This window comes from Trachypithecus francoisi, unplaced genomic scaffold (genome assembly GCF_009764315.1).
Source record: "Trachypithecus francoisi isolate TF-2019V2 unplaced genomic scaffold, Tfra_2.0 Lachesis_group8, whole genome shotgun sequence".
NCBI lineage: Eukaryota > Metazoa > Chordata > Mammalia > Primates > Cercopithecidae > Trachypithecus > Trachypithecus francoisi.
Window position 1 is genome coordinate 106,302,184 of NW_022681473.1, and position 123,291 is coordinate 106,425,474.

General features: G+C 47.7%; 3 protein-coding genes and 1 non-coding gene across 4 annotated transcripts; 2 read left to right on the top strand and 2 right to left on the bottom strand.

Moving 5' to 3' along the window:
* The first annotated feature begins 446 nt into the window (after positions 1-446).
* IL10RA (interleukin 10 receptor subunit alpha) lies at positions 447-15,795 on the top strand. Its single transcript, XM_033207217.1, has 7 exons — positions 447-628; positions 2,581-2,701; positions 3,649-3,827; positions 7,556-7,725; positions 8,309-8,459; positions 9,900-10,021; positions 13,027-15,795. Exons 1-7 carry the CDS (start codon positions 562-564, stop codon positions 13,951-13,953), a joined length of 1,737 nt encoding a protein of 578 aa, XP_033063108.1. The 5' UTR covers positions 447-561; the 3' UTR covers positions 13,954-15,795.
* Positions 15,796-26,982: 11,187 nt separating this feature from the next.
* SMIM35 (small integral membrane protein 35) lies at positions 26,983-72,517 on the bottom strand. The gene is made up of 4 exons (XM_033207187.1): positions 72,391-72,517; positions 30,923-31,039; positions 29,944-29,977; positions 26,983-29,212 (listed from the first exon to the last, which is right to left on the bottom strand). The coding sequence occupies exons 1-4, from the start codon at positions 72,515-72,517 to the stop codon at positions 29,113-29,115; spliced, it is 378 nt and encodes a 125-aa protein (XP_033063078.1). The 3' UTR covers positions 26,983-29,112.
* Positions 72,518-76,011: 3,494 nt separating this feature from the next.
* On the top strand, positions 76,012-120,540 carry TMPRSS4 (transmembrane serine protease 4). Its single transcript, XM_033205660.1, has 13 exons — positions 76,012-76,331; positions 95,045-95,078; positions 99,084-99,197; positions 103,641-103,793; positions 105,234-105,363; positions 108,477-108,578; positions 110,536-110,576; positions 113,496-113,655; positions 115,043-115,209; positions 116,587-116,685; positions 116,896-117,038; positions 119,027-119,176; positions 119,937-120,540. The coding sequence occupies exons 1-13, from the start codon at positions 76,329-76,331 to the stop codon at positions 119,946-119,948; spliced, it is 1,308 nt and encodes a 435-aa protein (XP_033061551.1). The 5' UTR covers positions 76,012-76,328; the 3' UTR covers positions 119,949-120,540.
* Positions 91,690-91,880, bottom strand: LOC117081915. Its single transcript, XR_004436379.1, has one exon. It is a non-coding gene; the product is annotated as a U2 spliceosomal RNA (small nuclear RNA).
* Positions 120,541-123,291: the final 2,751 nt, after the last annotated feature.

Below are 123,291 nucleotides of genomic sequence, written 5' to 3' on the forward strand. Positions count from 1 at the left end.
CCCCCACACGGAGACCCTGGGGCAACGCCAAGACCCAAACCCCAGTCCTGGCGCCCTTGCCCTCAAGCGCCTGCAACTACCTCCTCCCCATTTGGAGCGGCCGCGGCCACATCTTCAACGCCAAGCCGTGGCACGCCCAGCAAAAGCGGGTCGGACGCCCTCACCCGACCTTCCGCACTCAGGGGCGAGGCTGTGCCTGGCCACCTGCTCCCCAACACTTGCACACGCACGCACGCACACACACACACGCACGGCCAGCCGGGCTACCCGGACCACTTTGACCCGAAGGCACTGGAGGCCCAGGGGCAAGGGAAAGGAGGGGTGGCCGGAGCCCGCTTCCGCCCCGGGACAGTCTCGGGTTTGCCCCAGGCGGGCTCCCTACGGGACTTGGTTCCCCTTCCGCGGCCTCGGGGGCGGGGCGTCTGTAGACAACGCCCCGCGGACGTCAGCCCGGCTGGGCGCGGGCGGAGCGGACGGCGCAGCTGTCAGTCCCAGCCCAAGGGTTGCTGGAGGCGCGCAGGCCGGCTGGGCTCCGGCCCCGGACGATGCGGCGTGCCCAGGATGCTCCCGCGCCTCGTAGTGCTGCTGGCGGCGTTCCTCAGTCGCCGCCTTGGCTCAGACGCTCATGGTAAGGCTCTGGGACGCGGCCCTTCCCTGCCCTGCTCTCTCGGCGCCCGTTCCGTTACAGTTCTCCATCCAGTGGAGAGCCCTGGCTGGCTGGCCCTCTGGGGAGAGGGGTGCCGGGCCGAGCTCCCTTACTCTGGCAAACCTGGATCTCAGGCTTACCTGTTGTGTAAGTGGAGGAGGCTGAGGCTGACAGGAACTGACGGATTGGGAAGGATAGAGAAGTATGTACAAGGCCAAACCCCCACCCCGCAAACCTCATCATCCACCCACTTCTCCATGAGCCTTAACTTTAGATCTAGGTTTTTTGCTGTTTAGGTTCAAATGACGGGACTTCTTGTCCCCTTGGGGAATAATTTTGATCTTCTGACTCTCCCTTCTCTTAGTCCTTCAACTAACCGCTTTCTGTTCTCCTCCCATCTCACCTTCATCCCTCCCTGATTTCCCCGATCTGATCCTCCGTGCTTCACCTGTAGCCCCCAACTCACTCCCACTGCCACCTGCCTCCCTCTTCCCTTAGTTCAGGCTCCTAACCCAGGCAGTTCTCTGGCAAAGTTTCTGCAACTAAGAAAAGTAAACCCCAGAGAGAGAATGAAAGAGCCCGGAGTTGGAGGGACCAAGAGCAGAGACAGAGAGCAATGACCGAAACTGCTTCTTCATGACACCAAAATACAAAGTAAAACATGCAGTCAGCCATTCACGTGATCGAGAGCTGAGTCGGGGACGTGCAGCCCAAACACCACAAAGACTCCCTGCGTTTTTCACTTTCCCTCTAATGTTTCGAAATCAAGGCACTGACGCGAAGATCAAAGACGGTATAAGAAAGCAAGCAAGAGACAGATGACAGCATCCCCCAAAAAATAAATAAAGAAAAAACAGGTGCATGATTAGAGAGATGTCGAGAAGTTAGAAAACTAGGGAGTGGAGCCGAGTCGCTGTCAAATGGAGAGAACTTAGAGGTCAAGGAGAAGGGGAATCAACCAGCCATTGGCCTTGCACATACTTCAGTCTGCTTAATCAGCAAGACTCTTAAAGTAGAAATGTTTGTTGCATTCTTACAAAGAAGACAATGGGTTCAGCAGTGTTTCCCATGGTGAATGGTGTGTACTAGGGGTAAAGGGAGAGTGGAGTTGGAATTGGTATTGAGTATCTTGCCTGGGAGCTACGGGTGCCAGCGCTTGTGGGGATGTCCTCAGTCATGTGTAGAGCCAGAGCTGACTTATTCCATCTGTCCTTGCCCAGCCAGGGGTTGGGCATCTGGCTACAGGCAAAGCCTCCTAGAAACTAAGGAATGAGGCAAGCACTTAGCTTGGGGAGCCCGGGAGAACTGTGAAGAGAAGCAGGCAGATGTCAGCAAGCGGGCTGTCTGTGTACTTAATGAGATGGCTTTGAGCTGGAGCCTGGGCCAAGCCAGGGTGGGGACCAGGTGTGGGGATGGGGCCAAGCCTAGGAATAGTGCTAGAGCAGAGACAGGGTTTGGGCAGAGCCAGGGACTAACACATCTGAGAGCTTATTCCCAACTTGCTTAGCCCTTGGCCCCTGCCTTCTTCCCTGGGAGGCATCAGACTCAGCTTGGCTCTTCTCAGCCACCACTGCAGCTTCTGATCACAGACAGCACAGGACAGTGATTTAGGGAGACACACTAGCTCTAGAATCAGACATATCTGGATTCATGTGCCCACTCTGCCCCTTAGTGGCTCCACTGGCCTCAGGTGAGCCATAGCCTCTCTGAACCTGCCTTTCTTCTTTGATAAAATTGGGGTCATCAATGCCTGCTGTGTAGGGCTACTGTGCTAATTAAATGGAACATATGTAAAGTATTTAGCCCAGCACTCAGCTCATAGTAAAGCACTCAAGAAATGGTGGCTGTTATATTCCTTGCCACCATCCTCAGCCTCCTCCTCATCCTTTGGGGGTGGGCCCTCCCAGCTGTGGTACTGACATTCTTCTCCCCAGGGACAGAGCTGCCCAGCCCGCCATCTGTGTGGTTTGAAGCAGAATTTTTCCACCACATCCTCCACTGGACACCCATCCCAAATCAGTCTGAAAGTACCTGCTATGAAGTGGCGCTCCTGAGGTGAGGAAAGGGGAAGAGCGAAGGGGAGGGAGGAGTGAATCCCCGCCTAGTCCCCTACTCCCCTAGTTTGGGAAGATACCTGCCTTGTTAATGAAGTGAGTGCCTGAGGGCCGCTGACACAAAGCCAGCAGTTGACAAGTACTGATGGAGACTCCTGTGCTAAGCAATGTGCCCGGAGCTCTGGGTGAAAAGGCCAGCGCCTTTGCTCACTCCAGAGTAAGAAAAGCCTTTGCACCAAGGCTTTTCTTTTTTTTCTTTTGTTTTGTTTTGTTTTGTCTTGTTTGGAGACAGCTTCACGCTCTGTCCCCCAGGCTGGGATGCAGTGGTGCAATCTCAGCTCACTGCAGCCTCTGCCTCCTGAGTTCAAGCAATTCTCCCACTTCAGCCTCCCTAGTAGCTGGGATTACAGGAGCCTACCACCATGCCTGGCTAATGTTTGCATTTTTAGTAGAGACGGGGTTTCACCATGTTGGCCAGCCTAGTCTTGAACTCCTGACCTCAGGGGATCCACCCACCTCAGCCTCCCAAAGTGCTGGGATTACAGACGTGAGCCACCACCTCCGGCCTCCATGGCTTTTCTGTCTTACTGGAAAAGCAGGAGAAGCATCCACAGTATAGCCAGACAACAGGGGAACCCTAATGACTGCAAACACAATGAGAAGGGAGAGACTGGGCTGTGCTGTAGGAGCTAGCAAGGCTTTCTGGAAGAGCTGGGACTACTCGTATTCCTATCTAAAAATCTTCTAGACCACATGGAAATTGGTACAGGGTCCCAGGACCAAGGGAGACCCCTCACAATGAGCTGCCGTGGACTAGAGGATATAGCCTGAGGTCTGTCCCAGTTTCTCCCACTGTGGGAGCTCTCTTCCTGGCCTCTTGCCTCTCCCTTAAAGGAGGTAGGATTGAGCACAGGCTCCTTTCCAGTGCCTAACCTGGTATCTCTTCAGGTATGGAGTAGAGCCCTGGAACTCCATCTCCAACTGTAGCCAGGCCCTGTCCTATGACCTTACCGCAGTGACCTTGGACCTGTACCGCAGCAATGGCTACCGGGCCAGAGTGCGTGCTGTGGACGGCAGCCGGCACTCCAACTGGACCGTCACCAACACCCGCTTCTCTGTGGATGAAGGTGCTTTTCCTCCCTTGACTTAGAGCATGTCTCTGAAGTCGCTTCCAGCCAGGAACTCTAGTCTAGAGCTTTTCTGTCTGTTACCATCGCTTACCACGTCAGCCAGGCTCCCTGGCTGGAGAACTAGTTGCCCAAACAGGGCAGGACTTTGGAGAACGTTAGATAAAATATAGCTCAAGTTGTTTAAAATTTAAAAGAGAACTGGAGTTGTTTATCTTACAGAAGAGAGGTCTTGGGGTGGATTGGGGCAGCTGAGTCATCAGGTCCAGGCCTGTGAACTTCTTTTTTGAGGGAGGGTTCAGGGAGAGGAAGCGAATCCATGAACACTCAGCATAGGGCAGCAAGCAGTAGGCAGAATTCGGGTGAGTCCCCCGCTTCTTTAGGGGTGAACACCCAGGGGTCATCCCTTTGAAATGGGAAGTGCTACTAAGGAGAAGTTACGGATCCCTTTCTGGAGAGGTAAGAGGAAAGGATAAGCCCCTAACTCAATGGGATTTTGCGTCCCACCAGTTGGGATTAAGAAAGTTTGTGTGCACGGAGACCTTGCTGTAGGATTCAGAGTTAGAGCCGATGGTCTGGGAGGTCGTTGGCTGCTCACAGGGCACTGCTCAGCTGGTGCAGAAGCATTTCCCAGCAAGGGTGTTTCAAACACCTATTTCCAGGGCCCAGGCTCGGAAATTCAAGCTAACTGTGTCTTGAATGGGCCCAGGGCATCTGTATTTTTTTTTTTTTAATATTTGGTTCTTTGTATTCTGATTTGAGCAAGGCAATTAAAAAGACGTTTTTGAGGAACTCGCCATATTTGTATATGAAATGGTTTTTAGGGCATATTGCTAGCTGTTTGTTTGTTACAGGTGATAACAGCATGGTAGTTATATTTACAAAGGTGTGATACGTGAGAGATACATACTTAAGTAATTAAGAATTAACTAATACAGTGCTTGGGATTTTCTTTAAAATGCTAAAGTAAATTTCATGGGGGGATATTGATGACCCTCCCCCACCACCAATTGCTTTAAAATTGGCCTAGTGTTTGCAATTACTAAAGCTGGGACTTTGGAAATCATTATATTCTCTTCTACTTTTGTGTCTATCCAAAATTTCTACATAAAAATATAATCAATGCAATTTATCACATTAACTATTCAGAAAAGAAAATGACATTTAAAGAGAAACTAAGCAAAGTTAAAGTAGAAAGAAAATGTCCTAACCTGTAGAAAGGTATCTATCTACACACAGCTACCATAAATATTATGCTTAACAGTAAAGTGTTGGGCTGGGCACGGTGGCTCATGCCTGTAATCCCAGCACTTTGGGAGGCCAAGGTGGGCAGATCACCTGCGGTCAGGAGTTCAAGACCAGTCTGACTGACAAGGTGAAACCCATCTCTACTAAAAATACAAAAATGAACGGGGCCTGGTGGCATGCACCTGTAGTCTCAGCTACTCAGGGAGGCTGAGGCAGGAGAATCACTTGAACCTGGGAGACAGAGGCTGCAGTGAGCCAAGATCAAGCCATTGCTCTCCACTCTGGGCAACAGAGGGAGACTCTGTCTCAAAAAAACAAACAAATAAACAAAAACAAAACAGTAAAGTGTTGAAAACATTTTATAAAAAAAGTTTTTGTTTTATTTTTAATTGACAAGTAATAATTCTGCATGTTTATGAGGTACAGTGTTATGTATACATAATACATGTATACCTTGTGGAATGATCAAATCAAGGTAATTAGAATATCTATCACCTCAAATAGTTAGCATTTCTTTGTGCCAGAAACATTTAAAATATTATCTTTTAGCTATTTTGAACTATACAGTCCATTATTACCACTGCTTTCACCTTGCCATGCAATAGGCACCAGAACTTATTCCTCCTGTCTCACTGTAACTTGGTACCCATCTCCTTGTTCCCTATTCACTTCCCCCACCTGCCTCCTTCCAGCCTCTGGTAACCCCTTCTACTCTCTACTTCTATGAATCGAATTCTAAAATAATTCTACTTAGATTCTATACCTAAGTGAGATCTTATGGTATTTATGTCTTTGCACCTGGCTTATTTCGCTAATGATGTCCTCTAGGTCCATCTGTGTTGTCCCAAATGACAGTTTCCTTTTTTTTTCAATTTGAGACAAAGTCTTGCTCTGTCACCCAGGCTGGAGTGAAATGGCTTGATCTCATCTCACTTCAACCTCCACCTTCCGAGTTCAAGAGATTCTCCTGCCTCAGCCTCCTGACTGGCTGGGATTACAGGCACGTGCCACCACGCCTGGTTAACTTTTATATATTTAGTAGAGATGAGGTTTCACCATGTTGGCCAGGCTGGTCTCGGACTCCTGACCTCAAATGATCCACCCGCCTCAGCCTCCCAAAGTGCTAGGATTACAGGCGTGAGCCACTGGGCCAGGCCTCAGTTTCCTGTTTTTCAAGGCTGAACAGGATTCTGTTGTATACACATACCACATTTTAAAAACCCATTCATCTGTTGGTGGGCATTTCCATATCTTGGCTGTCGTGAATAATGCTGCAGTGAACGGGGGATACAGGTATCTCTTCAATACACTCATTTCAATATCTTTAGTAACTGCAAACACTAGGCCAATTTTAAAGTAATTGGTGGTGGGGAGGGTCATCAATGTCCCCCCATGAAATTTACTTTAGCATTTTAAAGAAAATCCCAAGCACTCTATTACTTAATTCTTAATTAAGTAATATACACCCAGTAGTGAGAATTGCTGGATCACATGGTAGTTCTATTTTTAGATTTTTGAGGAATATCCATACTGTTTTCCACAATGGCTGAGAAATTCACCACCAGCGACGTGCAAGGGTTTCCCTTTTCACCACATCTTTGCCAACACTTGTTACTTCCATCTTTTGGATAATAGCCAATCTAACAGATGTGAAGTGGTATCTCATTGTGGTTTTAATTTGCATTTCTCTGATGATTAGAGATGTTGGCCATTTTTTCATGTATCTGTTGGTCATTTGTATGTCTTCTTTTAAATGTCTATTCAAGTCCTTTGCCCATTTTAAAAACAGGTTTATTTGTTTTCTTGTTATTGAGTATTCTGAGTTCCTTGTATATTTAGGTTATTAACCCCTTATTCAATGTACATTTGTAAATATTTTCCACCCATTCATAGATTGTGTCTTCACTCTAGTAATTGTTTCTTTTGCTGTGCAGAAGCTCTTTAGTGTAATGCAATCCCATTTGTCTATTTTTGCTTTTGTTGCCTGTGCTTTAGGGATCGTATCCAAGAAACCTTTGCCCAGACCAACATCTTAGAACTTTGCCCCAGGTTTTCTTCTAGTGGTTTTTATAGTTTTAGGTGTTACATTTGTCTTTAATCCATTTTGAGTTGATTCTTATGTAAGGGGTGAGACAAAGATTTATTTTCGTTGTTCTGTTTGTGAATATACAGTTTTCCCAACACCATTTATTGAAGAGACTGTTCTTTTCCCATTGTGTGTTCTTGGCCCCTTTGTTGAAAATCAATTGTGGGTTTATCTCTGGGCTCTCCATCATATTCCATTGGTTGATGCATCTGATTTTAGGGTATATGTATTTTTAATGTGCTCCCCAAGATGCCCTTATATTCTGCTGCATTGACAAACCTGTGGCCTAGGTTTTAATTAAGCTTAATTCTGGAGGCAAAGTCTGGGGGGAACACCCAAGCCCTCCTCAGCCCTCAGGTCTCATGGTTTTGCCCCCCCACTCTACCCCATTTAGTGACTCTGACAGTTGGCAGTGTGAAGCTAGAGATCCACAATGGCTTCATCCTCGGGAAGATTCAGCCCCCCAGGCCCAAGATGGCCCCTGAAAATGACACATATGAAAGCATCTTCAGTCACTTCCGAGAGTATGAGATTGCCATTCGCAAGGTGCCGGGAAACTTTACGGTATGGAGTTCCCCAAGGCCCCAGAACCAGAGCTCCCTTGGCTTCCCTGTCCCCTGGGCTGGAAGCACCCTTGTGTGCCATTAGGAACTTTGCTTGTGGACTAAAGGGAGGGTCTGGGATGGTAGGTGAGCAGAGGAGGGAGCAGAACCCACCTCAGCCCTCAGAGCTATGCTCTTGTGAGATGCTCCTCAAAGGCATTGCCTACTAGGGCAATTGGGCACCCCAGAGCCTTTCTAGATGAAGCAATATGGCTCTGAGAGGCTCTGTAAGCTAACAGAGGGCACCCCTGGTATGGGAGAGCTGGCATCTGCAAAATCCACCCTCTTTCCTCTCCACCACAGTTGATTTCAGCGCCTTCTGGGAAGATCTTCAGCATCTATCAAACACTGCTTTTTCTTTTAAAATACAAAATAAAATTGTGGTCATTACAGAGATCATGTGCTGCCTTGGTAATTGTGGGGGCTGTTACACAAAGGATACTGAAGGGGGTTGGCTGAAATCACCTCTAAAGGCCCGCCAGCTCTCAGTGTCTGTGTGCCGTGAAATAAAATGATTTTGTTAATTGCTATGATTTTTGTTCCAGTTCACACACAAGAAAGTAAAACATGAAAACTTCAGCCTCCTAACCTCTGGAGAAGTGGGAGAGTTCTGTGTCCAGGTGAAACCATCTGTCACCTCCCGAACTAACAAGGGGATGTGGTCTAAAGAGGAGTGCGTCTCCCTCACCAGGCAGTGTGAGTCAGCCGGGCTGCTCTCAGCATGGGGAGGGAGACTGGGAGGGCCTGGTGCAATCCAAAATGCGTGCACCCGGGAAGCTGGTGCCAGCCACTGTGTTAGGTGCTGCTTCATATAACTCTGCATCCTTAACAGGAGAGAGGTCCTACTGTCCTCGTTTTAGAGATGAGGGAACTGAGGCTCAGTATTAGCAACTTCCTAGGGTTGCACAGCTAGGACTTGGTGGCAGAACCAGGTCTCTTGTGATTTAGGGTCCTCCCACTGGAGCACAGCGATGTTTCCCAACAACATCCCCCTCCCCCAGGCCATCTTCAGTCAGCTGTGCTAGTTCCTGTTGTTAAGGTCTTCTGCTGTTCTTCCTCAGAGCCAGGGATACAAAGGGCTTCTCCTTACTTCCCCTACTCTGCTCCGCTCCTTACCAGAGCTGCTAATGTCAGCAAATACTGCTCCAGGCTGTCAGTCAGGTGCCGGGGCTGTAGGGGGAGGGAGAGAATAGAGGACGAGGAGGCCACGGTCCTGCCTAGGAGGATCTCGCGTCCCGGCTGGGGAGATACAGTGTGCACAGAGGAGACTGTAACAAGCAACTCTTTCTGGACAGCTGATGAGATGTCCAGCACCCAGTGAATCAGGCCTACAGTAAGTGCTCTGGGAGGGCCCAGTCCAGTGTGGGCAGGGTCTGGCAAAGACGAAAGTGACTCCTGCTAGATCTGCAACAAATTTCAATTTATGAAGGACACTCAACAGCTCAGTGTCATTTAAGTCTCATTGCAGAGTAAGGCACTAAGTGGGTATCAGGCAGCCTTAAGAGTTTTTCATACATTCTTTCACTGATACATGAAATAGTTCTGTTCAAATCTCAGCTTTACTACTTTTGAGGTATATGACTTCGGGAAAATTACTTAACTTCTATGTGCTTCAGGATCCTAATCTGTAAAAATGGTGCTGATGATAGTATTTACCTCCTATAAGTATAAAAGTTAAAAGAATCTCATGGTATTGGTACATGGTCAGTGCTGTGTACTTCACAACCACCTTATGAGGTTGGTGGCTCTGAGAGAGTAAGTAAATTGTCCACAATTGCACAGCTAGTAAGTGGTGAAGCTGGGGACTTGAACCCGGATCTAGCAGCCCCCAGAGCCTGGACTCTTACCTGCTGTACTATCCTGCCTCGCTGTTCTGTTTGCTGTGATGAGAGTCGTGTGCAGAGAGCTGGAAGCAGTCAGCACATCTCCTAAGGGAATCCTTCAGGGCATGGTTTGGAAGGCCAGGTGGGGATTCGCAGAAACCTAGACTCACCTAGAGCTGTGGCCTGTAGGTTGCCTTGGGCCACTGAATGGTTCCTGACAGTGGCCAATGGATTTCATGGGACCAGAGTCCTGTGACCAGAATCACCATGCTCCATGGGGCCAGGCCACAAACACATCTCTCTTGGCCTGCAGATTTCACCGTGACCAACGTCATCATCTTCTTTGCCTTTGTCCTGCTGCTCTCCGGAGCCCTGGCCTACTGCCTGGCCCTCCAGCTGTATGTGCGGCGCCGAAAGAAGCTACCCAGGGTCCTGGTGAGTCTTGCAAGGAGGTCACTGCCCCATCCTTCCCAGCCACACCAGAGCTTCCAGGAGGGCAGGGAGCTCTTTTCCTCCCAGACAGTCCATTGCCTCAGCTCGCCTCTGCTCTCAGCCCTGATGTAATTGGGAGATACCTTCATCAGGCACTATGGGGACAGAGGGAGGAAGTGAGCATGAAGCCCAGTACCAAGAATGCTGCCGTCCAGTAGCTCAGATAAGACACATGGAATCACAAACCTCAATGACCACGAGCCATTTTGGTATGATCTACTAGTAGCTGGCTATGGACTAGCCCCTGTGCATTACATCTCTGATAATGAGGCACAGTTTTAACCCCTTTTCACAAGTGAGGAAACTGAGGCACAGAGAGATTGTTACACACACAGGGCCACACAACCAGGAAGCGTCGGGGATGGAGCCCACTTTCCCACAGCTAGTGGCCATGGGTATTCCACAACAGAGAAAGAAGGAAAGGCCAGAAGTGCTGGTCCTTGGGTTGCTGTCAGAGTGGGCCAGAGGAGAGAGGACGCTGGGGGGCGGTGGGGATGCTGGGCCACTGTAGAGGGGATGCGGGCTGGGGCAGGGAGGGGCTCATGGAGGAGGCCAAGCCCTCCTCCCCTCCCAGAGTGTGTCCTCTTGCTACATTGTACTGACAAATGATACATTTGCGGCAAGCCAGCCTCCAAAACTCAGCTTGCAAAGATTGGGCAGCATTTTCCAAACCTCGGCCTGTCTCTGGCCTGGAGTTCAGGCCACATTGAAGGTTGCCCACCATAGCCCCCATAGCTGACACTACTGCATGATGGCCAAGGGATCAGCTGGGAAGGACCCAGCTCCGTCTGCAAGGCAGGGGCCCCACAACTGGAAGGGGAATCTCCAGGGGGATCCTGGGATCTCTAGGGAAAACAAGAAGAGAGACAAGTGCAGTGGCGCAATCTCAGCTCACTTGCAGCCTCCACCTCCCAGGTTCCAGTGATTCTCCTGCCTTAGTCTCCCGAGTAGCTGGGATTACAGGTGTCCACCAGCATGCCTAGCTAATTTTTATGTTTTTAGTAGACATGGGGTTTTCCCATGTTGACCACGCTGGTCTCGAATCCCTGATCTCCGGTGATACGCCCACCTCAGCCTCCCAAAGTGCTAGGATTACAGGCATGAGCCACCGCACCCTGCCCCTTCTGTACTTTTGGATCACAGAACTCACTTGTCCTTGAGGGTTTTTTCTCTTCAGGATAAATATAACACAGTTCCCTTCATCTGATGATCGTAGTCATCACCACATGAATAAATTCTAATGCACAGAGCATTGGCACATTCATTAGTTTGTTCTCGTTCATTAGCTTGTTTGATCTGATCTTTCAACAGTTCATCAAGGTAAGTATTATTGGACAAGAAAGGAATTTCAAATCAGGACAGTTGAGGATGAATTCCAGATGTGTTCTTTACGGTTTGTGCAAGTCATTTAACTTCTCTGAGCTTCAGTTTTCTCCTCTAGGAAATAGAGGTAATAATATTTCTCTTACAGAATTATTGGAGGGTAAAGTTCAATTCAACATATATTTATTGAGCACCTTCTATGTACCACACTTTGTTCTAAGCACTGTAGACACATTAACTACAACATAAGGAGGCAGGTTCTGTCATTATTTCCATGTTACAGATGAGCAGCTAAAGCACAGAGAGGGGAAGTAATTTGATCAAGGTAACAAAGCTGATAAGAGTCAGAGCTGGGATTTGAACCCATGAAGTCTGGCTCTAGAGGACACATCCTAAATCACCAAACAATGTGATAGGAATAGGGACTCAACCAATCAGAGCTGCATTTGAATCATCATGTACCAAGGAAATGAGGGCAGATGTGCAACCGTGAGTCAGTGAATCCATCAGCAGACCTTAGGAGGGCCTACTGTGTGCCAGCTCAGTCTAGACTCTGGAGACAGGGTAGTAAACAACACTAGATAGTTCCTGCCCTCAAGGAGTTTGTGTTCTTTTGGGAATGTGGAGTAAGTGAGTGTGTGTATGGTGAGAGACAGAAAACAAACAAGTAAAATAATTCTAGGAACAAAGTGCTAGGAAGAAGTAACAGGGTTAATGTGGAGAGAGTGGCAGGAGTACTGGTTTAGTCAAGGTATTCAAGAAGGCTTTGCTGAAGAAGTGACATCTGAACTGAGACCTAAACCATGAACAGGACACGGCCATATAAAGTGCTGAGATCATTTCAAGCACGAGGGAGAGCATGTGCAAAGGCCCTGAGGCAGTCTGGTGCTTGATGTGTTCTGGGACAGAAAGAACACCAGTGTGGCTAGGGCAGAGGGGTTATGTGACTTCCTTAAAACCCTTGGCAATTAACAGAGAGCAGCCCCTTCTCTGCGAGTTCCACACCTGTGCCACTGCCCCACACTGCAGCCACCATGTTCGTGTGAGTCATGACTCAGGGAATAGAGAAATTAATTTGGTGTCTCACATCCAGAATTTTAGAAAATGAAATGGGCAGGAGGGTGTAGACTAGGATACAATAGAATAAGAACTGCAGAAATATTGTGGCACAGCTCATAATGATGAGTATTATTTTGTGAAACTGGTTTCAGTTATTTACATACGGGTATATATACAAGTCATTATGCAACTTATTTCTGATTTTGAGTCATCGTCAAAAAAGTTTGAAACACGCTTCTAGATGGGTCTAGCCTGCTTTCAGGTTTGAAAAGCACTGTGGATGGAGCCACCGGATAGTTTTCACCATGCTCAGCAGACCCTGGTTCTGCCTGTTACTCCATCTGGGCCCAAGAATACAAACTTCTTATGTATCTGGACTGAGCCAAACTGGGAATAGCATTAGGAGGAAAGCTGGATTTGAAAACAAAACAGAACACATTGCAGTGTAATTAAGACTGCAGTCCCCTCCGTTGAGCTCTCCTCCTGGGCCTGGCCTTCCCCGGCAGCACTGGGATGGGTGCTGGAAGGTGACTCCCACCTCTCTCACTCTGTTCTCTCTTCCCCAGCTCTTCAAGAAGCCCAACGCCTTCATCTTCATCAGCCAGCGTCCCTCCCCAGAAATCCAAGACACCATCCACCCGCTTGATGAGGAGGCCTTCCTGAAGGTGTCACCAGAGCTGAGGAACTCGGACCTGCATGGCAGCACGGACAGTGGCTTTGGCAGTACCAAGCCATCCCTGCAGACTGAAGAGCCCCAGTTCCTCCTTCCTGACCCTCACCCCCAGGCTGACAGAACGCTGGGAAACGGAGAGCCCCCTGAGCTGGGCGACAGCTGCAGTAGTGGTAGCAGCAATAGCACGGACAGCGGGATCTGCCTGCAGGAGCCCAGCCTGAGCCCCAGCACTGGGCCCACCTGGGAGCAGCAGGTGGGGAGCGACAGCAAGGGCCAGGATGACAGTGGCATTGGCCTAGTTCAAAACTCTGAGGGCCAGGCTGGGGACACACAGGGTGGCTCAGCCTTGGGCCACGACAGTCCCCCAGAGCCTGAGGTGCCTGCGGAACAAGACCCAACTGCTGTGGTATTCCGGGGCTACCTGAGGCAGACCAGATGCGCTGAGGAGAAGGCAACCAAGACAGGCTGCCTGGAGGAAGAATTGCCCCTGACAGGTAGCCTTGGGCCCAAATTCAGGGGATGCCTGGATGACAAGGCAGGCTTGCATCCACCAGCCCTGGCCAAGGGCTATTTGAAACAGGATCCCCTAGAAATGACTCTGGCTTCCTCGGGGGCCCCAACTGAACAGTGGAACGAGCCCACTGAGGAATGGTCACTCCTGGCCTTGAGCAGCTGCAGTGACCTGGGAACATCTGACTGGAGCTTTGCCCATGACCTTGCCCCTCTAGGCTGTGTGGTAGCCCCAGGTGGTCTCCTGGGCAGCTTTAACTCAGACCTGGTCACCCTGCCCCTCATCTCTAGCCTGCACTCAAGTGAGTGACTCGAGCTGAGAGGCTGCTTTTGATTTTAACCATGCCTGCTCCTCTGCCTGGACCAGGAGGAGGGGCAACCAAGGCCGAAGTAAGGCACAAGGCAGTCTGGGCACTTTTCTGCAAGTTCACTGGGGACGGCCCCAGTCAGGCCCTGCAGGGCTGGTCAGGATGCCTGGGGCAGGAGGAGGTCAACTCACTGAGCTAGTGCAGAGTGTGGGGGGCACCGACCTGTTCCATTGACTGAGGCCCTGCAGACTCTGGCAGAGCTGAGAAAGGCAGGGACCGTCTCCCTCCTTGGAACGCTTTCTTGTATCATAAAGGATTACTTGCTCAGGGGAACCATGGGGCTTTCTGGAGTTGTGGTGAGGCCGCCAGGTTGAAGCCAGCTCAGAGCCAGACCTCCCAGCTTAGGCCACCCAAGCATCAGGGCCTCCAGCAGGAAGAAGGGCTATGGGAATAGAAGCTTCAGGGCCTTGCTTCTGGCGTGGTTTTTAGGGGAAAAAGGAGGATATGGAGGCCGAGTTTGATCTCTGGGATGGTCACATGGGTTCCCCCCATCAGGCCTCTGAGGCAGGAAGCCTGTCACTGGAAGATCTTAAGGTATATATTTTCTGGATACTCAAACGCATCATAATGATTCACTGGGGAGAGACAAAGGGAGCTGAGATCCCGGATGGGGCTTCCAGCTCAGAACCCATCCCTCTGGTGGGTACCTGTGGAGCCCATCTGCAAATATCTCCCTCTCTCCAGCAAATGGAGTGGCACCCCCCTGGAGCACTGGCTGTGGCCAAGCCACTCACATCCCCACCCTGCTGCCCCACCGTCTTGCTGACAAGTTCCAGAGAAGCCGTGGTTTTTTTGTATTGGTCATAACTCAGCCCTTTGAGCAGCCTCTGGGCTTGGGCACCAGCTCATGCCAGCCCCAGAGAGTCAGGATTGGAGGCCTGTGCTTGTGTTTGCTGCTAAAGTCCAGCTACAGACCCAGAGAGCTGGGCTGGGGTCCCTGCCTTCTTGGTGTTCAGCTGTGTGACTTTGGACTAGCCACTTGTCAGAGGGCCTCAGTTTCCCCTTCTGTGAAATAAGTACTCCACCTTTAGGGGGTCCTCCATGTTTGCTGGGTATTAGCCAAGCTGGCCCTGGGAGAAAGTAGATACTGTCCACGGACTACCAAGCTGGCTTGTTTCTCATGCCAGGGGCTAACAGATCCAGTGGGAGTCCATGGTGTCATGCCAAGACAGTATCAGACACGGCCCCAGAAAGGGGCATGATGGGCCCTACCTCCCCATAGGCCATTTGGAATCTGTCTTCAAACAAAGGCAGTTCAGTCCACAGGCATGGAAGCTGTGAGGGGACAGGCCTGTGCGTGCCATCCAGAGTCATCTCTGAGCCCTGCCTTTCTCTGGAGCATTCTGAAAACACATTCTGGCCCAAGGAATCCAGCCATGACCCCTACCCCTCTGCCAGAGTGCTCTTAGGTGCCAGTCTGGCAACTGAACTCCCTCTGGAGACAGGCTTGAGGGAGGATTCCTCAGGGTTCCCTTGAAAGCTTTATTTATTTATTTTGTTCCTTTATTTATTGGAGAGACAGCATCGCACAGTGAAAGAATTCTAGATATCTCAGGAGCCCTGAAGTTCTAGCTCTGACTCTGCTGTTCCCAGGGGTGTGACCTTGGGGAAGTCACTTATCCTCTTGCAGCCTCAGTTTCCTCATCTGCGAAATAATGACTGACTTGTCTAATCCATAGGGATGTGAGGTTCTGCTAAGGAAATGGATATGAATGTGCCTTGAACACAAAACTCTGTCAATGAACGATACATGGTTTTTATTCCAATAAATTGTCAAGACCACAGAAATTGTGTGAAACCAGTCAGATTGCTGATGGCACAGTGGCTCATGGAGGACTCGGTTGTTGATAATGAGGAGGGTAATAATGGGTGGGATGTGTGATGTCACTTTAAGGAAACAGGGCTGAGGACTCAGGCTCAAATCCGACAGACCCAGGGAGTCCTCGTGCTACCTGTATTGTGACCTTGGGCCCATTACTTATCCTCTCCAGGTTTTCATTTCCCCACTCGTCATGTGGCGTTGACATCTCCCCATGGGGATGTTGTGAGGTTTACATGAAATTGCACATACAAAGTTTAACATGGTGCCAGGCATGTGGTGGTCCCCATGTGCACATAGCTGTCATTGGCTGTTAAGGCTGTAAAGAGAAATGGACAGCTTTTCTTGGAAGCAGGTGAAAATGAAAGCGATAAGGAGTATGCAGCGGGGCTCTTTCAGAAGACAGAAAAGGAAACGGTGGAAGGCACAATGCAACGTTTTGGATGTGAGTTCTGACAGTGTGGAGAGAAGAACCTGGAAATCCCTCCTTTCCAGGAAGACAGCAAACCGGACCTCCCCGGAGCTCTGTCTCCGGAGCCCTGTCCCTGGCTCCCGTCACCCAGGAGGTGTGTCCCAGCGGTGGTTCTCCTAAGTGTGGAAGTCATCTGCACTCTATTCTAGAAGCAGCCTGCTCCGTCCATGAAAAACCCCATGTGGGTTTGAATTTCTCCCCATGCTCAGCCCAGTGGGTAGAACAAACCCAGGCCCGTGGCCTGAGCTTCCTGGTGTGCTCTTTTCTTTTCTCCTTTTCTTTTCTTTTTCTTTTCTTTTCTTTTCTTTTTTCTTTTCTTTTTTCTCTTCTCTTCTCTTCTCTTCTCTTCTCTTCTCTTCTCTTCTCTTCCCTTCTCTTCTTTCTTTTCTTTTTAATGGAGTCTCCCTCTGTCGTCGAGGCTGGAGTGCAGTGGCGGCTCTCGGCTCACTGCAAGCTCTGCCTCCTGGGTTCACCCCATTCTCCTGCCTCAGCTTCCCGAGTAGCTGGGACTACAGGCACTCACCACCATGCCTGGCTAATTTGTTTTTGTATTTTTAGTAGAGACGGGGTTTCACCATGTTAGCCCAGATGGTCTTAATCTCCTGACCTCGTGATCCGCCCACCTCGGCCTCCCAAAGTGCTGGGATTACAGGCTTGAGCCACCGCGCCCAGCCCCTGGGTATGCTTTTCTCTTTGTCCTACCTGGATCCCCTAAAAGGTAACTGGGGACACCTCACCTCTTTTGCCCTGTGTCATCTCCAATCTTGCCTTAACCCATTCATTCTGAGAAAATAACTAGTTCTGAGGAAGTGCTGATCCTATCATCTTCAGAGAACTTGACTAATACCACACGATTTCAGACCTGCTCAGGCTTTTGCCCTAGAGCCCTCCTTGTCAAGACTGGAAAGGAAAGTAGTGTTGGTCACTTTCTCCTGGAAATGAGGTGTTAGCGATGGCTTCTTCCCCATGGAAAAGGCCCCTGAGGTGTGAATATAAAGACGCGGAGAATAAAAGGAATTACATTCAAGGAACTGCGGCCAGTTTGGTTGGATACGACAGATCAAGGAGCAGCTTGCAGGACAGAAGGAAGTCAGAAGATGCAGCCCGTGGTATGGACCCTGCCTGCTCCGTTTCTGTGGAATGAGTAGGAGTTTGTGCTGGTTCACCTCTGCTTTGAGGCTGCTCTGTAACCACTCACACTAGGCCCTTGGGAGAAACTGAGTGAGTCCTTCCAAGCAGCTGGGGCTGATGAGACACTTGCAGGTTTCCTGGGACTTCGGATTACAGTCGCCAACAGAAGGCCCCGGCTGTTCTTCAACTGAGCAAACTCCTTCAAGGGCTTTTCCAAGCTGAGGAATGCGTGATGCTGTCTTTCTGTGAGCTAATGGAACTTCCTCTTAGTAAGGAGAGGGGGTAAATGGGCCACCACTGACTGAAGAGGAAATTCAACAGAACTGTGTTTTCCCAACTTTGTAAATAGCCATAGTCAGGGTGTGCCTTGTCTACCCAACATATATCCAACCCCCCGCCTCAGTGTCCACACTTTCACAGAAGACACACAGTCCCTAGGAGGCTGGGCCTCACCCCCTGAGCCCACACTGCTCTCTGGGTGGAATGTCTCTGAGCCCCACATGTGAACAGCACAGCAAGGGAAGCTGTAGGCTGTGACCACCTGGGACCACTGGCAGTCTGCTGCGTAAGTGGCAGGTCCGGGCAGTCAGGGCTGATTTGATCAAGCCTCAACCTAGAGGACCCTAGATACTAGGAAGCTTGACTCATTCATTTCCTGTTGTGCTCATGGGTTAAAAAAGCAAACCCACAGTTTTGGGTTTGAAGTAAACCCCAATTTACAATTAAATGCGTTGTTATTAATGACCCACACCACATTTTCCCACTATCATCTTGATCCTAACTTCACTTAATTTCCCATAAACCTCCAAAAAGGGTGATGGGACCCAATAAACACTCTGCCAAGGAAGGGTTGGGCAGGATAAAACCCGTGTTTTAAGAACATGGCTCTGGCCGAAGCATCAGACATTAATCAGAAAGAATAGAGCAGGAGGCAGAGAGACCTGACTGGAGGCTTTTATTGTAGTCAGCATTTCATTTTGTCAAGAAACATTATGAAGCACGTATTATGTGTTGGACATGGTGTTCAGCCCTGGGTACAGAGTGGTGAACTAAAGAAGCATGACTTCATGGAGCCTGTCATCTGGTTATGAAGATAAACACCAAACAAATAAACACAACAAATGTATTACTACAATCAGTGTAAGTGGTGTGAAAGAAACTAATATTCCACATGAAGGATGAGGCAGGAAGCAGAGAAACAGGGTAGGAGGCTGTCTTAGACTGGGCTACGACAACAAAACACCATGGACTGGGTGGCTTAAAAAACAGACATTTATCTCTCACAGTTCTGGAAGTGGGGAAGTGCAGGATCAAGGTGCCAGCTGAGTGAGTTCCCTGGGAGGGCTCTCTTCCTGGCTTGGAGACAGCCTCCTTCTTGCTGTGGCCTTACATGGTGGAGATAAAGAGCTCTGGCCTCTCTTCCACTTTCTTACAAGGGCATTAATCCCATCACGGAGGCCCCATCCTCATGACCTCATCTCAACCAATTACCTCCCAGAGGCCCCACCTCCAACTACCATCACACTGGGAGTGAGAGCTTCAAAATGAATTTGGGGAAGACAAAAATATTTGGTTCATAAGAGAGGCTTATACAATAGCCTAATCAAATGAGAGTATTGAGCAGGGGCAGTGGGAACAGAGAGAAAGGGACAGACTCAAAGACATTGCAAAGGAAGAGTTATCAAGATGGAGCGACAGGCCAGAGTGAAAGAAGAAGGTCTCAGAAGTGCTGGTCACACTTGAACCCGATGATGAGAAAAACAAAATACGGACATGGAAGGGAGACACACGTGTGGAGGGAGAGGGGAGATGATGAGTTCTGGCTTAATAATGACAAGTCATCCCAGAAAAGGCCTTTCAGCAATTGGCAAGGCTGGCCTGGATCTGTGAGGCTCAGGGCTGGGGATTCCCATGTGAAAGTGAATGAGCCCATAGCCCTTAGTGTGAAGGTAAGGACACCGGCTTGGAGAAGATCCCCAAACCCCTGCAGCCAATAAGCAGTTAGAATATTCACGTGATAACTTCCTTCCTTGAGGAAAAGCAGGCTACCATCCCTTCGACTCACCGAGTCACAGGAGCCGTGGCTATAATTGGCATCTGTCTTGCAGAGCCCAGCCAGGAGCCTCACTGGGGGTCCTTGGTCAATCACAGCCCATCATCAAGGATGCAGCTGAGGGCTCCCTTTAGTAAGTTGTTCAATCTGTAGAGCTGAGAGGCTCAGGGAGGGGTACAGACTAGTACATGATCAGCAAAGGCCTGGGTGTAGGGTGCCACACCTGTCTACCTCTACCCACATGGGGCAGAAGGGCATGGTGGAGATTAAGACCTCGCATGACCCTGGAGAGAACAGGAACATTCCTCAGGATCCTACTATCTGGTCACCCCAGCCCTGGAAGTGTCCCTTGCCCTCCACCTCCCCACACCCCCTCTACCTGTCCCCTAAGGCAGAGTTTCTCAGACGATTGCCTCTGTCAGCATTACTTGGGAGTATTTGTCTCCGTAAGCTGCTCCCCAAGGCCCAGAATTTCTGAATGCCGGTTCTCAAGGACCTGCTAGGGAAACAACTTACAGCGACCACCTTGCAGGTAATTCCAGCACACACCGAGTCACCTCTTTAAGGAACAACCTGATGATTTGCCGCTTGTTCTGTTAAAATCAGTCCTTTTTCTCCCCACTGCCCTCTACTTGGTATCACCCAGTCCACAACTTTAAGTGTCATCTGGATGCTGGTGGCTTCCAAATGCCCAAACAGGGTTTCTCTCCAGAACTCTATCCAACTGCCTCATCAGCAGCTCCATGTGGATGTCTAGCATGCATCTCAAAATTACAGTGTCTACAACAGAGCTCAAGATTTCCCTGACGCTCCTTCCTCCCCTAGTCTTCCCCGCCTGATAAATGGCACCACCCTTCCCCTAGCTCAGGCCAAAAATCCAGGAGTCAGCCCTTTCTGCCCCATCAAACTCCTCAGTAGGTCCTATCTGCTCTACTTTCCAGATAGATGGTGGATCCAATCACTTGTTGCCACCTCCCACTGTCATCTGGTCAAATTCATTGTCACCTCTCCCCTGGACCACCATGAGGAACTGTCCTGCTCCTCTGCATCCACTCCTGCTCCCTCAGTCTAATCTCCATCCCTCAGTCCTCCCGGTGCAGTGTACAGGGGCTGCAAGGCCTCCCCCAGAACTGGAGAAGTCAGGCAGTAAGCAGATGGCAGGCCATGGGCACTGGAGACAAGACTTTGTCAGGCCAGGAGGACAGGAGGCACCGACTGTATGGGCTGTCATGGGTGTGTGGACAGCGGGCATTTGGCCCAGCTGGTGCTTTCTGGGAGGCCTCCTTGGGGAAGACAAGCCAAGGGTTCTGAAAACTTCCTGGCCAGCACCACCTTTTCTCCCATCCTTCACAATCAACTTTTTGAAATAATTGAAAGATTCACTGACTCCACTTCCAACTGCTTCTGCAGCACTGACAGCTCCAGGGACACCCCGCACATGGTGTGCTATAATATGCGAATAGCCGGATGGACTGCCACAGCAAGCTTGTTGGTCTGAAAATGCTCCAAGGGCAAACAGGAAGAGGCAACAGCCCCAGGGAGTAGAAAGAATGCTCAGCCACTATCTGTTCTCTCCACATGAAACCATCATGTCAGTTCTGGACCTCAGTCTTCTTATCTGTGAAGTGGACAGAGTAGTCTTCAAGCTGACTTCTTTAATTAGTGCCCTGGGCACATTGCTATCCCTGAGTGTGCTACATGCAGTACTGACTGTGGGCTCCCGGACAGCAGAAACCCCTCTGATTTCTCTCTGTGTCCTTTGCACCCAATCAATGCCTAACACATTGCAATGGGTGCTCAATAAATAAATGAATGCATGAATGAATGAATTTCTTCCATTCGTGGGAAGGAACCTGAAGAAGCATAGTATCCAAACATGAGAAGGTAACAGTGGTGATGGTAGCTTGTGGCTGAACAGACACTTGGGAGGCATTTAGACTGAGCCTAAAGAAAAGCAGGCTGTACTTAACTGTGGTTTAAGATTTTATCTTCAGGCTTGCCATCTTCTTAGCCAAGGCATATTATACCATGCTGATTCCCTTCCTTGCTATTTTCACCCTACAACTCTTGGGTGTTGTAGGAACTCAGGGCTACAGACCAAACAGGAAGACTAAGGCAAGGGGATGTGGTCAAGAGGCAAGGCAAAGGACCATGAAAACATTCAACATGCATTCACTCTTTGGGCAAACATTGAGCCTCTGTCATGGGCGGGCTCTCTGGAAACACAAAAGGCAATCTGACATGATCCTTCTCCTTCTTGGCTCAGTTGTGTAGTACACACACACAGGCATACACAGGGGTGTCTCCACCCACCTCCTTCTCCACTCCCCACCCCCACCCAGCACTGTGGAACTGATTAGAGACCATCTGGAGGGAGAAGTAGGTTCTTGGGGGCCAAAGATGTCAGGGTAGATGCCAGTTTGGACTGAGGGTAGAAGTGGGTGAAAAAGGATTATTCAGAGTTACCTGAGCTCTGAAATAGCCTCCCAGCTAGAAGGGACCTCAGAGTCCTCGGGTCCAGTGGCAGCCTTATACAAACACAGCACCAGGGGCTCAAAACTTGCGCTCACCAGCTACAAGGGGAGGAAATGGGACTAGAATAGATGTGACTTCTTTTTTTTTTTGAGACTGAGTCTCACTCTGTTGCCAGGCTGGAGTGCAGTAGTGCGATCTCGGCTCACTGCAACCTCTGCCTCCTGGGGCTGCAGGAACGTGCCACCACGCCCAGCTAATTTTTGTATTTTTAGTAGAGACAGGGTTTCACCATGTTGGCCAGGATGGTCTCAATATCTTGACCTTGTGATCTGCCGGCCTTGGCCTACCAAAGTGCTGAGATTATAGGCGTGAGCCACCACGCCCGGCTGAAGATGCAACTTCTTATACTGCCCACCATCATTCCCCCAGTGGCTCCCTGCGTATCATGAGAAACTCCATCCTCCTGATTGGAGAGGAGGAGACCAGCCCAATAGCTCTGCAGATAAAAACTCACCTCCAGCACTGCCCAACCTGGTTTTTTTGTTTTTTGTTTTTTTTTTTAGTGAGAGTCTTGCTATGTTTTCAGGCTGGAGTGCAGTGGCACAATCTCAGCTCACTGCAACATCTGCCTCCTGGGTTCAAACAATTCCCTTGCCTCAGCCTCCTTAGTAGCTGGGATTACAGGCACAAGCCACCACGCTTGGCTAATTTTTGTAGTTTTAGCAGAGACGGGTTTTCACCATGTTGGCCAGGCTGATCTTGAACTCCTGACCTCAAGTGATCCTCCCACCTTGGCTTCCCAAAGTGCTAGGATTACAGGCATGAGCCACTGTGCCCAGCCCCACCTGTTGTTTTGCTGGCCTGCTGCTGCTCCGGGCAGGCAGAACATTTTCACTTCTGGTCTCCAAGTGTGAGAATTCACCAGGCCACCAGCTTCCTGTTTTGTATCAGATCTGTTTAAATATCACAGCTTCTAGATGGTTTTAGATCAATAAGCAGTTTTTAGAAATATAATAATGATCCTCCCATCTGCTCCCACTTTGAGTTTGTCAGACTCCTGGAGCAGAGAGTGGGGCACTATAGACTCTGGGCTCCTGGTGCCTGGCACTAGGCACCCTCCAATGCCACTGGCATGGGACAAGACCATTAAAACTTAAAGAAGAACCTAGAGGAGAGAAAAGCTCCCTCTTCACCTGCCAGCGTCGTCATGGTTTTGATCATTCCTTAGGTTATACTTCAAGATAGAAAAATCATCATCTATGTGCTCTCTCCCAGAAATGTAACTGATCATGAACACAAGGTTGAATGTAGTCAAGGATGGGGAGAGAGAGAAAGTTTTGGTTTTCAGAGCACCTGGGGTTGCACCAGGGATGAAGCAATGCTCAAGATGTTCTGAAGAGAGATTTCAACACAATTTCCTGAGAAGTTCCTGGCCTATAGCCAGAGCCATGCAAAGTACCGTGGAGAACTCAGAAGAGGTTTAAAACCTGATTCTGCCTGCAAGAAATGCCCGTCAAATAGGAGAAAGCAAGGTTAATTTCAGGGAGACTGGATGCCCCCATGGTGCCTAGCATAGTTCCTGGCATGTTATGGAAGCAGTGTGAATAAATGAATGCAAGGAAATAATCAATAATAAAGTTATGGGAGCCTGAGACTATGTGTATTTAAAATCAGCAGAGCACAAGATCCATGGGTCTTACAGAAGGCTCCCTGGAGAAGGGAAATTTGAGCTGGCATGAAGAATGGGCAGAATTTGGTGATTTGGAGGTCAAGGAAGGTCTAAAAATACAAAAGGAAGAAAGAGGAGTAGGCCAGTGGGAAGCTCAGAGCTGAGGATGGGGCCTAGGGAGAACTGGGCTCCTGAGCTCCCTTCTCACCACACAAGGAGACCCCAGAAAGAGATTAGAGACCATCTAGAGGGAGGAGTATGTTCTTGGGGGCCAAGGATGTCAGGATAGCTGCCAGTTTGGACTGAGGCTAGAAGTGGGTGACAAAGGATTATAAAGAAAATAGATTCTTCCCTGGCCTTGAACAAATCACTTCACAGCGCTCTGAGCCTCTGTTCCCTCACCTGTGAGGCTGTGAGGATAAAGACAGGCTGTGCATCATAAGCCTCTGCCCTGCACTGATATGTGCTCAGCAAACATTAGCGTTTCACCCTACAGGTAAAGAACAATTTGGATGGGAATGGGCCAGACTTGGAACCTGGTCAGACATATTCAGAGTCAAGGAAAGGCTAAGTAATGCTTAGAATCCTAGACTATTAGGGAACTGCAGCCGTCACCTTTCAACTACCATCTCCTAGATTAGAAAGATATATTGACACTTTGTACTTGCATCTTTTAATTGTTTACTGAGCAGCTACTACAGACCAGGTTATATGCTAAGAACTGAGAATGCAGAGGCTTTAAAAAAAAAAAAAAATAGATAAGGTCTTTGCTCTTCTACAAGAACCAGGAGAAACCTTGGAAAAATAGTCCAATCTTTTGATTTCCAGATGCTGAAATAGATGTCCAGAGAGGTGGACTAAGTAGCCCATGACCACACAGCACATCAGGGCAGGGTCAGAACCAGACCTTATATTACATTCAGTCCTCATCCTTACACCCTGATGTCAACTGCATCCGTGAGGGCGCAGACTCTGCTTAGCTCTGGTGCAGCCAGTAGCCAGCTGTGGAACTTGGGTAGAGCATACTGCTTTTCTGACTCAAGTGTCCCTATATGTAAAACAGGACCAAGAATAATCCCTGTGTCTCAAGCTTGACATAAGGCTCAAAACGCAGTACCATGCGAGAAAAGGCTTTATGCTCTGTGAACTGTGGACTGTGCAAACGGTCTCTGCTCCTCCTTTTAATCACTAAGCAGTTTCTAAAAATATAATAATGATCCTCCCATCTGCTCTTACTTTGAGTTTCTCAGACTCCTGAAGCAGAGAGAGGAGCACCATAGACTCTGGCCTCCTGACTCCTGTCACCTGGCCCCCTCCAATGCCACTGGCATGGGAGAAGATCATTAAGACTTCAAGGAGAACATAGAGGAGACAAAAGCTCCCTCTTCACCTCCCAGCCTCATCATGATTTTAAATGATTTTCTAGGACAAAGAAGCCTTCTGTGGCTACACTGGGTGTCTCATCTCTACTCGGCAAGTAGTTACTGGCCTCCTCTGGCACGCTCCAGTTTTAGGAGCTACTAAAGACCTATAGAACATAATCTTGCTTGCAGAGGGCTCAGCTTGGTTGAAGAACAGCACAAATGGAGGAAATGGGGTCACCTGCAATTCAGATCAAAATGGGTGGTATCAAGTCTCGAACCCTGAGCAAAGTCACAGCAAAGATGGACTTGAGCCATCCCACAGAGACTAGCTATGGCTAGGAAGGGAGGGGCTGTGGGGACAAAAGGGCATCCAAGCTGGAGAATAGCCCCAGAGAAGGCACCAAAGGGTGGCAGGGGAACTGGGAGCAGCTAGCCCCTGGGCCCCCGGCCCCTATGACTGCCTCTGGGCTCTTAGGGCCAGTGGAAAGAAGAACCGTAAAAAGGTAGTAGGAAGGTGCTGGGAGAGGCCCTGGCACAGCCATGGTCTGGGTGCCACAGTGCCTTCACTCAAACCTGTGGCTGGGTTTCCAGGCATCTGCTCCAGAATCGTTTCTAAACAAGCTGGAATCTGCCCTTTGGAGCTCTCAACAGAAACACGCAGAGTCCAGGGGTGGGGCCCAGGCCTCAAGGGTGAAGAAAGCTGTGTTCACCAGTGGCCTGCGGAAGCAAGGAAAAGAGGGGGAGGCTGAGGGGACAGAGGGTGCGTCAGAGGGCCCTAAAAGAGGAAGTCGCCCAGTATCAGTTCTGCTCCTGAGGATGGGAAATACCCTCCATGCTCCCAGCCCTGGGCAGCTGTCCCCATCTCCTCACCTGAAGCCACAGACCTGAGGCCAGGGCCACCTGGCTCCTGGGTCCCATCCTCCCTTTCAAGTTTCCCCAAGGCTACTGAGTTCTGAGCACTTCCAGGGGCATAGGCCAGGCATGGACTGCAGACCCAGGATCCCTGCTAGGCAGGGTGCGGGTAAAGAGTTGGGGCTGGGCCAGGTGCAGCGGCTCACACCTGTAATCCCAGCACTTTGGGAGGCCGAGGCAGGTGGATCACGTGAGGTTAGGAGTTCGGGACCAGCCTGGCCACATGGTGAAACCCCATCTCTATTAAAAATATAAAAGTTAGTTGGGCATGATGGCATGCACCTGTAATCTCAGCTACTTGGGAGGCTAAGGCAGGAGGATCCCTTGAACCTGGGAGACGGAGGTTGCAGTGAGCCAAGATCCCGCCACTGCACTCCAGCCTGGGCAACAGGGCGAGACTCCATCAGAAAGAAAGAAAAAGAAAGAAAGAAAGAAAGGGGGGGCCAGGTGCGGTGGCTCAAGCCTGTAATCCCAGCACTTTGGGAGGCCGAGGCGGGTGGATCACGAGGTCAGGAGATCGAGACCATCCTGGCTAACACGGTGAAACCCCGTCTCTACTAAAAAATACAAAAAACTAGCCGGCGAGGTGGCGGGCGCCTGTAGTCCCAGCTACTCGGGAGGCTGAGGCAGGAGAATGGCGTGAACCTGGGAGGCGGAGCTTGCCGTGAGCTGAGATCCGGCCACTGCACTCCAGCCCGGGCCACAGAGCGAGACTCCGTCTCAAAAAAAAAAAAAAAAAAAAAAAAAAAAGAAAGGGGGGCCGGGCGCGGTGGCTCAAGCCTGTAATCCCAGCACTTTGGGAGGCCGAGACGGGCGGATCACGAGGTCAGGAGATCGAGACCATCCTGGCTAACACGGTGAAACCCCGTCTCTACTAAAAATAAAAAAAAACTAGCCGGGCGAGGTGGCGGGCGCCTGTAGTCCCAGCTACTCCGGAGGCTGAGGCAGGAGAATGGCGTAAAACCGGGAGGCGGAGCTTGCAGTGAGCTGAGATCCGGCCACTGCACTCCAGCCCGGGCGAAAGAGCAAGACTCCGTCTCAAAAAAAAAATAAAAAAGAAAGGGGCGGGGGGGAGAGAGGGAGAGAGGGAGGGAGGGAGGGAGGAAGGGAGGAAGGGAGGAAGGGAGGAAAGGAGGAAAGATTGATTACTGGGGCCCGAACCTCAGGGGTTAGGAAACAGGCCCCAGTCCTCAGAAGTGAAATCCAAGGAAGGAAGCTGAAGACAACCCATCTCCCCTCCTTGCTATTCCAAGAGGCCTTCAAGGAAGGGAGGGGTCCCAGAACCATTAAGGGATCTTCCTCACTCCCACTTACTCAGGGGCAGAAGACTCAGTTGAAGACCTCCAAATCCAGAGACTTGGTAGTTAAGTCAAAGCCTGGCTATGCTGGGAGGATGGCCCCCAGACCCTGGCAGAAAATGGGGTAAGGGCTGGTAAGGCTCCTTGCCTTCCTTCCTCTACAATCTGCTACAACCCAAAAAGAGAAATGAGGCTTCAGGAAAGGGAGCATAGGAAGAGAAATCACACAGCTTCCCTCCTCCTCCCCCTTGCTGTACTGGGCTCCTGCGTCTGTTGCTGGGCTGCTAGCAGAGGGGCTAGTGGATGGCTGTTCTAACTGCAGGTTTCAGCAGTGACAGGCCCCCTTCTCTTGTCCTACTCCAATCACAGGAGCCCTGAGGACACTGCCTCTCTGGTTTGAACAAGTCTGCACTAAGCACCTTCTGAGCTGACGTCCCGTGCACACTCCACCTCCAGTCCAGCAGGGCACAGACCGGAAAAAGGAGTGATGACTCACAAGGGGAACTGCCCCGCTGTCCACCAAACTACAGTGGATTCCTGGTTTCCCTGCTGCATTATCTGGTTTGTTCAGCCTCGCCTGGGTTCCTCTTCACACTCCCACCATTTCCGGCTCCCTTTTGCCACAGGGCAGGCTTTGCACAAGAAAGGCAGAACACTGTAATGTGGCACTCACCCACTCCCCCGTACCCACCCCATCGCAGGAGCCTAGGCAACAAGAACATGTTTCTAGACTGTGCTCAGCACTGCACATCAAAATTGGGAGTTGGCCATGTTTAGGACACACTAAGGCCTTCAGCAGTAAGAGGACAGGCCCAGATTGGGGACGGGGCAAGGGGAGGGTTGAAAGTGCTAGAACCAAGTACAGAGTGGGGCAGGGCAGAGTCGAGGCCCAGCTCAGGCTTCAGGGAAATTGGCCTCAGGTGGGAATGTTAAAGCCATGTCTGGAATCACTTCTGTATAACTTTGCCTATTTGAAGCTATGACTGACTTTCCAGCCCCTGGTCAACCGTACAAGGGGAGGTGACTGGAGATACCCCATAAAGAAGCTCCCCACTGGTGTCTGGAGGCCTCGCCCACACTGGACTGCACTGGGCAGGGCTCGTTCTCCAGGACATCTCTGACCCCTCCTACAGGCTCAGGGGCTTCCCGGGATCCAGCTCCCTCCTGAAGAATGGCAGCCTCTTTTAGTTCTGTGAGAAAGCTGCTGCTGCCCAGCCAGACTCCATCACCGGAGGCCTGACTCCCCAGGACTCCCATGCCATAGGCTGATGGCATATTCAGAGGAGACCCCCTCATTCTCCACAATGAGGGGCTAGGCCAGGCCTTGAAGATCCAAGGGGATGAGGGCAGTCCAGGGGAGCCTGGGAGGGGCAAGAACTGCCGGAGGGAGAAATGGTTTGGATGGGACAAAGTAACTGAGATGCAGGGAAGGGATTGACTTGAAGGCAGTTGAGGGAAGGTATGGCCAAAGTGTTTGTGGGCCATGAAGCAGGGGAGGCTCCTGGGCGTGGAAAGCTCAGAACCGAAGTGATGCTTCTTGAAGATATTGGCCATCTGGAAATTTCATCTCAGAGCAAGAGCTGAGATAAAAAGCTCTGCTCTAGAAGCTTCTACCTTGAATACAAACAGAACCTTCCCAGGAAGGAAAGGCTGGGCATGGATTGGGTGGACAGGAGGAAACAGGGCAGGCCTAGTGCCAGAAGCGGGGGGAAAACATGCCCCCAAGCCTGAGATCAGCACCAGAAGACAGGGGATGAACCAGATAATCTCTTTGGGTTCCAAATGGTCCTTGGTGCGAGGCTTGGGTGCCTGGACGGTCTTAAGACCTTACTTGGACATCAGGCTCACTTGGCAGCTCTCCCAACTCCAACTCCTCTCCCCAGGGCTCCACAAGCTGCTGCCTCTGCATCAGACTAGCCTGTTGGAGAACTTCATGTAGCCAGCATCTGAGCTGCTGATGTGACCACTGATGGTGAAGGGCGGACCCATCTCTAGATCCTTCAGGTTCCTGAAAAAGATGATCCAATCAGGCTACTGGAGCTGATAACCTAGCCTCTCCCTGGGACCCCATCTCCCTTGACTCCAGGGCACCAACTCACTGACCCGTCTTCCAGAAAAGCAAGTGGGCCAATTACCGTAATCATCTCTCAGGGCCAAAGGAGGTACAGCCCTGTTTGTGGCAGGTAGATGAGATGACCAATGCCAAGAGGACTTCTGGCTCGCACTCCCTGAATCCCTGATTTTCTCATATGCTCCTCTTTTTGATATCATCTTGTGCCTGAGATTACATTATCTGTAATCAGACCTGTCTCCAGCAGAGACATGAAATGCCTGAAGACAGAGACTATGCCCAGTCATCTTTGTACTCCTTGAAACTAATACCGCAGTAGTGGTGGTTATGATAGAATCTTTCTGAATAAATGAAAAGGAAGGAAGGAAGGCTCTGCCTGCTTGGGGGAGAGATGGATGGATGGATGGATGGAAGGATGGATATTCCCTGCCTAAGGGTGAGTGTTAAGGAGATCATTGTCATCAGGGTTTCACATAGTCCTGTCTGTGTTCAAGTTTTAATTCATGGGACTTTTCTAAATGGATTCCCATGCCCTTCTTTTGTTTTCTTAGGGGCATGAACAGAAGACAGGAAAGGGAACCAGTCAGTTCTTACTCTATCTTTGATTCTTTTTCCATTATATCTACCCCCAACCCCCACATCACCCAGATTTCCCTGAATTTACTCACCGGATTTGGTATAAGTTGAAGACAAAATTAGGCCCTAGGAGGACAATCCAGAAAGAGAGGGTTAGCACCTCCAGGGGAAGCAGTCCATCACCCTTCTAAGAACGTCTGGTGCTCCTCCCCCTTGTCTGGAGGAGGAAGGTGGCTGGACTGGGCCTCAGGATGGGGTGGGAGCATCCCAGCCTCCTTCAGGGCCCCCCATTAAGGGTCCTGATTATCCTGGGATGAAGGCAGTCCTAGCCTGGACCCCAAAAGAACCAGACCTGGGCTTGAATTCAGACTCCACCTCATTCTAACTCCATGACCTTAGCCTCATGTCCCCGTCTATAAAAATGAAGCCTATAATAATGTCTTTCTCATGTGGAATTTTAAAGAAAATCAATTAGACGAAAGTGCATTAGCACATAGTAGGTGCCTGACAAATATCCACGGACTCTGTTCAAGTTAACTGCAGATCTCGGAAATAATCTCTACCTCTTGGCATTCCAGCATACCCTTCCAGCTTTCCCAGAATCCAGTGAAAAGTGCAGCTATGTCTAGAGTTGGGAACACACCACAGCAATTTCCAGGAGACTCCCAGAGAAGCTGATACCTCCACAAGCTTAGGAGAGGGCCCCAAGACCCATAGGCAGGGGCAGAGACACAAAAGGAGCCAGAGTCAGACCACCCGGAGCTTGGCCTGTCTAGCCTGTTGCTCTTGGCCTTGGGGGCCCACACAGACCCCTGGCATGGACGCTGAGGTAGGAAGAAGCTGGCTGCTTGCCAGGGTGGGAGGAGCCCCCATTCCCTCGATAAAGGCGCCATTGCCCCACCTCACCACCTCAACTGCTCAGCCACCCACTCAAGTCTTCAACCACTGCAACCACCACAGGAAATATTTTTGCATCCCACCATGCTGAAGAGTTTGCTGCCCTGCCAGGCATTGCTATGGGAGAGGAGGAGCTGGGCAGAACTGGGGCGACAGGGCCCAGTGCACACTCACCCTCCCAGCAGTACCCACGCTGGCACCACTTGGCCAGGCTGTAGCCGAGGATGGACACGAGCAGCAGCAACAGCCCCACGCCAAGGATCAGGCCCAAGGTGCTGATGGAGTCTTCACCTGCAGAGACACACAGTTGTGCACCCTCCCACAGCCCCCTGCACCGACCCACCTGCACCACGTTCCAAAGCTCTTCTCCTCCCTTCCCACTGCCCACCAACATAACTCCCCTGGGAGCCTTGCTCTGAGCCTGAGGATTCAGCCCAGCTATACTAAGATGAAAATGTCTGACACCTGAATTTTTAGAGTGAGCCTAGCCAGTATTTGGAGCTTGTTAATCCAAAGGAATAGTCATCTGATAGTAGAGATTGTTTGAGGTCTTTTTGAAGCCACAGGCATTCTACCTGGAAAAGGCTCTGCCTGTCTAGGGGAGAGCCTGGGAGGTCCAGCCTCAGCATGAGCCAGGTGATCAGAGGGGCCACCTGGAGCGTCCAAGAACACCGACCTAGGAGCCTCAGTCCCCACTCCCCTTTGCAAAGCCCATGCACCCAGTGGCAGCAGGGTGTTAACCCTTGAGCTCTGTTTGCTGCCTGTACTTACCACTTCTTCCCTTTTTGTGGTATGAGCTCTTAGCTAAATTTATATTTTATTTGTAAAGCCAAACCAAGAAAGAGAGAGAGAGAGAGAGGTTGGAAATCTGCAGGGAGATGAGACAGGCCATGGTCGAAGCAGAAAGGGCAACTGGTTCTGAGGAAGAGGCTGACAGTGGGGGTACCCTAGGGACAACCCACCTCTGCTGGGGCAGGGAATCAGGAAGGCCAGCCCCACTCCTGACTGACGCCATGAGTGTGGAAGAATGAAATGATTCCCCATTTGGTGTCCTGAGGTTCCAGGGATATTGCCAAGAGGTCAGGTGTTGCAGTGGTTGAGCTCAGACTTTAGGTGAAGGCTAGCATCTGAAGCCTAGATTCACTGGCTTATTTGCAAACTGTGAGACCCTGACACATGCAAGTCCCCTTACCTTTCTGAACTTCAACTGCTTTGATGGAAAATAAGACTAATATTAAATACACATAGATTTGTTGTGACAATTAAAAGACATACCATATGTAGAGAACACTTAGGAGAGGATCTGGCATACAGTAAATGCTCAGTAGATGTAAATTACATCATTATTGTTGTTGTCATTAGTATTATCAAATGGTGCAATTGTATTTTTTAAGTATTTCACAATTCTACCATTAAAAATGGTATGCCCATGCTATGCCCCTTGGTCCTTCCTCTCACTAGCAACCAGGTTATTCTCTACTCAGTGAAGAGAATGTGACAGCCAAATGCAGAGGGAAGCGGTCTCTCCTTTCAGTTTTAAGTTCCAAAAACCCATGCCCTTAGAGAGAGGGGAAGAATTCACAGCATAGACAAGAAGTGAGCCAGAACAAGAATTACCCTCCTCATCATACTAGGAAAAAATACCCAGCCCAGAGAGATGAAAGAGATAAAGAAAAAGACCAGGTTACAAAGATGCCGATGGGTCCCCGAGAGAGCAACCTTGTTCCCTGCTCCAAAGTCAAGTCCCAGGAAGGCAATAGAATTCCCAGATGGAGTTGTGGGGGATCCAAGAGCTGGGCTGAGCTCCAAGACAGCAAGAGCCCAGATAAGAATAGTTGCATGGGGTGCCTTGCCAAATGGAGCCTCACACAGCCTTGAAGAGTTGTTGTCATGACATGAGAGTAACCAAATGATTCCTGTATCCACAAGAAAGGCAGGGAAGTCATAGAGAGCCCCTCCAGACCTGGAGGAGCCATAGAGTTGGGATCTAGGGACACTTCTGCAGCATCCTTCAGGACTGACGCTCAAAGCCGATTCCAGATGATGGCCATCCCTATGGGTACTGGTGTGAGCAGATGACATCAGGAACTATGCACTTCTCCATACCCCCACCCTTCAAACCCCTCCCCAAGAAAAGAGGGGAACAGGGATCTCCCAGTGACTAAAATTAAAATTATGCTATCTTAACAGGCTGAGACTGAAAATAGAAGTTAGATTTTAGAAAAAACAAAGTTACATTTCTTGCATACATGAGTTTATCCACTGAAATGTATGCCTCCTACTAAGACCACGATGATGAAGATGACAAATATTATTACTGTGTGGAGGCAACTACTTGTCCACCAAAATCCACTCTCCTCAGGCTTCTTTGCAGTTATGTGCCAACTGGAATGATAATAGCCTGGACAAATGTGGAAGTCACATGCTGAAGATGCCAAAGCTGCTATCAGATTGAATCTCTGAGTCACCATGTGGAGGAGAGCCATTACAGACATGAACACCTACTTAGACTAGAGGTCTAAGTAAGCTTCTGTTGTGTTTCAGCCATAATTAGTTTGGATCTGCTTGTTACAGCAGTTTAGCCTGCTTGACCAATGTAATTACTAATCTTATTTGACTCTACGGAATCATTTTCAGCTAGACAGCCAGGTAAAAGGAAGAAGCAGGACATGACACACTCCTGTGCTATGGAAAGAAAGGCTTATTGTTGACCCCAATCCTGGAGTCCAGCACGGAAGTGAGCTATTGTCCCAGGACCCCAGAACACAAGAACAGCTTAAATGCTGGCAGAGAAGCGTGTGTGGGCAGTGGCCGTGGGAACTGGAAGGTGCTTCAAGGGAGGCAGCTACAGATGGTTGGGAAGGGAAGGAGAACAATGGAATAGCCTCTTGCAAGCCCAAGTAGCTTCCAGTCTTTCTGCAAGTATTTAACTGCATCTTCTCTGTGCAAGGCACTGTTCCAGGCACTTGAAGCAATAAAACATATGAAATCCCCTGTCCTCATGGAGATTACATTCCAGTGAAGGGAGACAGGCAATAAACAAAATAAAGAAATTGATTATATAGCATATTAGAGGGTGGTAAATGCTAGGGGAAAAAATAAGCAGAAAAAAAGCATTGTACAGGGAGAGAGCAGTTTTAAACAAAGTGGTCAAGGAAGGTCTTATGACAAATGTAACAATTGAAGAGCAAAGACCTAAAGGAGGTGTATTAGTTTATTCTCACACTACTAATAAAAACATACCTGAGACTGGGTAATTTATAAAGGAAAGAAGTTTAATTGACTCACAGTTCAGCATGGCTGGGGAGGCCTCAGGAAACTTACAATCAGGGTGGAAGGGGAAGCAAACACATCTTCTTCACATGATGACAGGAAGGAGAAGAGTGCCAAGCAAAAGCAGGGAAAGTCCCTTATAAAACCATCAAATCTCATGAGAACTCACTCACTATTAGAAGAGTAACCTGAGGGTAACAACCTTCATGATTAAGTTACCTCCCACCTGGTCCCTCTCACAACACATGGGGATTATGGGAACTACAATTCAAGATGAGATTTGGGTGAGGACACAGCCAAACCATATCAGGAGGTGAGAGAAGAAACAAGCCTTAGAGGTATCTAGAGTGAAAATGTCTAAGCAGAGGGAGCAGTGGGTACAAATGAGGCAGGAGCATGCCTAGCAAGTTCCAGAAGCATCCAGGAGCCCAGGGTGATGAGCAGGAAGGCAGCAGGAGAGGAGGTCCAGGAGTCAAATAATGTAGTGTTCTGAAGACAATGAGGGGAGCTTGGCTTTTCCTCTGAGTGAGATGGGGAGTCACTTGAGGACTTGGAGCAGAGAAAGACATGACCCAATGCCTTAAAAGGATGTCTCTGACTGGCTACTGTGTTAAGAATTAAAGAGGTAGGGAATGATGCTGGGGAAAGGGGACCAATCAGGAGGCTACTGCAATATCCAAGCAAGAGACGGTAATTGGAGGAAAGCAGTGCAAGGAACTAAGAAGCCAAGGTCAAAGAAGATCATCTCTGTGGATGACAGAGAGGAACAGTGAGCCAAGGGCTCAAATCTTCAAGAACTAAGGGTTAGTGACTCACAGGTGGACAAACAGATGACAACACAGCATCATAGTGATACTGGTGGTGTTTGTGGAAGTTGGGGTTTGAAGGGTTTCATCAAAGAAAAGTCTGTCCAAAAGTAGGAAATACCAGTAGGAAAGCACCAGCAGGGAAATCACAGGCCCTCCAGAGACCCCAAGGTGAGGGAAGGAGATGCTATGTCTCCGTTGTTACTTTTTTGTCCCCTCTACACAGTTGCCTTCTGACTTAGGCAGCTTGCAGAAACAATTACTCTATTTTACCTTTTGATCTTTCTGGGATGCTCCTTTACCTAATATTCTTTAGTTGTCTTTTTAATACTTTTACATTTTTATTATAAAATATTTCATGCATACAAGAAGTACATAAAATAGCATGAAGAACAGCCAGCCATGTGCCTACTACTAATTTTTCAAAGAATTCTAAAATGCTACCATTCTTACTTATAAAGTAGCTCCATTTCAGTGTAGTCCTCTCCTATCTCTCCCTCCAAGTAAATAACCATTCCAAATTTGGTGTTTATCTCTCCTATACACCTTTTTTATATAATTACTTCATATTTTTAATAAATTCTATATATCTATGTAGATATAGAGATATATAGCATTGTTTTACATGTTTTCAAACTTCATGAAAATCATATTAGGACCACTTCCACTTCCGGCCATGGTGGAATAATAGGGACCAGGTTTACTCTCCTACTTTAATAACTAGAAAACCGACAAACCATCTAAAACAATGGGCAAAGGTAGTACAGAATAGTGATCTCTGAAGGAAGGAAATAAAATGAAGAGCTCTCTAGGATTGCCTAGCTTATTGCCTGTGTGAGTTCCCTAAGTTCCAGCACAGGAGAGAAAACCCAGAAAGAGCCCAGCAGTCAAATGAAGGAGTCAATTTAGAGTTCAGGGAAGCCAAGGAAGCAAGGATTTACAGGACAAAACACCAGAGAGAAGGGAGCTGGATAGAGACAAGGACCCCCAGAGATCTGCAAAAGGGTCCCCCAAAGTCTTTGGCTGTGGCTTGCCTTTTAAGTTTCCTTATAGTGTCTTTCTTGAGCAGAATTTTAACTAATATTTTAATCAAATTTATCCATGTGTGTGCTTTTTAAAAATCTTATTTAAGACATCCATCTCTACTCCAAGACATACTTCTTATTTTTTTCTAAAAGTTTTAACATTTTGTTTTTTACAGTTTAGGACTTGAATCAACCTGGTATTCATTTTGTTTACATTTTCTCCATAATTTTTATATGGAAATTAATTTTCTATCCTTTTCCCCTTCATTGCTGCTGCTTTCATATATCAAGTTATACAGATGTGCCTGCTGCTTTTTCTGGACTTTCAGCTGTCTTCTATTTGTCTACATGTCTGTCACTGGACACTAGACATGTAATGACAAACACTGCTACATTATCTTAATTACTACGGCCTCATAATAAATCTTGGCTGGGCGTGGTGACTTACGCCTATAATCCCCACACTTTGGGAGACCGAGATGGTGGGATCAACTGAGGTCAGGAGTTCAAGGCGACCAACCTGGTCAACATGGTGAAACCCTGTCTCTACTAAAAATACAAAAATTAGCCAGGTGTGGTGGCAAGCACCTGTAATCCCAGCTACTCATGAAGCTGAGGCAGGAGAATCACTTAAACCTGGGTGGCAGAGGTTGCAGTGAGCCGAGATAGCAGCAGTGCACTCCAGCCTGGGCAAGAAAATGAGACTCCATCATAAATAAATAAATAAATAAATAAATAAATAAATCTTGATAACTGGTAAAATAAATGCTCCACTCTATCCTCCCTCATAAGCATGTTAGTTATTCTGAGTACTTTGCTCTTTCTTGTGAATTTGGGAATTTGTTTTTCAAGGTCAGTGAAAATCTGTATTAGAATTTGATTGAGGTAGCAGTAAATGTATAGGTTTATTTGCATAAAACATATATTTGAGATACTGAGTCCTCAAACTTACAAGTATGGCAAATGTTTTCATTTATTTTGGGTCATCTTTTATAGACTATCATGTTTTATAATTTGTCCCTTAAACGCTTGGTACTCTTCTTGCTAGATTTATTCCTCAGTACTTTATAATGTTGTAAGTGTGAATGGGAGCTTGTTTTGTGTACATTGGTCTTCCATGTAATAGTGTTGCTGAATTCTCTCATTCTAATCATTTTCTTCTGGTCTCCCTTGAATATGTAGACTATTATATTGTCCACAAATAAAGGCCATTTGGTTTCTTACTTTCTGTTCTTATGTGTCTCTATTTATTTTTCTTGTCTAATTGTATTGGTTAGAACTTCCAGTATAATGTACTTTGATATATGTATTTGATGCTCTAAATTTACTCCTAAACATCGCTTTAGCTTCATTTTATAAGACTTGATATGTAATATTTTTACCTTTGTCTGATCTAAATGTTTTGTAATTTCCACTGGGATATCCTCTTTAACCCTTGAGGTATTTGGCAGTGCCTTTTTAGTTTCCGGATTCACAGGGTACTTTTTTTTTTTTTTTTACTATTTATTAAGATGGACATGAGTTGTAGAGTTATAGCTGGTATAAGAAAAGAGTAACAGTTAATTTAATTTTAACAGTAGCTCAATGTTTTCATCTAACTCATGAAGTCAAAGTAAAGCTTTTAGAAGCTTACTCTGTAGGTGGTAAAACATTGGAAATTATTGTGACTGTTACTGAAAATTCAGTTTAAAAGTTTGACATTAACAATAAAATTTTTTTACTTACTTTTGTCACTCTGAACTTCAGTCTTAGATATTTTTTCTGACCTATCTTCTACCTGACTAATTCTCTCTTCAGCTATGTCTAATCTGCTATTAATCATCCTTAGTGTTTCAATTTGTTATTGTTTTTCATTTCCATAATTTTAACTTTTTTTATAATTTCCAATATTTGTTAAAATTTTCCATTCTATCTAATTTTGTATCATTTGCTATACATCTTTCCCATATTTTTTATTGGTTGTTCTAGGGTTTATAAAATGTATCTTTAACTTATCACAGTCACATATAAGAGGGAAAATAAAGATATACCATATAAAAACTAATCAAAGGAAAGCTGAAGTGGCTATATTGATATCAGACAAAAAAGATTTTAAAACAAGAAATATTACCAAGGATAAAGAAGGACATTTCATAATGATAACAGGGACAATTCATCAAGAGGACATTTCATTATATAGCTTTAAAATATAAAAAGAAAAAATGAATAGAACTGAAAGACAAACTTTAAAAATTCATAATTATTATTAGAGATTTCAACTCTTCTCTTTCAGCAATTGATAGAACAGGAAATCAGGTAAGGATGTAGAATACACAAACAACACTGCCAGCCAACGTGACCTTGTAGACATTTACAGAACACTACATCCAACATCTGTGGAATACACATTGTTCTCAAGTATATATGGAGCATTCATCAAGACAGATCATATGCTAAACCATAAAACTATAAGTCTTTTTTTTTTTTTTGTGACTGAGTCTTGCTCTGTCGCCAGGTTGGAGTGCAGTTGCGCAATCTCGGCTCACTGCAATCTCCACCTCCCTGGTTCAAGTGAGGTTCAAGTGATTCTCCTGCCTCAGCCACCCGAGTAGGTGGGACTACAGGTGCCTGCCACCATGCCTGGCTAATTTTTGTATTTTTAGTAGAGAAGGGGTTTCACCATGTTGGCAAGGATGGTCTTGATCTCTTGACCTCATGATCTGCCTGCCTTGGCCTCTCAAAGTGCTGGGATTACAGACGTGAGCCACCGCGCCTGGCCCCAATAATAAGTCTAAGTAAGTAAATCTCAATAAATTTTTAGAAGTTAAAATAATATACAATATGTTCCCTGACCACAGAATTATATTGGAAAATAAAAACAAAAAGGTATCTGGAAAACATCTCAATATTCAGAAATTAAACAACACACTTCTAAAAGCATCCTGGGTAAAAGAAGATATCACAAGGGAAATTAGAAAATACTTAGATCTGAATGATATTGAAAACACAACATATCAAAAATGTAAGTTGAGGAGACAGTCCAAGGCAGCTAAAGTTCACAAGACAGAGGAAAAAGCTGCATCAGGTAAAAAATCTAGCGATGTGCAGAGGGACCCCCTCAAGTATTCAATAAGTGATGAGTGCATGTGTGTTAAAGGAGCTACCTGAGGCCAGAGAATCATCCAAAAGCATTTGTGGGAAACAGTGTCTAGCATTCAAATAGGGCTAGAAGCAGTGCCTATTCCCATAAGCCAGACTAGAAAAACTCATAATTCACAGGGTATTGGATAGGGAACTCAGGAAGCTCTTGCCTTAGTGGCGAGAATAATCAGCCTTAGACTGTTCAGCCTAAGGCTAATTACTTCCACCACTTTGGGTCTTGGTTTTATGATTTGTCTACTGCTCTGAACCCATCTAACAAATCATAAAACCAAGACCCAAAAAGGTCAAACTGCTTCCAAGTAACTTAACTGCTTCCCAATATTTTTATAGGCAAACGAAAATATCTAGCACTCAGCAAAGTAAAAGTTCACAATATCCTCATTCGATCAAATATTACCAGGCACTCAGAGAGCAGAGCAAAATGACTCATAATGAACAGAACAATCAACAGAGCACAGGCGTTGGAATCCTGCAGCCTGGGTCTGAATACTGTTCACTCATCAGTCTGTAGCCTTCAGCAAGTTATTTAACCACCAAGAGCCTCAGTTTCATGTGTGTGTGAAAAAGAGGGAGAGGGAGAAAGAGAGATTCAATAAGTCTCAAATTATAAAAGACCCAAATTTTTTAAGACCCAAATTATTTCCAGGGATGAAAACTACAACATCTGAGATGAAAATTAAATTGAATGGAATTAACAGCAGACTAGGCATTACAGAAGATAAAAATAGTGCACTTGAAGGCATAGCAATAGAAACTATCCAAGATGAGACATAGAGGGAAAAAAAAGTAATAAAACAAATAAAAAAGCTGGGCGTGGTGGCTCAAGCTTGTAATCCCAGCACTTTGGGAGGCCAAGGTGGATGGATCACTTGAGGTCAGGAGTTCCAGAACAGCCTGGCCAAAATGGTGAAACACCATCTCTACCAAAAATATTTAAAAAATTAGCCAGGTGTGGTGGCATGCACCTATAATAGCAGCAACTCAGGAGGCTGAGGAAGGAGAATTGCTTGAACATGGGTGGTAGAGGTTGCATTGCACTCCAGCCTGGGTGATAGAGTGAGACACGAGAGAGAGAGAGAGAGAGAGGAGGGAGGGACGGAGGGAGGGAGGGAGGGAGGAAGGAAGGAAGGAAGGAAGGAAGGAAGGAAGGAAGGAAGGAAGGGGTATCAGTGAGGTTTGGGACAACTCCAAACCACCTAATATATGTGTAATTAGATTCCCTGAAGGAGAATATGAGGGAAAACAGAAAAAAAAAAAAAAATTGATGAGATATGGCCAACAATTTTCCAATTTTGAAGAACCTATCAAGTTATTTGTTCAAACAAGACATTTCTTTTCCTATGAGGAATTCTAGTGCCCATGGTTGATATCATAACTTTTTTTTATTACATCAAGGAAGGCCTAAACTATCCTTACGAAGAAATAGACTACATTTCTTTTCAACCGATCCTTCATAAGAATCATTCTTTTTAACTAAACCATAGTATAGGTTGGAAAATATACAGGTCAAGGGGTATCTGGTAAGGTCCTGGGCTGCATGTTTACTATATTGCTTATAAAGGGTAAGGCCAGTTTTTTTTGGGCAGAATCTCGCTCTGTCACCAGGCTGGAGTGCAATGGTGTGATCTCGGCTCACTGCAACCTCCGCCTCCCAGGTTTAAGCAATTCTCCTGTCTCAGCCTCCCAAGTAGCTAGGATTACAGGTCCCTGCCACCATGCTTGGCTAATTTTTGTAATTTTAGTAGAAGTGGGGTTTCACCATGTTGACCAGGCTGGTCTCGAATGCCTGACCTCAGGTGATCTGCCCCCTCAGCCTCTCAAAGTGCTGGGATTACAGACGTGAGCCACTGCACCCAACCTCAACTTTTATTTTAGATTCAGGGAGTAGACATACAGGTTTGTTAAATGAGTATATTGAATGATGCTGAGGTTTGGGGTACAAATGATCCCATTACCCAGGTAGTGAGCTTAGTACCAATAGTTAGTTCTTCAACCCTTGCTCCTCTCCCTCTCTCCCCCATCTAGTGGTCCCTAGTTTCTATTTTTTCCTGTCCATATGTACCCAGTGTTAAGCTTTCACTTGTAAGGGAAAACATGTGGTATCTGATTTTCTGTTCCGGTGTTAATTTGCATAAGATAATGACCTCTAGCTTCATCAATTTTCCTGCAAAGGACAAGATTTTGTTCTGTCTCATGGCTGTGTAGTGTTTCATGGTGTATATGTACCACATTTTCTTCATCCAGTCCACTGTTGATGGGCACCTAGGTTGATTCTATGTCTTTGCTGTTGTGAACAGTGCTGCAATGAACATATGAGTGCATGTAAGTTTTTGGTAGAACTGCTTATTTTCTTTTGGGTATATACCCAGTAATACGATTGTGGAGTCAAATGGTAGTTCTGTTTTGAGTTCCTTGAAAAATCTCCAAACTGCTTTCCACAGTGACTGAATTTTACATTTTACATTTACATTTTAATTTACATTTCGACCAACAGTGTATAAACGTTCCCTTTTCTCTGTAGCCTTGCCAACATCTGTTATTTTTTGACTTTTTAATAGTAGTTATTCTTGCTGGTGTGAGATGCTATCTCACTGTGGTTTTGATTTGCATTTTTCCAATGATACTGATGTTGAGCGTTTTTTCATGTTTGTTGGCCACTTGTATGTCTTCTTTTGAGAAATGTCTGTTCGTGTCCTTTGCCCACTTTTTAGTGGGGTTATTTGGTCTTTGCTTGTCAAATTGCCCAAGTTCCTTATAGATTCTAAATATTAGACCCTTGTTGGATGTATAGTTTATGAATATTTTCTCCCATTCTATTGGTTGTCTGTTTGTTCTGTTGATAGTTTCTTTTGCTGTGCAGAAGTTCTTTAGTTTAATTAGGTCCCATTTGTCAGTTTTTGTCTTTGTCATAACTGCTTTTGGGGACTTAGTCATAAATTATTGCCAAGGCCAATGTCCAGAATGGTATTTTCTAGCTTTTCTTCTAGGATTTTTACAGTTTTAGGTCTGTAAGACCTAAAAGTCTTAAGTGTAACTTAAGTCTTTAATTCATCTTGAGTTAACTTTTGTATACAGTGAAAGTTAGGTGTCCAGTTTCAATCTTCTGCATATGGTTAGCCAGCTATCCCAGCACCATTTTTTGAATAGGGACTCCTTTCTCCATTTCTTATTATTGTAGCCTTTGTCAAAGATCCAATGGTTGCAGCTTTATTTCTGGGTTCTCTATTCTGTTCCATTGGTCTAATGTGTCTCATTGTACCAGTACCATGCTGTTTTGGTTACTGTAGCCTTGTAGTATAGTTTGAAGTTGGGTAATGTGATGCCTGTGGTAAAGCCAAATATTTTAGAACTAAACACAGAAAATGAATAAGTTGGGGATGAGGGGGTATTTACTCAATAGAAATGGAGAAGCCTGACCCTTTTTCTCTCCTGGACAATGCCTATACTGAGGTTGGCCAATCTTCAGACACAGCCAGAATTTTTCTCAGAAATATGTCTAGGATATCTCTACTATATGAATAATTAAAGATGATTTCTTTGTGGTTAATATATTCCAAACAGATGTGTTATCATGGGACTCCCACTAGAACATCTGGCTTTAGAAAAATCACTCTTGGTGATCTTGCCAGAATAAATTTCTTGCTTGATTAATTAATATATTCTAATTACTGGCCAAAATAATTGGGACATCAGATAGGCACATGAATCTTTACCTAGGATTTAACAGAGGGAAATAATGTATCTACTGACTCTGCGTTCATTAAGATATAGGTCTTAGGCTGGGCATGGTGGCTCATGCCTATAATCCTCAGCAGTTTGGGAGACTGAGGCAGGAGAATCGCTTGAGCCCAGGAATTTGAGACCAGCCTGAGCAACACAGTGAGACCCTGTTTCTTTTTAAAAAAATAAATAAATAAAATAAAATGCAGGTCTTATGTAAGTCTCGGTAGCCAAGAATCTATGGTAAACTGATATTCCTCTCCACAAAATCCAAATTTAAGAAAGAGTTGGCCGGGCGCGGTGGCTCAAGCCTGTAATCCCAGCACTTTGGGAGGCCGAGACGGGCGGATCACGAGGTCAGGAGATCGAGACCATCCTGGCTAACATAGTGAAACCCCGTCTCTACTAAAAAATATAAAAAAAAAAAAACTAGCCGGGCGAAGTGGCGGGTGCCTGTAGTCCCAGCTACTCAGGAGGCTGAGGCAGGAGAATGGCGTAAACCCAGGAGGCAGAGCTTGCAGTGAGCTGAGATCCGGCCACTGCACTCCAGCCTGGGTGACAGAGCAAGACTCTGTCTCAAAAAAAAAAAAAAAAAGAAAGAGTTAATAAAACCTTTGCCCCACAGATGTTGCTACAGGTGAAAATTCTCAGATGTCTCTCCAACAGGCTATATGAATTTTTTAAAACTCCACCACCACTTTTATTTTGCTTGGTAGTTTTTAGTTTTTTAGACTACATTATTATTGCCCATTATTTTGCAGTTAAGGAAACTGTAACTAGAGCTCCTAGTAGTTAAGTAATCACCCAGTTCACAGAGCTGTATATGCCAAAGCCACAGTGAAAACTCAGTTCTTTCTGTCACCAAAACCCATGTCCTTTCCATTATTTTTTATTCTTCATTGCTTAAAATTACTTGTTCTATAAGGCAATTAGACAGAAATAAAATAAATAAAATAAAATAAATTTTAGAAGACATCTCCAGAACTATGCTATGACTTTTAGAGCAGCCTATGTGGAGCTTCTTTATGTTAGCAGTTAGATAACCATATCAACTGATTCCTGAAGATTCACCTCATCCAATCCACCCACTGCCATCAGTCTACATAAGGACTCACACTTCCAACACCTGTGGCAGGGAGGCACATATACACATTATCCAAAAGCAGTTTCAGACCACAAAGGTGTTTGAGAGAATGAGATTCTTCAAAATGGAGTCCTGTTTTGTGTCACTCACAGTAGTATTTGGCCTAGGGGGAGCCATTTCTCCCAACCTCCACTCTTACCATTAAGATGCGAGTGTTGCATGTGGATCCGCAACCATGTAGTCAAAGGCTCATGAAGAGTCAATATAATTGTGATCTTCTATTAGTCCTGATCCCAGAAAGCAGCATGGGGCTCTAGGGCAAGAGATGCATTCAAGACGATCCTTTACATCCACTTTTCCTCCCTGCTTCACTGTCTCTCTGAAGTCATGCCAGTTGGGCCAAGTTTACTGACAGGCAGGATCAACATATGTTCAGAGGGCATAACTATGGCCCTTCTATTCCATTGCCCCCTTCCATATGACTGGAGCAGTAGGGAGCCAGTGTAGACACCATCATCTCCCCGCATTTACATGCAGTCACACTCATTGTGACAGTTCCCTACCCCTGCAGACCAAAGCATGGTAAGCCCCAGGATTTGGTGTTGGGCTAAAGAGGAGAAAAACATGCCCTAAGGCTCTTTAACCTTGGTCATTGCTCCAGCCAAGTTTACAAGACAGGCCTGCAGGGACTTGGGATACGAGTCCTATGATATATTATTTTTTCTTTGACATTTATCTCCTGTTTCTTTATGTGTCTCTGCCATAGAGATTTTGTGTAGTCAATGACAGGATTCCAGTATTCCTGGGTCTGAGCAAAATACTATCTTAATTCTATAAAAACCCCTTTTTAAAAAATTACAAATTGATTTTACAAATAAAACTATGCTTATTCATATATAAAATGTTGACATGGGAAACTTGGGTTTTCAGTTTGTAAAGAAGAAAATTGGCATAAAATTTACTTAGAATGATGAGGAAGAAAGAGGAGAAGGTGGAGAGAAAAAAAAGTCTAAAAACAAAGTAAGGTCAAGGGGTAAATTAGGAGGTTGGGGAAGGAGATGGAAGAAGAGAAACTGAGAAGCAAAAGGAGGAGGAGGAAGAGAAAAAACAAGGAGGAACAAGAGGAGAAGTAGAAGGCGAAGAGGGGAAGAAAGAGGAGGAGGAAGAAGAAGAAAAAAGGTGGGGGAGAAGAAGGAGGAGGGGAAGGAGGACAGGAGGAGGGAGGAGGAGGAGGTGGGGAAAAAAGAAGAGGAGGAGGAGGAGGAGGAGAAATTCGTGGCTATATTGTTTGGGGTAAAAATAGTAATTTCACTTTTTGAAAATAGAATCAAGATACAGGAGAATAGTCTGTCATCAATGTCAGACAAACAGCATGTCTGGACTTAATCACTCAAATAAAGGACATAGCAACCACACGTGTGAAGTATAGCATAAATAAATAAAATCAAATGCAAAAGAGGGACAAAGAATATGATACACAATAAAATATTACTTAAGAGGCCAGGGCAGTGACTCACACCTATAATCCCTACACTTTGGGAGGCTGAGGCAGGCTGATCACTTGAGGTCAAGAATTCAAGACCAGCCTGGCCAACGAAACCCCATCTCTACAAAAATACAAAAAGTAGCTAAGCATGGTGGCACACACATGTAACCTCAGCTACTCAGGAAGCTGAGATGGGAGGTTAGCTTAATACTCAAGACCAAGATATAGTTTAGTTAAAGTATCGTTCTAGTTAAGCTATTGTTTCTCAATTTCAAACCCACTCTCTCTATTTAGCTTTGTGATGTTACAGTGAGGACTCTGCAAAAGTTTCTTCTTGCCAGCTGGGGGAAGTTCTGCCAATAGGAGGCAATAGAGAGAGGCTACAAGGCTGGGGGATGAAGAGGGGACTCACCCCCATCTGCTTCCTATTGTTGTATCACTATCAGCATCACCTAGTGTTTCTTTTTCACCCCAGCAGTTTCTTCTAGTATCAGTTGGGTCTAGTTCGCAGTTTTTCCAGATTCTTGGAACCAGTCTCGCTACACCCTACCTTCTGCCCCAGAAACACCAGCACCAGACTGCCAAAGCCCACTTTCCCAGAGGTCTGAGGTCCTCCCCCAGGCTCTGTGTTTCGATACTTCCAAGTTCTTCCCTTTGTTTCCCCAGTCTTAATGCTAGCAGCTGCCTCCTGCTTTGCTACCTCCACATCACCAAGTGTTCTCTGTCTGTCTTTTCAGTTACCTAGTTCACAGTTCTCTAGAATACATTCTCTCTGATAAAATGATTGTTGTGGCTTATGTTTCCTAACTAGACCCTGATTATCCATGCAGAAACATAAAAATATCTTGGGGAATGGGCAGGGAGATAGAACTTTTTTTTTTTTTTGAGACAATGTCTCACTCTGTCGCCCAAGCTAGAATGCAGTGACGTGATCTCAGCTCACTACAACCTCTGTCTCCCAGGTTCAAGCGATTCTCCCACCTCAGCCTCCCAAGTAGCTGGGATTACAGGCATGCATCACCACACTCAGCTAATTTTTGTATTTTGTAGAGATGGGGTTTCGCCATGTTGGCCAGGCTGGTCTTGAACCCCTGACCTCACCCGCCTCAGCCCCCTAAAGTGTTGGGATTACAGGTGTGAGCCACTGCGCCCGACTTGCAACATAATTTATGTTGGTCCCAGGCTTCTTCACAGGAACATAATGCTGGGAGACAATGGAGCACAATCTACAAGGTTCTAAGAGAAAAAAGATGAAATCCAAAAATATTTTAACAACCCAACATGTTCAGATATAAAGATAAAAGACAGACATTTTCAAATATAAAAGAACTTAAATAATAGAACATCTACATGTTCTTCTTGGGCCCAGCAGCCATTGGTGCTGGAGTGGCACCATGGTGGTCCTGAGCAGTGTGAAGCAGGGTCCACGGAGGAGGGCTGCTCAGCACAAGGTGCCTGATCCCAAGTTGGGGGAGGAAGGTGTCCATGAAGATGGGAAGCCTGGTGTGGGGAATCAGGGCTGAGCAGGAAGAGGAAGGCATAGGGAATGAGGTAGTCTAACCTGGAACATCAGAGCCAAAGCAGGGTGAGGAGGATTCTAGGTGGAGGATAGCCTGGGATGTGGAGTCAGAGCCTGAATGGGATGAAGAGGACATCCATGGCAGTATTGGGGATTATGGCCCAGCAAGTGGAGTCAGAGCCCAGCAGAGCAAAAAGAAAGGCCATGACGGAGCAGCCCAGCATAAGGTATCAGAGCCCAAACAGAAGAAGACAGGCATTACTGCTAGAGGGGATGTGGCAGCAGAGTCTGGATATTGATTGATACTGATCAATCAATAACAATATCGATATTGATTACATACAAAGGATTAAGTAAGTATGTTAAGACTAACGGAAGCCAGACTTCACGCTGTTGGAAACAAGAGTTACAAATACAAAAAGAGAGACACCTAGAATAAACCTTGTGGTGTTAGATTGGAATTGAAGTTATTGGTGTGAACTCATATAAATAGATATAGAAATGAACGTAGACATGTATGGATGTATGTAGCTCTGTCCACTAAAAGGGCTTGAGGCAGCAATGTCCCAATATCAATAGACACATCTACCACCAAGATCTTGGCTTCTAAATGCCATTTTTCCACTCAAAGAAACCAGGGTCCCTTGGAGAAATGGCAGATTTCAGTACCAGCAGGGAAAGTAAAAGATGAATTTGAATCATCTTTCTGTGCCAAAGCAATAACAGCAACAATAAGGAAGGTCCTAAACAACAATGGGAGCATGTCAAAAGACACGTAAGCTAGCTTCTATTGGACAGAGCAGTGGCTGTTGGGTTTTGAAGGGAAGGCGAGAGTATCAAAATTTGATTTGATATTTGAGTATCCAAATAAGTGATGGTGGGAACAACCTACTGAATAAAATGGAAACCATGAGTCCAAAAGATATTAATTAATTAATTAAAAGTTTGCTGCACAATGACATACTTAGTTTCAAATTCCTCTCCACAAAGTACTTGTTAATTACAAAGAGAAAAAAATAATAACTTTACAGATGGGAAACCTGGCAAACACCACCTTAATCAAGTGACCACAGTGAGCTTCATCAGTAATGAGACAAACAGAAACAGCATACCACCTGAGGGGAGGCGAGGAGAAGAACCCAGCATCGGCCAGGCACGGTGGCTCACACCAGTAACCCTAGTGCTTTGGGAGGCTGAGACAGGAGGATCACTTGAGGCCAGGAGTCCGAGACCAGCCTGGGTAACATGGCAAAACCCCATCTCTACCAAAAAAATACCAAAAACATAAAAAAAATTAGCTGGGTGTGGTGGTGCGTGCCTATGGTCCTAGCTACTTGGGAGGTTGAGGTGGGAGGATGGTTTGAGCCCAGAAACCAGAGATTGCAGCGAGCCAAGATCACACCACTGTACTCCAGCCTGAGTATAAAGATCGTTCAAGAGAAGATTAAGAAAATGCTCCAGACTGAAGCAGAATAAAAAGACATGACAACTAAACGCAACTTGTGATTCTGAACTGGATCCTTTTGCTATAAAAGCCACTATCAGGGCAACTGACAAAACTTGAATAATGTGAGAATTAGATGGGAGTAGTGTATTGTTATTAATTTTCTGATTTTGATCACTGTATCATGGTTATGTACGGAAACGTCTTTGTAGGAAATACACTCTAGAGTATTCAGGCGTGATGGGGCATCAGGTCAGTAACTTTCAAATCACTCAAGAACATTTTTATTGTTGTTGTTTAATACACAGTAGTTCCAACTTTTCTACAGGTTTGTAATCACTTCAAAATGAAAAACAATAACTTTTAAAATGCAATTGGTCTCTACTTGCTGGTTTATAAAATCTTCAAGACATTGGCCGGGCGCGGTGGCTCAAGCCTGTAATCCCAGCACTTTGGGAGGCCGAGACGGGCGGATCACGAGGTCAGGAGATCGAGACCATCCTGGCTAACATGGTGAAACCCCGTCTCTACTAAAAATACAAAAAACTAGCCGGGCGAGGTGGCGGGCGCCTGTAGTCCCAGCTACTCGGGAGGCTGAGGCAGGAGAATGGCGTGAACCCGGGAGGCGGAGCTTGCAGTGAGCCGAGGTTGCGCCACTGCACTCCAGTCTGGGCGACAGAGCGAGACTCCGCCTCAAAAAAAAAAAAAAAAAAAAAATCTTCAAGACATTGTATATGAAAAAGCAAAGTTTAAGTGGATATGGTAAAATTCTTTTAAAAGACTATATATTTCATTATATGCATTTTAATGTATATATACACCTTATTTTTCTGGACAAATGCAGAAGAAAAGTAATGTGATGATCTGGGAGAGGAACTGGGTGGTGGTAGGAAAGAGCTTTGGTTTTTCATTTTATATCTTCCTGCATAGTTCATTTTTTTTAAAACAGATACATGTATTACTCTAATAAAAACAAATACAGGAGGCCGGGCATGGTGGCTCACACCTGTAATCCTAGCCTTTGGAAGACCGAGGTGTGGCAATCACTTCCGGTCCGGAGTTTGAGACTAGCCTGGCCAACATGGTGAAACCCCCTCTCTATCAAAAAATACAAAAAGCATCCAGGCGTGGTGGCAGGAGACTGTAGTCCCACCTACTCGGGAGGCTGAGGCACGAGAATCACTGGAACTCAGGAGGCAGATGTTGCAGTGAGCCGAGATCATGCCACTGCACTTCAGCCTGGGCAACAGAATGAGACTCTGCCTCAAAACAAAAAACAACAATAAAAAAAAGGAATTTTCTGGAGAGTGAGATTATGTGTCATTTCTATTTTTCTAATTTTTTTACATTCAAAAAACTAATACGTAATAATGTTAGACATTTGCATGCACACATCTTGAAATTTTTATTTTTTTCTCTATAGTTAAGGCAAAAAGTGAATAAGGATCAGTTCTCATCAATTAAGTCAAGCTTTGAACAATTTTGGTAGCAGAAAGCCTTTACCTGGTATTTTATTTAATTTAGGCTTTTTAATTGAAAGATCTGTATGAGGGATTGTTCTTGGTTACCAATTAACAAGGATTCTAGAACACATAGACAGACTTCAAAGCTGTTTTGTCAGGACCGTGTAGCTGAGAAAAGCCTCGTTTATTAATTTAGGTCTATGTTTCGATGACTTTTTTCTCACCCAAACCTTACGCTGTGGAATACTTTCTAAAATCTACCTCTCTGTTTGGGTCAAAGTCCTTTGACAAGCATCAGACTTAGAGCCTTTGAACATTATCTGTTTAAATATAATTTAAATTTAATACATTCCTGTGTATTTTCTTTCCTATTTCTTTACAAACTGCCTTCTCTGTATAGTCAAGGGACTTTCTCTTTTGTCGTTGTTGCTTTGGCTTCCAGAAAATGTGCTTGTAAAATCAAGAAAGTTTAGCGCAAGGGCTGCACTTACTCAAACATGGAACAGTGAACACAGATTTTGGATTTCAGTGATCTGATATCAAAAGGAAAGTGCCTCCCTCCCTCGGGGGCAATTCAAGATGACAGTTTCAAAAGGCACTTCAGGTGAAAGGTGTAAATGAAATTTCAAAAGACCATCAGACAGCAAGAAATCATTTATAGAATTCGACAATCCTTTGGCAATATAGAACAAAAGTGAAGTGTTTGGGTGCTTGTGCCAGACAGACGTGAACTGGAATCTCAGTTTTACCAGTTACTTACAATGTGTCTATGAGCAAGATACTTAATTTCTTCAAAATCCAGTTCATTTACCTATGAAATGGAAATAATAAAAGTACCTAACACCTGGAATTACCATGTATTTATTTAAAATAGGCCAGGCACGGTGGCTCATGCCTGTAATCTCAACACTTTGGGAGACCGAGATGGGTGGATCACTTGAGGTCGGGAGTTCGAGACCTGCCTGGCCAATATGGTGAAACCCTGTCTCTGCTAAAAATACAAAAATTAGCTCGGCATGGTGGCAGATGCCTGTAATCCCAGCTACTTGGGAGGCTGAGGCACGAGAATTGCTTGAACGTGGGAGGCAGAGGTTGCAGCGAGCCAAGATCGTGCCACTGCACTCCAGCCTGGGCAACAGAGTGAGATTCTGTCACCAAAACAAAGAGAGAGAGAGAGAGAGAGAGAGACAGAGAGAGAGAGACAGAGAGAGAGAGAGAGACAGAGAGAGAGAGAGAAAGAAAAGAAAGAAACAAAGAAGAAAGAAGGAAGGAAAGAAAGAAAGAAAGACAGACAGACAAATTCAACTACAGCAAGCAGAAGAAAGGAAATAATAAAGTTTAGAGTGGAAACTAATAAAATAAACAATAGAGAACACTAACAAACAAAAAATTGGCATAAGATCAACAAAACTGACAAACCTTTGGCTAAGTTAAACAAGGAAAAAAAAAGACTCAAATTACTAGAATCAGAAATGAAAGAGGGGACATTGTTGTCAATGTCACAGAAACAAAAATAATAATAAAGAAATACAATGAACAATTGTACACCAACAAAATAGATAATGTAGATGAAATGGACAGATTCCTAGAAACACACAAACTACCAAAACTGACTCAAGAAGAAACAAACGGTCTGAATAGGCATAACAAATAAAGAGACTGAACCAGCAATTTAAAAAAATGCCCACAAAGAAAAACCAAGCCCAGTTAGCTTTCCCACTGATTCTGCCAAACATTTAAAGAAGAATTAATATCAGTTATTCACAAACTCTTCCAAAAAATAGAAGAGGCTAAACACTTCCCAACTCATTTTATAAGGCAAATATTACCCTGATGCCAAAATCAGACAAGGACATCACAAGAAAAGAAAACCAGAGAAAAAATATATCTTATGAATATGGATGCAAAAATCCTCAACAATTGGGAATGATTGTATGTGGGAAAAAGAAAAAAGAATCCTCAACAAAATACTAGCAAACCAATTCCAGCAGTATCTAAAAATAAGTGTATATTATAACCAAGCTGGATTTCTCCCTAGAGCGCAAGATTAGTTCAGCATCTGAAAATCAATTCTTGTAATGTATCTTACCAGTAGAATTTTTTAAATCTCATGATTATCTCAATAGATGCAGAAGAAGCATTTGACAAAATCAAACACTCTTTCATGATAAAAACGCTCAACAAACTAAGAACAGAAGAGAACTTCCTCAACCTGACAAAGAGCCTTTATGAGAAACCCACAGCAATCATACTAAATGGTAAAAGACAGATGTTTTCTTCCTAGGATCAGTAACACGACAAAGATGTCTGGTCTCACCACGTCTGTTCAACAGTGTACTGGAGGTTCTAGCCAGGGAAATAGTCAAGAAAAAGAAATAGAAGGTATCCAGATTGGAAAAGAAGAAATGAAAATATCTCCATTCACAGATAACACAGTCTTATACATGGAAAATCCTTCTCCTTGAAGTATGGGTGTTTGGTAAAAGATTTTTTCTTTTTTTTTTTACTTTTTTTTTTCTTTTTTTTAGAAAAGAAAATCTTAAGGAATCCATAGACAAATGTATAAACAGAATGTGGTATATCCATATAACAGAATATTCAGTCATATAAAGAAATGAACTATTGATACATGCTACTTGAATTAACCTCAAAAACATTATGCTAAATGAAAAAAGCCAGTCACAAAAGTCCACATATTATATGATTCTATTTATATGAAATATTCAGAAAATCTATAGAGGAAAATCCATAGAGAAAGAAAGTAGAGGCTGGGCGCAGTGGCTCACACCTGTAATTCCAGCACTTCGGGAGGCCGAGGCCGATGGATCACGAGGTGAGGAGTTCAAGACCATCCTGGCTAACACGGTGAAACCCTGTCTCTACTGAAAATACAAAACATTAGCTGGGCATGGTGGCACATGCCTGTAGTCTCAGCTACTCAGGAGGCTGAGGCAGGAGAATCGCTTGAACCTGGGAGGCGGAGGTTGCAGTGAGCCGAGATCGCACTACTGCATTCCAGCTTGGACGACAAAACAAGACTCCATCTCAAAAAAAAAAAAAAAAGAAAAGAAAAAGAAAGTAGATTATGGGGGGCCAGGGGAGATGGGGAGAAAAAGAGGGGGTTATCTTAGCTAAAGGGTATGGGTTTTGTTTTTTTTTTTAGGTGATGAAAATGTTCTAAAATTGACTGTAATGGTGGCTGCAGATATGTGTGAATATATTAAAAACAAATGGGTGACTTGTATGTTATGTGAATTATATCTAAACAAAGCTGTTTAAAAAAGCGATAAAATGTCAGCCTATATGTATCTCTGTCTAAATTATTCTCTGGACAGAGGAGTTCCTAAATCCTTAAACTTGAAGAAGTGCATTGAAATGCATTTTCTATAATCCAGGTTTCCTGCAGATACGTAAAGCTCAAAACCCATGCAAAAAGCAGAGGTATCAAGATCCTTACACTTAGGGTAAGAATCTACCCTAATTTTACTTATCTATTCATCTACTCACATTCCAGAAACCAAATCTTAGTCACTGAGAAGTCTAGCAGAATTGAAAAAAAAAATACAGCCACGAGTACATGCCAAGCAGCATGAAGGCAATGGTGGCATTATGAACCTTACTATTTACCAAGCCATTTGGATGAACTGACCTAAGGCCAGGAGATCTTGCACATGGTCATCCCGCTGCCCATCTAAATCATAATTTCTCTCCAAATGCCCCTCTAACTCCCATTTAAAGTTCATTCTAGGATGGGCGTGGTGGCTCATGCCTGTAATCCCAGCATTTTGGGAGGCTGAGGGTGGGCGGATCACTTGAGGTCAGTGAAACCCCATCTCTACTAAAAATACAAAAATTAGCCAGGTGTGATGGCAGGCACCTGTAATTCCAGCTACTCAGAAGGCTGAGGCAGGAGAATTGCTTGAACCCATGAGGCAGAGGTTGCAGTGAGCCAAGATTGCACCACTGCTCTTTAGCCTGGGCGAGAGTGAGACTCCGTCTCCAAAAAAAAAAATTCATTCTACTAACAAAAAGTAAAAAAATTTTAAAATCCTGGTTTGATCACTTAGAAGAAACCTCCAGCAGGTGATTGGACCTCTCTAGCCTTTAGATCATACTGACAAGGAACTTTAAAACAAAATAAAACAATGAACAAACGAGCAGCAAGATTAACAAAACCAGAAGGAAGTTCTAAAACTCAAAACCTGAGTACAACAGACCCTAGTGAGAGGCCCTAGGCATTACTATTTGGATCAATGGTGGAGGCAGATGTGGAGATGATATTGCCCAAGGTCCAGGTTTGGCAAGAAAAATGGAACATTTTCATCTCCAGCGGCTTCTAAGCCTCCTCACCCTCAATACATTAGGTTTTATGGAGCCTACACTTTTCTTCAGCTGGAATCAAGAATCCTTCCTTTGTTGCTCATTTGTTGCTCATCAATTCCATTTTTTAAAGATCAGTTCAAGTCGCAGAAGAATAGGTATCATATAATTCTAGTTGTGGTATACACACCTGCATACACACACATACACACACACAGAGAGAGAGAGAGAGAGAGAGAGGAGAGAGAGAGAGAGAGAGAGAGAGGCTCTCACCAAGTTGTGGTTCTCCCTATGATTAAGGTAAGACAGGGCAGGTGTAAAGCAGGAGATGACAGGGTTTATGAAGAACCAGGGGAGTGGGGTAGGGAGTAGAAGTAAAAAGAGCCTTTCAAGTTTTGCCTTAGTATTAGCTTGAACCATATAAAATTGCCATTTTTAAAGGTCAAAACAAGCATCATCAATTTCATATGATTTTTGTCTTTTTCAATAGAAATATTCGTGTGATGAATATTGCTGAAGAGAAAGGAACCAATCACATAATAACAATACAAAATCAAGTATCTCCTGTTTGAAACTAGACCCACTGGTTTGTTGACTGCTCTCTAAACTTTACCCTCACTCTCTCTCTGATAATGTACAGCGCTGAGTCTTTTAACCCAGTATAATGAATGAACAGACAGCAGATTTCAGGCAGATCTTTGTAACTCTTGACCACCCAGATATGTGCCTTAGCAGTGTGTGATGATGCAAAGAGACCTGGAGCCAGGCCATCTGGAAGCTAAAATATCATTACTCCGGGCAAGATTGAGTTTTAATCCTCTCTTACGTTGAAATGGGAATTAAAATATTAACTTCACAAGGTTAATGTGAAGATTAAGTGAGACGCGTGTGTGAAAGGAGAGTTATATGGTTCCTGACACATGGTAGGTATTCGATAAGTTATTTTCCTTCACTTAGAGTGAAATTTTCTAGGACAGCATAAGAGTGTTGGCAGCTCTTCATTAATTTATCAATAGCCTTTGTCCTCCTCTGGGAAGAGACCAGTTAGGCACCAAGTTACATGAGCCCATAGAGATCTCCACCTACTGACAACCAAAAGTCTGCCTTTGATCTCTAATACAAGAATGAGATGGATAGAAACAGCCCCTGACAGATCACAATTTCCTGTGACATAAAGCAAGGCTCAGAGTCGGGCCCCTTTCTCTTTAATTGACGATGCCACATTGGTCTGATACCACATTAGATTAGATGGATGTGTGATCTCCTTCCAAGCACACAGGAAGATTGGCATCAACCTCTGCACTGATGATAGGGTTTATGAAGAACCAGGAAACCTCAAGAAGCTGTAAGTCCTGGTGCCTGGCTATGTCAGAAATGTAGTCTTAACATCAGGTAGTTTCCTGCCTGCTCAGCCCTCCATCTCAACAGACCCCTGGGTATCAAGAACCTTGCCTTGAGTCTGAGTCAAGTTGTCCCTACAATTAAGGCAAGTCAGGGCAGGTGTAGAGCAGCTGTTCCCAAATTCTTCAGAGTTCCCTACGGATCTTTCAAAGAACGGAGTACCTGGGACCCACTCCAGACCTATCCAAGGAAGCTCTCCAGAGGTGGGGCCAGGAATCTGTAATTTTCAGTAAGTTCCCCAGGGGATTCTTTCACAGCCAGACTGACACCATTTGGGTCTGGAGGACAGAGGAACAGGTCCATCAAAGTCCATTCATATGAGAGTCAGTATAGGGAGTTTCCCAAAGTAATTAGTTCTGATTATCTCACAAGGAGGAGGAAGAAAGTGAGAGTCATACTGAATATACTTAAGTTTAGAGAGAAGGATGTTTAGATTTGAAAATGTATTGTTTTGAGTCAAGGAGTTTAAGATAAATAAACATTTTAAATTTCTTTGTAGAAGTCAGTCCCAAGAATACTTAGTTTTATTACTTCCCTAAGCAAGATGAAGTCAATGAATAGAAGTGAGCCTCCCGTCTACTGAGTTTAGGAGTAAACCGACTGCTGAGAGTCAGCCACCACCCCAATGCGGTGGCCTTGGGAGAAATGATACACACTTTGTCCCTGTGTCGGTGGCCCAATGTTGTGCGCATCTGCCAGGGTCTGAGGGGGTTAACATATTGTGACATGTTTACACGTGGTCTGTGACATGGATTTATCGGTGATCTCATCTGGTTTTAACTAAATTAACCAATTAACAAGGATTCTAGAATACATACACTTGTTGTGTGTCTGACAACAGAGAGAAAGGGAAAGAGAGGGAGACAGAGAAAATACACAAAGAATGAACCCCGGACCCAGTCAGGGCTTTGGAGCTTGGCATTCTGGGGACTTCTTGACAGATGACACCCTGAAGCTCAGCTCCTCTGTCCTGGCTTTTCCTGAACAGAGTCTTGATGGTGGCTCAGGACGGCCAAGATGTCATCTAGGAGCAGGCATGGGCAATACACCCGCAGCCAGCCACAGCCATCTCAGAGCCACTCTGACCTTCCAGGTTGTCTTTCATAAAATGAAGAGGTTGGTGAGTGATGTATACCCCAGATCTTAGACTGTCCTGTCCAGAGACTGAGAGCTGGGAGAGATGGAGAACACAGTGCTTCTGTTTGAAGGATTTAGTGGATGGAGAAGCCCCGTGGACAGAGAAGCAAATAAGTTATTTCAGCAGCCAAAATGAGACTTTGAGTATAAGCTATGGCCACTCACCTTGGGGGGAGTCAAGGCAAAGCTTCCTTTACAGCGGCCTAAGCACATGCCTTCTGTGGGCTGGGGATCTCTGTGACCCTCCACATTTGTCCCAGGGTACTGGCTTGAGTGCCTAAGTTTTGCTAGGCAGGGTCTGTGTCTTGGGAAGAAGGAGATGCAGGCAGCAGCCCAGCGTGTTTCAAGTGGCTTATGGACAGTCTCTTAGGAGCTGCCTCTGGGGCTCAGATGGAACCTCGCCAAGGCCTCTCTCTGCATGCCTTCCCATCACCGCCCCCAGAGTGGGGGTGCATCCATTGGTAACACGGGAGGTGATCACAGTGGCACCCAGGAGCCATTTATTGTTTTAATAGCTATGCATTTATTTTCACATATTTAAGAAGAGACATAACTAGCATATCAAATCTTGATTTTGTGGATTTTATTTCTTAGAACAAGGTTAAAGGAAGTAACTAATTTTAAAAAGTGAGTCAGATTTAAGAAAAATATTAGGCCAGGCACGGTGGCTCACACCTGCAATCCCAGCACTTTGGGAGGCTGAGGCGGGCAGATCACCTGAGGTCAGGAGTTTGAGTCCAGCCTGTCCAACGTGGCAAAACCCAGTTTCTACTAAAAATACAAAAAAATTTAGCTGGGCCTGCTGGTGTGCTCCTGTAGTCCCACCTACTCAAGAGGCTGAGACACGAGAATCACTTGAACTCGGGCAGCAGGAGTTGCAGCGAGCCAAGAATGCGCCACGGCACTCCAGCCTGGACGACAGAGTGAGACTCCATCTCAATAAAAAAGAAAGAAAGAAAAATATTAAGTAAATAATGGTACAACTGGCTCAGGAATGAGGCAAAAGTCATAAAGTATGGGAAAACAACACCACCACCAACAACAAAAAAAAACAAAAACAAAAACAAAACAAAAAAACCACGGCTCTAGATTAAACACATGAGTAATAGCCAAACAGCAGGCCATCCCGGAAGAGATGGAGCTGTCTTCTGGAAAGGACATGATCTAAAGGAATGAAGTGTCGAAGGTCTTGGGCCAGGATGGGGAAGGGGAAAACCTGCCCTTCAGTTTTCCTTCCTCCTACAGCCTCATGCCTATGGCACAGGCTGAACAGCTGCAAAAAAATAAAATAAAATAAAGTAAAAGAGCAAGTGAAAATGATGACGATTTTGCCAATAATCATAATGTACTACTTTTGCAACCAAAAATACATATTTTTAAGTAAGAGTGCTATTTCACTAAACTTGCCAGGGACGTTGCCAGCGTGAGCTTTAGCAGCAACATCAGGTGTGGGCAGGAGTCAGGGCTCTTTTCCAGGCCTCCACAGGGTAGCCACTGCCCTGGCACCAGGGGCCACAGGAGACACTGCTGCACAGAGCCAGAGAGGGGGCATGGCCCCTGCCAAGAGTGGCCGGGAGGCTGGTCCAAACATTGAATCTGGGACACTGGCTGAGGACCCCAGAACTGTCTGGGAGTGATTTGAAGGGAAGCTGCAATTCTCAAATGTTTGTTCCATCCTTAATTTTTTGTTTTGTTTTGTTTTGTTTGAGACGGAGTCTCGCTCTGTCAGCCAGGCTGGAGTGCAGTGGCGCGATCTCTACTCACTGCAAGCTCCGCCTCCCAGGTTCACGCCATTCTCCTGCCTCAGCCTCCTGAGTAGTTGGGATTACAGGTGCACACCACCACGCCCAGCTAATTTTTGCATTTTTAGTAGAGACAGGGTTTCACCATGTGGGCCAGGCTGGTCTTGAACTCCCGACCTCAGGTGATCCACCCACCTCGACCTCCCAGAGTGCTGGAATTACAGGCGTGAGCCACCGCACCTGGCCCATCCTTAATGTTTTTAATTTATTTTTTGCATGTGTGCTTTTTAATGGTTATATATGTTTGAGTATACGTACAAATATACTTTATAAATACATAAATATCAGAGTGCACGTGCAAAATTGTTTATTGATGGGAGGCATGATCGAAAGAGTTTGGCAAGGGTAAGTCCACATTCCTCACTAACTACTCCTGCCTTGGATTGCTGTCAATGTGTCTGCCTTGCAAACTGTGCCTCCCACACTAGATGCTGAGGGAGGATAGTCAGGGAGGTGTTGTGGAGACCTGTGCCACTGAGTTCAAACCCCCTTATGCTGCAGTGGAGTCACTGGGGCCTAGAAGGTACCAAGGGGCCCAGGATCCTTGTGCGGAACGGATATAGAGAGGCTCTTTGAAGTCTCTCAGTACTGGAATGAGCACAGGGTTCGCCTTCAGAGGAGCATGTGCTGGAGCCCCAGCCCTGGGACACACCAGCTGTCCAGTCTCAGGTGAGCCACTCCGACCTTCCAGGTTGTCTCCCATAAAATGAAGAGGCTGGTGAGTGGTGTCTACCTCGTGCTATTGCTGTGAGAGTCACATGAAGTTATGGAAGAGGAAATGGCCTTTGGGGAATCGTAGAACATCATCCTTCACCTAGGTTGCCCCACAGGCCTCCTGGGCTCCTAGGTCTACAAAGATGGGGTGCCAGCTGGGGGAACCTAGGCCAGGCCCCTGCCCAGACAAAGCCAGGCCTCTGCTCAAGTGGGCCAGAGTCATGCACAGCCCAGGTGAGCTGGGCTCCAGCACCCAGCCACTGACACCAACCCTCAGCCGCCCCTGCCATCTGCAGACCCAAGGCAGCTTTGGCTCTCCGTTTATTCCCACCAGACCTTGAGCAGGAAGGTGAGGAGCAAAAACAACTGATACATACAAAGGTCACCCATCCTGAGCACCCCGCAGTCCTCCTGCCTCAAAGCCTCCATTTCACTCACTCTTCTAGGCCCCGTCCTTGCTTCCTCACCATAAGTGCTGGCCAATGCATGCATGTTGCAGAAAATAAGATAAATCAGGGCTGCTTTGATTGGTTGCAAGTTCAGAAGTTTTGGGGTTTTGTAGATCTGCCCAAAGCGTTGAAACACCTAAATATTTGGATGATTCCTCTCTCCTTTGTCACCTCTGCCACCGGGATACTTCTTGAATCCCAGACCCAGAACTTTCAAACCTTTGAGCATCCTTTGTAGAAGATGGCTTCAGTGACCTCCCCCAATCCATCCCCCCCACATCTGCAAAAGAGCTTCTCTGGGGGCCGGGAAGATGCTTTGCCTCATTCCATTCCCCTACTTCTGATTCTCATCCTTTAGTGAAGCAGGAGGGACAGAAGGGATTGCTCTGGGCTCTTGTGAAGATGTGTGAGGGAGGTAGAGGCAGGCTCATGTTTGCCTGTATGCAGAGTCAAGAAAGGACCAGTGGATATCAGAGGCATTGTCTTTCATTCTAACTGGTGGCACAAGAAGCAAAGAAACTATCCTATCCAGTTTTGTACAGACGATGCTATGCCTTGTATTGTTCTCTGTGGATGTATAACAAAGGCTGACATCCTGAAACAGATGGGAACTTCTCACTCTCAGCCACACAGTTTGCTCACCCACCCCTGGGTCTCACACAGGCCAGCTCACTGCCTGGCACACAGGAGCCGTTCATGGATGCTGAAGTGAGCCACGAGGATAAGGCCATGCCTGATTGGGCACTATCCTAGCACAGTCTAACACAGGTGGATGCTCAGTTCTCTTTATTTGATTAAAGGCTACTGAAATTAGCAGTCACCTGTCTCCTCCCCATGCCCTGGATGAGACATCAAATTGAACACCCAGTAGATATTGCAAATCAGTGCTGAGTCTCAGGGATCCATTGCACTGGTGATAGCCTGAAATCGAGGTTAAACCCAGGCGAGAGCTCTCCCAACAGCCCAAGAAAGGGGTAAAGGTGAGAACTCTCACTACAGTGCAGACAGTGTAACAAGGGCTGCCAGCTCCACCCCACCTGTGCACACCTTTACCATCAAAACACGCCACAGGAAGGGGAGAAAAACAAAGCCAGCCATGTCATCTGTGGTTTCACGTCTACAGTGACTCATTTTCCTGCACTGGTGCCCCAGCAGGGCAATCTTACTTTAGGTTGATACTAATACTAATACTAACGTTAATACTAATACTAATGCTAATATTAATGCTAATGCTAATACTAATACTCTTGGGTTGATTTTGAATAAGAAACACGGGTGACGCAGGGAGAGTGCTAAGTGTGAGGTCCCACCTGCCAGGTATCTGAATCGTGAACCTTCTGCAGAGGGAACAGTACCGCCTGCCTCCCTGGAACACGGCGCAGATGACATGAGAGGCGTGAAAGTGCCTGGCAAAGAGGGGAAACTCTTCCACACTGCGTTGTTGAAAGCGTGAATAAGAGTTGCTGGTCAGATTCAAAGGCAGCTCTTGGAACAATGGGGGTAGGGGGTGCTATTTCCATAGACACCATAGGAAAGGTCGTTCCCACCCACCTCCCCCAACAGCTGTGCAGCTCTGCCTCCCTTTCCCCAGACGAAACCTCAGACTCCGGTTTCCTGCGTCTGGCCTTCTACTGCTACTCAGGACTCCAGGGGTCCCAAGAAGGGCGAGAGGCAGGAGTGAGAGGGAAGTGGTTTGCTGCCAGCAGGGAGCTGCTGAGGGCAGGCCGGGCCCCTGCAGGGAAGCAGGGAGATTGTAGAAGATGTGTCTCCCACGCAGAGGAGGATTCGCCAGGAGGCCAATAAGCTAAGCCTCAAGTTGCTCATTTGCATGGACCCTTCCAAGCCCCTCTTCCTAAGTTTGTATTTATAATTTTGTATTCTTCATGTAAGAAAGCCTCAAAACTATGTAAGCTTCAGGTCCCCACAGAACCTGAGTCTGCCCTGGCTTCCACATAGAATGCTTCTCTCTTCTGAGATAAGCCTCCAGCTCTTCCCTAACCTGATCGCCTATGCCCCCCACCTTCCAGCCGCATCTCATGACCCCCACCTGGGCATTTCCCTATCTATCCAAATTTAGGCAGGCATTGGCTTATAATGTGCCCCTGCCTGCCTCTCCCCGAATCTCTCAGCCTGGTGCACTCCTGCTCACCCTCCGGGACCCACAGCAAATACTTCCAACAATAGGAAGCCTTCCCCCAGGTCCCAGATAGAATCAACACTTCCTCCTGGGCACTGCCACCATGCTCAGCATGTCTCGCTGTCATAGCACAAATACCCCGCAGGGGACTGCAGTGTTGAAAGTCCACCTCCAAGCCCAGGCTGTGGTTCCTCCAGGGTCCAGACAGGTCTATCTGATTCTGTGTCTCCAAAGCCTACTAGCTCACAGCCGGGTGCAGTGGCTCACAGCCGGGTGCAGTGGCTCACACCTGGAATCCCAGCATTTAGGGAGGCCAAGGCGGGTGGATCACGTGAGGTCAGGAGTTCAAGACCAGCCTGGCCAACATGGCGAAACCCCATCTTGACTAAAAATGCAAAAATTAGCCAGGCATGGTGGCAGAGCGCCTGTAATCCCAGCTATTCAGGAGGCTGGGCTGGAGAATCGCTTGAACCCAGGAGGCAGAGCTTGCAGTGAGCCAAGATCATGCCATTGCACTCCAGCCTGGGTGACAGAGCAAGACTCTGTCTCAAAACAAACAAACAAAAACAAAGCTTATTAGCTCAGGGCTCCCGGGCACAGGGCAAATATTCCTTGAATAAATGAATTAATTAATGGCCTTAGCTGGGGACAATGCCAGAGTGATTGAAAAGGTCGGACTTCAGTCTTGGAGTCCCACCTGCATGGCTCCCATGCTCCAGCCACCCTTCCTTAGATTCCTTATTCAACTCCTCCAAGCAGCAGTCCTGAGAAACCATTCCTGCAACCTGAGCGCCCTCTGGTGGCTGAAATGGTATCACTCTTCTTTTCTCTTCCAAAGAGAAAATTTTAAATGGGAGATCAGATAGGCACCCATCTGCCATTGATTTCATACACCTTGCTCCCCAGGCACATGGACCCCAAGGTCCCACCGGAGGTTCAGGTTGGTGGTTCTGGTTGTCATCCTCAGAGTCATCACTAATACTAATGGGTTTGGTTTTGTTTTGTTTTGTTTTTAAGAGAAGAAATCTCCCTATGTTGCCCAGGCTGGCTTCAAATTCCTTGGCTCAGGAGATCCTCTTGCCTCAGCCTCCTGAGTAGCTGGGACTACAGGCATGCGCCATCATGCCAGGATTTTGTTATTCTTGTCTGTCTGTTTTTTCAGGGGTGGAGTTTTTTTTTTTTTTTTTTATCACTGTTATTATTATTGAGACAGGGTCTCGCTCTGTCGCCTAGGCTGGAGTGCAGTGGCAAGATCTGGGCTCACTGCAACCTCTACTTCCCAGGTTCGAGCCATCCTCCTACCTCAGCCTCCCAAGTAGCTGGGACCACAGGTGTGTGCCACCACGCCTGGTTAATTTTTGTAATTTTTAGTAGAGGTGGGGTTTTGCTATATCACCCAAGCTGGTCTCAAATTCCTAGACTCAAGCAATATGCCCGCCTGGTGGAATTGTGCTGAGATTACAGGCATGAGCCACCATGCCCAGCCTTCATCACTAATATTAAATACTAGCCTTCTCGGCCGGGCGCGGTGGCTCAAGCCTGTAATCCCAGCACTTTGGGAGGCCGAGATGGGCGGATCACGAGGTCAGGAGATCGAGACCATCCTGCCTAACACGGTGAAACCCCATCTCTACTAAAAATACAAAAAAAACGAGCCGGGCGAGGTGGCGGGCGCCTGTAGTCCCAGCTACTCAGGAGGCTGAGGCAGGAGAATGGCATAAACCCAGGAGGCGGAGCTTGCAGTGAGCTGAGATCTGGCCACTGCACTCCAGTCCGGGCGACAGAGCGAGACTCCGCCTCAAAAAAAAAAAAAAAAAAATACTAGCCTTCTCTGGGTCAAGCCCCAAGTGGGCTCTCAGTCAAGCACACCCTGCCCTGGGGTGGTCCAGATATCCCAACTCAGAAGTGACCAGATCAGGCCAGAATGCATATTCCTATCCTAAAGTGTGGCCCTATAGAGCCTTTCTCCATGATCAAACACCTGTCCCTCCCCAACCTAGACAGTTGCACAGCACCCAAACCTGCCCTGCCCCACCTGCTTCTCCACTGCATTTCGCTTTGCTTATCTCAGCATCTGATGCCAGCAAGGACACTCCCAACCTAACCCGGCTTTCCCAATGCTTTGGCCTAGAGCACCATGAAGAAGTAACCTTGTCACGTCCATGATGGCTCAGAGGAGGAGGAAGACAGGGTACCTGCATTTGAGTGGTTTTGCAGAAGTGAAACATACAGAGTGATCATGAGGCAGGAGAATAGGGCCTGGAGGCAGGGAACCTAAGGCCAATTCATGCTGACTTCCCAGAACTAAATCAAAAGGAAAACCCCAACTTTCACACTCAAGTAACAAAAGGACCAGAAGCTACTCCCTTTGCAACCACCCCCCATCTTACCTTTTCTGTGGCAGATGAAAAATGGAAAGTACCTCTAGTTGGTCCCCTCCCGCAACCAATCAGGCTGGTCGCTGGCCAAGTTTTTATTTGCATAGAAGTCAGCACTTTGGGAGGCCGAGACGGGCGGATCACGAGGTCAGGAGATCGAGACCATCCTGGCGAACACGGTGAAACACCGTCTCTACTAAAAAATACAAAAAACTAGCCAGGCGAGGTGGCGGGCACCTGTAGTCCCAGCTACTCGGGAGGCTGAGGCGGGAGAATGGCGTAAACCCGGGAGGCAGAGCTTGCAGTGAGCTGAGATCCGGCCACTGCACTCCAGCCTGGGCGACAGAGCGAGACTCCGTCTCAAAAAAAAAAAAAGAAGTATAACTTTGTAACTTCACTTCAGCCCCTGGTCACTTTCTACGACTAATCAGACATTTGCATAGGGTGTAACTTTGTAACTTCACTTCAACCTCTGATTGGTCCCTCTTCACAACCAATCAGACTGATTGTGATCCTCTACTTCATTTACATAGGGTGTTCACCAAGTAACCAATGGGAAACCTCTAGAGGGTATTTAAGCCCCAGAAACTTCTGTAACCAGTCCCTCGAGCCGCTTGTTCGGCCCACTCCCACCCTGTGGAGTGTGCTTTCGTTTTCATTAAATCTCTGCTTTTGTTGCTTCATTATTATCTTGCTTTGTTTGTGCGTTTTGTCCAATTCTTTGTTCGAAGCACCAAGAACCTGGACACCCTCACTGGTAACAATCAGGGTCTGATACCTGGGATGCAGCACCCAGTGACCAGGCTAGAATCAGGAGGTCTGGACAGAGGACACCATTACTGCCTGATTTACTCATCATGACCGTGACCCAGCCCGCTCGCTCACCCGGACCCTGCTGGGGAAGAGGTGGCTGCAGCCCCAAACCAGCCACAGGACCCCAGGAAGTATGAGCTCCACCCAGGGCTCTCCCTGGCACCTCTGACTGAACCTGTTCAGTCCCAGGCTCTTCATCTTTCTCCCCAAACCCGCCTCTGTTTGCCACCTTGGTAAGTGGTACCATTATTTGCCTAATCACCCAGACACCTGCAAGTACCCCGGGATCGGATCTCTTCACCCTTATTTTCCAAATCTAGTCAGTCACTAAGTCCAACGTGCATATGAAATTGCTCTGCCCTCCTGGCTGCCCTACTGTGGGTTTGGGATCTCATCTCTCACCTGGACCTCTGCATGAGTTCCCTACTATTCTCTCTACCCCAGGCTCTCCATCCACACAGCTACCAGAGTGATCTTTCAAAATAAAACAAAAACAAACAATTCATCTTTCTGCTTAAACAACTCCTGCTGGCTCCTTATTGCCTAGAGCTGTGGTCTCCAAAGTTCTTTGATCTCTGTCAATAACAAAAGAATTTTAGCACACATCTCTAATATATGTCTGTTTGTTTATGTATAAATTATATTTACATACATTAACATCACTAGCCAATATCTGAAGGCATAATACGCCCTGAGAGACAGAGTAGTACTAACATCAGGAGACTTGAGACTATATTTCAAATTATCTTAGCCGGGCATGGTGGCATGCCTGAGTCCCAGCTACTCAGGAGGCAAAAGGATCACTTGAACCCGGGAGATCAAGACTGCAGTGAGCCGTGATCCTGCCACTGCACTCCAGCCTGGGTGACAGAGTGAGACCTTGACTTAAAAAAAAAAAAATCAAAACATGATCTTGATAATTCTGGATTTTTTTTTTTTTTTTTGGCCAGCTTCTATCAAGCAAAATGAGATTGTTACAATTTTACACTCAAGACAGAAAGATAATGAGAGCCCATTCTGAGTAGGGGAGCAAGAGCCTGGCCATTGGCTTGTGCCTACCTGCATTACTGGCCTTCTCTTAATCCCTGATATCTTTTCAGGAAATTTGCTAAATACCTTGTCCATTGTATGAGGATTAATTTAGTTAAAACCAGATGAGATCACCGATAAATCCACTTCACAGACCACGTGTAAACATGTCACAATATGCTAACCTCCTCAGACCCTCACAGATGCACACATGTGGGCCACTGAACAGGGACCAAGTGCAGACATGAGACCAACCTATACATTAAATATTAGAAATGCACCAGGTGCGGTGGCACGTGCCTGTAGTCACAGCTACTCGGGAGGCTGAGGCAGGAGGATCGCTTGAGTCCTCACTTGAGTTCTGGGCCTCGGTTTGCTATGCTCATCAGGTGTCCACACTAAGTTCGGCATCCATATGGTGACCTCCCAGGGGCAGGGGGCCACCTGGTTGCCTAAGGAAGGGTGAACTCGCCCAGGTGGGAAATGGAGCAGCTCAAAACTCCCGTGTTGATCAGTAGTAGGATCGTGCCTGTGAATAGCCACTGCACTCCAGCCTGGGCAGCATAGCGAGACCCTGTCTCTTTAAAAAAATTGGCTAGGCGCAGTAGCTCACGCCTGTAATCCCAGCACTTTGGGAGGCCAAGGCAGACCAATCACCTGAGGTCAGGAGTTCAAGACCAGCCTGGCCAAGATGGTGAAACCCCATCTCTACTAAAAATACAAAAAATTAGCTAGGCGTGGTGGCGCACCTATAGTTCAACTTCTCAGGAGGCTGAGGTGGGAGAATCGCTTGAATCTAGGAGATGGATGTTGCAGTGAGCCGAGATCATGCCATTGCACTCCAGCTTGGGCAACAAGAGTGAAACTCCATCTCAAAAAAAAAATATATATATATATATATACACACACACACACACACATATATTTTCAGTATCACAGACTCCCAGTACATAAGGTCTGTGTCCAGATTCCTTGTGTACAGATCCTTCAAAAGAAAATGTCTATTGCAAGAGTTTCTCGTAATTGGAGCCATGTATGATTCATCTTCCTGGCCCCAGCGCCAAGTGCTCTTCCTCCAATTGCACCCCTGGTTTTCCACCTGACAAAGTCCTGCTCCTCCCGTAAGTTCAATCCAAATGCTCCCTCCTTGGGGAGGGAGCCCTCCGGCTGTGTGCTCTTTCCTCTTAGAGTTGGCCAGCAGGATGGCCAGCACGATCTCTGTGTCGAGTCTCCCTCCCGGCCTGTGAAAGAGCTGCGGACAGCGCCTTATTCATCTTTGTGTCCTCAGTGTCCAGCACACTAGAGGTGCTCGTAAACGTTGGATGAATGAGAGGCTTTTACAGAGACAGGGGTGAGGCCAAGGGACAGTCTAGGCCCAAGGAATTCAGTTTCAAGTACTTTTATTCTCAGCCTGAACCCACCCCTCTGCAGGCAGCCTGGGGAATGAGCTGGGGCGAGGATGAAGGAGCGAGGCCAGGGAGGGTGAGCCAGGATGGTACCTGCATGTGGAACCTCACAGCGCTGTTCCCTGCTGGCCTTTCAGGCTGCAGATGAAGTCTATTGGGAAAAGGGAGAAACCCGGGGTAGCGGAGTGACCTTCCACCACCTGGTGGCGCTGTGTCTGCATTCCCGGCCATCCCACAGAGGCCTCGCCACATCCAGGAGCCATGGTCTCTCCCCACACATCACTCCATGGCCAAAAGCACTCAGTCGAGCCAGAGGTACCAGCATTATCAATACATTATCATCCGTGGGATTTGGCAAGATCCAACCACGACGATCTAAAAGCATTCTCTCTTCTAACAGGGTCAACCCAAAGAACTCATTTGTTAATGGACCACCACTGACTCATCACCCTCATGGAAAACTGAATCATCCCCAGGTCCTCCCCCTGCCAGTCCTCTCTATTCTGCATCAGCAGCATCTGTGAATGCCAGCACCCCAGCATCCCACACCGCACCTGTGCTCTGGGTCTGCCTGCCAAGTACAGGCTGTGGGGTATCGGGCCACCCCCTCAGTTCCCTCATCTGTAAGATGGGAACATTAAGACTTTGTTTGCAAGGTTATTAGATATCTTGTATGTGCACAACACAGAGTAGAATGTCAGTAAATAATATTCATCTTCGTTTTCTTCGTCTTCATGCCATTGGATCAGGCCTTAATTAAGATCTTCTCCATCTCTCGCCTGAACTATTGGCACTGTCTCTAACCCCCTCTCCCTGCCTCGCCCCCACACCACTGCCAGAATTATCTTCCTCTGTGGCAGGAGTTATGTTTTAAACCAAATTCAGTCTACCAGCATTTATGCACCTTTTGTTTGCCAGGCACTGTGCTGGTGCCACAGATATAAAGGGGAGATCTCCCAAGGAGCTCAGCACAGGGGCTCCATATATGCTTTGGAGATGGTTTTAGCTAGAATATTGCCATGGTTTCAGTGTGTCTCCCCAAACGCATGTGTTGGGAACTTAATCCCCAATGCAACAGTGTTAGGAGGTAGGGCCTAAGGAGAGGATATTGGGCCATGAGGGCACAGTGAATGGATTCATGCTGTTATCTTGGGAACTGGTTCCTTATAAAATGATAGAAAGAAGTTCATACAAGGCCAGGCATGGTGGCTCATGCCTATAATCCCAACACTTTGGGAGGCCGAGGCGGATGGATCACCTGAGGTCAGGAGTTTGAGACCAGCCTGGCCAACATGGCAAAACCCTGTCTCTACTAAAAATACAAAATTAGCTGGGCATGGTGGCAGGCGCCTGTAATCCCAGCTACTCAGGAGGCTGAGGCAGGAGAATCACACAAAACCAGGAGGCAGAGGTTGCAATGAGTCGAGATCATGCCACTCACCAAGGCAATACAGCTGGGAGGCAACAGAGCTAAGATTTAAAGCTATGCACGGAGGTAATTCCATGTACATGTTGTTCATTATCCAGATCCTGAGAAAAATAAATGGGATAAAGTAAATCTATGCTATTTACTCTCTAGCCAGATTCTTTTCTTTTCTTTTTTTTTTTTTTTTTTTTAGACAGAGGTCACCCAGGTCACCAGTGGCACGATCTCGGCTCACTGTAGCCTTTGCCTCCCGGGTTCAAGCGATTCTCCTACCTCAGGCTCCCCAGTAGCTGGGATTACAGGTACCCGCCACCATGCCCAGCTAATTTTTGTATTTTTAGTAGAGACGGAGTTTCACCATGTTGGCCAGGCTGGTCTCAAACTCCTGACCTCAGGTGATCCATCTGTCTCGGCCTCCCAAAGTGCCGGGATTACAGCCATGAGCCACCACGCCCAGCCGCTAGCCAGATTCTTATTAAAAACACTGTCAAAGCACTGTATGTTCATGGTCTGGAGTTTACAGCGCATGTAGGATGGAAAGCAATATGTCCCAGCTCCGCTGTCCTTGTGTCTTCTAACCCTTGGGCTGCCCCAGGGTGAAATTAAGACTATCCTGGAGAGACAGATGAAAAGAAACGGATGGACTCACAAATAATCTGAAATTCGTTCCTTGCCTAATTAAAGGGGAGAGGACTGAGCGAACAGGATGTTCACCGAGACTGCTAGCAAATTACATGGACAATATGGAAACCGCCCCCTGGAACAGAGGCAAACTCAGACAGGATTCTGGTGCTACAGGAACCTGAGTGCTTTCCAGAGGTCTCTGGCGGGCTGCAGAAGCCAGTGAAGGCCCCCTCCAGGATCTATGCAGGGCCTACAGTGCATGGTCTAGGGCAAAGGGACTAGGCATCCTGGGTTACAGCGACCTGGATCTCAACCCTGCCTGAGCCTCAGTTTACTCCCTTGTGAAACGGAGGTAACAGCAGCACCCACATTATAAGGTGGCTGCAAAGACAAAATGAGATAATGAGATTTCACTCAGGCATAAGAGCCTGGCACATTGGAGCGCACATTATGTGGTAGCTGTTTCCTTACCGTGTGTGGCTTATTTGAAGCAAACGTGTCCTGCCATTCTGTCAGGCTCATGCCTGTCTTCCCCTCACCCCCACCCTCAGCCTTAAGTCAGGCATGTGGAAGGGAACACCTGTTCATCCTGGCAGGGGCCAGAGGAAGGTCAGCTCCCACCAAACAGAGGTGACTAGGGCTCAGAGTTGGGATCCAGGTTTGGGATTCTCAATTGCCTTGGTTCTTTGGTACAGATAATTGAGGCTCAATTCAACCACCTCTGAGCCTAAACAATGTCTTAGGAGAAGGATTGCTAAGCAGTAAAAATCCTTTCTAGAAAGCTAGTGAATCAACAGGGAGCCTGCTTGCACAGTGAGCCAAGGTGCCCCCGTTGGCCTCTGTAAAAGAGACACTGGGTTCCCTCCACACCGCATTCCAGAGCTGCTTGGTATGAGTGAGCCTGGGCTGTTGCCAGCTCATGCCCACCCACTGCACCCTTCTCTACCTACTTTCTTGGAAGAGATGTGAACAAACGAGCCAGTCACTGAAACTGATCTCAATGTACTTGGGTTCAAAGGGAAGAACCATAGGCTCTGCTGGCTGGAAGGAACTTCAGGGGTTCATCTATGTCAAGCTCCAGTCTCTGAATTCAGCTCACTTCAGAAATAACAGCCTCTACCCACTCCTGAGCGTGGGAAGAGACCTAGAACAGCATTGCTCAAACTTTCAGGTAAATTCAAATCACCTGGGGATCTTGGACTGCAGACTCTGATTGAATAAGAGCGGGGCGTGCTGAGAGTCTGCTCTTCTAACCAGCTTCCAGCACTGGTGGCATTGCTGGGTCCATGGGCACGCATACCTTGAGCAGGAAAGATCTGCAGGGCTTGCTGCTTTCAGAAGCTCCTAGAAGGGAGGTGCAGTATATGGGCAGACTGAGCTCTTCAAGCGGGAGATACTTTGCTTTCCCCAACCACAGTGTCTAACCACATTGTCTGATATCATCATAGAAAATACTTGCTGGCTGGCTGGATGGATGGGTGGATGGATGGCCAGGCACATATAGATGGATGAGTGGGTGGCTGCTGATACTGAGATCAAATGTACAATCAGAAAAAACTGGCAACCAGGCACCGTGGCTCACACCTGTAATCCCAGCACTTTGGGAGGCCAAGATGGGTGGATCACCTGAGGTCAGCAGTTCGAGACTAGCCTGGCCAATGCAGCAAAACCCCATCTCTATCAAAATACAAAAATTAGCCGTGTGTGGTGGCAGGGACCTGTAATCCCAGCTACTCGGGAGGCTGAGGCAGGAGAATTGCTTGAGCCTGGGAGGCAGAGGTTGCAGTGAGCTGAGATCGTGCCATTGCACTCCAGCCTGGGTGACAGAGCTAGACTCCGTCTTCAAAAAGAAACAACTGGCAATTGATATACCATCCTACAAATTACTGTAGCTAAGTAAAAATATCTAGGGGAAAAATGAAGGCAGGAAGAAAGAAGGAAATCAGGCAGGGAGGAAAGGAAGAAGGAAGGGAGCAGAGAGAACTGTAAAAATGAAAAAGGGTTTCCAAACCCCCAAATGTTCTCTTTTATCTCTACTAGAACATCTTTTTAAGCTTACTATAATGTATGGATGTCTCCTGTCTCCTTCAGTAGACTGTGGGGTATGTGTATTCAGAGCCTGTGTTTTATCTCCTAATCCACAGCACCTAACACAAGAGGTAGGCCTAGCATGAGCTACATAAACACATGTTTTGTGAAATGAATGGGGATAAGAGTGCCATTACAACTTCTCTCTTAGGCACCAAACACTTCACATGGAAGTGAAGGTTTTGTTTTGTTTTTCGTTTTTGTTTTTTGTGAGACAGAGTCTTGCTCTATCACCCAGGCTGGAGTGCAGTGGCACAACCTTGGGTCACTGCAACCTCCACCTCCTGGGTTCAAGCGATTCGCCTGCCTCAACCTCCTGAGTAGCTAGGATTACAGGCGCCCGCCATCACGCCCAGCTAATTTTTTTGGTATTTTTAGTAGAGTAGTTTGGTATTTTTAATAGGAGTTTCGCCATATTGGCCAGGCTGGTCTCAAACTCCTGACCTCAAGTTATCTGCCTGCCTTGACCTCCCAAAGTGCTGGGAATACAGGCATGAGCCACTGCGCCCAGCCAGGATTATCTCTTAATCTTCATAACAACCCTATGAAGTCAGTACTTTTATTATCCCCACTTTACAGATGAGGAAGCTGGAGTGCAAGAGGTTTAAATAAAATGCCCATGGTTACACAAATCATTAGTGGCTGAGATTAGGAGGCAGGACCCCAGGCCACTAGAGCTCACGCTCTTGACCAAGGAGGATCCAGGTTTTGAGAGGCCTGAAGCTTATATATTTTGAGCGGCGTGGTTTTTTTCATAAAGCAACAGACTCTTTAATGTGATTTAAAATACATTCAGATCAAGTCCCTGGCTGTTGTGAATGCTGAAAAGAGACAAAAAAGCTGCCAGTGCAGCTTCAAACAAGTCTGAGTGTCAGGCTGGCCCATAAGGAAAGCAGTTGCAGGGATAGAAGGCAGCCCCTCCTCCAGGAAGGGCGAAAGGAGCAGCCAGGTGCCTGCCTGTCCCTGGGATGACCGCCTTTGTGCTGTGCAAGGCGGGAGGGCTGCGGCAATAGGCCTTGGACCTCCTCCATGGACACCAGCGAGTTCCCCTGGCCTCTGGGTCAGCCCTCAGCAGCGCCGCCATGATGGGGTGGAGGAGGGTTAAATAACCATCTTTACAGAAATAATATTCTCCTACAGGATGTGTCTGAGCTCAGTCCATGGTCCAGAAACCTCACAGAAAGCAAACAACAAAGTTTTTTAAAGTGCTGCTGAGGCCGGGCGCGGTGGCTCAAGCCTGTAATCCCAGCACTTTGGGAGGCCGAGACGGGCGGATCACAAGGTCAGGAGATCGAGACCATCCTGGCTAACACGGTGAAACCCCGTCTCTACTAAAATACAAAAAACTAGCCGGGCGAGGTGGCGGCGCCTGTAGTCCCAGCTACTTGGGAGGCTGAGGCAGGAGAATGGCGTGAACCCAGGAGGTGGGGCTTGCAGTGAGCTGAGATCCGGCCACTGCACTCCAGCCTGGTCGACAGAGCAAGACTCCGTCTCAAACAAACAAAAAAAAAAAGTGCTGCTGACACCTCTCAGAATCTGGTGTGCATGGAGCTCTCAGCTGGACAAGACCTCTTGGTCCTAAAACTGAGGTCACCTGTATGGGACCAGCCTGGGTGAAGAAGGCTCTGGCCTTCACTCACAGGGATAGGCCACCTCTTGAGGGGCTTTCTTGAAAAAAAAGCATATCAAAGAAATATTCGGCAAAATTTACAAAAACGTATGATAGTGGGAACATATTGCTGCGCCCTTACTCAGGGCCCTGGAAGGAGCCGTGCATTTGATGGGCTCTGAAGCTTCAGATTCGGGAGTTTCATGATAACTCTGCTTCTGATCTTGACACACACGCTGGAAACAGATAAGGAAAGGGAAGAAGGAAGGGAAAAAATGTCAAAAATAAAGAAGAAGAGATAGAAGAGTAGTAATGGGAGGGAAAGAAGGGAGGAAAAACGGGAGGAGAATCTAAAGAGATGGGTGGGCAAGAGAAAGAGGCAGGCAAGACGGAGCTGACGGTGAGCTGAGGCTCCCTCTGGGAGAATGGGGGTTCTGGGCCGGGTGCAGGGGCTCACACCTGTAATCCCAGCACTTTGGGAAACCGAAGCGAGTGGATTGCTTGAGCTCAGGGGTTCGAGACCAGCCTGGCCAACGTGGTGAAACCCTGTCTCTTCAAAAAACTACAAAAATTAGCCGGGCATGGTGGCTTGAGCAAAAATTAGCCAGGCATGGTGGCTCAAGTCTGTAATCCCAGCTACCTGGGGGACTGAGGCAGGGGAATCCCTTGAGCTCAGGAGGCGGAGGTTGCAGTAAGCTGAGATTGCACCACTACACTCCAGCCTGGGCAACAGAGTGGGACCCTGTCTCAGAAAAAAAAAAAAAAAAAAGAGTGTGGGCTCTGGTCCAGCTGGTTTTCCCTGGCACCTGGGAGAGGTGGGCCTCTGCTCTCTCCAGGCCCCTGTGCCTCCCTCTATAAACCTTCACCCCCACCTGCAGGCATCACAACCACCCTGCCCAGTCTTGCTCATGTGCCTTCTTCCCAGACCTCTCCACAAATTCCCAGATCAAACGGGGAGCAGAAGCCAAGAAGGCTGAGTCATCATCCCTCCAACCAGCCATGCCCAGCAGCCTTCATGCCCAGACAGCTGCCTCTTTCCTGGTTCATCACCTGAGCACCAGGTGAAGCAATGCAAACCTGTGGACCAGATGTTTAGCCTGGCACATAGAGGAACCAAGACAACTGAAAACGTGGCTCCCAGTGGCCTACTGGCTTCTCACTGCCCTGCTGCTGGGGAGGTGCCTGCCTGGATCATCACAGCCCTGACCCTGAGGTCACCTGAGATCACAGGCTCTTGCGTCTGCCCAAGACTTTCAACTCTAAAGGCCACCAGCCTTGAGTAAGGAAGGGCTCTTTACTGAAACCCTTCAGGCCAGTTTCAGATTTCTGCTGCTCAGAGACAAGTACAAGGCCACATTGCATACATCAGCCAAGATCTGGCCAACAATCCGTTACATTGACCTGGTATTCATCCTGCTCAGACATCACTGGGGTCCTCCATGGGCCATATTATCCCAAACCACAAACCTAGAGCTTTTAGACACTTGTGTTCCATTCAGCATGTTCACAAGGCTGGCAATGTGAACCAGTAAGAGAACCAGGTTCCAGCCCCAACTCTGCCCCAAACTACTTCATATCCATGAGCTATAGCTTCCTCAGCTGACAAATGGAAACAAAACATTGGGGTTGTTGTTTTTGGAGAATTAAAGGGCTGATACATAGAAGCACGTTATCAACAGAAGGACAAATACACACGTCTAACCCAGGCTGGTCTCCCGAGAGGGTCAGGTCTGAGAAATGGAAGGCGATCTGGACTCATACGGAACCAGACACTAATTCATTATGTGACTTTGGGTCATTGACTTTGCCTCTCTGGAATTTAGTTTTGTCACCCACAGAATGGAGGAACAATGTGGACAATTATCCAAGTCCCTCTCAACAAAATGTCTGTGGCTGTAAGGTTTCACCTTGCACATCCCCTGGCCAGGGGGGCAGCTCCAGCTATCAGGATGTGGCAGAGCGTGAACCAGAAATGATCCTGTGGGCCCGGGTGTGGTGGCTCATGCCATAATCCCAGCATTTTGGGAGGCTGAGGCAGGTGGATCAGTTGAAGCCAGGTGTTTGAGACCAGCCGGGCCAACATGGCAAAACCCCATCTCTACTAAAAATACAAATTAGCCGGGCATGGTGGTGCATAACACCTGTAATTCCAACAGCTACTCAGGAGGCTGAGGCAGGAGAATCACTTGAACCTGGGAGGTGGAGGTTGCAGTGAGCCGAGATCGCGCCACTGCACTCCAGCCGGGGCAACAGAGTAAGACTGTCTCAAAAGAAAATAAAATACAAAAACACAAAACTTAGCTGGGCATGGTAGCAGACGCCTGTAGTCCCAGCTACTCGGGAAGCTGGAGCATGAGAATTACTTGAACCTGGGAGGCAGAGGTTGCAGTGAGCTGAGATTGCACCCCTGCCCTCTAGCCTGGGGGACAGAGAGAGACCCTGTCTTAAAAAAGAAAAAAAAAAGAAAGAAAGAAAGAAATGACCCTGAGGACGAGGAGACGTGGGCTCTAGCCAGAGCACCAATAGTGATTTTCAGAATTTTGAATGGCTGCTGAGGCAGGGGCAGGAAGCATTAGCACATTGGCTCTGTGGATTCGCTTCTGGGATCCAGGGAAAGGGGGCACATCTTATCTCCCTAAGAGAGGAAATTCCCTCCTTCTCTGTGAACTTTCCAATCCTGTTGCCCCACACCTGTCAATGATCCCTTTGTACTGAGCTGCAAACTCTGTCACCCAACTCCCAGACCACTCCAACTTCCCACAACCCCAAACCAAAGCACTCACACAGTGAGAAGTCATGTACCTACAAGGTAGGCGGAGTAGGGGCGGAAACTCCTGGCATCACCTTCAGCCAACACACGGTTGGGTGGAAGTCATTCAGGCGGGAAGGCTTTTGTGACATAGGTATGTCACCTGTTCTGAGGCCGAAGGGCCCATGAATGACTTCAGGTGTTGTTCCAGCCTCTAAGACAGGTGTCAGGTTACAAGACACATAATCATTCCAGTTTGGCAACTTCATCTGTAGTGCTGTTTTGATCAAGCTGCCCACAGTCCCCCAATCACTCCTGGAATACAGCGGTGAGAGGCAGCAGCTTGCTACGTGGACAAGGATGCTGGACATGAGGGACCAAGGCCTGCCCTGCACTCGGGCCTCCTCCAGCCAGTGCTGACCGGGGACTTCTGACCTGCTGGCCAGCCAGGACCTGTGTGGGGAGGCCCTCCTGCTGCCTTGGAGTGACAATCTCAGCTCCAGGCTACAGGGAGACTGGGAGGATTACAGAGCCAGCATGGTGAGTGTGGGGGCCCTCTGCTCCCAAGACACGGGGAGGGTGGGTCTCCCCATAAAAGGCCCTTCAACCAGCCTAAGTGCTCATCAGCTGAGAATTCTGTGACACTTTCTAGGTTAAGAAGAGGCCACACCCAAATCCCCCCACACCCTAGTCCCGTACACATCTCATACACACCTGCCTTCCTCTCTCCCTCCATTGCCATGGTCCTCAGGCACAGAGCCAGGGCTGTCCTTCCTGACTATTCTTTCCTGAATCCTGAATGTTCTTTTGCCCAGTGTCTCCATGTCTGTTGGTTAGAGGTTGGCCCTATTTTTCCAAGGCAGGGGGCTGTTTTGATGCCACGGTGGCCCTCTGCCACTCCCTGGGGAAACTGATTCCTTTTCTTTTTAAAGAAAAGTGCAGACCGGGCCCGGTGGCTCACACCTGTAATCCCAGCACTTTGGGAGGCTGAGGTGGGTGGATCACCTGAGGTCAGGAGTTCGAGACCAGTCTGGCCAACATGGTGAAACCCCATCTCTACTAAAAATACAAAAAATTAGCCTGGCGTGGTGGCAGGTGCCTGTAATCCCAGCCACTTGGGAGGCTGAGGCAGGAGAATCGCTTGAACTCGGGAGGATGAGGTTGCAGTGAGCCAAGATCACGCATTGCAACAACCTGGGAAACAAGAGTGAAACTCTGTCTCAAAAAAAAAAGAAACAAAGAAAAGAAAACAGTGCAGAAATGCCTTCAAACAATCTAGGGTGTTTGTGGAGATCTCTTACTTGGTCTCTTTTCATGCCCTCACCCTCTCTCCTCCTTCTCCTCTTAATACCTGGAGCGCCTTCGCTGTCTTGGGGCAAAGAGAATCAGCCTCACCTTTCGGGAGGATGGCTGAGGGCCAGGGAGGGGAAGAGATAGCCGCTGGGTCCGGGGGTCTTCCTTCTCCAATCCTTGGCCGAGAGGCAGCAATTGCCCAGTCACCAACGTGAAAGGGAAGGGAAGAGAGGAAAGGAGAAGCCGCTGTCGAAGGGGAAAGGATGTGACCTGCAGGGGCCCCTCGGGTGACTGTCTCCTATTCCCAACCTGAGCACTTCCCACGACACTCTTCGGAAAATTCTGGCAAGAACAATTCCTAGTGCCGTTGTGGCTGCTGATCAGAAAGGGGAGGGGCTTCCCTCTGAGCCAGGATCAAAGCACAAGCTTCCTGCTTTCCCATCCAAGGAGGTGCCCCGAAGTTTGGCCTGTGTGCAGAGACGCTGCATCCCCTGGGGCTCCCAGGAGAGGAGAGCAGCTGTGGAGCCTACCTAGCTGTGAGCTGCTTCTGGGTGGCAGGCACTGAGGAGACCTGGGGTGTCTCTTGGGGGAGCAACAGAGAAGGGAATCATTTCTAAGGCAGGTGACTAACTACAGAATCAGAAGGCTGAGGCCAGCTCCCTGATTAGCTGTGCTACCTTGAGGCATTCATCTTCCTGAGACTCACCTTCTCCCCTGTCCGTGGAAATGATGTCAACCACAACACCTCCACGCACACGCACAGGACTCGCAGAGATTACACGGCTAATATATGTGAGCGGGTTCTGGAAACCATGAAGCCCCGCACAAATGTAAGGACTTAGGACTAAAGAGGAGTGTGCGCTAGGAAATAACAGCTGGGTAGCACACCCAACACATACCCTTTGCCACCAGGGAAGGAGCTGGGCATTGCTGCAGGAGCAGGGGAGGGCAGGTGGGCACACTGATGGCGGGGTCGGGTCAGGCCTGGGGCCCCAAAGGCAAGGCAGCAGCATGGCCAATCTCCATGGTATGGTCAAGGAAGTTTCTAGCCCTGGAGCTAGCCATTATATCGCCTGTGCTTAATAACCCCAGACAGCCATAGCTCCCAGCCCTGAGGTGAGGATGGGATCTCCTCGCCTAGGCTCAGCCCTCCCTTCCTTTCCATTCCCTACCTCCTTCCATCCCCACAGGCCCCTCTCTGGGACAGTCAGGGTCCTTTGAGCTGCTGCGTCTTAACGACTGCTCTCCCCGGAACCCATTAAGCCCATTAAGCTGGGTATTCCTAGGGAGAGCTGCAGCAGGGACTCAGGCCCAGGCAGAGGTCAGAACCCAAGCCCTGTCCCCGAAGGAAATGTGTCCCATGCTAACTACTCCGTAGCTGAGGCCTGGAGGGAAGTCAGGGACCCTGGGACTGGTTCTCCTGGCCTTGACTCATTACTGTTTCGGATACCCAAATGCACCCTGAGCCACCAGATGCACCCTGAGCCACCAGACATGGGTGTTAACACCTGAGGTCAAACCCCTGATGCTGCTCTGGAGGAAGCTGATCGTCCCTCCCACCTCCTGTTTTCTGTGCCAGCCTGGTACAGACTCAAGGGGCTTGGCTGGGCTTGGCTGGGCTCAGAAATGTGGCAGTCAGGAGCCAGCATGCGGGCAGTGGGGTGCTGGGAGCACTGTGGAGTCCACCCCTGACTGGGGCACAGAATCCAGAAGCCCACTCGGTCCCAGTGGTGCCATCCTAGGCTCTGAGGTGGTAAACTGAGCTGGGCAGTGGGAAGGTCCTAAAAGGCAAGACAGGCAAGGAGGGGCTGCTTGCTTTGCCTGCTCTCCTGGATCCTTCGCCACCTGGGTGACGGGGCCTGGTGTCACTGTAACTCCCCCCAAAGAAGCTCCAGCCAGCCACCATTTAATCAGCCCTGGTCATTGGCCAGTCTCTAAATGGGGCTGGGGGTTGGGGGACACAATACCTAGGTTTCACCCTACAGGTGCTCAACACAGAGTGTGACAAGTATAACACCAGTAGTGGTTACAAGGTACCCCTGGAGCTGAAAAGGCAACAGATTCTCTCTAGGGCAGTCGGGAAATTGTGCTGGAAGAGAAACGATTTGCAATGGACTTTCAAGGATGAGCAGGCTCTCTCCAGGCAGGGAAAGCAGGAAGGAGCTCCAGACACAGGGAACTGCATGTGTGAACAGCAAGAAAGAGTGGGAGTGTAGGGACAAGAGGATCTTGTGCTGTGGCTGGAGCAAAGGTGCTGGCACTCCAGGCCGTGGGAGCTGCACCTGCCGAGGTGGAAGCTGCATCCCCAGGCCCTGTCCATCTCCCAAGGCGCTTCCCACCTGACCCTGGGGGTCAAGCTCTGTGCCTGGGTGCTTCCCTGGAGAAGGGGTTTAGATGTCAGGGCTCCTGTGTGCCCCCAGGCCTCTCCTCCTCTCAGTCTTCGCTCAGTGAGGCTGAGGACCCAGCAGCCACCTCCCTAACCCAGACCCATGCCAAAGCCCAAGAGATCTGAGAAACTGAATGAAAGAAATGAGGAGAGACCAGTTCAGGGGGGTCGTGGGCAGGGGGACAGATGAGAAAAACAGACCAAAAACAGGGCTGGGGAACTGCTGACAAGCTTCCCAAAGAACCAGAACAGTCCCAGGGCAGCAGGAGACAAATGCTCTCAGGCCTGAAAATCTCCACGGCCTCAGCCTTCCCAGGTGCCTCTTCTGCCCTCAGCCTTCCTTCCTGCTCAGGTGAAAACAACAGCCTCAATAAAATGCTTCAAGTTCCCAAGCAAGGATTCCCCAGGACAGTGAACTCCTCCAAACCTAAAGTGCATCCATCTGCCACATTTTCTTTTTTTTTTTTTGAGACGGAGTCTCGGGCTGGAGTGCAGTGGCCAGATCTCAGCTCACTGCAAGCTCCGCCTCCCGGGTTTACGCCATTCTCCTGCCTCAGCCTCCCGAGTAGCTGGGACTACAGGCGCCCGCCACCTCGCCCGGCTACTTTTTTGTATTTTTTTAGTAGAGACGGGGTTTCACCGTGTTAGCCAGGATGGTCTCGATCTCCTGACCTCGTGATCCGCCCGTCTCGGCCTCCCAAAGTGCTGGGACTACAGGCTTGAGCCACCGCGCCCGGCCCACATTTTCTTATAAACCTGTTGCCACCAGAATGGGAGCTTCTTGAGGACAGGGTCTGTGTCTTTTCTATTTTTAGCCGCAAACCTAGCACAGGGCGTGTCATCCATGGCATGGACTAGGCACTTAGGAAATGTGAATGAATGAATGAGTGGATTGATGAATGACAGATAAATGATCAAAGACAGAATCCCCTATAACCAGTGTCTGATTTATCTGACACTGAAAACAAGGCTCACCCCAAGTCCAACTGGAAAACACGCCAGATTCTGTCTAAGGGGTTACTAAAGTATTTTTATCCCAGAGGTGGATGGGCGTGAGGGAGGCACAGGTCTGAGCCTGCCTGGAAACCCTGGTGATAGGGAAGGGGAAAAGTGGGACAGAGCCAATGTGGCAATCCCCCGTGACAAGTCTAACGCCACCTCCCAGCCTGCCGCTCTGACTAACCAGCACGTCCGCAGCAGAGAAATGTGTAAACAAAACAGAAAACCGCAACAGTCCTCCCCTGCCCATGCCCCCAGAGCACCCTCCAGCTTCCTCGTGTAATCCACATGCAACCAGAAACTCTCAAAGGGTAGCAGATGAAAGGAACACTGAGGAAGAGGGTGAGAGACACGATGGTCCCTGTCCAGGAGTAGGCACCTGTCCAGGGGTGGCCGTGGTGTACCCTGTCACAAAATGTCCTGCATATCAGTCTGGCTGACCTTTGCCCGCTAGTGCGGTTGAGCCAACCAATGCTTTCAGCATATCCTGCTGTCTCAGTCTCTTCCTCTAAATCTGTATTCATTCATTCAGCGTGTGTTCCCTGAGCATCTACTTCGTGCTAGGTACTGGCAAGATACCATGGAAGATTCAGAGAACATGTAAAATCTAGGCCTTCAATTTTGTGCACTCCATAGATGGAACAGGAGCAGGGGACACCGCTTGCGCACACCCCAGGCAGAACCTGACACTCACTCACTCACTGATGTCTACAAGAAGGGGGTAACTACAGAGCCGAGGTCAGCCCCTCACCTTCATCCCATCTCCACCCTGACTTCACCCACCATCACATCTCCAGTCCCCAGAGAGGAGGGTCCTGCCAGGCTGCCAGGAGAACCTACCCGGACACATAGGTGTCACTGGTGGTCTTAAAGAGAATAATAGCTACAGCGGCAGTACCATGTCTCTATCCAAATGCAACAAAGGCACCATATTGTGCTTCAAGAAGCACTTTCACATCCAAAATCTCCCTTCAGTCTGATACAACTCTCTGAGACATTGTAATCCTCATTCTGTAGACGAAGAAATTGAGGTTCAGCTGGGTGTGGTGGCTCATGCCTGTAATCCCAGCACTTTGGGAGGCAAGGTGGGAGGATCGCCTGAGGTCAGAAGTTCAAGACCAGGCTGGCCAACGTGGTGAAACCTCGTCTCTACTAAAGATACAAACATTAGCCGAGCACAGTGGCTCACGCCTGTAATCCCAGCTACTCGGGAGGCTGAGGCACGAGAATCACTTGAACCCAGGAGGCACAGGTTGCAGTGAGCCCAGATCATACCACTCCACCCTGGGCAATAGAGTAAGACTCAGTCAAAAAAAAAAAAAAAGAAAGAAAGAAAGAAAAGAAAGGAAGGAAGGAAGGAAAGAAAGAAAGAAGGAAGGAAGAAGGGTAAAAAAAGAAAAGAAAGAAATGGAGGCCCAAAGAGGTTCATGACTTGAAAAGGGTCGTTCAGCCAAGGGCAAAGGGAAAACCAGTAGCTATAATTAACTTAGACTTTCGAGAAGACTAAACTAAAGTTTCATACCCAATGCTGCTCAGGGAAAAACCCAAATTACCAGGAGACCATTAAGGATAGAAAATTGATATAAAGAGAGAATATTATAGGCAGATCAGGCCTAGGACTAATCCTATCTGTGAGAGGAAACAAGAGAAATTTAGACTGAGAGTGAGCGCTTCAGAATCACAGACCCTAAGGAGGAACGTTAGAGGTCTTCTCGGCGAGTGGGTTCCCCAAGTGTACTTTGGCCTCAGAGCCGGTTGCTCCACTGAAACCAAATGCAGAACCCCCATCCAGGACACCGAGGGAAAAACAGAGCTGCAGGTTTTGGAAGGACTGTCCCCCACCCCCACCACTTCTGCCCTGCCTCACTGCTCCTCTGCGGCACTGCTGGGGGGCTTGGTCGAATCCCCCAGGGGTGCTCAGAGCCCTTACGTGACCCTGGCCCTTGTCTGCCAAAGAAACCTCCACAATCAAGCTTTTGCTCACACATCTGTTTCTAGGAGCTACGGTTGCTGAAAACCATCTTTCCTTTGCCAGGAGAAAAGACTTTCTGTAACTTCCCCCGTTCCTCCTGGAATGGTCTTTTGCTTTCCTCAGATGGCCACACACACTTGAAGCTTTCATGCTTCCACTGGTCCTTGCTTCTCTGAACTGCGTCCCCCACCCTCTCTTCCAAGAGGGTTCACATAGGTCACACGACATGCCCTCCGGTCCCCTGACTGCCCTGGTCACTCTCCCCAGATGCACTTAGTCCACAGAATACCCTGCTGAAGCCAAGCCCCGGGGCCCATGAAATCATAAAAGTAGCTCCTTGTTCAGTTCCCATTACATACATGACAGGCTCTCTATGAAGCTCCTTCCCATTAACAGTAAATAAATTTTGACTATGAGTATCTACTATGTCATGAACTTCCCAGGTTCTATTTTAATATTGTTAATAATAATTAATAAAAATAATAGATATACTCCATGGGCAAAAGAGCTTTACCTCTGATTCACTGCTAGATCTCCAGGGCCCAGAAAGGTGCCTTACTAAATGACTAAACTATTATTATTGGTATTATTATTATTACAGTTAACAATTATTGTACTCTTGGCTGGGCGCGGTGGCTCACATCTGTAATCCCACTTTGGGAAGCCAAAGCGGGCGGATCACCGGAGATCAGGAGTTCAAGATCAGCCTGGCCAACATGGTGAAACCCCATCTCTACTAAAAATACAAAAAATTAGCTAGGCGTGATGGCAGGCGCCTGTAATCCTAGTTACTCGGGAGGCTGAGGCAGGAGAATTGCTTGAACCTGGGAGGTGAGGTGGAGGTTGCAGTGAGCCGAGACCGCACCACTGCACTCTAGCCTGGGCAACAGAGCGAGACTCCATCTCAAAAACAAAACAAAACAAAACAAACAAACAAACAAAAAAACAATTATTGTACTCTTACCATGCACCAGGCAATGTACTATACGCTATGCATATCTGGGGCTCCTTAGGAGGGAGATTTACTGCGTCTCTCTTTCTCTCTCTCCCTCTTTTTCACTCACACATGAAATTCAGGCTCTTGGTGGTTCAATAACTTGCCTAAAGCCTCAGGCCGATGAGCAAATAGGATTCAGACCTAGGCTGCAGGATTCCACGGCCTGTGCTCTGTGCACTGTAAAACACAGCCTCTCCTAGCAAATGAAATCTCAGCAAGGAAAAACTTCATGAAGCATTCAACGAGTTATGTGAGTGGGCAGGAAAGCAGTAAAGGAACTTCAGGTTATGCAACTACAAAGTCGGAGATGCAGAGAAGACACTGAAGCACTATTAAAGCACCATTTATAGGATCCTGAGCTCAGAGTTCACAGGAAACAGATCTAGGGTCACTGAAACCTGTGCCAGGAGATTGGCTGCAGCAGCCACACCAGCCCACCAAGGCTGGTTATCACTGGGGCCTCCAGAACAAATGAGAATCCTCAACCCTGCCCCTGTACGGAACCAAAGTGCAGACCCTCCTTGAGCATGTGTGGAGTTCTGCTCTCCATGCCTGTAGGGTAACTGGGGCAGAGGGCACTAATTTTCACTTACTAAACTCCTCTATATTTCTTTTTGTTGTTGTTGAGACGGAGTCTCACTCTGTCGCCCAGGCTGAAGTGCAGTGGCCGGATCTCACCTCACTGCAAGCTCCGCCTCCCGGGTTCATGCCATTCTCCTGCCTCAGACTCCCGAGTAGCTGGGACTACAGGCGCCCGCCACCTCGCCTGGCTAGCTTTTTGTATTTTTTTTAGTAGAGACAGGGTTTCATCGTGTTAGCCAGGATGGTCTCGATCTCCTGACCTCGTGATCCGCCCGTCTCAGCCTCCCAGAGTGCTGGGATTACAGGCTTGAGCCACCGCGCCCGGCCTAACTCCTCTATATTTCAAGCACCAAGCCAGGCACACCACATGTGTCATCATTAATTCTCATCAACAACCCTGTGAAGTAAGTCATATTCTCCCCATTTTACAGATGAGAAAACTGAGACTCAGAAAAATGTATTAATTTGCCCAAGACTACCTGGCTGGGAAGAGGTAGAGCTGGATTCAGGCCAGCGTGCCTGCCTCAGAGTTCAGGAGGAGCAGGATCAAGGGACAACCCCCTTCTGATCAAGGTAGCTGAGACCCCTCAAACTGCAAAGACCAATTTAGGGGACTATGAGCAAGTCTGTAAAATCATGCAAGGACTAGATGGGGCTCCCGGGGCCTTGCAAAGGTGCTGAAAAGTGCCTGGTGCTGAGCAGGTGGTACACCTTACAGAACCCTACTCCCTACCATCTTGTGAAGTCGCTTTTATTGTACCCACATTCCAAAGAAGGAAACTGGGTCCAGGAGCTGTTGAGTGACTTGCTCAAAGTTTTTCTACAGATGGAGGAGTCAGATCTTCTTCTTCTTTTTTTTTTTTTGAGACAGAGTCTCACACTGTTGCCCAGGCTGGAGTGCAGTAGCACGATCTCGGCTCACTGCAACCTCCACCTCCCAGGTTCAAGCGAGTCTCCTGCCTCAGCCTCCCGAGTAGCTGGGATTACAGGCGCCCACCACCACGCCCAGCTAATTTTTTGTATTTTTAGTAGAAACGGGGTTTCACTGTGTTGGCCAGGCTGGTCTCCTGACTAGAGTCAGTTCCAGTCAGTTGCTTTTCCCTCCCAGCCATTTCCCTTGCCCTTAAAGTTTCAAGGACAATTCAGGTCAAGCAAAAGTGAGTATGATTCTTGAAAGATGGTATACACTCTGTCTTTGAACTTTTTTAAATTAACGTCAGACTGCTCCATGGACGGCAGCTCCTCAGTTCAGATAAATTGCAAAGTTGAGAGAACCCTCTAAGCTTCAATATCCATCAGCCCTTCCCAACGGCAAACCCATGAGGGTCCCTGTCAGGCTGAAAGGCTGAACTGAAAGGCCCTCTCAAGTCCACCCAGTCATTGTCCAGGCATTGTCCTCAGGTGTGCAAAGATGGTAGCACCTTCCTTCCTATCAGACCCTTCCAGGAAGGGAAGGTGGGCTCAGATGGACCCACCACCCTAGAACAGAGGGAAAGCTGAGCAAAGAAGAATTGTTGAGAGTTCCGAAAGGTGGGAGAGAATGAGCTGCTTCCCCTAGGACAAAGAGAAGATCGCAGAGGGATTCCTAAGTACGGCAGTAAACAGCAGCATCGCCTGGAAGCAAGGGTTCTCCAGTGGGAGCCAGGTCCGTCTTCAGTTTAATTCAGCCCAATGGGCATGTACAAATACCTCACTCCTGCCCTTCACATTGTCTCTGGAGAAAGAGCATAACTGCTGTGCCTCAGTTTCTCCATTTGTGAAATAGGGATAGTTACATCTTCCCTGCCTCCCGGCCCTACCTAAACCTAAGAGCTACGCCCAAACACAAAAGCTGATTCTTAAATGATGGGAGCTGAACAGCAGGCTGGCAGGGGACAATGGCAGGCTGCCTGACCCCTCCCTTCTGCCCCAGGCCCTGCCTTGGAGCCATTATGTGCTAAGATGGGGGCTGAGGCGCTTGGCTCAAGTTGCCAACAGGTCAGCACCTATGTGGCTTAGAACAAGGCAAAATGGTTTCTAATGTAGCAGCAGAGGCTGAGGGTAGACCCAGAGAAAAAAGTGCTGCTCTAAGAATGCCTCAACGCCAGGCAGTGTTTGTGAGGATGCTCCCTGAATCTCTGCACGTGAGCTTAGATGCCCAGCTGCATATGGCCTGGGCTGGTAGTTGACCCACCTGGAGACAGAGTAACAGGTGAGATCCCAGGATACTTGGAAGCAGGCATGATCAATCATCTCTGAGGACTTCCCATGCACTCTGGGCTGCTGCATCACCACCAGGCTCATCTCAGGAAACTCACTCCCTCCTCTCCTGCCCCATGATCTTCCAGCCCTCAGTGACCCTCTTCTCCCCTTACCTGTCATGGCTGAGACATTCAAGAGAGAGAGCCCTGTTTCCAGCGCAGCAAAGGCATCAAACTGCCTATTCCAGTTGTAAGTGGCGAGGACACAGCTGTTTGCCGTTGGCTTGTGGGAGGGATGCAGGTTCTGGGATCAGAGAGCAGAGTAAGGCTCCCTCAGAGGAGCGTTGTGGCCAGGCCCCACTCTGCAAGCTGATGGTGAGTACCTCTGGGTCTCTTGGCTTACTCAAAGAACTTTCCCCACCCCCTCCCTTGGGTTTTCCCCACTGCTTGTCACTGACCTCAGCAACCTACTGCCACCTGCCCAATCCTCAAAGGACCTGTTTATCCCATCACCTAGCAACAGCAGCATCTCTGGCTCTAGGTTTTCCTATGAGACCATGGGAAGCCAGGTCCTTGGACTCCAGGGAAGACTGAAGCTGCCGTAGACAGGAACAGGGCCAGGAGGCCCCTTTTATGTGTCCTTACTTTTCTCTCTTTGTCCACACTCCAGTCATTCCAGCTCTGCCCTTACTGACTTCTTTCCAGAGCAAGGCAATGCCAAGTTAGCATTGCAGAGAGGAGGACAGAAATAAGGCTCCAGGGACAGGCTGCTTGGCAAGGGAAGCAGACAGGAGCTAGCTGAGCTTTCTGTTCCTTTGGCCTCCTTGAGCTGCCGCCTCTTCTTCCCCTCCTTATTAGCCTGGTGGACTTGCCTGTTTCATTGTGAGGTTATTAACCCTTTCATTCCATCTCTGAAAGACAGTTCCCAATTACCCAAAGGGACCTTGAGGTTCAGAGACACTGAGGAGTGTGCCCAAAGTCACACAGCAAGTCAGAAGACAAAGCAAGATGAGAACTCATACTCCCCAGGCTGGTGGCTTCTCTGCAGCACACTTTGTGACTTCTCTGCAGCCACTTAATCTTCACTCTATTTAAAATAAGAGCTGCTTTGTATCTGGGTTCATCATCTCTGAGCTGGAAAGGAAGCGGACCTTAAGATGTCCATTTGCTTTTTGGAGCTGAGCTAAGCCCAACCAGGAGGTTCCCCATGATCTAAAACAGTGGTAGGGGTGAGGAGTAGGAATAAAGGAAGAAGAGGCAGGTGAGAAAGGTGGGAACTTAATGGGAGAAAGGGAAAAACAAAGGCTAATATCAATAAAGCCCCTCCCAGGAACCAAGTCCTGCAATAGGCCCCTTTCCCGACATGCTCTTTGAGGGAAGTATCTTGACCCCATTCACGGATGACATGCAGAGCCCAGAACTGAGCAAAGTCAATCTACCTTCAGACCAAGGAAGAGCTGGGGAGATGCTGGGGGCAATCTCTGCATGATGATTGCATGCTGATTATATCCAACAAGGCTGCATTGCAAGGGAGGAGTGATTCAAAAGGACCCAGCACCAGCTAATGACTGTTACCCAGATGAGTTCCTAAAACCACGAGGAAATGAAACCAACAGTCCAGCAAGCCCAGAAACTGAGCCCGAAGAACTAGATCTGTTCCTTACTTGCTCTGAAGCCGGAACAGCTGCCTCTTCCGTAAAATGGGGACAATTTCTCAGGGTTGTTCCACACATTATAGAGGGCAGCATTTATGAAAGAAAGACATCGTAAATTATATAATAATACTCCACTGCAAGAACTAATGGTTCTGCCTCCATATTTGGGGCTTGGATTAATGTCTTCCTGCTGCCTGTGACAAACTGAGAAGCAGGAAAAGAAGATTCTCTGAGTTGATCAGGCAATGGCAGGTTTTCCAGCGATCGAACACCCACCCACTTCCACCTCCCCACCTCACCCGCTACCTGGGCCCTGGGGGCCTGGGCATTCTTGCCCTTCCACTGTACCACAGACAGCAGGAGATTCATTCCCGGATGAGCCCCAGGTCAGACACTGACTGGGCTGGACCCGTGAGTCAGGGTTCTGTGGCAGACTGAATCAACAGAGCAGACAGGCCTGGCGCAGCCAGTGGCCCAAACAGAAAGGGAAAGGCCAGTGCCTTTGCTTGGTCTGGGCTGGGCCGGGGCTGCAACAGTTGTAGCCAGTAGCTGAGTTCAAGCTGGGGGTAAATAAATATATCTCCAGCAAAGCAGAAGGAAGCACATGCGTTGTTTGGTGACATCTCAACTTCCTCCTTCCCTCTATTAACTCCAGGTTAAGACAATTCTATCTGATCTCTGTTTTCTCATCTGAAAATAAGGAAGTTGCCTTGTTTCAGCTTTGCATCTTCTGATCATGGCAGGGACCCACCATGGTGAGGGGGTCTGGCTGGATCTCTGAATTTTACCTGGTACCCACATCTCTCAGCCCCATTCTCTCCTTTCCTTAGCTCAGGATTGTTGCTTCTGGGCTCAGAGGAGATGCAGCTGGTCATAAGTCCCTATTTCTATCCTGCTCAGAGATGTCATCGACATTGATGGACCCCAGTTGACACTCACAGGCCTACAATGCACCTACCTCTCTGCCCATCAGCCCCAGTACTCATGACTTTCTGCAGCTCCTCTTCCAGAAGTGTATCTGTCCATCATCTCTGATCTCTCTGTCAAAGATGTTCGCCAAGAGCTCATGGGGAAACTCAGGCAGCACAACAGTAAGGGTAGAGCATGGTGAGGACACGAGTTTGACCTCCTGAAGCCACTCCACATAGCCAGGTGACGGCTTTTGTATGTTTTCCTTGAGGCTCAGGTGCATAGCATTGGCGGAACTAGAATCTCTGCTTCATGACTGTTTTCACTATTGGTCCATGCAGGGCCCATTTGTAACTTGCTAGTTAGTTGGTTTTAACAATGTAATAAGCCTCCATAAATCCACCATCTCCAACAAAAGCTAGGACTTAATAGTAACCTACATCTAACCATAAGGTCCCCACTCCTGTGCACACATATCCATCGCCCTCCTGAGGTGGGTGGGGCAAGTGTCTTTTGTTTATTAATTCAACAAATGTTGGCTGTACATATTTGATAGGCCAGGGACTGTGCTACAAGCTGCCTGCCCATGTAAGTTCTTCCCAAACCCCATATTCGTCATTCCCTTGCTTCTCTATGGAAAAGATTCTGTGCTATAGGTAATCTTTTGGGACTCACTTTTTCACTTAATAGTACATTCTAATATCATCATCATCATTATTATTATTGTTATTATTTTGAGATGGAGTCTCGCTCTGTCCCCCAGGCTGGAGAGCAGTGGCACTATCTCACTCACTGCAACCTCCGCCTCCCAGGTTCAAGAGATTCTCCTGCCTCGGCCTTCTGAGTAGCTGGGATTACAGGCGCCTACCACCATGCCTGGCTAATTTTTGTATTTTTAGTAGAGACAGGGTTTCACCATGTTGGCCAGGCTGGTCTCGAATTCCTGACCTCATGATCCACCCGCCTCGGCCTCCCAAAGTTCTGGGATTACAGGTGTGAGCCACCACACCTGGCCCCATCCATATTATTTTGTGTCACTATCGTTCATTTGTTTTGACTTCAACCTAATATGTCATTGTGTGAATATCCCACAGCCAGCTTCGTAAAGACTGACCTGAGACTGAGTCCTCAAACTGAGATATTTTCACTAATTCTTTCATTCAACAAATATCTTTTCAACACTCGTTATGTACTGTACATTGTAGGAGACATCAGGGATGCCACAGTTAACAAGATAGTCACAGTTCCTATCATTCTAGCTTACAGTTTTGCTTTATTTTTTCTCTCTCTCTTTTGGTTTCAAACAGGTATAGAATTTTTCCCCACAGCTACTACTCAGTGAATAGCAATTGAAAACATATTAAGGGCCAGTCAGCGTGGCTCACACCTGTACTCCCAGAACTTTAGGAGGCTGAAGTGGGCAGATCTTTTGAGTCCAGGAGTTCGAGACCAGCCTGGGCAATAGAGTGAGACCTCATCTCTACGAAAAAATTAAAAATAGCTGGCGTGGTGGTGCATGCCCGTAGTCCCAGCTACTTGGGAGGCTGAGGTGGGAGGAGCACTTGAGCCCAGTGGGTGGCTGTTGCAGCGAGCTGAGATCACAACATTGCACTCCAGCCTGGGTGAAAGAATGAGGACTCTCTCTTTCTCTCTCTCTCTCTCTCTCACACACACACACACACACACACACACACTTAGCCACTGTTTGGTCCAGTGATGAGGAATCCAAGGCCCCAGAAAGTGCAAAATATAAACCTCCTTTGTGCCTCGGCTTCTAGCACAATTCCGGGTCCATCAAAGGTGTATAGTCAATATTTGTTAAATTAATAATAAACAAAAGAAACTTGCCCTACCTACCTCAATGAATGCAGGCATGCATGCACAGATAGACTCAGTGGAAAAGAATGAATCAACAGGAAAGGGCCCACTTCCCTGCTCCACGAGCAGCTCCTCTAGCCTCCCACAGCTCAGCAAGCACCCTCTCACCCACAAAACTAAACCCAAGCACACCCAATCCATCGGCGAGGCCTATTGCCTGTATCTTCCAAACACATATGGCGTCTTTTTACCACCAACCTCCTCTCTCCTTAGGCCCTTGCCTTGCTCCAGCCATGCCCATCTCTATTCAGTTCCTCCAACCCCCCAAGCTTGTTCCTTCCCACTTGGCTCCTTCTTGTCACCTCCTCTAGGGAGACCAGTAAGATCCTCCATAACCATCCTGAGCCCCTCCCTAGAGCTCCCATTCTCAGTCTCCATCCAGGCGCTGTCTCCTCACCCTGGATTACTCTCTGCATAACACCTACACCTCTCTGACCTTTTCTGGTTTATCTGTTTATGGCCTGTCCTCCCCCTTCCCCTAGCCCTCCTCTCCACCAAGAAACAAGCTTCTCAGGGACAGACTCTCGGCTGTCTTGTTTGGGCACTATTTTCTCCATCTTGCTGAGGTGGTTTTTTTTTTTTTTTTTTTTTTGTACCCCAGAACTTGGGAGGGCGGAGGGGGGAAACCAAAAAGTAGGTGGAGACAGAGAGAGAGAGAGAGAGAGAAAGCAAGGAAGGAAGGAAGGAAGGAAGGAAGGAAGGAAGGAAGGAAAGAAGGAAGGAAGGAGAGAAGGAAGGAAGGAAGTTCAATTCCGGGTGGATCCCATTCCCTTAAAAGGTCACCACCCCTCGACTGCCAAGCTGAGATCTAATGACCTCCAAAGGAGTAGTCAGTCGGCTGCGGGGGTCGTAGCCTTCCCAAAGCGCTGTAGTCACGGCGTAAACAGAAGCGTGCCGCAAGGCCTACCGTCTGCCGCCCGCAGGTGAGTAAACCCCATGGTACTCCAACGAGTAGTTAAGCCGGCGTATCACAGATGCTTGGCATGTCAAGCCGCCCCGCCGATGCTCTCTCTCCCTCTACTTTTAGTGAACCCGTTGTATCCCCAGAGGGGGTGCACCATTCCTGGAGGTACTGCAATACCAGGTCGATGCGTGGAGTGGACGGAGCAGGCTCCTATTCCATCTCCCTGCTCCAAAAATCCATTTAATATATTGTCCTCGGATAGAGGACGTATCAGATATTAAACTGATAAGAACAGATACTACACTTGATCTTAGCCAAAAGGCCAAGAAGCAATGAGGTGGTTTCTTAATCTGTCTCTGAATCCTCCTGGAGTAGTGCCTGGTACAATGTAGATGCTTTACAAGCATTTGTTTAGTTAATAATTAATTCTTCAATGCTGCCCATCCTGGTTAGCAGACAATTGATATCGACTTGACTAGACAAGAGTTAGATGAAAGGACTTTGTAAACCATCACATGCCAGTTGGGTGTGAATTACTGTTCGTATTATCCTACCTTGACTCTAGCCACAACAATGCAGAGTTGCCCAATTGGGTCTCATCTTCAGCCTGGAAACAGTCTGCTCTATCCAGCCCTGGTGATGGTGGAGGAGACACAGCTGGGAACGAACTGCTATGCAGAGCTCAAATTTCAGTATCAGCCTGGTGCTAAACACCAAGGGTACAAAGGCAATGAGAAAGAGTGGCCAATTAAAAATAAAATTTTAAATTTTAAAAAGCAACCAAAAAGAAGAAAAAACAAAAGGAAACGCTGACCACCCTACAAGAGAAGTCCTGTGATAAACTCCTGTACCAAATGCTACAGAAATGCAGAGGATGATGTAACTGCCCAGGGGGTTCACCTTGCCTGCTGCCTAGACAAAACCGATTCTTCAAGACGGGGGAATTGCAATAGAGAAAGAGTAATTCACACAGAGCCAGCTGTGCGGGAGACTGGAGTTTTATTATTACTCAAATCAGTCTTCCCAAGCATTCAGGAAGCAGAGTTTTTAAGAATAACTTGGGTGGGGGGAAGCCAGTGAGCCAGGAATGTTGATTGGTCGGGGATGAATCATATGGAGTTGGAGCTGACTTCTTGCACTGAGTCAGTTCCTGGGTGGGGGGCCACAGATCAGATAAGCCAGTTTATCGATCTGGGTGGTGCCAGCTGATCCATCAAGTGCAGGGTCTGCAAAATATCTCAAGCACTGATCTTAGAAGCAGTTTGGGGAGGGTCAGAGTCTTGTGGCCTCCAGCTGTATGATTCCTAAACCATAATATCTAATCTCGGGGCTAATGTTAATCTAGTCCCCAGACAAGAAGGAGGTTTGCTTTGGGAAAGAGCTGTTACCAACTTTGCTTAAACTATAAGCTGAGTTTCTCCCAAAGTTAGTTCAGCCTATGCTCAGGAATGACCAAGGACAGCTTGGAGGTTAGAAGTGAGACGGAGTCGGTTAAGTTAGATCTCTTTCACTGTCTCAGGCATCATTTTGCAAAGGCAGTTTCAATGGGAGGGCAGAGGGAAGAGAGTTCCCATGTGAGAGCCCAGCATTTCCTACCAGACAACTCATATAATCCTCACAGTAGTCTTTTGAAACAGGTTTTATTGTCCCCACTCTACAGAGGGTAAGCCTGGAGTTCAGAGAGGTGAAGGATCTTTCCTGAAAGCACACAGTTAACAGGAGGCCGGGGTTGTATTCTGACTCGACCCCTGCAGACTGCAGAACCAAGCTGTGTGCTACACCACAAGGCTGCCCATGGCCTAGTGTCACCCAAGGGCAAGGCCAGGCATGTCCTTCCAGCAGACTACAGGCTCGTTTGGGAGGAAAAGAAAGAGCTCCTCCCTATTGCTGTGTCCACCATGCTTAGCCGTGGAGCAGGCGACACCCAGGGACCCTCCCTCCATATCTAATCAGGGTCACCCACTCAGGGATTAAAAGGGGCCCTCTCACTCCCAAGAGGAACAGAAAAAATCTCCAGCCGGAAATGTACAAGGTCCTGCGACTCCTCCAACCACCACCAAGGCGGGTCATGACTTCAGCACAATAGGGCAGGCAAGTCCCTGGGTGGAGACCTAGACCACAGGGTTCAGAGGGCGTAAACCCAGACAGCATCCTCCCTTTAACATTTGCCTGGCTGAAAGGGTGTGCATGTATTTTGTATGTGAGCCTTTGTGTCAGTGGCTCCTCCATGTGACTCTATGTGGCTGTGTGTGTGCCGAGTGCACACGTGAAGTGGTGTGAGTAAGTAGAAATGCCTTTGCGTGTATTTGTGTACATGCATCAATGGTGGCCTAAGACTATGCCCAGAAATGTCATAGTGTTGGTAGCATATATGTAGTAAGGCATTCAAGTCTAAAGTGAATTTTTGCACATATAAACCCCCGTGTAACCAATGTCAAGAATAATATCCAGAAGTTTTCCAGAAGACTCCACTGTGCTCCTTCCAATAACTAACTCCCCCCCCCCATGGTAACTACTATTCTGACTTCTATCACTATAGATTAACCTCACCTTTTAAACTTTAGATAAGTAGAATCGTACTTTTTGCGACTATTTTCTTCCCTTCATCATTATGTCTGTGGAATTCATCCATATCATTGCATTTTGAATTAGTTTATTCTTGTCTATTGCTGAATTATATTCTATTATATGAAAATGCCAGTTTATCTACTCTACCAGTGACTGACGTTTGGGTTTTTCCAATGTTTAGCTATTACAAATGAAGCAACTATAAACCTTCATGCACAGGGTTTTTGCTAGACGTTTGTTCTCGTTTCTCTTGGCTATCTCCTGGAGCAGAATTGCTGGATCATAGAATCATAAAATAGTTGTATGTTTAGCATTAGTGGATTCAGCCAAACCATTTTCCAAAGTATTTGTACCAATTTACACTCCCACCAACAGTCTGAGAGCTCCTGTTTTCCCACATCCTCATCAACACAGTATTGTCAGTCTTTTACATTTTAGACATTTGGTGTTTATGTAGAGATATTTTATTGTGGTTTGAATCTGCATTTGCCGGATAAGTAATGGCATTAAGCATTGTTTGGTATTTGTTGGCTAGTTGGGTGTTCCCTTTTGTAAAATGTCGATCCAAGTTTTTACAGAAATATAGTATCTGTAAACATAGACAAATCATTGACAAAAGCAGATAGTAGAGCAGAATCATCTTTAGGAATTCAGCAATTTACACAACAAACCAGCAGCCAGTTGCTTCTACAATTGCTAATCAGTTGCTACTGGCTAAGTAAATTAATAAGTAAACTAATTGAAACAGATCAAATAGGTGTATGACTGAATGTTTCTTGTTGAACCAGGTATTTGGATAACACAGAGACCCCTACTTTAGACTCAGGGAGAAGGGAATATAGACAAGACCCAAGAACCTCCCCTAGGCTGCTAGGCCCAGCCGGAGAGGCTCCCACCTCAACTCACTGACTGTTTGTCCTTCAATTGCAGGATCCTGACAGTGATCAACCTCTGAACAGCCTCGGTAAGTTCAGGTCCAGCTTTCGTTTGTCCACCTTAGCCTCTGAGTTTCAGCTACCAAGTAGATCCTAAGCCACTCTCGCCTGGCCCTCACCACCACCACCAAAGTGATAAGTGCCATGGGTGACATCCAGCCACCTGTCTATCCATCACTCAGCAAACATTCCAGGATTCATTCTAGAAGCAGGAGGCCTGGTCTCTGGGGAAATAGGACCAACAAACCTAAAATCACCAAAACAATGATTCTCCAATTCATTCATTCAGTTACTCTTATTATTTCACTAAAACTGTAAGTACCTGCCATGTGCCAGGCCCTGGGCTGGATGCTGGCCTATCACAGTAATTAAGACAGCCGAAGTCCCTGGTCTCATGGAGTTCACGGTCCCACTGTGCTGCCAAGGAACAAGCTGGCCAGAAGCATTTTCATGAAAAATGGCAATGCTTGCCTGATTTCCAGGGGAAGAAAAATAAGTTAAAAAATAGAATGATCTCAAATTTAAGGAGGTATTTTTCTTCCATTGCATTTTCTTAAACCATTAATATCTACTCCTGATAGCCTGCTAGATCAGCAAAACAGAAGAGCAAGGAACACGTTAATATGAACAGATCAGTGAGAAAATGGCCAATCCTGCTTGACAAGTTATTTATTTCCCAGTTCTGGGTCATGAGTTAACAACGACCACAGACGAAGTAATCTTTAGCAAGTAAAATGGTGCCTAGTTGATACTTTGGAATTTAATATAAGAGTAGGCCATGGTGTCCCCAAAGAACACCAGGGTGCCAGCTGCTCCACCACCTAAGCAAGCCTGAGAACTCTCAAACCAGAAAACAAGCTGAGTTTGCTCGAGGACCAGGGAGTGAACGTGCCTATGCAGAACTAGGAATTGGTGAAGACTAGCAGTGGAAGTCCATTTGGCTCAGAGAGAGAGGCCAAATTACACTGGCTTTGAAAGACATAATCCAGATGTGGAAGTCTCTTGTAGGCCCTCGAGTAAGAAGTGACAGGATGAAAGCAGCTTTTAGGAAGCTCTGTCTAGCTGCAGTGGATAGGACAGGCTGGAGGGAGGAACAACAGCTGGCAAAGAGGCTGTTCATAGCTCACTGTGTTCGTTAACTTAAACTAGGTATGAAAGCTCTTTCCTTCCTGGTGGGGGAAGCAGATGCTCCCGGAGAATATCTGGCCCTGGACACAGGAACCCAGGGCTCCCCATGGGTCACTCACTCTTGGAGAAAACAAACCAATCTCATGTTACCAGAGGTGGGTGCTCAATAAATAAATCATGCATAAATTCATGAACAAAATGTCATCATAGTCATGGCCACAGGAAAGAGAACAATTCTGAAGACTGGCTGCTGGAACTTTAAAAACAGTATCAGCAAATATTACTGATAAGCTACTTTGTGCCAGGTCATAGTTTACAGGCAATACCATTTCAGTCCACATTCCCACTGCGTGGCCTCTGTGTCTGAAGTTAAAACTCTCTTTTGGGGAAACACAAAGTGTCCTAAGCTTTCCTTTGTCAACAGATTCATTAGTACTGGCATTCACTGGGTGCCAATCTCTGGCAGGATGCCATTCTCTGCTTTTGAAGAGCTGAGGAAAGAAATAGAGCCAGACATGTGATTAGCCATCATTCAAGGCAGAATAAAATGTGACCTGTAAGAAAGGTAGAGGGGGCCGGGCATGGTGGCTCATGCCAGTAATCCTAGCACTTGGGGAGGCCAAGGGGGGTGGATTGCTTGAGCCCAGGAGTTTGAGACCTGTCTGGGTAACATGGTAAAACCCCATTTCTACAAAAAATATGAATGTTAACTGGGTGTGGTACCACATGCCTGTAGTCCCAGCAACTCAGAAGGCTAAGGTAAAAGGATGGCTTGAGCCCAGGAGTTAGAGGTTGCAGTGAGCCAAGATCATGCCACTGCCCCTGCACTCCAGCCTGGGCAGCAGATTCAGTGAATGAAGGAGAGAGAGAGAGAGAGAGAGAGAGAGAGAGAGAAGAGAAGAGAAGAGAAGAGGAGGGGAGGGGAGGGGAGGGGAGGGGAGGGGAGGGGAGGGGAGGGGAGGGGAGGGGAGGGGAGGGGAGGGGAAAAGAAAAGAAAAGAAGTAGGTAGTAGAAGGGATGTGCTTAAGAGAACAGAGCCAAGAACAATTCATGTTCATGTGACAAATATTTGTTGAGCAATTGCTATGGACCAAGCACTGTTCTAGGTACCAGGGATTCAGCAGTGAACAAAACAGACAAGTTCTGTCTTCAACGAGTCTTCATTTCATGGAAGGGTGGGAGGAGACAGAAAATATGTCAAATACAGCATATGTTAGAGGTGATGCATGCTTTGGAAGAAAAGAAAGCAAGAAAGGAGGATAGGAAAGGTTGAAAGGCTGCATTTTAAATAGGGAGATCCAGGTAGGCCTCACTGTGAAGGTGACAGTGAAGAAAGACTGGGAGGAGGAGAGGGAGCCAGCCATGTGGAGGTGAGGGCAGGAGAGCCGGTCCGTTGCTTTCCAGGGTTTCCAGAATTCTTGCCACAGCTCCCCCAGGGGAGCAGTCCCCATGGCACCTCCCCAGCTTATTTCCCACAGGAGCGGGGGACTTAAAAGAATATGTCTCTGATACTTACTGATACTAATTTTGCCTACGTTTTCCCTTTGCCAAGTTCCTTCTTCTTGGATAATGATGTGCAATTGACAATGTAGTTATTATCACCTCTGTTCTAGGCAGTAATAAACTCCTACCCGGTCTCCCTAACCCCAGACTCTTTTGTTCCAATCCATCTCCTCTCTGATGAAAGATCCATTTTTCTTTTTGTTTTTGGAGATGGAGTCTTGCTCTTGTCGCCCAGGCTGGAGTACAATGGCACGATCTCAGCTCACTGCAACCTCCACCTCCTGGGTTCAAGCGATTCTCCTGCCTCAGCCTTCCAAGTAGCTGGGATTACAGACATGCACCACCACACCTGGCTAATTTTTGTATGTTTAGTAGAGCCAGGGTTTCACCATCTTGGCCAGGCTGGTCTTGAACTCCTGACCTCAGGCGATCCACCCACCTTGGCCTCCCAAAGTGCTGGGATTACAGGCGTGAGCCACCACACCCGACTAGATCCATCTTTCTAAAATTAATTTGATCCTGTCTCTCCACTGTTCAAAAACTTTCAACGGTTCCTCACTGCCTTCAGGATAAAACCCAGACTCCTTAGCATAGTGTTCAAGAGTCTCCACAGCTGCCTTCACCCATCCTGCCTTCCAACTTGCCTTTATTCCCCTGGTACACCAGGCACACCAGGCAGCTTACAGGCCCCCTCCATGCCTCTGACTGAGCTGAGCCAGCGCCTCCCTCCTGACTGCATTTAAGTGCCACCTGCTGAGGAGGCTTTCATCAGCTTACCTTTGAAGATGTCTCTATTATAACATATATTATCTTCCACCTGGCTGGACTGGCATCTGTGTCTGCCTCTTCCCCCAGATGGTAATCTCTTTAAAGACAAGGACCAGGCTGGGGACTTGCTGTTTGTGGGATTGAAGATGCATTGATTCGCAAATGTTTATTAAGCCTCTACTAAGCACGCACTGTGCTGGAGGCCCCTGCCTCCCTGAAGCTTAATGTTTAATCAAAAACTAAGTCAGGAGGTCAGGAAAAGGATAAATGGTGGCACAGTGAATGGGTACATGCTCCAGGGGCTCAGGCCTCTCTCGGGCAGGCAAAAGTCAGACAAAACCCAGAAACGTCCTGGGACAGGCTCAGGCAAGACACAGGGGAGGCAGCCTGGCCTGGGGGCTCCTTTGAGGGACACTCAGGAATGATAGGTGAGCCTGGATAAGTGAGAAGAGGCAGGGTAACCATGTGCTGATGAAGCTAAGCCTTGTCTGCAGGAATAACCCCCTAGCATTAACCAAAACTGTCCTCAAGGCATTGCTGTCACCGGCCAGAGGGCGGCAGGCTGTGGAGTTTGGCTCAGGGACCACCAAGTGCTGACGGTATGCTCTTCCCCTCTGCCTCCCACCTTCCTACAGATGTCAGCCCCCTGCGCAAACCCCGTACCCCCATGGAGACCTTCAGAAAGGTGGGGATCCCCATCATCGTAGCACTACTGAGCCTGGCGAGTATCATCATTGTGGTTGTCCTCAGTAAGTGACAGCCCCTACCCGACTTTCACCCTCTAAGTAAATGACAGGGCCCACCCCCCCACCCCCACACTCACCCCTGATTAAGTGACAGTCCCCCACTCCTGCCCTCACCCCTTCAGTAAGGGGCAGTCCCCCACTCCTGCCTTCACCCCTTCAGTAAGAGGCAGTCCCCCACCCCTGCCCTCACCCCTTCAGTAAGAGGCAGTCTCACCCCTGCCCTCACCCCCTCAGTAAGAGGCAGTCCCACCCCTGCCCTCACCCCCTCAGTGAGAGGCAGCCCCGCCCCTCCCATCATCACCTCATAAGTGGCAGCCCCTACTTGTCCTTCACCCCCTCAGTAAGTGGCAGCCCCCACCCCCACAGTCAGGGGCAGGTGATCTGCATAAAGCTTTGCAGAAAAAAAAATCACTGGTATAATAAAAGGAATTTGAGGAGAAAAAAGAGAAAGAGAGGAAGAGAGAAAGAAAGAAAGAAAGGAAGGATGGAAGGAAGGAAGGAAGGAAGGAAGGAAGGAAGGAAGGAAGGGAGGAAGGGAAACCATATGTATCCACCCCCTGCTTTGAAGAGAACCTTATTCTAAGAGTGAAAGGGGAGATGAACTCAGCCCCCATCTGTTCCAGATGGCTTCTATCCCAGGTGACTTCTTCTAGAGGGAGAGCATAGTGGCACATGTTCCTAACCCACGCAGGCAATTTGCAGGGCCGCCACGCCCCCTGCCCCCTCCTTCCCATCTTCTGCAGATTGAAAGCTGAGTGGCTCTGAGCAGCAGCTGGAAGAACAGGGAGAGTTTCTGCTTGTGAGGAGGGGAGAAAGAGGAGGCAGCAGAGAAGACCCCCCAGGCAGCCGACACCTGGCCCCCTTCAGCCTGGCCTTCACCATGGCTAGTGCCTGAGGCCCAGTGTGGTCTTGAGCAGGCCTCTCTGCCTCAGGCCCTTATCTGTGATAAAGAAGATTCAACTGAAGGAGCAGGGATGTGGGTCCTTTTCGGCTCCCACATCTTATGGTGGAGTCATTGCCTTTGTTATCCACATGAGCACAGCAGGTTACTGACCGCAACTTTTCACAGCAAGAAGTAGGGCACTGGGGACCAGACTAGGAATCAGGACACCTGAGACAGGGATCCTGGCTCTGCCACTTGCTGCTGCGTGACCTTGAGTAAGTCCTTCACTGCCTTGTACCCTCAGTCTCCTCACCTGTAAAATGTCCTTCCTCCCTCAAAGTGATATCATGAGCACCAATGAGATAACATATGTAAACGACCAAGCTAAAAACCAAGTTTTGCAAAAGAGTGTGTCATCACATAGCAGCTGGCGAAATGTGACCCAGGACATGCATTTGCTAATTGGGGCAGGACTGCCTGTGCAGCCAGGGAATAGCTGGCCTTTCAGGAATCTGCACTTGTAACTGTGGTGACATTTCAAGCAGTAGCAGCCAACTGCCTGGTTGGAGGACACTGAGAGAGCCTCTGGTCCCCCTTCTACACGAGCACTGAGGCTCGGAGAGGAGTAGGGGCAGTCAGGGTCAAGGCTGGGAAGGACCCCAGTGCCCTGATTGGACAGGTTCATTTCCATCTCGTGGCGGTAGAAATGCAGAGCCACAATATAAACCCCACTCAAAGCCCTGGGAGCCCTGGATGGGTGTGAGATGCAGATGACCCCAAACCCTTTCTCCTTGGTCTTGGTTGCCCACACGATGGAGGTTTGCAGTGACATCAGCAGACTTGCCATCCTGTTCTATTCAGGCTAATGTTGAAGTGAGCTTGCTTTCCACAAGCATATACCCTGCCACAGTGGAGATAAAGGGGGCCAGAGTTATCCAGGGAAAGCCAGGCAGGCACTGAAGCATAATTTAGAGCTGGACACTCCCTGTCCCAGAAGGTCCTACATGGCTTCCACATCCTTGGCCCCCGGATTCTGTAATCAGTGGTTGTAACCCAGTCCTCCATCCTGGGCCGGGCTCCCTCAACCTATGGTTTCTGGAGTCTCAACTGGCAACGCTGTCTCCTGGATTTGTCCCAGGAGGCTGGGGTGACTCTGCCTTACCCTGGCTTCTGATCATAAACCAAACTCCAAAGAGCTAGGTAATACCTGGCTCCTCCTTCTCCCTTGCTTCACTCAAGCCAGGAGCATCAGGGCCAGCGATCACATCTCAAGCTTCCCCAGAGAGTTAGATGGGCCCTGGCTGTACACTGGAAGCACTGTATGCCCTGGGAAAATAAAGCCTGACCTTCAATTCTCCATGTCCCTGTTTGTAATGTGAGTTAGTAATAACACCTCCCTCCCAAGACTGTTACCAGGATTACATGAAGAAATGTATGGAAAGCTCCTAACACGGTGACAAGCAGGGACCATTATTAGATTTAATGCCACTACTCTTAAGACCAGCCCAGGATGATACTGGACCGAGAGGGGCCCATCAGGCCAAGCAAGAATTGAGTTACGAAGGAGGAGTCCCCTCCTGCCAGGGTGTCTGCCTGTGAATCTTCACTAAGGAAAAGTTTGTTTGTTTGTCTGTTTGTTTGTTTGCTTGAGACAAGGTCTTACTTTGTCTTCCAGACTAGAGTGTAATCGTGTGATCACGGCTCACTGCAGCCTCAAACTTCTGGGCTCAAGCAATCCTCCTGCCTCAGACTCCCAAGTTGCTGGGACCACAGGGACACACCACCATGCCTGGCTAATTTTTTTTATTTTTATTTTGGAGAAACAAGGATCTCACTATGTTGCCCAGATAGATCTTGAACTCCTGGGCTCAAACAATCCTCCTGCCTTGGTACCCCAAAGTGCTGGATTACAGGTGTGAACTACCATGCACGGCCAGAAAAAGTGTTAAAATATCAGTTCCCTGAAGGATTTTTTTTTTTTTTTTTTTTTTTGAGACGGAGTCTCGCTCTGTCGCCCGGACTGGAGTGCAGTGGCTGGATCTCAGCTCACTGCAAGCTCCGCCTCCCGGGTTTACGCCATTCTCCTGCCTCAGCCTCCCGAGTAGCTGGGACTACAGGCGCCCGCCACCTCGCCCGGCTAGTTTTTGTATTTTTAGTAGAGACGGGGTTTCACCGTGTTAGCCAGGATGGTCTCGATCTCCTGACCTCGTGATCCGCCCGTCTCAGCCTCCCAAAGTGCTGGGATTACAGGCTTGAGCCACCGCGCCCGGCCCCCCTGAAGGATTAAACACACTCGACATCTTTCCATCATCCCAAGATGGCAAAAGAACAACAGAATTTGAAAGCAGCTGGCAGAATCTAAAGACAGCAAGAGAAACAGAACAACCAAGGACCAAGCCCTTAACAGATCTTTCTCTTTTTTTCTTAATTTTAGTTATTTTTATTTATATATTTTAATTACTTTTTTTCTTCAACTTTTATTCTAAGTGCTGGGGTACATGTGCAGGACGTGCAGGTTTGTTACATAGGTAAGCGTGTGCCATGGTGGTTTGCACTGATCAACCCTTCACTGAGGTGTAAAGCCCGGCAACCATTAGCTATAATTCCTGATGCTCTCCCTCCCCCTGCCTCCCACCCGACAGGCCCCTGAGTGTGTTGATCCCCTGCATATGTCCATGTGTTCTTATCTTTCAACAGTTCTTTCGCCCAGATAAAAGCACCCAACTCTAGAACTATACTTGATAGTTACGAGACATTTTTACAACTACCATCATACCACATGCTCTCAACAGCCCTGTGAGGCAGATATTATAGATACTATCATCCCATTGTACAGATGAGGAAACTGAGAACTAAGGAGGGAAAGTGATCCATATAAAGTTGCACAGCATGGCTGGGCACAGTGACTCACGCCTGTAATCCCAGCACTTTGGGAGGCCGAGGCAGGTGGATCACCTGAGGTCGGGTGTTCGAGAGCAGCCCGGCCAACATGGTGAAACCCCATCTCTACTAAAAATACAAAAAATCAGCTGAGTATGGTGGCACGTGCCTGTAATCCCAGCTACTCGGGAGGCTGAGGCAGGAGAATCACTTAAACTTGGGAGGCGGAGGCTGCAGTGAGCCAAGATCCCACCACTGCACTCCAGCCTGAATGACAGAGCGAGACTCCATCTCAAAAAAAAAAAAAGTTAAGTTCCACAGTAGGTGGTAGAGCTAGGACTCAGAACTGGGTCTTCAGACTCTGGGTTCCTCCTCTGTTACCAGAACGTACTGAGCCAGCACTGGGGGTAAGAGGCAGGTACCAGCCTGTTTCTCAATTTCTCCCATACACGTGACCTCTCTTGATCCTCAGACATCGTGTGGGTATGGGGCCGGTGTTACTCTCTCCACTTTACAGACAAGGAAGCTGAGGTTCAGGCCAAGTCTATGTGCTACAAAGTAGCAGAACTGAGCCTGGAACTCATGCGTCTGAGAGCCCAGCATTATCTCCAGGAAAACCCAGCCTCTCCCTGCTCAAGCCTGACCCTCAGCCCTCTCTGCCCCTCCCTGCACTTGCCTTCCAGTCAAGGTGATTCTGGATAAATACTACTTCCTCTGCGGGCAACCCCTCCACTTCATCCCAAGGAAGCAGCTGTGTGATGGGGAGCTGGACTGTCCCTTGGGAGAGGATGAGGAGCACTGTGTCAAGAGCTTCCCCGAAGGGCCTGCAGTGGCAGGTGAGTGCAGGGTCTGAGGGACAAGAGGAGTGGTCCCAGCAGGAGGTCTGCTCAGGTCCCCATGGCCCACTGCATAGTATCCGCCACCTACTTGTCACTTTTCATCCTTGTTGTATAAGGTTCTTTTTTTGTTTGTGTGTTTTTGTTTTTGTTTTGAGGCAGAGTGCTCTGTGGCCCAGGATGGAGTGCAATGGCTTGGTCTTGGCTCACTGCAACCTCTGCCTTCCAAGTTCAAGTGATTCTCCTGCCTCAGCCTCATGAGTAGCTGGGATTACAGGTGCCAGCCACCATGCCTGGCTCATTTTTATATTTTTAGTAGAGACAGGGTTTTGCCATGTTGGTCAGGCTGGTCTCAAACTCCTGACCTCAGGTGATCCGCCCGCCTTGGCCTCCCAAACTGCTGAGATTACAGGCGTGAGCCACTGTACCCTGCTGTATAAGTTTCTTGAGAGCAGGACTGTGTCTTGTCTACCTTTAAATCCCAATACTTAACACATAGCAAACAGTAACTATTTGACGAACAAATGTGAGCCAGAAAGGACAGGAAATTGTAACTGAACCTGCCCCGTGCGTGCTGTGCCTGGGTGGATTTCAGGCGGAGGGCTAGACTGGGTGACCTTGGAGCGTTCCTCCTTTCTATGAGATCTGTTATTTCAAGGAGACTAGAAAAGAGACTTCTCAGCACTTCGCCAGCTATTGGTCCTTCTATTCTTTAGTGCTTGCTGAGATGCGCTATGTGACAGGACTGAGCCAGGTCCTTTCAATGGATAGATGTTTTGAGCATAAAACCCACGTTCTCTCTTGGGCTGGACTTTTCTACTTTCATCCCCCTGGTACTTGGGCTCTGAAGAAAAAAAACATAGGTAGGGAGATGAGTGATGGGGCTTCTAAGGGCAGGGCTGAGTGACTTCCTGTGTATTTGCTCTTTCTTTATCAGAAGTCAAATGCCCAAGGGCACCTGTCATCCTACTGCCAATAGGACTTCTCACTCAACCTCCCCCCTGACCTTTCTTGGAGAAGGACCTAGGTCCCTCTCTGAGACATTTCCCCAGGCTGAGAAAGTTGCATGGACCGTGGATGGGTATGTGGTCCATACAATTTAAACAAGTTGTATATGGTCACTGGGTAGAGTGACCACATAATTGATCATCAAAACTGATACCTGTAAGAGCAAAAGGGGCACTATTAACCATTGGGCCAGGGCAACAGGTCAAAACAGAGACTGACCCTGGGACATCTGGTCACACTAGCTACTGTCAAAATGGGGCCCAAATAGACAAAGCCAAATGGAGGAAATTTCCTTGACGTTGAAAGTGTTGGGGCTCTGTGGTACCCCCAGTTCTAGGTTGGGGGAGGTTGGACTAGTCTCATGATGAGTTCTGAGGGGGATGGACCAGATGAGCCCCCTCTTCCATCTAACCCAGGTTCCTTTCCTCCCAGTCCGCCTCTCCAAGGACCGATCCACCCTGCAGGTGCTGGACCCGGCCACAGGGAACTGGTTCTCTGCCTGTTTCGACAACTTCACAGAAGCTTTGGCCGAGACAGCCTGTAGGCAAATGGGCTACAGCAGGTAACCAACCTGAGCCTTTCTTCTCCTTTTTCCCTCCTTCCTCTTTCCTCCTCTTCCTCCTTTCCTTCCTCCCTTCTTCTCTCTTTCCTAAAAAATACAGGCATTGGAGCTGGGCAGAATGGCTTTTGAATCCCAGCATTTCACTTATAAGTAACAAGAAGTTAAATTTCCTAAGCCTCAGGTTCCTCAGGAGTGAATTGGAGGAAGTAATGCCAACCTCATAGTACCCCCTCCTTCTAGATTGGAGCCCCTTCTTGTCCTAGAACCATGGGCATTTCAAGATGTGAAAGACCCTAGGGATCATCTAGTCCATGCATCATAGGAAGGTTTTGGAACGCCAGTGAGAGAATGTGTGCTGCCCTCCAACACACACACACATACACACACACACACACACACACACACACTTCTAGCTTCTATGCAGTCCTCTCCTTTCCTTTACTCCTCAACCTTCACTCCTTTGTCCTGACTTTGCCAGAAACGGTTCCTGCCCAGTAATACAAAAGCCAAGTTAACTTATTCAAAGTTTCATTGGTTAAGATTTAGCTTAAGTGAACCTAGTTTCAGTGGGGCCCCATTTTCGGCAATCCCAGCTCTCTCTGCAAATTTCAAAAGCAGTTCCAAATCTGGAGTGGATGAAAAGGTGTAAGATTATAATAAGAGTAATTTGCATTTTATATATTTATATTCATTTGATTTTGGCAGAAACCCCAAAAGATAGTTATTATATCTATTTCATAAATAGGCTCAAAGAAAGTAAGTAACTTGCTAGGGTAGTAGTTGGGAGGTAGAGGGCTAGAATTTGAGCCCAAGATCCCTAATTCTTGCACATTAGGAGTTCTCACAGTGTTTCTGTTTCCACACTGGGTGATTCTTTATTCTCATGTAGGACATCATCTATAAAGGAAGGGGCTGATGAGATGGTTGATCACTCAGAGAGTTTAGCTGGAGAGGATGGAAAGGAACCCATGCATTCAGTTGCAGAGTAAGATAACCTATCTCTGGCAGGCCTCAAACTTCTTCAGGATTCTAAGAGACTGGACCCAGAGACTAGGCCAAAAACAAAAACAAAAACAACTCCACCAGGCAGACATCACCAATCAATCACAGAACTCTCTCCCATGGATCCCTCATGTAGCCTCAAAGTGCTTTTTCAGTAAATGCTCCAGGCAGCCATTACAAATCAATCAGAATTATTTGCCTCTCTCTTCTCTGCTCATCAGGCTTCTGCTGCTCTCTACTCTCCACAGGGGGCAACTTCCAGTACCCTCCAGAAAGCACACCCCGCCACCTTCATTTCAAGGAGAGTGAGGAAGTCATGCCCGGCACCTGCTATTCTCTCCTCTTCCCGCAGCCACTGAGCCCAGCCTCGCTGCAGCCAGCCCCCGCTCTCCACTGTAGTCTAGTCAACTGCTGCGTCAGCCGTCAGCCGTACCTAGCACAGCAGACTGAGGCTTGATTATGAAACCCGGGTGTCTCCAGTGGATCTTAAGGTGATAGGCTCCTGGAATTTCTGTCCTTATGGAGCTCACTAAGGCACCAAACCACCTGACTCTTGTGCTTTATAAAATCAAAGTTCATCAGAATCATTCATTGGGATGGAATTGGTGAACAGAAGTTAACTTTCCTGGGAATGTCCATTTCCACCATATTCCCTCCTTCTAGGTCTCAGATTTCTCTACTTTCTTTCCTCCTTCTAGATTGGAGGCCCTTCTTGTCCTACAACCATAGGCATTTCAAGATCTGGAAGATCCTAGGGATCATCTAGTCCATGCATTTTTTTTTTTTTTTTTTTTTTTTTGACAGAGTCTCACTCTGTCACCCAGGCTGGAGTGCAATGGTGCTATCTCAGCTCACTACCACCTCCACCTCCCAGGTTCAAGTGATTCTCTCACCTCAGCCTCCTGAATAGCTGGGATTACAGGCACTCGCCATCATGCCCGGCTGATTTTTGTATTTTTGTAGAGACTGGGCTTCACCATGTTGGCCAGGCTAGTCTTGAACTCCTGATCTCAGGTGATCCATCCACCTTAGCCTCCCAAAATGCTGGGATTACAGGCATGAGCCACTGTGCCCAGCCCCATGCATCTTTTTATAGAGAGGGAAACTGAGGCTTGGAGAGACCCAGAAAAAGAATGTGACTTGCCCAAGACCACACATCAAGCTAGTGCCAGAGCCAGGGACAGAACCTAGATTATGAGGACTCCTAAAATGGACTCTAGTCCTCCCAGGTCTGAGTCCTCCCTGGGTCCTTCCAGGAAGTGCCAGCATTCCTGCCTGAGAATGTGCCAAACCACCAGTATCATGGACTGACCCACCCCTCCATGGAGAGCTTCTACTAGCATTGCTAGCATGGTTGGGGATGGAAGGAAAAGATTTAGAAGAGGCAGATTCAGTAAAGGAAAAATCAGAGAGATGGAATTAATCAGGGAAGACTTCTTGTTGGAGGAAAAACTTCAACCCAAAGTTTGAAAGCAGGCAAGCATGGATTAGCAGAGAGAAAGAGGGAGGGTGGTCCAGTTGAGATAAACGTTTGTTTGGATTCTTACGAAGATAATCCAGTCCTGTTCTATTAAATAGCTCTAAGGGGGCCAAAAGTATATCCCCACTATTAAAGTCAAACCAGATGCCTTGTTTGGAGAACCCAATATCCACATTCCAACTCCCTCCCAGGTGAGAAGGGAGCTAATCTGGGCCCCTATGCCTCTTTCTTTCCCTGCTGTGAACCAAAAGACATTGCTGGGATATTTGAAATAGGGACAGAGCTGGGAGTTTGGAAAGGAGACCCTTACCATCTCTCCAGGGCTCTGGGTTCTGGATTTGGAGTCCCTGCCCAAGAAAGCAAGTTACATCAGCACAGCACCAAGGGTTGAGTCCTGGGATGCCAAGGATATATTCTTTATTGTATAGCAAAGCAGGCCCCATCTTCACTGACTAAGACCACCTCCACTCCCTGGCCACTCCCCACGAGGCATTCTCTGCCACCCTCTCTCCTAAGAGTGGGAGCCAACTCTACCATCATGTTGTAACCCCCTGCCCCAGCTCACAACTCTCTCTCTCTCTCTCTCTCTCTCTCTCTCTCTCTCTCTCTCTCTGTCTCTCGATGTGAGCAGCAAACCCACTTTCAGAGCTGTGGAGATTGGCCCAGACCAGGATCTGGATGTTGTTGAAATCACAGAAAACAGCCAGGAGCTTCACGTGAGGAACTCAAGTGGGTAAGTGAGGGGACACCTTCTGGCCTACAGAAGGCCCCCACATGGATGCTGCTCTTCAGGTGGCAACCAGCTCACCTGGAACCCTAAGCAGCCAGGGGAATGTAAGCCAGACATCAGGAAGAACCCCTAGCCAGACAGATCATTCAGTGCCAAGAGCTATAGACTCATATTTTGGAGAGGTTTTCTGTGTTGACTTGTTTTTAACACAATGGACAGCTGGACAAAGTGTGTTGTCCTATTCAAAGTCAGAGGGATGGATAATGTGACCTTTCCCTCAACCTGGATAGTAAATAGTTTTTGCTACTGTCATAAATTTTCTAATAAATTGCCCAATAATCAAGATTGCAAAGTCACTTTGTCCTTCCCCCCCAACTTACCCAGCCAGAGCTCCCCACCTTCTTGATGCTCCAGGGAAGAGGCTCCACGGCCCTTGTGGGTGGCCCATTCCTGAGCCTCGTCACCCTACATTAGAGCAGAGCATCCAGTTGAAATCTGTCACGTTGTGGCAAAGCAGTTCAGAGAGGAGGCTGGCTTCTTAGCATTCAGGGATGTTGCTGAGGGCCGCTTATTCACCTGTGGGGAAAAGAAAGAGAGATCAGACTGTTACTGTGTCTATGTAGAAAGAAGTAGACATAAGAGACTCCATTTTGTTCTGTACTAAGAAAAACTCTTCTGCCTTGAGATGCTGTTAATCTATAACCCTACCCCCAACCCTGTGCTCACAGAGACATGTGCTGTGTTTACTCAAGGCTTAATGGATTTAGGGCTATGCAGGATGTGCTTTGTTAAACAAGTGCTTGAAGGCAGTATGCTTGTTACAAGTCATCACCACTCTCTAATCTCAAGTACCCCAGGGAGACAATACACTGTGCAAGGCCACAGGGACCTCTGCCTAGGAAAGTCAGGTATTGTCCAAGGTTTCTCCCCCTGTGATACTCTGAGATATGGCCTCATGGGAAGGGAAAGACATGACCATCCCCCAGCCCAGACACCAGTAAAGGGTCTATACTGAGGAGGATTAGTAAAAGAGGAAGGCCTCTTTACAGTTGAGATAAGAGGAAGGCATCTGTCTCCTGCTGTCCCTGGGCAATGGAATGTCTTGGTGTAAAACCCGATTGTATGTTCTATTTACTGAGATAGGAGAAAAGCGCCTTAGGGCTGGAAGTGAGACTTGTTGGTGGCAGTACTGCTCTTTCATGCACCAAGATGTTATGTATGTGCATATGAAAGCACAACACCTTTTCTTAACCTTGTTTATGACACAGAGACATTTGTTCACATGTTTTCCTGCTGACCCTCTCCCCATTATTACCCTATTGTCCTGCCACATCCCTCTCTCCGAGATGGTAAAGATAATGATCAATAAATACTGAGGAAACTCAAGAGACCGGTGCCGGTGGTGCGGGTCTTCCGTATGCTGAGCGCTGGTCCCCTGGGCCCACTTTTCTTTCTCTATACTTTGTCTCTGTCTCTTTCTTTTCTCAAGTCTCTTGTTCCACCTGACGAGAAATGCCCACAGGTGGTGCAGGGGCTGGTCCCCTTCATTCACTAAAAGTAAATCTTGAAATGGACAGGATTGGTCCAGAATGATCCTTTGCCTAAAATTCCATCAAAATCCCATTCTTCCATTTGGAAAGCCCGCAGTGCCACAGACTCTGTTCTGGGATCTGCCCTCTTCCCTCTTGGGTCCCAGGAGCCCAGGCTGGGCTTTGAAGCAGGCAGGGCCCAGTGCACCATAGGTACTCAGCAGTGGGGGTGTTGAATCCAATCAAATGGAAGTGTCAGTGCAGGAAATGCAATGGATGTCAATGCGCTCTCCACATGTTCCCCACTGTGCAGCTTCCACATTCCCCAGGTATTGGGAGGGGACTTGAATTAATAGCATTGGGAGGCTTAAGTCCCTGCCTCCCAGCTGAGCAAGAGGCTTAAATCACAGGGTGCTGTGTCTGTCTTCCAGGCCCTGTCTCTCAGGCTCCCTGGTCTCCCTGCACTGTCTTGGTGAGTACCCCAGATCTCTGAGGGTTTGGGGCCTGGGCCAGCAATGAGCAAGGAGGAAGACCTTCATCTTCACTCCTAAATTTCTGGGACTCCAAGTTTCATTCTGCCTTGGTCTACAGCCCTTGGGCTTGCAGGTCAATGCCCCCTCGAGTTGTTAGTGGCCTTGGGCAGGTCACTTTCTTTTTCTGGGTCTTTCCAAGCCTCAGTTTCCCTCTTCTACCATCTGTGCATGGCTCCACAACCTAAGTGGAGACCTGGGAGAGAGCGTTAGGAAGACTGAAAAGGGCAGGACGGGGCCTCCACTGCCTCCCACCCCTGGTCAGGACCCACATAGCCTTCTTTGTCACAATCAGCTCAGGTATCCAAGATCAGATTACCTACATTCATTATTTGAGCAAATATTCATTGAACAGTTAGAATATGTCTCACTCTGTCAGTTGCTGGCTAGAAGTAGAAAGTACCAGATGAGTGAAATAATTGGCCACTATCCTCAGTAGCTTATGACTAAGTAAGAGAGAAATGCAAGACAGCATGTGGAAAATACCAAACTGAGTAGCAGTCACAATGGACATGCTGCAGAGAGAGCTGGACAGGGGTCAGAAGACCTGGGCACCAGTCCCGTTCACTTCTAGTGTGGCCTCGAGTCATTCACCTGACCGTCCTGAAGTTCATTTTCCCAAGAAGTTGTTTAGTCCAGCTGCCCGTCAAGGATCTCTAGGGACCCTTCTAGCTCTAACAGAGGAGATCAGAGAAGAAAACAAGCCCTGTGGCTCATCTCATCCTACCAGCTTCACAGAGAACTGAGACTGGCCTGGAAGGACAGCCAGAAATTAGAACACCTAAAGGAAGAAGGTCACAATGCTGCCTCTGCAATTTAGGAGTGTATATGCTTCCCTGCAGGATGTTGAGAGTTTCATTCATTATCATGTGCCCCCCACTCCGACTCCACAATACCTAGTGTGTGGGGTCTGACACGTGGTAGCTGTCAATGAATGAATGAATGAATGGCCAAACCATCTGAGGTTCTGCACTGAGTAGCCCTGAAGGTATGAAGGAGCGTAAGTGACAGGTCCTCCCTTGCGGGACCTCTGTTTTACCAAGAAGACAAGACCTAAACTCAACAACTCTGAAAGGGTGGACAACACTCGGAATAGCCTGTGGGAATGCCAGAGAAAGGGAAATTCCCAGGGACTGGGGGCCCAGGCTAAACACTGAAAAATGCATCTGTAGGTTCAAGGAGGAAAAGGCCATGTCTGTCTGTCTTGCCTGCCACTCTCTCCCAGCACCCAGCACTGCCCCAAGACAGAGGGCACTTGACACAAATTGGTTAGATTAATGAATGATTTAGAATTCAGTGGTCCCCAAACTTTTTGGCACCAGGGGCTTGTTGCATGGAAGACAATTTTTCCACAAACCAAGAAGGGGATAGAGAGCATTAGATTCTCTCTCTTTTTTTTTTTTTTTTTTTTTTTGGAGACTGAGTCTCACTCTTGTCACTCAGCCTGGAGTCCAGTGTTGCGATCTCGGCTCACTGCAACCTCTGCCTCCTGGATTCAAGTGATTCTCCTGTCTCAGCCTCCTAAATAGCTGGGACTACAGGTGCCCGCCACCAGCCCAGCTGAAACTATAGGCATGTGCCACCACGCCTGGCTAATTTTTGTATTTTTAGTAGAGACGGCATTTCACCATGTTGGCCAGGCTGGTCTCAAACTCCTGACCTCAGCTGATCTGCCTGCCTGAGCCTCCCAAAGTGCTGGGATTCCAGACGTGAGCCACCACACCTAGCCTAGATTCTCATGAGGAACGCACAGCCTAGACCCTTCACATGTGCTGTTCACAATAAGGTTTGTGCTCCTACAGAATCTAATGCCATCTCTGATCTGACAGGAGGTGAAGCTCAGGTGGTCATGCTCACTTGCCCCTGCCGCTCACTTCCTAATGTGCAGCCAGGTTCCTAACAGGCCATGGACCAGTACTGGTTTGAGGTCCGGGGGTTAGGGTTTGGGGATCCCTGATTTCGAGAACTAGGAGAGGAGATAGCATTTCAATGGCAAGGGCATCTTTTTGGATCAAAAACAGAATGACTTTTTAGAGAACTACAAGCAGATCAATTTGGCTAGACAGAGACTTTATATGAAACAGCAGGAGGCTGCCAGGAGGAGTGGAAACTCTACTTTGCCTTCAAGGGAGATCCTGAAGGGCTTTGGGGGAGCGGGCAAGGTGGCATGGAGAAAGCAGTGTTTGAAATCAGATGGTGTTTGAAAGGCTCCAGCCCAGCACGGCGCCTGACACACAGGAAAGGGAAGCAGCCTTTCCCTTTAGAATGGCCACCATGGTGGTGGCTGCCAGAAGAATTAAAGAGGCAGAGCATGGGTGGAGAGGTGGGACCTGAGGGCTTTACTGGAGTTCCAGGGGTCAGGGGATGTGAAAGCCAGGTCAGTCAATAGGAAGACAGGATGTTAGATTGAGAGACTCCGCTGGCAAGGGGAACAGACTTGGAGAAGGTGGAGTTTGGGACTGTCCACTTCCGAGTCACATAACAGCTTGTGGGTGTCTGTTTACTGTTACTCAGTGGGAGTGGCTGGGGACACACCACCTGGGCAGAGCTTTCGTAATTCTGCATCACTTGGGAAGGTCACAAATTCCCAGCACAACGGACACACCCATGTTCGTAGTCTAACCTCCTAAACACAATCTTAAACCAAAAAAAGAAAGAAAGAAAAAAAAAAAGGAGAGGGAGGTTTGGGGAAAGGCTGTGGTCTGGGATACTCAATACCTCCCATGAATAACTCCAGTTGGCCTGGTCCTCTCCCCACTCCGGCCCCAGCCAGAAGGTCCCTGCTTAGAACACATGTTGGGTACTGAGGGGAGGCAGCCTCATCCCCAAAAGCCTGACTTCCTGCCTCTGCCTGTGTCTAGCCTGTGGGGAGAGCCTGAAGACACCCCGTGTGGTGGGCGGGGAGGAGGCCTCTGTGGATTCTTGGCCTTGGCAGGTCAGCATCCAGTATGACAAACAGCACGTCTGTGGAGGGAGCATCCTGGACCCCCACTGGGTCCTCACAGCAGCCCATTGCTTCAGGTAAGGCCCCAGCTGTAAGGAGGTCTCTGGGACCAAGGCCAGTCATGGGCCAGAGAGCTTGGAGTCCTGTCTCCTGACACCCTCCTTCTCTTCAGTCTCCCACTAGAGACGTTTGCCAGGGTGCAGTGGCCCCAATGGAACAATGGCCATGATGCCCTTTGTTAGGCATTTGGGTGTCTGAGCAGAGGGTACTGGTCACCAAGCATGGCCTCTTCCTGGTGGGACACCATCAGATACCCAGAGTCCTCACCCCACCCCCATATCGTTCAAGCCACAAAAGCTCTTCCCACCTGCCTGAAGTTCCAAGAACTCACTCTTTTTGCTTGTTTCCAGGAAGTTGTTCCAGGGTCTAGAGTCATAGCCACTTCCTCATTATGTCTGGAAACTTTTAAAAAATTAGAAAGCATAGGTTCCTTTTCAGTCCACAGAGAGGCCTGGCCTTACCTCAGGGAAGGGCCACTCCCAGGCCCCCTTCACTTTTTATTTATTTATTTATTTATTTTGAGACAGAGTCTTGCTCTGTCGCCTAGGCTGGAGTGCAATGGTGCAATCTTGGCTCAGGCTCACTGCAACCTCCGTCTCCCGGGTTCAAACAATTCTCTTGCCTCAGCCTCCCAAATAGCTGGAACTGTAGAAATGTGCCACCATGCCAGGCTAATTTTTGTATTTTTAGTAGAGACAGGGTTTCACTATGTTGGCCAGGCTGATCTCGAACTCCTGACCTCAAGTGATCCGCCCACCTCGGCCTCCCAAAGTGCTGGGATTACAGGTGTGAGCCACCATATCCCACCCCCCTTCACTTTTATTCATTCATTCATTCAATATCTAATGAGCACCTACCAGGTACCAAGCACCAGATGATGCACCCAAGTGCATTAGACCCCACTGCTGTCTTCAAGGCACTCATGATCTAGGCCAGCGTTTCTTAACCATTTTTGTTGTTGTTGTTGTTTATTTTTTTGAGATTCTGGCAAGAGCTATAAATTCTTTCTTAGAAAAATATCTCTGCACACTAAGCTGTTCCTGGCATTGGGAAAAACAAAGCACGTAATGTAACTGACAGCATGAGTAACACAATGAAAAGGGTTGGAGGAGAGAACGCCAGGACCCCAGAACTCAGGCATTAGAGGAGCCCGTTTCCCAGCCCTCCTTGAGATTTCCTTGGGCAGGTTTCCCTAAGGAAAAAGTGTCAAATCCCCTTTTTGAATTCGACTTCTTATAAGTGCCAAAAGACTGCCCCTTCTCTACTATCCCTGCCCCACCACCATCTTTCCCTCCCAAGGCAGTGATACCCAGTACCCCAATCCCCAGGGCCCTGGGGACCCAGCCCTTGGCAAAGCCTCCTCAGGCTTGGATCAGGCCTGAACCCAGCTGTCTCTGCCCCCAGGAAACATACCGATGTGTTCAACTGGAAGGTGCGGGCCGGCTCAGACAAACTGGGCAGTTTCCCATCCCTGGCTGTGGCCAAGATCATCATCATTGAATTCAACCCCATGTACCCCAAAGACAATGACATCGCCCTCATGAAGCTGCAGCTCCCACTCACTTTCTCAGGTGAGAAGCAGGGCCTGAGGCCACCCACGCCCCTCCCATCAGTTTTCACACCCACGCTGCTGTTAGCTCACTGAGTGACCCTGGCACATCATTTCTCCTCTCAAGACCTCCGCTTGCCCATTTGTCTGTAACTAATGCGTCAGCCTAACATCACTGATGTCATGAGGCCTCCTCAAGCTGTCAGCTAACACCTCCACTCTGTTCCCTGCCGGAGATCCTTCCAAGGCCTGTCTTCCCTATGTAGAGCCCCTCAATGGAGAACTGGAGTTTCATCCGATCTTGGAGTTTTAGGAGACCTTTTAAAAAGATTATCGAGCCCATTCCCCACCACTGACCAATACCCGAGAGCCTGCTCAGTATCCCTGCCAAGAAGTCATTGTGCTCCTGTTCGCTGTCCTCCAGCGGCAGGGAACCCATTACCTGTGAAGCAGCCTGCGGAGTCTTTGAACAGCTCTGTTGGATGCCTTGTGCTTATATTGAAATGTATTTAGATCAGCATTCCCAACTGTGGGGTCCACAAGACGCTGGCCCCTTGGAGAGGAGAGGATTCCATTGTCAAATAAGTTTGGGAAGCATTTTAATACTACAGCTCCCTTCTTGGAGCACATTAGTTTATTAAAGGTATGAGAAATTTTTAAAATAATCTGTTTTATTGCATAAATTTTCTAAATTTATTTGACCACAGAATCCTTTTTTCATGCCACTTCTACTAGCATCCCATGGAACAAGTGTTCTAGAGACCCTGGTGTGACCCCTATCAGAGAGCTTAACTGCCAGGCTCTCCTGAACCCTGGGGTATGTTTCAAGCTTTGTGCCTGGGAATTGTTTTAATCAGGTATGGTAAGGTGACAGACACAGACACAACTAACTTTGAAAGAAGAGTTTATTATTTACAGTTTCTGAGAGAAACCCCCACAACACAGGGACACCTGGGGAGCAGCTGGGTCCACCAGGAGACAGGAGTGAGGGGAAGGCATGGCCCAGAGCCACCCGTGGCTTCCATGGGCAGGTCTGGCCAAGGTAGGGAAGGCAAGATTGAGCATGCTTGGGATTGGATAGTGTGGACAATTCTCTAGGCTATAGAGGTCAGCCTCTGGTTGTCTAGTATCTGTCCCTGGGGTGATTTAGTGCAGGGGAAATGTTGGCTTGGTGTCTGAGAGTCAGATAAAGGAAGTGGTTGGGGATACGGGCTTTGGGTTGTCTGGTTTGCCTATTAAAGGCATGCCCAGAGCCAAGTTGCTTACTATCTGCAGGAATTAGCTAACCCAGTCTCTCCCAGACCAGCAAGATCCCCATAATCATAAAGCATCATAATTTACAGAAAATTAGCAATTATGATGAATAAAAGATCTCCTTTTTCCTCTGTGCTCCTGGCAGGCACGGTCAGGCCCATCTGCCTGCCCTTCTTTGATGAGGAGCTCACTCCAGCCACCCCACTCTGGGTCATTGGATGGGGCTTTACAAAGCAAAATGGAGGTAAGTCCTGGGTGCAGGACCCCAGGGCAGGAGATGCCCATGTATGAGGAAGCAGCTTCCAGAAGTGATGGGAAGGAGGACCACCCTTCAGAGAAACCCATCCCGGAGGACCAAGCACCAAGGCGCCAGGCAGAAAGCAAAGTGGTTTGGCAATCCAGGGCTGGGGGATAGAAGGCAAGCATGGGAATGTGAGTGTTTTTACCCTCCCAGGGAAGATGTCTGACATACTGCTGCAGGCGTCAGTCCAGGTCATTGACAGCACACGGTGCAATGCAGACGATGCGTACCAGGGGGAAGTCACCGAGAAGATGGTGTGTGCAGGCATCCCGGAAGGGGGTGTGGACACCTGCCAGGTGGGGCCTCCAAGAATCATGGGGAGTTCTAAGAATAGGGTTTAGCTTCTAGAGAGATGAGAAAACCCAGAGGCTGCATGCCCCACAGGAAGCCTTGCATATGACGGGCACTCAATGTGTGATTATGGGAGGAAGAAAGGGAGGGAAGGAAAGGATACAGTCAGATAAAGATGTATGAATAGATGAGTGGGTGGATGGATGGATGCAGACAATCAGAGAGTCTCTTTCACATTCAAAGATGAGGTTACCGGCTGGGTGTGGTGGCTCACATTTGTAATCCCAGCACTCTGGGAGGCTGAGGCAGGCAGGTGATTTGAGGTCAGGAATTCAAGACCAGCCTGGCCAACATGGTAAAACCCCATCTCTGCTAAAAAGAATACAAAAATTAGACGGATATGGTGGTACACCTGTAACCCCAGCTACTTGAGAGGTTGAGGCAGGAGAATTGCTTGAACCCAGGAGGCAGAGGTTGCAGTGAGCCAAGATTGCACCACTGCACTCCAGCCTGGGTGACCCAGCAAGACTCCATCTAAAAACAACAACAACGATGAAGATTACATTACTCATCCTCCCCACCCACTCTTCTCACTAGCTACAGAATGATTAGCCCCTTGAGGTCAGGAATCCCAAGTCTATTTTCTCTGTGATTGCCCCCAAGCTGCTGAACTACACTAGGAAAGAACTACCACCTGCAGGATGCTAGAAGAGCCCCCTTGCGTGCCCCTCACCCCGGCCTCATTGGCCATCAGGACTGTTTAGCAATCCCTGTAGACCGTCTTCCTTCCCCATACTTTCAGAAGATCGTCTGAACCATTTTCTTTTTTTAATTTTTTCTTTTATGTTTTTTAATAGAGACAGGGTCACTATGTTGTACCAGTCTGGTCTCAAACTCCTGGGTTCAAGGGATTCTCCCATGAGCCATTGTGCTTGGCCTGAACCATTTTCATTAAAACCCCTACCCTACTCTCACCTCCATTTCCAGTCATTAAATTCCTTCACTTAAGAGGCATCTCTTAGTCATCGCTTGTGTACCATGAACATGGTAGTCTTTGAAGACCCCTCAGGGATCTCACAGTGGTTGGGAGAAAGGGGGTAGCATTAAACAGGCATTTAGGCTAGTTTTGGGTTCAGAGGGAGGAAGCCCCAGGAGCTAAAGGAGCTGATAAGGGCTCCCAGATAAGTGCACTTTTCACTATCTGGCATTTTCTTGTTTTGTTATTTGCTTGTTCACTGTCTCTCACCCTATTTGACACTAAGCTTTCTGAGGGCAGGGATCTTTTGGGTTTTTTATCAGTTGGATCCCAATTGCTTAGAACACTACCTGGCACAAAATAGGCACTCTATAAGTAATTAAATAAATTTTGGAACTACTAGGTTAAACAATGATAACCAGGCTTTTTTTTTTTTTTCTGAGACTGAGTCTCACTCTGTTGCCCAGGCTAGAGTGCAGCGGTTTGATCTCAGCTCTCTGCAGCCTCCGCCTCTGGGTCCGAGTGATTCTCCACCTCAGCCTCCTGAGCAGCTGGGATTATAAGCGCCTGCCACTATGCCCAGCTAATTTTTGTATTTTTAATAAAGACAGGGTTTCACCATGTTGGCCAGGCTGGTCTCAAACTCCTGACCTCGAGTGAGTCACCCGCCTCAGTCTCCCAAGATGCTGGGATTACAGGCGAGAGCCACTGCGCCTGGCCAATAACCAGACTTTTTTTTACGGCATCTTTCAGAGCCTTTAATTTGCTAATGTGAGCTGTGAATCTCTGAGAGAAGGCTACCAGCACGCTTGCAACTTACTTGCCCACAGACAAGCCCTTCTGCCCCAGAAGAGAAGAGCATTCCAGGGTGCTAATGAGCAAAGAGGGTGAGGGTGGAACATCGGAGAGCAGCAGGGAGTTCAGGGGAACAGACGGGCCAGTTCAGGAAGCCGGGAAGGAGAAGCCCCCCCCACCTCACCTGCCCTCCCCAGCAGTCTCTGTTCTGGTCTCTCACAGGGTGACAGTGGTGGGCCCCTGATGTACCAATCTGACCAGTGGCAGGTGGTGGGCATCGTTAGCTGGGGCTATGGCTGCGGAGGCCCAAGCACCCCAGGAGTGTACACCAAGGTCTCAGCCTATCTTAACTGGATCTACAATGTCTGGAAGGTAAGGCACCTTTGCCGTACCCACTGTGCCTTCCCTCCATCCTCTACCCGGGAGGTGCCAATCCATCCTTAGGTTTGATTTAAATGGCTCTGACAACTCTTTACATCCCAAATAACTTTCCCTCCAAGCAAGGGACAGCCTGAGATTGCACTATTAAGGCTGAAATTCCTTAGGTCAGAGATTCCTGTTAAATGCAAATACCTTAGGGAATAGAACACACCAAGCCTTTCTTTCTCTTTTCTTTTTTTTTTTTTTTTTTTTGAGACGGAGTCTCGCTCTGTCGCCCAGGCTGGAGTGCTGTGGCCGGATCTCGGCTCACTGCAAGCTCCGCCTCCCGGGTTCATGCCATTCTCCTGCCTCAGCCTCCCGAGCAGCTGGGACTACAGGCGCCCACCACCTCGCCCGGCTAGTTTTTTGTATTTTTTAGTAGAGACGGGGTTTCACCGTGTTAGCCAGGATGGTCTCGATCTCCTGACCTCGTGATCCACCCGACTCGGCCTCCCAAAGTGCTGGGATTACAGGCTTGAGCCACCGCGCCCGGCCGTCTTTCTCTTTTCTGACAGAATGAGACTATCAGATCCTTTCTAGAGAGAAGATTCTGATAAGGAAGAGAGTGGAAAGGCTCATGAGACCTCCTGGCCCTCTGCAGGGTAGCGAGAGAAGCAAAGTGCCTCAGGAAAGGAAGACTCATTTTGCACGTCACCACTTTGTCCATTTTCAAATAATCTGAGTTTCTCTTCATCCGTCTCTCTTATTCTAGGCTGAGCTGTAATGCTGCTGCCCCTTTGCAGTGCTGGGAGCTGCTTCCTTCCTGCCCTGCCCACCTGGGGATCCCCCAAAGTCAGACACAGAGCAAGAGCCCCCTTGGGTACACCCCTCTGCCCACAACCTCAGCATTTCTTGGAACAGCAAAGGGCCTCAATTCCTGTAAGAGACCCTCACAGCCCAGAGGCGCCCAGAGGAAGTCAGCAGCCCTAGCTCAGCCACACTTGGTGCTCCCAGCATCCCAGGGAGAGATGCAGCCCACTGAACAAGCCAGCCTGCAGGCCAGGGTCTCAGGGGTATTGCTAAGCCGAGAAGGAACTTTCCCACACTACTGAATGGAAGCAGGTTGTCTTGTGAAAGCCCAGATCACTGTGGGCTGGAGAGGAGGAGGAAAGGGTCTGTGCCAGCCCTGTCCATCTTCACCCATCCCCAAGCCTACTGGAGCAAGAAACCAGTTGTACTATAAAATGCACTGCCCTACTGTTGGTGTGATTACTGTTATCTACTGTTGTTATTGTTATTACAGCTATGGCCACTATTATTAAAGAGCTGTGTGACATCTCTGGCATAGGCTAGCTGGAATGCTTGATAAGAACTGAGCTGGGACCATTGAACCTTCATTCTTTGACTTGGGGAGAAAAAAAGTTCTGGGGAAGCAATTGAGTCTCAAAGAAGAGGCAGGGGAAAAAAGAATTAGGGAGACCAGATCTGCTGAGTGGCAGCAAGAGTGAGCTGCAGATTAGAGAAGCCAGGGTGAGCAAGTTTCATTCCCACACAGGGCCTTCTCCCTTTGCTTCTTTCCCTCCCTCCCTGCCTGTGATCATCAGCCAGGAGCCAGGGATAACCTATGCCTTGGGAAGGAGATGAGTTAGGCAGTCAAGGGTGACATTCGATCAGGGATGCCCAAGTGGCTGGAAAGAAATGCTGGTCCTGTGTTCTAACTTTTTCCACCCGGAGAGCCCTAAGTGTGGCTTTTTACATTTTAAAAACAAAAAGGATCAGCTGCCAGGTATGAGGCAGTTCCCAAGCTGGGTTGTGAGGATGTAAGCATGAATAAGTCCCTGCACTCAAAACGGTCAAAGAATTAAGCCCCATGGACTTTTTTGGCAGCTGTGTGAAAGCCTGGGTTTTCTGAGGACTCTCTTGCTATAGTTAAGTCAGATCCTAGATGAAATATACTTGTTCATATTGTACTAGGTTCTTAGGAAACAACAGAATTCCTCAAATGCCAAAAACAAAGAAAATAGAAACCCAGAAAACCAAACAAAATAAAACAAAACTATCAGAACTGTGAGTGGAAACTAAGGTGATGATCTGGGAGCAATAAACTAAAATCTTGGGTCGAGACCTATATGGAGGAGGCTGGCAGCGGAGCTAAACCTGGACACGCTGCAGACAAGGGAGCTGAACCAGGGCTCCTACATGAAGCAGAGATAACTGACAGCAATAAAGTTGGTCTCAAATTGCAGATGGTCTGGAGGAAAATATCTCAAATTTAGAGCCTCAGGATTCCCAAATATGAACTCACAATCAAAGATCAGAGATGTTGAAAAATAAAAAACACCTTAAGTGGGCAGCATAAAAAAACAAGCTAATTTAGAACCCCAAAGGCTTCAGATGTCAGAATATTAGAGACTTATAATAATAAGCAATATTTACAGAGTATTTGTATGTGCCAGACACTACTGTAAGTGCTTCATCATGTACGGATTCATTTAATACTCACAGAAATCTATGAGATAGGTATTATTCTTATCCTCACTTGATGGATTAAAAAAACTAAGGCACAATGGGGTTAAGCTCCTTGCCTGAGGTTATAGACTGTAAGTTGAACATGAGCACTTGGAATACAGAGTCTTGCTGTAAACTACCACACTATACCATTATGATAATTTATAAAATATTTAAATAAAAAATGAATACTAGTTCCATATTTTAAAATTACGTTTAACTGTGGTCAAATGCACATAACACAAGTTGCCATCTTAACCATTTTTAAGTGTATAGTTCAGTGGTGTTATGTACATTCACTTTGTTGTGCAGTCATCACCACCATCCATCTCCAGAACAGAAACTCAGTACTCATCAAACAACTCCCCATTTCCCCCTCCTCCCAATCTCTGGCAACTGCCATTGTGCTTTCAGTCTCTGTGAACTGGATTACTCTGGGTGCCTCATTTAAGTGAAGTCATGCAGTATTGGTCTTTTTGTACTTGTTTTATTTTACTTCGCATTGTGTCTTCAAGTTTCACCCATGTTGTAGCACGTGTCAGAATTTCCTCCCTTTTCAGACTGAATAATATTATATTGTTTATGCCATATTTTGTTTATCCATTCATCCACTGATGAACATTCAGGTTACTTCTATCTTTTGGCTGTTGTGAATAATGCTGCTATGAACATGGGTGCACAAGTATCTCTTTGAGGCCCTGCTTTCAATTCTCTTGGGTATATTCCCAGAAGTGGAATTGCCGGATCATATGGTAATTCTATTTTGAATTTTTTGAGGAACTGATATATTGCTTTCCACAGAGACTGCACCATTTGACATTCCCATCAACAGTTTACAGGAGTTATTATTTCTCCATATCCCACCCAACACTTGTTATTTTCTGTTAAAAATGGATATCTTAATAATCAAGCAAAAATAACAGGCAGATTTGAAAAAGAACCAAATAGAGCTTTTAGAAATAAACATTATAATTATAAAAATAAAAAACTAAGTGGATGGAGTAAATAACATTTAAAACACCAATTAAGAGAGAACAAATGAACTGGAAGATAAGTTGAAGAAGTGACTAGGCTTAACAGCAGACAGAGATAAGGATATTAAAACTATGAAAACAAGGCCGGGAGCAATGAAGCCTAGAATGGTAAACTCTAACATATCCAGAGTCCCAGAAAGAAAGAATCAAGACAATGAGAGAGAGACAATATCCAAAGAGGTAAGAGCTGAGAATGTTCCAGAACTGATGAAAGGTGTGAATCCACAGAACATACACCACCATAGTGTACACATATACAACCAAGGTGGAAAAATTAGAATAAATCCACACCTATGTACATTATAATGAAACTGCAGAACACCAAAGACAATAAGAAACTCTTTACAGCAGCAGAGAGAAAACCCAGACCACCCACAGTACCACAAATCTACCACAATTAGACTGAGAACAGGCTTTCCCACAGCAATAAAGGAGCTAGAAGTCAGTGGAAGTTTATCTCCAGCATGCCAAAAGAAAACAATCAATCAAGGATTGTGAACCCTACAAAACTATCTTTCAATAATAAAGGCATTTTCAAGAAAACAAAAACAGATTTTACCATCAACAAACCTTCTCTAAAAGAAT

Excerpts from the sequence above, each read along its gene's own strand:
- IL10RA (XM_033207217.1), top strand. The coding sequence starts at position 562 with ATGCTCCCGCGCCTCGTAGTGCTGCTGGCGGCGTTCCTCAGTCGCCGC. Across the intron at positions 629-2,580 it reads CCTTGGCTCAGACGCTCATG|GGACAGAGCTGCCCAGCCCG; the intron begins GTAAGGCTCTGG and ends TCTTCTCCCCAG. Across the intron at positions 7,726-8,308 it reads AGGTGCCGGGAAACTTTACG|TTCACACACAAGAAAGTAAA; the intron begins GTATGGAGTTCC and ends TTTTTGTTCCAG.
- SMIM35 (XM_033207187.1), bottom strand. The coding sequence starts at position 72,517 with ATGGCGGCGCTGCTGAGGGCTGACCCAGAGGCCAGGGGAACTCGCTGG. Across the intron at positions 29,978-30,922 it reads GCGTGGGTACTGCTGGGAGG|GGCCTAATTTTGTCTTCAAC; the intron begins GTGAGTGTGCAC and ends TTGTCCTCCTAG. Across the intron at positions 29,213-29,943 it reads TTCAACTTATACCAAATCCG|GAACCTGAAGGATCTAGAGA; the intron begins GTGAGTAAATTC and ends CATCTTTTTCAG.
- TMPRSS4 (XM_033205660.1), top strand. Across the intron at positions 99,198-103,640 it reads CATCATTGTGGTTGTCCTCA|TCAAGGTGATTCTGGATAAA; the intron begins GTAAGTGACAGC and ends CTTGCCTTCCAG. Across the intron at positions 117,039-119,026 it reads GGGGTGTGGACACCTGCCAG|GGTGACAGTGGTGGGCCCCT; the intron begins GTGGGGCCTCCA and ends GGTCTCTCACAG.